Source organism: Tursiops truncatus, chromosome 8 (genome assembly GCF_011762595.2).
Source record: "Tursiops truncatus isolate mTurTru1 chromosome 8, mTurTru1.mat.Y, whole genome shotgun sequence".
Classification (NCBI taxonomy): domain Eukaryota; kingdom Metazoa; phylum Chordata; class Mammalia; order Artiodactyla; family Delphinidae; genus Tursiops; species Tursiops truncatus.
This window is the reverse complement of record NC_047041.1, coordinates 107,333,256-107,470,290: the sequence shown is the minus strand read 5'-3', so window position 1 is coordinate 107,470,290 and position 137,035 is coordinate 107,333,256. Positions and strand designations below refer to the sequence as shown.

Genomic DNA, 137,035 nt, shown 5'->3' with positions numbered 1-137,035 from the left:
CTCCAGGGACCCTTTCTCAGGACTTGTCAAGGGCCTGGGTTGGCACTCGGGTGAGACTGACCACCACCCCCCCCCCCCCCCCCCCCCCCCCCCCCCCCCGCCCCCCCGCCTTGGGAGGCCTGGGGCTCCTTCAGGGCCTGGACAGCAGGAGGCCTGGGGCCTGGGTCGAGGTCCCCTCACTGCAGAGGGTCGGGGGGCCCAGGCTGCAGGCTGGCTCCTGACCTTTCTGGGGGAATGAGGTGTGTGGTGATGGGTGGGGATGTCAAAGCCACACGTGTGTGTGTGTGTGTGTGTGTGTGTGTGTGTGTGTGTGTGTGTCTTTCCATGACGGTGGGCTCTCGGGCAGCTCCCGACTCCTGCCTGGCACTAGCCAGAAGGGGGAGGGGTGGAGGGTGGGCTGGGCAGGGGGGGAGGGGCAGTGTAGCCCAGGCAGCTTCCAGGGCAGACACAGTGACCTGTCCCCAGGGTGGGGAGTGGCTCAGAGAGCCGGCTGGTGGGGGCCCCTCTTCTCTCTGCCCTGTGCCCACCCCCGCCCCCCGCCCCGGGGAGACTGTGCTGGAGTCCCAGGGCAGCAAGGCCTGGGGTGAGAGTGGTCGTGCTGCCCCTCTGTGCGGGGTAAGCTTGGCCCCTGGCACTGCCTCCTGCAGGCCCCTGGGGGGGAGGGGGGGAAAGGACCCCTGGGTCAGCCCAGGCCCCGGTGTGGGCGCAGCTCACCAGCCCTTTCCCTGGGGCTGTTTCCAGAGTCAGGGCAGCATCCGCAACGCCCCCACCCTTGGGGAAGTGACTGGAGACCAAGGGCAGCTGCCTGCCAGCAGGGAAGCCAGAGAATTTTGTGGCTGGTTTGGTAAAATGCCCGCCTTTTCTGGGGGGACTTAATTGGACTGTTTTCAGTTTAAGAAAACTGTTCCTGGAAGGTGGGGGAGGGGCAGGCCAGAGCCAGCCCAAGTTTGGGGTGAGGCCGCTGAATGACGTGACGTGGGGCAGCCAGGCTGGGCCGGGTGCCCAGGCAGATGCCAGGGGACTGCGGTGCAGCTGCAGGAGGCGTGAGACACGGGGCCCTGTGGCCGTCCTGCCCCGCCAGCGGCACCCTCAGCCCCGTCCCTCACTTCCAGGTGTGCTGCTGTCTGCCCCCGGCCCAGCCCCCAGCTCCCCGACAGAGCCCCCCGTCAGGAAGGGAGTGGGCGCAGGGCGTCTGGGGCCTGCGGTGCGGAAGCTGAGCCCTGTCTTGGGGGATCCCCACACTGTTCCCCTGTCTGCCACGAGTCCAGGTGGTACCTTCCTGGGTGGAGCTGGTGGGAGCCAGGAGGAGGGGTCCTGACCTGAGCCCCGGGGTGAGCGGAACCTGCCTTACCCCTTCCTCCACCTCACACTGTCTTTGGGGTGCTCGAGGGGCAGGGCAGCTGTGACTCCCGGGCAGGTGCCCTGGCCACTGGTCCCAGCTTTGGCTGCAGGCAGAGAGAAGGAGGTGACCCCCTGGGGTGGGCTTAGGAACACCAAGGCCAAGGGCAGCCCTAGCCAGTGGCCAGCACTGCAGGGCAGGGGACTAGGGCCGCCCTAGGGGGCCACAGGCTCATCCGCGGGGCCTGGATGTGAGTGGGGCTGCCCGTGCCCGTGGCACCTCCTGGTGACCTGTGGGGACACGTGGCAGCCTGCCCCAGCCCTGCCGGACCCCCGTGGAGAGCGGCCCCTCCCTGGGGGCTCGGTGCCCCCTCGCATCCTGACATCCAGAACAGGCCGTAGCTGAACGGTTCTTAGGACAAGTGTGTTTGGTGATAATCGGTGACAGTCGGTGATAACCGCTTTCCTGATTCGTTCTTTGGATCTAAAACTATCCTCATTAACTAATTTGATTCATTTAAAAAGAAGACTTTACTTTCAGACTCAAAGACACTAAAGTATTTCGCGTATGAACCAAGGTTTGCACCTTCCAAAGACATCACAGCCCGAGGTTCACCCTGTGTCATTGCTTTGAGCCGTGAGCGCAGGGGAGGCTCTGGGGCGGTGGGAGCCTCCGAGTGGCAGCCAGAACTTTCTTCCTGCAGAAGGTGGCGTGTGTCGGGATTCGAGGACTCGTCCTCCATGTAGATGCAGCATCTGTCGCCGCCTCCACACACGGGACAGAGACCCACCTGTGGGCAGCGACTGTCTGGAACTGGGAGGGTGACGGACTGCGTTTGGGGGAGATGGGTGTTTATTTTATCTCTGACGTTTGGCATCGGTGTGTGGTGGCAAAAAGTAGACCCGTGTCTTTCTTTTTTAAAAAGTTGAGGTGAAATTCACGTGACATAAAAGGGACCATTTTAAAACGTACAGCTCTGCAGCGCTCAGCGTGTTCTGTGTGGTGCGGTCACCGCCTCCGCTTCCAGGACAGTCTCATCGCGCAGAGGAACGCGGAGCCCGTAAGGAGAGGCTCCTGATGCCCCTCCCCCAGCCCTGGCAGCCGCTAATCCGCTTCCTGTTTCTGTGGGTTTATGTATTATTGTAGATGCTTCACAGAAATGGAATCACGCATACGTGGCCTTTTGTGTCTCCCTGCTTTTCCGGAGCAGAAAATCCTCAAGGTTCGTCCAGGTTGTAGCTGTGTCAACCTGTGTCCCCCTTTAAGGCTGAACGATATTCCTTTGTGCGGATGGACCACATGGGCCAGGCCGCGCAGCTCGCGGGATCTTCGTTCCCTCACCAGGGATTGAACTCGGGCCCCGGCGGTGGAAGCGCCGAATCCTCACCCCCGGAGCACATTGTTTTATCCGTTCATCTGTCGATGGGCACTTGGGTTGTTTGCCCCTTTGGCTGCTGCGGGTGTTTGAGTCCCTGCTTTCGGTTCTTTTGGGGACACACCTGGGAATGGTGACCCTTAGGTTTAATTGTTTGAAGAACGGCCACGCTGCTTTCTGATGGACCCAATTTTAGTCAGTTTATTTTTGCCGTTAACGTCTCCACAGACAGGGCCCCCCCATTGCCTACCCCCACCCGTTGGGTGGCCCCCACTGCCCACCCTACCACCGTCCGCTCTTCCTTTGCAGAATGTATTGGCTCAGAGGGAGGGTGTGACTCGCCGACATCTGTGTGATGCTCGCAGGTGGTCCTGGTCCTGGTGGGGGCTCCCTGGGCTGCTGCCTGCCTGTTGTCCTGGGCTCCGTGGTGGCCACGGCTCCCCTCGGCCACTGTCGCTTGGGAAGGCAGCTGTGGGAGCCCTGGGCGCCCAGCCTGGGGCTCTCAGCGCTTCTGTTCTGTGTCTCAGTTTTTATAGATTTGGACAAGTCGAGAGTTTGAAGTCTGTTGCCAGCGGGGACCCAGAACAACATGGTGGACAGAGTTTACCACTGGTTCCCGTGGTAGCCCTGGGCTTCGTCCAGTGCATGGGGCACCTCCCAGTAGACAGGGCAGTGTGGCCTCCGAGGGGCTGGGGAGGGGCCGCGGCTGGGAAGCCAGGCTGCAGGGGAGGGAGAGAGGCCACACTGTCGAGGGCTGTGTTCTGGCTGGGGTGGGGCCCAGCGGTGCCTCGACGTGTCCGTGGGAGTGAAATGCAATAAAACAAAGTGAGGAAAAAACCCCAAACCTTGTGCAGCACAAGCCCGTATAATTTACCATTTACTAGGTTCACCAGACGTAAGATCATTTGGTCCAGTTGCTGCGACGTTGTGGCGGGAACGAGAGTGCACCCTGGTCCACTGGCCGCTCGGAGGGGCCGGGCGCAGATGGCTTGCTGAGCGCTGCCCCCAAGGCTACCTCTTTGAACCGTTTCCAGTTGCACTGCTTTGGGGGTGAACTCACACCTCAGGGTCTTGACGGGCCAAGTTAGGCAATCCCCAGTGACCCCTGCATCTCCCCCCAAGCCCCCGAGGTGGATACCTGTGGCTCTTCCCGGGGCGTCCTTGGGTTTGTCTGTACTTGCAGATACCGCAGTAAACGCCTGTCTTGTCCATTAGCTGCAGCAGATGAGCGTACTGCCGTCCTCACCTCTCTTTCCCTCCCATCCTCCTTTCTAGCAGCTACTTTTACCTGTTTTTTTAAGAACAGTATCTCTGTCCTTCAGCCCCACCCATGCCTTGTGGGATTGACTGTTGGTTGACTCTCAAAAGGGAAAAATCATAAAGAGGGTTTTCCTAGATGTCACTCGGGAATTGTTGGTCAATGCTGGGCTAGGTAGTGTGCCGGGATCACCCGTCCTGGTCACGTGACGCGCTTGAAGGAAGCTGTGCCTGTGCGCCAGCCTGGTCTTTAAGGAGTTGGGAGAATCAGGGGTTTGGAGTCCATCAGCGGAATCTCTTTTCTGAGACCCCATGAATGTTTATGTTCTTGACACATTCCATTTGCATCACCATGACTTTCTTGAAGAGTCCTTTGATTTTCCTGGAGTTCCCAGTTGCCTTTCTTTTTCATTGCACTATTTGTTTTTTTTTTTTTTTTTTTTTTTGCCGTACTCGGGCCTCTCACTGTTGTGGCCTCTACCGTTGTGGAGCACAGACTCCGGACGTGCAGGTTCAAGGGCCATGGCTCACGGGCCCAGCCGCTCCGCGGCATGTGGGATCTTCCTGGACCGGGGCACGCACCCGTGTCCCCTGCATCGGCAGGTGGACTCCCAACAACTGCGCCAACCAGGGAAGCCGCTTCATTGCACTATTATTATAAAACTCATTACACGTATTTATGGGCAGGCCATCCGATCTGTCAAGTCCCCTTTTTCTCGTGGTAACCTCTTTCCCGGAGCCTTCCGTCCTGCTCTAGTCTGCCGTGTTTCTCTAAGAGGCCTCCTTTGGGGAGTTCCCAGGACTCCTCTCCGGATGGGATCTTAACTTCCTTCTGGTCTGCCACCTCCTTTTGTCAGGTGACTTCCCAGGAAAAGCGACACGGGAGGCACCTTCTCTGCGGACTCATGCTCCTCCCCATTAGCTCCCGACCTCAAGTGCTGATGGGAGATTAGATGCCAGTCTGACCCACCTGCCTTTTTCTTTGCCCCCATTTACATCAGAGCTCCTCGAAAGTGTGATTCCCGTTGAACCCCCATCTTTTCCCTCTACCTCTTGACCCGGCCACCCTGCTGCATGCATGACCCTTACAGTGCCAAGTCAGTGGTCACTTGGCAGTCCCTGCCCCGTCAGCAGCATCAGACGCAGTTGGACATCCTCCTTCACTTAACTTATGAAGCCCCACGTTTGCCTTTTTCTTCCCCCTCCTCCCCACTCCGCTTCTCTGGACCGTCCTCATCTTGCCAGCTTGCGAGCTGGGGTGCCCCCGGTCAGCTTGGCCTTCCTCTGCTGATGGTCACCCGGGTGACCTTGTCCATTCCTGCATCTTAGGGTTTGCATGGCCCATTTTTATCATCCTCTTACTTTCAACCTGTGTGTGTCCTTACAGTTGAAGTGTCACTTGTAAACCACACGTACTTGGGTTTGAGTTTCCTTTTTCCCCTGTCTGAGTCTCTTTTAGTTGGAGTGTTTAGATCCATTACATTTTGTGTAATTACTGACACGCTTTGGTTTAAGCCTGCTGTCTTTCTATTTGTTTTCTATTTGTCCGTCTGTTCTTTGTACATTTTCCTCCCTTTCCTGGCTTTTTTGGTGTCAACCAGGTATTGTTTTAGTCATTCCACTTTCTTTCCTCTTTTAGTGTTTTCGCTGCACCTCTTTTATTATTTCTTTAGCGGTTACTGTAGAGCAGTTGTTCGCAAAGTCTTAGACCAGGGACCCCTTGGGGAGATCCTTGTGGGGGGTGGTCCATGAGGCCCAGACCGTTTACATACGTTATAGGATATCATTATATGATGGTATTCGCCTCAACACAGGGAAATTTCCGGAGGTTCCCCACGTGTCTTCTTTGAAGGCAGATGTTAAAGAGATCTGCCAGGATGTAGAACAGTGCCGCTCTTCCCACTAGCTCTTTAGAGCTTTGAAAAAAATGGCTATTTTTGATAAAAATTATTTATGTTTGTGTATACTGGATTTATTATATATACATATTAAAAATATTTATTTGTTTGTTTATGTATTTGCCCCGGGTCTCAGTTGCGACAGGCGGGCTCCTTAGTTGTGGCATGCGAACTCTCAGTTGCAGCATGTGTGTGAGATCTAGTTCCCTGCGCAGGGATCGAACCCAGGCCCCCTGCACTGGGAGCGTGGAGTCGTAACCACTGCACCACCGGGAAATCCTGGGTTTATTATATTTAACGAGTTAATAAATATTTGTAAAATTTCTCAGTTTTCATTTCTAATCCAATAAATATCAGTAGATATAACCACATACATAAAAGCTCTTTGGTGTCCTCGGTAACTTTTATGAGTGTAAGGGGACCACGAGGCCACAGAGGCTGAGACCTTCTGACTTAGGGGCTGCAGCGTGCCTGCCTGCCACAGCCCCACAGTCCTCATGGAGTTGGCGCTGCCCCACGTTGCAGAGGGGAGGGGCCTCCTGACGCAGCCCTTCATTTCTGGGCCCCTGTTGTGTCTGGCTTCTGCCTGGTGGTAACCCCACAGTACTTTGCTGCTGCATCTGCAGAGTCGCTTCTTTAAAGAGATGCTCTTTCCGGGGAGGGTGTTCCCGTTTCGTCCTGTGTCCCCTTCTTGGGGCGCCCTTTCCTGCCTGTGGGTTGGGGCTCCCTCAACCTGAAGAGTTTCCTTTAGTGCTGTTACAGCGCTCGCAACACATCCGCTCAGCGTTTGCCTAGCTGCAGATGTCTTTATTTTGCCTTATTTTTGAAGGATATTTTTGCTGGTTATAGAACTTTAGGTTTTCTTTCAGCACCAAGGATGTGTTAAGCCATTGCCTCCTGGTCACACTGTTTCTGGGGAGAAGTCAGGCACCACTGGTGCTCCCGTGATGTGATGTGCGTTTTTTGTCTTGGCTGCTTTTAAGATTTTCTCTTCCTCTCAGTTTTATCGGTTTGGCAGTGATATGCCTTGGTGTGGTTTTCTGTGTTTCTGTCATACTTTTGGTTCAGTGGGCCTCATGGACCTGTGGGCTGAAATAGCTAATAATTTGGGGAAATGCGTGGCTGTTCTCTCTTAAAATATGTCCTCCACCCTGTCCCCCGACCCCCCCTTCTCTTTTTCTGGGACTCCAATTACAAGTATGTTGGACTGTCGGGTGCTGCCCCCAGGTCTCTCGTGCTGTTTGGTTTTCTGTTTGTTCTTTTCCTCCATACTTCAGCTTGGATGCTGTATATTGGCCTGTCTTAGAGTTCACTAGTCCTTTCTTCTGTTGTGTCCAGTCTGCTGTTAAGTCCATTCAGTGAATTCTTCTTGTGCATCTTTTCGTCTAATTAAAAAATATATAGATAGATAGATATAGATATATACATATCACTGCGAAATCCTTTCCGGAAACTTCTGCGTTTTGGGTCAGCTGCAGCCTGCTCCTGCTGTGGCTCCTTTTCCTCTTTTCCTGCTTCTTTGTGTATGTCGTCATCTTTATTGTGTGCCAGGCGTTCTTTATTGAAAAGAGCAGCGCAGTGGGTAAGGCTTCCCCAGAAAGGGCTTGCCTTTCCCTCTGCCAGGCCTGTAGGGTGGTAGGACTTTCTCTGGGTCAGGACTAAGTGGTACTTCAGCGAGTTTCTGTTCAGCTCTAGCCAGGTGTCTCAAGGGCGTAAGCGCCACGGTGTGGACCCTCTTTTCGTTGCTGTTGTTTTGAATCCCTGGAGAAGCCCAGTGAATACTTGTCAGCGAATGAAGGAATGAGGCAGGCTCCCGGGATCTCACCTTCCAGAGGCCGTGCCTGGGCGTGGGCCAGCTTGCAGCCAGGGCGTGGGCCGACCAAGGGCCTCTTGCTCTGGCACGCCCATCTGCTCCAGGGCATTGTTTCTGCTCACTCTTAGCTGCTCCCTTTGGACAAACATCGGGCATCCCGGACTGATCCTCTCTTACTGTTTCACCTTTGCTTTTTGCTTTTTGCTCCGCCTCATTGGGCGTTTTCTCAGCTTTTAGCCCTTATCTCAGCAGTTCCTTTCTCTAGCCATTACTATTATATCTTAGAGCTCTCTCTTGCTTTCTCATCCTTTCTGTAGATTTCTTGTTTTATAGGTGTAGCAGCTGATTAAATCCTGGCAAGTCAATGCAATAAACAGTAACATAATTTTAAAATGTCTGTTTCTACCGAGTCAGCGCTGTTTCTCTCTCGGGCTCCCTCGAGTGGCGTGGTTGGCTGTTTGCCTTCTGTGTGAGAAGCAGGAATATTTTCTTGCCTGGGTCTCTCCTCAGGGGGTCTCCTGCCTGGAGTTCAGAGCGTGGGGTGTCTGGTGGGGGCACGCTGATGGCAGGGGCTGAGCACTCAGCGTGTGACAACAGGGACGAGCAGGGCAGCCTCCTGGCCCCTGTGGTCCTGGGCTTTGTCCCTGGTTGTGTCTCAGTCTTGGCCTGGAGGGAGGGGATGCTGACCCGGGCTGTCCCCACATCTGTGCCCTTGATACGTGCCCATCTGTTTCTGCAGCCCCGTCCCAGGCCTGCCCTCTGCTCCTGGCTGACGCTGGCACCTGGAGTCTCTCTAGGGCACCCTGGAGGCCGGCAGGCCCGGCCCCTGCCCTGTCCCCCATCACCAGCCCCCTGTCTTCCTTCTTCAAGAGGTTTCTGGAATGTTTTGAGATCTCCTTTCCACCACCAGGCTCCCTCTTTTTTAATCCAGAGGGTGGGGTCAGAAGGAGGCAACTGCAAGGGACCTGGGTCTGTCTGGCCAGCAGGGCCCTGGCAGCTTCTCCAGGTACTGGCTCCCAGCCCAGACTCCTCCTAGGGTCTCCCTGCAAGCATCTCTCCTGGCCCCTCCTCCCCAGAACTCCACCCAGCTCTGCCGTCTCCTCCATCACCTGGGCCAGCAGAGTCCTCTGGGCTCAGCCCTCCTCCGTCCAGCTCCGTCTTCTGACTCCCAGTCTGTCTCCACTGGAGATGCTTCTGAGCACACGCCTCTGTGTGGCCTGCTTAGGAAGCGCCTCTGGGCACCTCCGGGCCACAGGGCATGTTCCCGTTCCTAGCTGCTTCCAGAGCCCCTTTACTGGGCCTAGAGGCCTCTATGTTTGGCATCCCCTTCACGACCAGCAGGTGCCCAGCATCTCGCCCCTTCTCAGCTTTGACCTTGGGAGCCTGGCCTGAGTGTCTCTTCGGGAAGGAGGGGCTGTGTCCCCAGGATCACTGCGGCACCCACCCGCAACCCTCCAACTGTGTCCTGGCCAATGAAGTTCTTCATCCCAGGGCTTCCATTGGTGGTTCCTATCAGCAGTTTCCCACCGGGCACAGAGCTGAGAGGGAGCTGCTTGGTGGTGGTGTTGGGGGGAGGGGGGTGTGGGCAGGCTTGGGTGATCATCTTTTTTCAGCGGTTCTGGGCCTGAAAGCATTCCAAGGCCCTGAGGGCTGCGTTGGGCTGTGGGGCGAGGGTGGCTGGCCCCACCCTGGAGACCCCCTGGCTGTGCTGAGGGTTAGAACCCTCAGCTGTACGTTTTCGTGGGTGCAATCCCAGATGCCTCTGGGAGGAGGAGGGAGGAAGTGTAGGATGCTTAGGACTGAGATGTGTGTGTGTGAGAGAGGGGGATGGGGTGTTTTCTCATTTAATCTTTACTGGCATCAGGAGAGGGTGTTAGTACACCCCTGTGGCTGGAGGGGCCACCCAAGTCCCCACCCCAGGCAGAGATGGGGAACCAGGCTTCAAAGCCTCGGCCCTGACCACGGCCATTGTGCCCACCGCTGTCCAAATATGGCTGGCTCAGCGGGGGAAGGGCCTTCAGGTACCAGAATAGCGCCCCGAGGCTTCGTCAGGGGCGCAGAATGGCCGTGCAGGTGGGAAGGGCTCTTGGGGATGGGTGGGGAGCGGCCCCCATGTCCCTTTCCTCCCGTGGGTCAAGGGCTGCCCTGGGGCTTCCGGCCTGTCCCACGGAGGGGGCAGCAGTCCCCTTGTGTTTGGGTGCTGTGGGCGGGGCAGGCAGGGAGCCCAGCGGAGGCGGCTGAGTGGCTTCAGTGCGTGTGAAATATGTCAGGGCCTAATTAATTTAATTTGAGAGGCTCCTTTTCGGAGCGTGAACAGTTGTCTCCCAAGAGACGCCGCCACCGCCTCCCCCTCCCTCCTGCCTGGCGCTGGTGGGCGAAGGAAATAGCGGAATCTATATTGAGAGCGCGCCCCCCCCCCGTCCCCCCGGGAGCGCGGTGAGGGGTGTCGGGGTGTCACCGGGAGCCCGGAAGCGTGGGCGCACCGGGGGCGGATGCAGCGCAAAGCTGGGGCGCACGATCGGGGCATCCCCGCCAACCGGAAGGGGGGAGGAGGTTGGGGAGCTCCGACCCCAGGAGGAGAGGCTGAGAGAACCGGGGCGCCTTATCAGCCCACCGAGAGCTAGGGCTGAGTGCGCGCGGGCGGGCGGAGAAAGGAGGGAGGCGCGGGGTGGAGGGGCGCGGGATGAACCAGGCGGGACCACTAATGAGGGAACGCGCGCGCTTTGATGTCGGGCGGCAACTTCAAAGAGGCCGCCCCCTCCCGCGCGGGTCTGAGTCCGCGGAGGCCCGCGGCGCGCAGGCAGCGCGTGTTTGAAGTGGACCCCCTGGGCGTGGGCGCCCCTGGGCAGGGACCCGGGGGGCCGGGGCAGGTCGTTGTGCTGTGCTCCCTCCCCGCGCTGCGCCTGGAGGAGCAGACGTGAGGGAGGAAGAGGGGGCGGCTGCGGAGAGCGCCCCCAGACGTCCTCCAAGGCCCGCTCTCCCGTCCAGTAGGAGGGATTACTGGGGCGCGGCCGCGGACGCAGGTGGAGCCCCGTCGCGCTGCTGGCCTCTCTGTGGCCATTCTTCGTTTATTCATCAGGCCCACTGTAGGCCGAGCCTGCAGTCCCCGAACTTCCCCAGCCCAGCCATGGGGCCCCTGGTGGTCTGGTGTGAACGGAAGTCAGGCAGGATGGAGAGGGCGCTGGCAGCTGGGTGCCCGGGCCGCTGGGGGGGCGGGGGGGCTGCAGGTGTGGGGGGGCTTCGCCTCAGCGCGATCCCCCCACCTCCCACCCTCGCTGGCCCAGAGCAACGTGAACCCTCTCCCAGCACGGTCTCCCCCTCGGGCCTTGGAGGTGGCGAAGGCAGTCCCCCCAGCCCCTGCTGGGGGGGGGGGCGCTTTGGACCTCCCTGAGCACCGGCTTCAGAGACTTGGAGGGGGCGAGGATCCCTCCCCGGGTGGAGCCGCCTGGGCCCTGCCTCCGACTCTCCCAGGGCTCCACCTGGGTCCTGGGCCACCAAGCTCCATCCTCTGCCCGGCCCAACTCCGGGCCCTGCCTTGGTGCACTCCCTCCGAGGGGTGGGAACTCCTGTAGCACCTCCCACCCCACGGTTGGAGGGGGGTGTTCTCCTGCACTCCGAGGGCCCTTCTGTGGGCCCGAGCCGTGGGAGACCCTGTGGGGGGCCTGGGTGGGGCTGCGCGTCCAGGCGCTGGAACCTGGGGGGGCCGGCGGCATCTCCTGAGGTGGGGGCTGATGCACGAGGGGCCGTGCAGAAGGGTGTGCGTGCCCCTGGTGTCCTGAGTTTACAGGCCAGAACAGTGCCACGTCCCCAGGGTGTGGCGCAGGCAGGCCTCCTGCTCCGCACAGGGAAGAGCCAGGGCTGTGGCCGGGGGAGGTGCCCCAGGATCGCCAACTGTCTTCCAAGGGCATCCTGGCTCTGGCGTCCACCAGCTGCAGTGTGGTCCGGAGTAAGTCGCCTGCTGTCCCTGGGCCGCGCCGGCTCCTGTCCGTGGTGCTGAAAGGGACTTCACGTGCCACCGCCCACCGCCTGCCCCTCCTGCAGCCCCGGGCAGCTGCAGGCATTCTTTCCAGCATCTGTTTTTCCTCCACCTCTTTGCCCAGCACACCTTCGACTCCCCAAGCCTGTAATGAGGGGCTGATGGGGATGGAACTTGTGTCTACACCAGCTGGGGAAGCCCCGGCTCCGGGGCTGTTTCACCCTGACTCCCTGGGCAGTGGCAGTGAATGGACCTTGGGGTCCTAAAGGCCTCACCTGGCCTTGTGTCCCCTTCGGAGAAAGGGAGGAGCCATTGCAAGGATCAGGGTTCAAGTGGAACATAGCCGGGAACCTTCGTCCTGACCAGACAGTGGCGTGGCTGGAGCAGGGGCCACATCCAGGCCTGACCACTGCCCGGAGCCCGCCCGCCCGAGGGTCTCAGCCATGGCGCCAGGCTGACCAGGTCTGCGGCCCCCAGGGCCTGTGCCCCAGATGTCGCCGGTGCAGGCAGGGCGAGGGGGGTGCCAGCCAGGCTTGCCGTGAGAGCTGCTCAGCGCTCACAGAGGCAGCGGAAGCCGACAGCCCACCCCCAGTCCCGTCCTTAACCTCTCCAGGGCCCCTGGGTGCTCCAGCACTGTAGGCAGCCGCCCGTTGCGGCGGGCACAGAGGCCTTTGCCGCGTGTATGTGGGCCTGGGGAGGGGCTCCCGTTACACTGAGTGACGTGAAGGTCTGTGCTTACATAAAGGCCTCTGGAGTGAACGGAAACCCTTCTGAAACGTACCGGGAGGTTTGGGGTGAGAGGAGACTCAGCTAAATACCATGTGAGCTGAAGGGACCCTGCACAGTTCCCTGGGGCCCCACACGACTGCCACAACCCTGGTCCCTAGAACAACAGAATCTTACCTTCAACTCCAGGAGCCGGAAGTCTGCGGTGGTTCTCCTGAGGCTCTGAGGGAGGCTGGTTCCAGGCCCCTCCCCCGGCTTCCGGTGGCTTGCTGGCTCTTCTAGAAGCGTCCCCACGGCTTCTTCCTCCGTCTTCACGTGCGCCTGTGTCTAATCTCCCTCTGTCTTTCTCTTATAAGAACTTTGTCACTGGACTTAGGGCCCACCCGCCCTCCATGCAGGGTGATCTCCTCTTGAGATCTGTAACGTAAGTACCTCTGGAAAAGCCCTTTTCCCAGACAGGCTCACGCTCACGGGTTCTGGGCGTTAGGACGTGGACACATCTTCCTGGGGCCACCATTCAGCCCCTGCACACTGGGCTTGGGGCCCCAAGCGGATCCCCGTTTTGCACTGTCGCTCTTGCCTGTGGGCTCAAGAGCTGCTCCGCTGCGGCCGGGAGCCCTTGGCCGTCGCCTGGCTGTCACCTAGCCGTCCCTGGTCCTGCAGGATGAGGGAGGGGGTGCTCTTCCTGGAAGCCTGGACCCGGGTGCCCCCAGGACTCCTCCCCCACAGCTGGGTACCCCGAGTGGGGGGTGATGGCAGGAGAGCCAGGTGGGGTTAACCGTCACCCTAGTGGGGTGGCCTCCTGCCCCCCGTCAGGATCCCCCACCCACGCAGGCAGACAGTGGAGGGGGCTGTGCCGGGGAAGAGACGGGGTCAGTGTAGGAGACAGAGGACGGGCCGAGGAGTCCCCTTTTCTCAGCGGCCTCCCGGTGGCAGAAGTTTCCCCAAGGTTTAAAAGACAAGGATACAGCTCCCTCCACCCACCCCCCCGGGAGTGGGGAGGGCCGTGCGTCATCCTCAACCCACCACCAGCATCCGTGCGCCTTGCTGTCCGTAGGGCTCCCAACCTGGCCGGGCCTGGGAGGGTTTAGTCCCGGGAGCCGGGCAGGCCCTTGCTCTCCCCCAGCGATGGCGGGAGCCGGCCAGCTGGCTGGGGGTCGAGACAGACCAGGGTTGAGGCTCTGGCCCTGGGACGCCCTCTGGGTGGGCTGCCTAGGGGGAGAGGCCGCCCCTCTTCCGGTCCCAGGGTTTCACAGGCACCTCCTGCCGTCCTATGGGGCTGGGCCGGGCCGGCCAGGGGCCTGTTGGGGGATTAGTTTTCCTGCTTCCTCAGGTGAGGAAACTCAGGCCTGGGGCGGTTCGGGGTCTCATCTGAGAGCACTGGCTGGGACCACCAGGCTCGACTGCCGCTGAGGCCACGTGTCCTGTCTGTGAGGCTGTCCCCCACGTGTGTTCAGCTCACACTGGACACCGTCCCAGGCGTTCCTCTGAGGCCTGGCGGTTGTAGGGCTGAGTGTATTTCTTTGATCTCTGTTGCTGTGTAACAAGCTGCCCCCAAAACCTAGCGTCTTGAGACAGCAAACGTTCTCTCACCACCCCTGAGGGGCGGGCGTCCAGGGCAACCGAGCTGGGTGCGTGGGGCTCAGGGGTCTCACGAGGTTCCAGCTGTGGGCTGGACTGGAGGCTCCCCCTGCCCCTGCTGTCACCTGGAGGCCATGTGGCCGTCTCCAAGGGGCACTGCCTAGAGACAAGGCAGCCGTCTCCACCCGAGCAAGACCCCAGGGACCCCAAAGGAAGCTGTGCTCTTGTTAGCACCTGACCTTGGAGACAGGAAGCCGTCTGTTCTGCCACGTTCCGTTGGCCACACAGACCAGCTCTGGTGCAGCGTGGGGGCGACCACACTGCCCGGGGGCCAGTTTCCAGGAGGCACGAGTCACCGGGGGTCCTCGTGGGGCTGCAGTCCACCGAGGCGGGCGGAGCAGCCAGTGCCTAGGTGGCAGGAAGGACCTGCACCGGGAGGCCAGGCGCCACTGCACTGATGCCAGAAGACGCGTCCCCTCCCAGGCTGGGGACTCAGCCCCATTCCTTCTCTTGCCCCGTCTCAGTGAGGGCAGCCGAGCCCGTCTCGCCCCGATCGCTCTCTAAGGCTCCCCTGGTGCCAGCCGCGGGCAGCAGGGCCGGGCAGCAGGGCTGGGCAGCAGGCCGGGCAGCAGAGTGACCAGGTTTGCTGACTCTTCCCAAGAGCCGGTGTGGAGCCGCCTCCCCCATCGTCCAACGAAAGCCTGGGCGGGAGGGTGACAGGGCTGCTCCATCCTCTCCACCCCAGGAAAACAGCATCCCCCGACGCCCCTACAGTGGGCGGGAAGTGGGTCGCCGTTAGCTGTGCTTGTGGCCCTGGCACCACGTTAGCTGGCCACGTGGTCCAGAGGCACAGTGGGGAGTGATGCGCGAGGAGGGCCGGTCACCGCCCCGGGCGTTAGTGGTGCTCGGTGGTCCTGTGCTAGCGGCTGGATGCTGCTGCCTCCCGGGGTGCTCAGAGGGGCTCTGGGGGGCCCAGGCAGGCTGCCCTGCCCTCCTCCGGGCTCAGCAGAAGTCTGACGGGGGACTGGAGCTGCCAGGTGACCCGAGCTGGGCTGTGGCGCATCCTGCCCTCCACCCCGTCTGGTCACCCATGCCCGCGTCCCCAGCGCGAGGAGGCCGGTGTGGGCACACGGACGGGGGCTTCGCAGGAGCGAGTGTGTCCCGTGCCTTCCCCCCAGGGTCTGTTTCCTGTCCCCCGAAGGCCTGGGCTCGTCGGAGGCCGCGGCCCGGCTCTGTCAGCACCACGGACAGCAGCTGGCGCTGCGCTGCGGCAGAGCGGGCTCTGGTGTCCAGACCGCCTCCCGCTGGCTCCCGCGGAAGTAACAGAGAAACGTGCCGACTCCCCTCCCCCTCCGCCAGAGCCTCGGGGCCCGCTTCCGGGGAGACAGGCTGACCCCCACCCTTTATCTGAACCTTCGCCCTCTTCTGGGGGGCGCGAGGCAGAAGCCACAGGAGGGGGTCTCGGGGTTGGCCCCTGAGGCAGGGGACTCCCCCGTGGGGTCGGGCGGGCAGGAGGGACCCCGGAACCCGTGAAGCTGCGGCTCGGTGTGTCAGGCGGTATGGAGACGGCGGGGCGGCGGGGAGAAGGGCGTTTTAGGCAAAAACTCCAGGGCCCTGCAGAGCTGACGCCACCGAGGGAGGGGCCCACGCAGGGGACAGCCCGGCCCGGGGGTGGAGGGGCCTTCTCTCTTCCTTCAGCTGGGTCCATGCCCCAGGGATGGTGCTCACGGTGGCAGCATGGTCTAGATCCGGTGATTTAAACGAGAAATGGCAAAACCAGCCTTTACTCTCTTTGCTTTCCCATCTGTGTGGGCGCCGCATGCGCCCTGCACGTGTCACTTTGCAGGACTCTGCCAGCAGGGCCCGGGGCAGACCCGGCCGCTGTGCAGAGCCCGTGGGATTTGTGTCGCCGAGGTCACACGGCCAGTCGGCGGTGTGGAGGCGCGGGTGGGGGCAGCCACGCACGGGACCCACGTGCGTGTGTGTGCGCTAGCTTTGCGCGCACCCCTCTCGTGCCCTGGTTCCTGTGTGCAGAGGACTCCCAGGCTGGCACGTGGTGGATGTGCAGAGGACACGGCCGGTGAGCGCTGGCTGGCAGCGTGGAGCTCAAGCCAGGGTAGGCTCGAGGTCACACTCCTGTGTTGTCACGCGGTGTGTGAGACACAGGCCATCCGCGGGGGAGAAGGTCACGAAGCTCTCCTGCCACAGACCACGGCTGAGCGTGGCCCCCAGGCCCTGAGAACCTCCCTCCCGGCCTGTTAAAGAGGGTGCTGGGAAGGCCCTGGGTGATGGGAACCCACAGGCCATCTTCAGGGGCCATAAGTGTAGGAAAGGCACCCCAATCCTGGGAGGGAGGCTCCCACCCATGGGACGCCGCCCCTCCGGAAGGGTGGTCACAGTGCCGTGTGGTGGGGGCTGACAGACCGAGCCACGGTGCCCCCGTCGCCATCGGGCGTTCAGATGAGGTGGGCAGCGCGTGGGCTGGGTGGGTGGGGGGATGGTAATCAGAGGTGGAACCTGACAGAGGAATGTTGCTGACAGAAGTGGGACCTCCCTCTGGTCCTGACCCCCCTGCAGCTGCCACTTGGGGGTGGCCAGGAAAGCCATGGGTGCAGGACGCTCACTGGGCCCCCAAGGGGTGGGGTGGGGCCAGCTGGGGTCTCAGGACCTGGTGGCCACAGGCAGAGGAGCGAGGGGCCCTGGGGCGGGGAGAAGGGCCCTCCAGGAGGTGCTCCAAGCATGCCCTGAGGGAGGCCGTGCAGTGGCCTGGCACCTGGAGAGGAGACGGACAGGGACAGCCGAGGGCCTGGGGCGGCTCTGAGCTCAGGACGAAGGGCGGAGGGGCAGGCTCCTGGGAGCCGCACTGTCTGCCCACAGGGACTGCAGGACTGGGGGCTGCAGGGCTGGGGCCTGCGGGGCTGGGGCAGTGGGGCTGGGGGCTGTCGGGCTGGGGCTGCAGGGCTGGGGGCTGCAGGGCTGGGGCCTGCGGGGCTGCGGGGCTGGGGGCAGTGGGGCTGCAGGGCTGGAGCTGCAGGGCTGGGGCCTGCGGGGCTGCGGGGCTGGGGGCAGTGGGGCTGCAGGGCTGGGGGCAGCGGGGCTGGGGGCTGCGGGCAGCGGGGCTGGGGCTGCGGGGCTGGGGGCTGCAGGGCTGGGGCTGCAGGGCTGGGGGCTGCAGGGTTGGGGCTGCTGGGCTGGTGGCTGCAGGGCTGGGGCTGCAGGGCTGGGGCTGCTGGGATGGGGGCTGCAGGGATGGGGCAGCAGGCCTTGGCCGGACCACCTTGAGAGGTCGAGAGGGGAGCCTGATGCCGACCGCACCAGACCAGGGCCTTCCCCTCCCAGGTGGGCCTGGGCACCCACAGAGGCTCATCACTTGGGGGTGGAAACAGCGCTGGAGGCTGGCGTGCAGTTAGAGGGAGTGACCCCCCTGTGTCTGTAGGGAGGGGAGTCTTCCGGCGGCCCCGCTGACACCCCCAGTGTTGACTGCCCTGTTGGGCTACAGGGCTGAGCCTGGGGTGCAGAGGGTCCTCTTCCCTGCCACCCCACCCCCCACAGCTGCAGCAGTGTCACCTGGCCTGGACCCCTGTCCAGCCCCAATGGCAGTCTCTGGGCAGTGGAGTCTGGGCCCCCCTCTGGGGGCTCCCCACTGGGCGGTGGTCCCTCGTGCTCTGTTCACTCCTACGAGCTGGCAGCCCCCTGGGTGCAGGGCTCTCCGGCAGGGTTCTTCCCTGAAGGTACCTGACCAAGAAGAAAAGGGAGGCCAAGGATGACCAGAGAGCCGTAGGGTGAGGCGTCTGCTCAGGACCACCCCTGCCTGACCTCTGACCCCACAGGCTTGTCCAGCCACCTCCCATGCTGGACCCCTGCAGGTCTGAGAACCCCGCGGGCTGCACCTTCTGCTCCCCACCACTCCTGGGCCGCCCGGGGCCCTGGCCTCCTTCCTCCGACCAGACTGGTGCCCTGGGTTTGACGGCTAACCAGGGGCCAGCGGGGGCTGCAGAGGGCGCTGAGCCAGGCCTGGAGAGCTCCCTGCCCCCAGCACTGTGGCCGCCTCTTGGCCCTCGAGCCATAGTAGATGAGTGGAGGGGCCGGGGTGCTCGAGAGGGCTGTCCTGCTGCCCCGTGCCCTTGGCCCAGGTGCGGGGAGGTCCCGCACACTTGGGCGCCCTGGGGCGGGGTCTGCTCTCAGTTGGCGGTTCCTGGATCCCCTTGACTCTCCCAGCCGTGCTCAGGAGCCCCGGGAGGTGGGGGCCCGTGTTCGTGCACACGCGTCCTTGTGCCTGAGCCTGGGGTGTGGTGGGGAGCTCGTGGGTGGGCCTGGGGTCCTCAGGACGCCCTTGAGGAGCCCCTTCCTGCAGACAGCGCAGCACCCTCAAGCACCCGCCGGGCGGGATTGCCTCTGTTCCTCCCGCAATTATCTGTGACGCCCTGTCCTTGCCTTCACTTGACATGCGCGGTATTTGCTGCAAAGGCAATAATTAGAGGTGAAATCACAATTGGAATATGAGCCAGAGCTGTTGGAGGGTGGGGTAATTAGGGCGGTCTTGGGCTTCCCTAGCACGCCCTCCCGAGGGTGCACTCTGCTTCCTGCCTCCAGGGAAGTGGCAGGACTGCTTGGAACCCACACATCCCACCCCAGAGGACCCCGGGGCTGCAGGAGACCAGCACAGCCAGGGCAGCCTGGAAGCTTCACCCAGGAGGGGCACCTCCATGCTGGGCTTTGAGGGGTGTGTAGGAGTCTGTGGGCAGAGGACTTTCGGGGAAAGAGGCAGCAAGCGGAGGAAGGTGAAGGCAGGGAGATAGCCACCAGAGTTCTAGGACGCGGCCCAGGGCAGCCCCCTGCCCCCCAGCCACGCGTCCTGGCCGGGGGCCCAGCCCACAGGCCCGCTAGCGGCTGTGAGGGGTTGGCAGGCTCGCGCCCTGGCATGGGGCTCGTCCAGGGCACCTTGTCCACTGGGTCCTTTGTCCTCCTGGCCTTTCTGTGCACCAGCTGGTGATGGAGTTTCTCATCTGTGAAGTGAGGTCCCCGATGTCGCATGGCCCCAGCACTCTGTCAGCAGGCTGGCTGCTGTGATGGTCAGTGATGGGGGTGGTGTTAGAGGCCACTTAGTTTTCCACTTCCGGAGGGTCGCCTGCGTCCCTGTCCAGCTCCCTTTTGAGTTGAAGCTCACTTCCCTTTATTCCCCACGTGCCCCTGACCCCTGAGGACACGCGTGTAGGGGTGTGTGTGCACGGGTGTGAGGCTCATCTGAGGGGCGTTTCTGGGCCATCTGTCCTGGGCATTAGGGACTTGTGCCCCCCGGAAGCGGCCTGGCCGCCGTTGCTGCGGCTCCTCGAGGCCTGTGCACCTTGTCTGGGGGCCTTGCCAGGCAGAAGCCTGCTTCTCACTCAGGCCGGCTCCCCCTCCGTTTCTGTGTCTGGGCCCAGACCTGCCTGGAGTCGGGGTGGAGGGGTCAGTGCCAGGCCCGGTTCCCATCCTGGAGGCTGTGGAGAGCAGTCCTGGGCCACGGCTCTGAATTACAGATGCCGGTGGCGCTCTTCCTGCTGCCCGGGGCCTGTTCTCTGTGCTCGGCTCCTGACCTGCAATCCCAGGGCTCGGGCTCTGGATCAAAGGCAGCTGGGGAGAGCCCCCAGGAGCCCGCAGCCCTTCCCGGGTGGGAGCCGGGGCTCAGCGGGCCCCCCTGCGGGACCTCTGTCCTTCCCTGAGCCGAGGAGCTCCAGGCCCCCAGGCTCAGGGCTCAGGGGTTCCACCGGGCCTGGTCCCCCGCCCCTCGTCCAGCCCTGCCTGCTGCTGCTCCCGTGTCTGGGGGGCACAGGTCATCTCCCGGCCGCCAACGGGCCCACTGCCCACGGGGAGCAGGAAGGAGGAGGACGCGACACTGCTGGGAGGGTGTGACTGCTCGTGGCCCCGAAGGCTTGATAAAGAGATGTGCCCCTCAGGGGAACGTGTTTTCGATGCACATGGCAAAGAATTCATTTCCCGTACAAAGCAAAGGGCTTTGCAAATTGTTAGAGCCGCCCTTCAGCAGCGTAAAAAGGGGCAAGTGCAAACCCGAGTGGTTGGAACCGTGAGACTGTGTCAAGGTTGTAACTAAAGCAGCAGCAGCAGAGTCGGCAAAGTGTGAATGAAACCGAGGGGCGTCCAGCGCTCCACATCCCTCAAAACGCAGGCTGCAGTGCCGTGGGGAGCAGGTCGTCCTACGCTGCATCCAGGCGCCCGAATGCCAGGGGTGGCCCGAACTGTGGTGGTCACCTCCGTGCCCATCGGGGAACACAGGCCACCTGGGGGAACGTCCAGGTCGGGCCCGGGCTTGGGAGGGGAGAATGCAGGGCATCTCGGTCTGAGGCCACAGAAGGTCCAGCGGAGGCCAGGAGGCCAGGGGGCAGTGACCAGGACCGCGGCTCCCTGCAGCGTGGTGACGACAGCAGAGGTGAATCGGCAGTGTCCTGTCCAACGGGAGATGCAGGGAGGCGGGCTGCGGGGCCGCAGCTGCCGGGGGAGGGGCCTTGGGCCTGTGCTGGTGTCCTGGGGAGAGCAGGGAGCTGGACACAGGTGTCGGGGGCACCTTGTCCAGAGGTCCGAAGGCCAAGAGGAGGGTGACAGGTGGGGGAGGGGCCTGTGGGACCTGAGGGCACCCTGGCTCCCCTGCCGAGGGGCTGAGCTCCGGCTAAGGTCCGGGGGAGGGACTCCAGGTGTCGCTGGAGGGGCAGACGGCCCGTATGTGGCGTGGGTCAGAGTGACCACACTGGGGACAGCCTCTGGCCAGCGACCAGGGAGCGCGGGAGGGCAGATGTTGGCCTGGGGTTGGCCCAAGACAGGCTGGGGGGCAGGGGCACAGGATCCCGGCACTGAGTGAGGGGCCGGGCTTGGGTGCGGGAGGGGCCCTGCTGGTCGGGCCTGGGCGGTGGCCAGACGGGGTCTGAGGGCTCCCCTCGCCCCCAGGCCTCGTGAAGCTGGGGATTCACTGTGTCACGTGCCAGAAGGTGGCTGTCAAGATCGTCAACCGCGAGAAGCTCAGCGAGTCTGTACTGATGAAGGTGAGCTTGGGGGCGGCCAGGGGAGGTGGGGAGGCCCAGTGGGCGGGGTGGAGCCAGGCTGCAGGCGAGCTGCCTGGGAAGGGGGTTCCTGCTGGGTCCTGCTGCCCCATCTGTTGAGAGGGCTGGCTGGCCTCAGTTTCCCCCGTTAGAATCAGGAGGAGACCCCTGTCTCTGAGGGAGAAGAGGAAGTGCGGGGTCCCAGGAGGCCTCGCAGCCCCTCCTCCTCCCTGCTCCCCCCACCTCAGCATCCCCTCAGCCCTGGTGGAGTCCGGTCCCCTTAGGGACTGAAGCAGACCCCACGTGACTGGAGGACTCCTGGGTGGGACCAGACACTCAGCGGGGAGGGGCTGCCCAGGCTCTGTTCCCCGTCTGTCTGCTCATCTGTCCGAACGGCTGTCCTCTCAGCGGGCAGGGGTGAGGGGCAGAGGGGGGGCAGGAAAGCAGGTGGGCCGTGGTGGGCGCCGGCCAGTGACACAGTGAGGACCCCTCTGGCCGGTGGGGGCGGGGGGGACCGGGTGGGCCCAGCTGGGGAAGCCTGGAGGATGCGCCACGGGCTGGTTTTAAGGGGAGGTGGCGGTCGTTTGGATGGGGTGTGGGCGGTGCTGGTGGCGGCTTGACCGATTCCCATCCTGCCTTGGCCAGCGCCCGGCTTGGGGGCGGGTCTTACGTGTCAGTTTGGGGCGCTAAGGTCAAGATGCCACAAGATATCTGAGTGGGGAGACAGGAGCTATCTCAGTGGAAGTGGACCCGGGGGTGTAACCGGGCCCCCCCCGGAGGCCTGGCAGGGACCGAGTGCAGCTGGGGGAGGGCAGGGAGGCGGCCCACGGGGTAGAGATGCCAGTGCGAGGCTGGACCTGCCCCAGGAGCCCAGCATCCCGGGGGCTCTGTGACCCCACAACCTGGACGGGTGGGTGGGCAGCGCACGGGTGGGGGGATGAGCCCGGCCTGCCGTGACGGCGCCCCCTTCCCCGCAGGTGGAGCGGGAGATTGCCATCCTGAAGCTGATCGAGCACCCCCATGTCCTCAAGCTGCACGACGTCTATGAAAACAAAAAATATTTGTAGGTATTGCTGGGTCCGGAGAGCTGGGGGGCAGAGGGGGGCCGTCCCGGGAGGGGGTCTGCAGGACAGGCCATGGCGGTCACTGCTCCTTGACCAGGTCCAGGGCTGGCCAGCGGGGACTTGCAGAGCCACTGGCTTGAGGATGGGGCCTTGTGGGGAGCAGACTCGGGGGAGGGGGGCGTTGAGGGGCAGGAGCACCTCAGGCCCTTTCTCCCGGCCCCAGCGAGCCTCAGGACCCCGCCGCTCTGCTGGGGGCTCCCACGGACCCCGTGCCAAGCCCCTCGGAGCCCCCGCGTGCTCCCTCACGTGGGTGGGGACCCCAGGCCGGCCGACCGCACTGTCGCCACCCAGGCCCCTCCCCCAGCCTGCTGTTGGGATGCTGAGCGTGGCTGACCTGTCACCACCGAGGCCACTGAGGCTGGCGGACGTTTCCCCGCGTGGGCAGCCCCCCCCCCGTCCCCCGCTGTGTGGCCTCCGCGAGCTTCCCTGGGGATGTGGGTGGCCGCTCACAGGGTCCCCTCAGGGGAGTCAGCTTTGCCGCTGCCCCGTGTGTGGCCGTAGGAAAGGCCTGGCTGCTGGGCCGCGTCCCTCGGGGAGGGGACGGGCAGCTGGGCGAGGGGGTGTGGGCAGGGGGCTGGCCTGGCACGGTCCCCGCAGGCCCCCTGCCCCAGGGGCCCTCAAGGCCTCGAGCCCAGCCCTGACTGGGCCCCTGATGCAGGCTGGCCTTAGCCGCTGCAGCGCTGTCTCGGGCAGGGGAGGTGGGGGCAGGAAGTGGCCCTGGGGGAGCAGGGGGCCCGGGTTCAGCCCCAGCCCCTCCGACAAGCAGCGCCTGCTCTCGGGCCTCCCTCTCTTCCTGTGCCAGCCGGGGACCCAGCGCTGCATGAGTGCCCAACTCTGAGTGTTTAACTGCAGATGGGATGACAAGAGCCACCCCCCATGGGGGCCCTGGGAAGAGCAGGGCCCCGGTTACCACGGGATTGGGGGTGTGAAGCAGGTGGTGGTCCTGGGCCCCCGACGCTGCTGAGCTGAAGCCGCCATCGGGACCCCGTGAGGGCCACAGGCCCACGTGGGGACCCACCTGGCAGTGTCTTGATGACATCCATGAGTTTGGGGTATGGGTGGGTGCTGGGCAGGCCTTGCCCACCTCTGCACACAGGAGACCGGTCACACTGCCTCCTTCTGTTCAGACACTTGTGGGGGTGCCAGGCAGGGGGAGAGGCCCCCAGGAGGGGCAGGAAGCAGGGAGGGGCCCAGACAGCAGGCCAGGCGGGGGCGCAGCTGAGCAGAGGCGGGGTGACAGGATGCCGGGAGCATGGTGGACAGCGGCCGGCCTTGGTGCTGGTGGGCCCAGCCCTCCCGGGGGTCCCAAGGCGGCCCAGGGAGCCTGGAGGCAGGGGAGCGGGCAGGGGACCTCTGCCACCGAGGTTGGGGCACCGCTGGGCCTGTGCTGTGGCTTCCCGCTCAGGAGCAGGGCAGGTCCCCTGGGACTGGCCCCGCCTCTGCTCAAACACCACCCAGTGTCCCCACCCTGTGTCTCCAGCCGTTTCCTCCCCCCAACCCCTCCTCTCTGCAGACAGGCTGCCCCCCCGCCCGCTCCAGCCCCTCCATTCCTGCAAGACCAGCTCCTGATACAGCCCCCCGAGGCCCACACCCTCATCCTCACCAGCCCTGGTCCCGCACGTCCCCTGTCACCCACCTCCCCTCCCCAAGCCACCGCAGCCCACCAGAACCACCCCTCCCTGGCTCCCACCAGGGGCTCCTCGGGGCCTGTGCTCAGCCCTCCAGGCCCAGCTCCCCTGAGGCCCGCAGGCATCCGTGTCCACGTGTCTTGGACCACCCCCCCGCCCACCCCTAGAAACCAGCCCCTCAGATTCCACTCCAGGGAGGCTCAGCTTGGACACAGCCCACTGCTCACCGCAGAGGGGCGTGGGGTCCCCATGGAACCCGGGGCGCCATGGGAAGCCCACGCCTCCAGCAGTTCACCCCTACCCTCCGGCATCACCCCAGCCGTGAGCCAAGCTGGGGGCGTTCACCACCTGCCTCCCGGCCACACCCACCCAGTCCCTCGTCCCACACCCGCCCCCTATCTTCCGAGACCAGCTGTGCTCTGTCCCCCACCCATGCCTTTTTGTGGTCTGCCCTGCTGGCCAGGGCTCCCTGAGGGCCTGAGTGTCTGTGTGTCCCCCCGCTCCTCTGGGAGCCCAGCCCGGGGTGGCCAGGGAGGGCCTGGAAGGGCCAAGCCTCAGGCTCGCAAGAAGGTCAGCAGCTGCAGTGCCCCTCTCGCCTTGGGGCCCAGTGTGGCCCTGCTCCTCTGGACCTGCTTCCCTGGAGGCGGGCGGGGACCCCACCCGCTGAGGGTGCCCAGTGCCGGGACGTGGTGGAGGATGGCGCCGGGATGGGGTGGTGGCCCACCGCCTCTGGGCAGCGGTGCCCTGGCTGGGTGCGCCCACCCGACGCCCACCCGTCCCCCGCAGATACCTGGTGCTAGAACACGTGTCTGGTGGGGAGCTCTTCGACTACCTTGTCAAGAAGGGGAGGCTGACCCCCAAAGAGGCTAGAAAGTTCTTCCGGCAGATCATCTCTGCGCTAGACTTCTGCCACAGTCACTCCATATGGTGCGTCCCCCGCCCCTCCAGGTGCCCTGTCCCCCACCCGCTAGCCCCCGTCCCTGCAGGTGTGCCTCCCCCCACTCTTGCACTCCCCCCGTTCCCCCTGGATCAGGCAGTGTATCCTCTACTGGCCCCCCAGCCCAGGGGCATCAGAAAGCTTTCTGCCAGGTGCCCACCCAAGTCTCCTTGGTTTTTTCAGGGGTCCTGGGGTCAGGGCACCCTCGGTCTGGGGGCTCCAGGTTGGCCTCGGCCCAGAGTAGGTGTGGTGGTGGGAGCAGCGAAGGGGAACGCGACCTCAGGGAGCAAAGCAGAACTTGCCCCTTGCTGGCAGAGTCCCTGTCCTATCCTGCCACCTTGAAGCCGTCTGTCCCGTAGGAGACTTCCGATTGGCTGCTGGTGACATCACCAGGCAGCGCTGCCATTGGCCTCATGTTGTGAGGGCGGGGTTTCGGGAGGGGCGGCAGCTCCCACCCCTGTCAGCCTCAATCCCGCCTTCCTTCCCAGCCACAGGGATCTGAAACCAGAAAACCTTCTGCTGGACGAGAAGAATAACATCCGGATCGCGGACTTCGGGATGGCGTCGCTGCAGGTTGGCGACAGCCTGCTGGAGACGAGCTGCGGGTGAGCTGAGTCCCGGACCGGCTGCCGCTTCTCCATAGGCCAGGGGCTGTTGCCCCGCCCACAGCCTGACCCCGCGGCTGCCCAGCCAGGTGGCCCCGCAGCCCCAGGGCCCCCCAGCACCCCACAGCCTGGGCTGGAGGCAGGGCCCCGGCTCTGCTCCTGGCACCGTCTCCCCGGTGCAGTGAGGGGCTGCAGGCGACCCGCCTGGCCCATTACATCCCTCGGCTCTGTGGCCAGGCTCGGAAAGGCCGGTCTTGCCCTGGGAGCTCCCTGCCGTGCTTGGGAGTGAGGCTGGCGTGCCAGCTTCCTGGCTGCAAGCACTCTCATGGGGGTGCCTCACGGTCCAGCCTCTGGTGACAGTCTCCTTGGGCAGGGCAGGTGGGCCCCTGGGTCCCAGGCCTGGGCCTCCCCCAGGAGCAGGCAGGGGGATTAGGTTGTGAGGGAATCGGCACCGAAGCCCTGGGGCCTCCTGGTGGGCCTGAGGGTCCCACAGTGGGGCATCCGTCCCAGGCAGAGCTTGCGGTGGGGGGGGGGGGGCGGGGGGAGGGCCCCTCCCCTCCCCCTCCCCCTCCCCTCCGTCTCCACCTGCTGCGGTCCTGGGGCCGGTCCAGAAGCGCAGGGGGCGGGACGGCTGGGTGCGCGGTGGGTACTGAGTCTCCTGCCCTGACTGCTGCCTTTGCCTCCAGGTCCCCCCACTATGCCTGCCCGGAGGTGATCCGGGTAAGTAGCCAACCCACCACGCGCCCCCACCCTGGTCCCTGTCCCACCTAGGGGGCCTCCCTGCCCCGGAGATCGTGGACCCCCAGACCGGGGCCTGGCCTCCTGTCCTTGGCGCCGCCCACGGGGCCAGCTCCTCCCAGACGCTCCCCTTGGGCCCCTCGATCCCCGGAAAGACCCCGGCCCTGCGCCCGCACCAACCCCAGTGCTGTCCACAGGGAGAGAAGTACGATGGCCGCAAGGCAGACGTGTGGAGCTGCGGCGTGATTCTGTTCGCCCTGCTTGTGGTGAGGCTCCCCCCGCCCTCGCCCCCGCCCCCATCCCGCCCCCGCCGTCGGTCCGCCCCCGCGGTGACCCGGTCCCGCCGGCAGGGGGCGCTGCCCTTCGACGACGACAACCTGCGGCAGCTGCTGGAGAAGGTGAAGCGGGGCGTGTTCCACATGCCGCACTTCATCCCGCCCGACTGCCAGAGCCTGCTGCGCGGCATGATCGAGGTGGACGCCACGCGGCGCCTCACGGTGCGTCCCTCCTCCCCCCGAGCTCGCACCTGGGCGCACGGGCGCGGGGCGGAGGCCGCGGGCGCGCGCCCGGCGTGAACGTGCGCAGGGCCGTCCGCGCGCGAGCGCGGTCCAGGAGCGCGGAGCCACTCCGGCTGTCCGGGGCCTGCCCTGTATGCGCGAATAGTTCCTCATGACTGACGCCAGTGGCCAGGGGGTGGCCGGGGTCTGAGGGAAGCCCCAGCCAGCCGTCTCTGGCCTCCTCTGGGCTCGGTTCGTGCCAGGATGTCAGGTCCCTCGGGGAAGGGGCAGCAGGACTGCCCAAGAGGCCGCCCTCCCCAAGCAAGCCCCCCTAGTCCGGGTGGAGGGCGGGGCTAGCCCCAGCCTCCTGCTGACACCTGCACCCAGCGCCTCCCGCACGGGTGGGCTGAGCCCTGGCTGCTTCCCCCTGCTGTCCTCCCTCAGGCCTCCCGCCCTGAGCCCCGGGGGCTCCTGCTTCCCACCCCCCACCCACTCCCTCTGCCGTGCCTGCAGCCCCCACTCTCCCCAGCTCTCTGCTGTCTCTAGGGTGGCGTTTTCTCTTCCACTTGACATAGGCAGGGTCAGGGGTGCTGGCCTGGAGCCCCGTGCTCCCCCCACTCTCCATGGTCCCCCCACCCCTCCCCCACCTCCAGGCTCTCCCTACCCCCGGGTCCTCCTCCCTCCCTCCTCCCCTCCCCCATTCTCCTGCTCTCTCCACACTCAGGCCCCCACCTCCTTGCTCCTTCATGGCCTCCTAACGTGGCCTCTGCTCCTTCCTCGTACTAACTCCCTGTTTCTCTTTCCTTGTAGCTAGAGCACATTCAGAAACACATTTGGTATATGTAAGTAGCTTTTCCTCTCCTCATCGCCTGCTTTGCCTGCGCTGTGGCCTGGAGGGCCTGCTAGGGAAGGCGGGGGGCCGGGGGGGGGGGCAGGGCGCCCAGGGCAGGGGGCCCAGCGCAGGCTTGCCTCCAGCCTCGGGCCACCCGGCCAGCTCTTGGGGGCCTCTGGGCCGGCCTGCGCTGGGCACATGCAGGATGCAGGAGTGTGCAGGGGCTGGGCACAGGGAAGGCAGCAGGATTCGGGGCCCCAGGAAGGGGGGGGGGGGCGGAGGAGCCTCGGGCTGGGCCAGAGGTGAGTGACTGGTGGTGGCGGTGCCCTGTCACCCACAGAGGAGGCAAGAACGAGCCCGAGCCGGAGCAGCCCATCCCCCGCAAGGTGCAGATCCGCTCGCTGCCCAGCCTGGAGGACATCGACCCCGACGTGCTGGACAGCATGCACTCGCTGGGCTGCTTCCGGGACCGGAACAAGCTGCTGCAGGACCTGCTGTCCGAGGAGTGCGTCTGGGAGCCGCGCCGGGGCGGGGCCTGGTGGAGTCTGTGGGTGGGAACACCGCCCCCCAGGAACCCCCATCCACCCTTCCTGGCGCCTCTCGCCCGCTGCAGGGAGAACCAGGAGAAGATGATTTACTTCCTCCTCCTGGACCGGAAAGAAAGGTATCCGAGCCACGAGGACGAGGACCTGCCGCCCAGGAACGAGATAGGTATGAGGTCCCCGGGTGGCCCGGCCCACGCTGCCCCCTCCAGGCTGCCCGGCCCTGACCCCCATCTGCACGCAGACCCTCCCCGGAAGCGCGTGGACTCCCCAATGCTGAACCGGCACGGCAAGCGGCGGCCTGAGCGCAAGTCCATGGAGGTGCTGAGCGTGACGGATGGCGGCTCCCCGGTGCCTGCGCGGCGGGCCATCGAGATGGCCCAGCACGGCCAGAGGTGCGTGCCTTCTGGGAGGGCCCAGCGCTCTGCCTCCTGGTGCCCCGGCCCAGTCAGCGACGGGGCCCCTCACGGGCTGTGCTGGGCCTGGCCTGGCTCTTCTCTGCGCCCCCGGCCCTGGGGCTGGGCTGCATGGGCTGCACTGGCTGCACTGAGCTGAGCTGGGCTAGACTGCCCTGGGCAGGGCAGATCTGGGCTGGGCTGGACTGAGCTGAAGTAGGTTGATCTGGGCTGAACTCTGGGCTGGGCTGGGCTGGACTGAGCTGGGCTGGACTGGCTGAGCTGAGCTGGACTGGAGTACACTGGGCTGGGCTGGGCTGAGCTGGGCAGGGCTTTGCTTTGTTGGCCTGGGTTAAACTGGGCTGGGTCAGGCCATCCTGGACCGGACCGGGCTGGGCTGGGCTGGAGTGGATTAAACTGAGATCTAAGCTGAGCTTAGCTGAGCTGGACTTCAGGGGGCTGAGCCGGCTGCTCAGAGATGAAGCTGTGCTCAGAGCTGCAGCCCAGCAGGCATATCCCCGATGGACGCTGAGCCCACGTCTGGGTCACCTGTGGCAGTGCAGGGCCCAGGGACGTGGAATTCGGGGGCAGGGCGGTGGGTGAGGAGCAGGTCTGGGCTGTGCAAACAGAGTGCCCCCTGGAGGAAGGAAGGGCACCCAGGTCCTGCAGAGCCTCTGCCGACTTGGGGCTGGCTGGGTGAGACCAAGCTTTCCTGCCCAGGCAGGGGCTTCAGCCATCTGGGGACGGCCCCTTGGGCCAGGCCTTCGAGGACCCGCAGGGCTACTGGGCCCCACTGTCAGGATTCAACTGGCTGCCCAGCTCACAGGCCACAGCCCCGTGGTGGTGCCAGGCCCTCCCCGGGGAAGCAGGCTGGCTCGGCCTCTGACCTGGGCTCCTGGCCTCCGGGGCTTCCTTCCAGGCCTCCAGGCCGCGTGGCCCACCCGCCGCGGGCTCGTGCACTGGGTGGGGGGACGAGCAGCGGGAAGGTCTCTGCTGGCCGTGGTCCTGCCCTGATTGTGCCTTGTGTCCCGCTCGCTGGGGGTGCACCTCTCCCTCCAGCGGCCCGGGCGAGAGGTCACCTCTCCCCAGCCCACCTTTCCCGAGCCTTGTCCTGGCTTCCGGTCCAACACCTGCAGGGCAGCTTGAAGGCTCGCCAGCGCTCCCGGCACCAGCCACCCACACCCCGCACACCGCAGCCGCCTGGGCAGGCGCAGGCACAGGGGCAGGGGCTGGGCGTGGGAGGCCCCCCGTCGCGGCTTCTGCTTTGCCTTCCCGGCCTGGGCGCCTCGGGGGCTGGGGGTGCCCGGGGAGGGGTGGGGTGGGCTCAGCTGCGAGCCGTCCTTGCCCTGGCGCTTCCCCACCCGCTGCTGCTTCTCAGGCTCTGCCTCCTCTCTGGCTTGGCCACTTGTTACCACAACAGGCCACACCCGCTGGGGCTGGAGGGGTCCCGGGGCTGGCGGCAGTGCTAGGCATCCTCCAAGGCCCGGCCAGGCCACCCTGCCAGGCACGTCACCCGGGCCGGGTGTGCTGTGGCCCTGGTGCTCTCCTGCCTGACCCCGCCCCTCACGTCTGTGCGCCCTGGCCTGGGGCCAGGTGGGTGGTGCCCAGCTCGGAGCCGTGTGGAGGTCTGGCCTCCTGGACCGCCTGCTGGGGCTGCGTCAGTAACTCTCTTTTCTCGCTTTGTTCCCGCTGTAGTAAAGCAATGTTCAGTAAAAGCCTGGATATCGCTGAAGCCCACCCCCAATTCAGCAAAGAAGACAGGTATACACCCTGCCCACCCATCCCCCGCCCCCCAGTCCCAAAGACAGCGGCGGGCCTGGTGGCAGGGCTGGGCCTGAGGTGCATCTGGTCCTCTCCTCTTTGGCAAGGGAACCTTCCAGCGAGCCGGGGAAGGGCCCGGGTCAGGCTAGACTGAGGCCCAGAATGAGGAGCGGGGCTGCTGGGACGAGGCCCATGGCCGGCCCCGAGAGGGGCTGGGAGACCCAGAGACTCTGCCTGCCCTGGGCCCCTGGGCTGCAGGCTGTGAGGTCCCTTCCGGCCGGCCCTTGCCCTGTGGTCAGTGGGCCTCCGTGGCCCTCGTTAAGCTCCCCTCCCCCAGCCCACGCTGGCCCATATCCCGCAAGGGCCAGAGTAGACGTGGCAGCCCCAGGCGGCTGCAGGCTCCTTAGGAAGGGGCAGGAGGTGTGCCGGTCCCAGGGGTCTCAGCACAGGGTCTGGCCTTCCAGAGCCCCAGCCCCGCCCCTGCAGGGCCTCCTGCCCGGCGGTGACAGTGGCGGGACCTCGCTCGCCCCCGGGCCCCCTCTGCCTCCCCCTGCACCTGCCTGCGCCTCGCCCGCTCTGCTCCGCGCCCTGGCTGCTCTCGTGCTGGCGCCGTCCTTCCTCAGTTCAGTTTCCAGGGACCGCCTGGTTAGACAGGAGGGCGTGCACGCGGCTCCCCTCTCTCTCCTGCTGCTGCTGCTCCGCTCTCCTTGTGCCCAGCAGCAAGCTCACGGCTGGCTTGTGGCTGCTGGGGTGGGCACCAGCTGCCACCGACCAGCCCTCCGGCCCCGTTCTCGGCATCGGGAAGCTTCGGGCCCGGCTCTGAGTGCAGTCCTGGACTCGGGCAGGCTGGGTCGGGGGGTGCTGAGAGGAGGGTCAGCGCTGCCCCCCGGCTCCGGGCTGTGTCAGCTCGCGGGGTGGGAGTCGGAGGGTCATCGCCATGGGGCCCCGGCCCACAGGTGCTGGGGGACCGGCCAGCGTGGGCTCAGCTCCGGCCCGAGGCCCAGGGGCCAGCTGCGGTGTGGGCAGTGTGGCCGGGCTGGCGGGTGGGCGGTGTGGACGCCCTTCACTCTTTTCTGTCCTCTTCTCTCCCGTGGCTGCCTCGACCCCTCCGGCTTCCTTGCTCTAAGGATGGCAGGTGCCGGCGCCCAGGGGTGAGCGGGCGTTTCCTTTCCCCCGAGGCCACGCGGGGTGGTGGAGCGAGGCCCCGCAGGCCTGGCCCTGCCCCGAGAGGTGTCCAGTTCCTGCCCTGAGGGGGCGGCGGCTACATGCGTGTCTCCGCTGGGCACGCTGGGCCGGTGGCCTCTCTCTGGCCAGGCCCAGGCCAGGTCTGCAGGCCAGATGGGGCCGGGGTGGACCGAGTCCGCGTCCCTGCTGACGCCCGTCCCAGGTGTTTGTGGTGTGAGCAAGGGGAGGGCCGTGGGCCTGGAGGGGCTGGGCTGGTGCCAGCTGGTGGCCCAAACGGCAGGGTGTGAGGCGCCGGGCGGAGTGCAGGACTCGGGGCCTGTGACAGCTCAGCCTTGGGGTTCAGCTGGGCTGCCTCAGGGCACCGGGGCTGGCATCGGCTCACGGGAAGCCCTGTGTCCTCTCACCCCGGGCCCGAGAGATCCTTGCCGAGGGCTCCTCCGTGCCATCCTGGACCTGGGGCCTCGGGCCTTGGACACAGGGCACCTTCTGCGTGGGGGAAAAGGAGTCCCACGGTCTCCAGCTGCACCACTGGGGCTCTGATGGGGCCCCCAAGGGGCGGGGGGCTCTCCTGGGCCTGGTGAGAGGCGGGGTGGGGACAGCAGGACAGCCCCAGGCACGGCCAGGTGTGCTGCAGACTGGGGCAGCCTCGGGGCTCTCAACCAGGGCTCCAGGCCTCCTGGAGGGTCCACCTGAGGGGAGAGAGAAGCCGAGAGCCGGAGGCCCCTTCCTGGTCTGAGCCGCCCTCTGCACCTGTGTCCCCAGGTCTAGGTCCATCAGCGGCGCTTCCTCAGGCCTCTCCACCAGCCCACTCAGCAGCCCCCGGGTAAGTGAACCCGCCCCAGCTCCGCCGCCAGCGTGCGCCCGGGTGGGGGGCGGCTCGGTGGGCCCCCAGCCCCGCCTGCTGCTGGGGCCGCCCGCGTGGTGGCAGCTGCTGCTCTGTGGGCTCCGGCTGCCTTCGCTAACTGCACGTTTTTTGTTTTGTTTTGTTTGTTTTCTCGTGTGTTCTTTTCTTTTGTGGCGAACGCTCCCCCCCCCCCGCCTGCCTGCCCCCGCTGGTCCTGCCTTGGGGTCCCCGGGTGCTGTGTGTGCATGCGGGGCGGGCGGGGCACGCGCTGGGGCCACTTGGCTCTCGGGGGCCCGTGCGCTCTCCCTCCCGCCCTCGGCGCTGCCCTGTAGCCTGTTAGAAAGTTTGTCTTGCCGCCCCCGCCCCCCGAGCTCCCCTTTGTGGCCTGCGCCCCGGCCACCTCCGTGGAGCCCGAAGCTGGCCGGAGCGCCGCGCGGCCCGGACACGTCCTCCCTCCACAGGCCGCCCCGCGGCCCAACCCCAAGACCCAGACCTTGCCGAGCAAGGCCAAGCTGACCGACAAGCCGCTGCAGGGCACCAAGTCCAACCCGCTCCCGGCGGGCACCCAGGCCCGGCCCCTTGTTGCGGGAGGCCTCAGCCCCCAGCTGGCCCTGACCCCGGGCTCACCCACCCTGCCGGCCCCTGCCCGGCTCCCCCCCACCGGGACTGAAGCCAACACCAAATCTGTCCCCACCATACAGGTGACCCCTCACCCCTCTCCGAGGGGCAGTCCCCTCCCTACCCCCAAGGGGACGCCTGTGCACACGCCCAAGGAGAGCCCGGCCGGCACGCCCAACCCCACGCCACCGTCCAGCCCCAGCGTGGGAGGGGTGCCCTGGAGGACACGGCTCAACTCCATCAAGAACAGCTTCCTGGGGTCACCCCGCTTCCACCGCCGGAAACTGCAAGGTGAGTGTGGCGGGACACGCGGGGTGGGCGGGGCTCGGGGGGGCTGGTGGCGGGGGCCCCGAGGAGCACTGCCCGTCCTGGCGAGCGGGGCAGGCAGGGGCCGGCTTCAGAGGGTCTTCCCCTCCCCCTCCTGAAGGCGCTGGCGAGAGGTACCCCCAGTGTCCACGTGTCCCCAAGCCTGCCCACTGTGTGTCAAGGACCCCACAGTGCAGGGATGCCTGCCCGGCGGGTGCGGCCTTGGGACTCCTCCTGCCTCCATTGTTACCCCTTGGCCCAGTGGCCTGTTCAGGCCGGGCTGCCTGAGCCCCACAGAGGAGAGCAGGCCAGTGGGCGGGCATGGGTGGGTGTGGTGAGGAAGCCCACGGGGCTGGGGCAGTGATAGGCAGCCTGCCCCTGTGTGCTGGGTTTCGAGGGTCAACTGGTACCTCCAGGCCACCAGGCCCCACCAGCCACCCTGCACGGTCGACGGGCGGTACCATCTATCCCGGGACAGCAGGGCTGGTTGGAGGCCAGAGGCGGTGAGGCCCGGTTTCAGCACCAGAAGGCAGGACAGCTCCCTGTGGCCCGAGGCTCCTGTGGCCGCGGCAGGCAGGAGCCGGGAGCTGACCCGTGCCTGTGGGCGCTGGAGACAGTGCCGTGGCTCCCGAGACCCCACCCGTGGCGCAGGTGCCCTGGTGGGGGAAGGGTGGAGTGGTCACCACACTCTCCCCGTCCTTCCCGTGTGCAGTTCCGACGCCCGAGGAGATGTCCAACCTGACCCCGGAGTCGTCCCCAGAGTAAGTGGCCCTGCCCGAGGTCAAGTGTGACCTGTCGCCGCCTTCTTAGTGCATGGGGGTCTGTGACGGACCCTCCCGTGTGTCAGGCCGGGGGATCCACTGAGGGCTTTGGGGCCCCTCAGCGCTGGGGTCTCTGTGTCTCCACCTCGAATGCCAGGCCAGGGGTCAGGGCCTGGGCGGTGAGGGAGCTGCTCTTCCCAGATGTGCTCAGAAGCCACAGCCTGGGGGTGCCTGGGACTGGGGGTGGCAGGGGAGAGCACAGCCACGCCTCAGGGTGAGTGTCCACACCTGCTGAGAGCCCCGGCCTCCACATGGGGGAGCGTGTCGGCCCCCAGCCCTTGGTGACCAGGGGTGCGGTGCCTGCGGGGGGGCCTCCACCAGGGAGGGGCGCTGGGCAGTGCTGACTGGGGCTTCCCAGGGTGAGCCCAGCCCGGAGTGTGGCCGGACACCTGGCGGCTCGTAGGGATGGAGGGTCTCAGGGAGGAGGTGAGGAGGGGCGGCCGGCGGGAACCGTGTTCAGGGCAGGGTGGCCTTGGCCAAGGTCAGGACACATCGAGCCCCCGGCTCACCGTCCTGCAAGGGCAGGAAGCAGGGCCTTGAGGCGGCAGCGGGGCAGTGCTGCAGCCCAGCCAGATGTCTGGACGGGAGTCCCGTGTGTCTGGGGTGAAGACCCCAGAGAGGCGCCAGCCTTCGCTCCCCACCACCTCGTGTGAACGTGAAGTGCGGAGTGGACACAGGGCAGTGCCCTGTCGTGACCTCACGGGCAGCCTTCGGCCCGGCAGGAGAAGCTGCCGTTACCCTGTCGCCGTGACCCCCCATGGGGCCTGTGGACACAGCAGGAGCGGGCGGGGGTGCAGCTGAAGGGCAGCCAGCCTGAAGTGTGGGGTTTCGGGATCTCCGTGATCCCACCGTTTGTCTCCCTTCGGTCACGGTTTCCTGTTGTCATCAGAAGCTCTCGCGACCACGTTTGTAACAGAATTGTTAGGTTTATCAGAAAACTCAAAAAAAAAAAGCCACCCAGAGCAGCTGACACCACCGTGCAGGTGGCCTGCAGCCTCCCCTGCCCATTCTCGAGTCCTGGAGGCCTCGTCCCCCTCCTGAGGGCCCCGGCCGGCGTCGCCACCCGGTGCATGTGGCTGACGGGAAGGAGCAGACGGGTGGCCCTGGGGGGCCGCTGCACCCCCAGCACCCACTCCTCCCAAGGACGTGTTTGCCCGCCCTGAGACGTCCCCTCCACCAGCGGCCAGCAGCCTCGTGTCAGTGGAGCGTGTGCGTCCGCGTGTTCCAGAACCGGCCCGTGGGGCTGGCGAGCCTGGGGACTGTAGGCTTCGCAGGCGGCTTCTCCGTCTCAGTGCTGAGAATCGCTTCCCCTCCAGGAGCCTCAGCCTTTGCTCTCAGGACCTTCCAAGGCCCGCCACGTCGAGTCTGCTCGTCACCACGTCTCAAAGTTGCTCTCAAGAAGCACACCCAACCTTTACCAAATGGGCCCAGTTGACGCCCATTAACTGTCACAGGCCTTCCCGGCTCATCCAGGCTGCTTGCGAACCAGACACCAAAGTACAACACGGAGGCTTTCTGTTGCTCTGTCTCTTCATCGAGGGAGGAGGGGCAGAAGCGCTCGCCGCGGGCTTCAGAGCTGCCTCCCGGCCCACGTCCTGGGCTCAGGCCCCAGTGCGGGTGGCCTGCACCCCAGAGCTCTGAGCACGCCAGCAGCCACAGAGACGGCAGGATGTGGGGAAGGAGGCGAAGGTGGCCAAGTACGGCGTGGCGTCGGGAAGGATGTGTGTCCCCGCGGCTCTGCCTCCGTCAGGTCTCGGGCCGGCTCCAGCCGCAGGAGCGGACGGCCTCTGTTGGCAAGCTGCCTGCTGCCGCCACATCGCCACGGGCTGGAGAGCAGGCTCTGGAAACGGGCAGGAAAAGGGAAGGTGCACGGCAGGAAACAGCAGCCGCGCCTCAGACCCCGCGGCTCACGCTGCCAGCACCGCCGGGGCAAGACACCGGGCCCGAGCGGGCCGGCCCTGGCCCCCGCCCAGCCTGAGTTGGGCGCGTCTGCCAGCGGGGCCCTCGCCGTCTCCGCACTACAGCTGCCTGGGCGAGAGTGACAGTCAGCAGTCGCTCCCAACGGCACGTGGCTTGGGGTCAGGCCCCGTGCACGGCCCGGCCGGGCCCTGCTTCAGGGTGTTGGCCAGCGGTGTTCGTCTCAAGGCCCAGCTGGGGCAGAATCCTCCGCCGGGCTCGTGGGGTCACGGGCAGGATTCAGGTTCCTGGCCACGTGGGCCTCGCTGTCACATCCGTCCGTCCCCGCCGCGTCCGTCGGCTTCGTCAAAAAGAGGTGGAGACCCGCTCGCCAGACGGAAGTCCAGCCTTTTAGAGACTGAGGTCGCACGCGACCTTCCCCCACTCCCCGTTCTCATGGTCAGGAGCAAGTCCCGGGCCTCGTCCACACGAGGGAGGGGCCCACACAGGCTGAACCCCGGAGGCAGGATGGTGGGGCCGGCAAGGGGTCTCCCCCACACTGGTGTGCGCCGTAGGGCAGGGCCCCGCCGCAGAGAAGGGGGGCCCCAGAAGCAGGGCAGAGTGACGAGACCGGAGCATGATGGCGTAGAGGGCAGGGAGGCGTACACGTGATGCCCGTGAGATGAGGGGTCTCGTGCGGGAGGGCACTGCCGGCCTCGGGACCCCTGGGGTGGGCCCTGCCCTGCCCCGTACAGCGGCTGGGCCCCCAGGGGTCGAAGCGACCACTGTGTTACAGAGTGACCTGGGCTGGGGCAGCGGGGCTGCAGATGGCCAGGGGGCTACCAGTCCCCAAGGACAGAGGGTGGTCTGCCACGGGGAGGGGCAGGTAGCACCCGGGGCCCCCAGCCCCGGCTCTCTGCGCCATGTCACCCCTGTACATACCTGTGCAGGGGTCCCTGGCCTGCCCCCCGCCCCCAACCCCTGCCCCCCACATAGCCCTGGGCGGGGCACTTTTCTCCAGGAAGCTGCAGGATTGCGGCTTAGCGAGTTACCCCGAAACATGGTGGCTTCAACAGAGAGGAGCAAGGGTGGGGGTCAGGGTGGGCTCAAGGACAGGACACCCTACCCCCACCCTCCTTTCTTTCCTGGTGGGGTTCCGGTGGGCGCAGCCCAGGCCCGAGCAGGCAGGGGTGGTTGGGGTGAGGTGCGAGGCCGAGGGCTCTGCGACTAGCATCAGGGCTGTCGGGTGAGGGGCAGGGCAGGGCGGAGGGTGGTCAGGGTCAGGATGGCGGGTCAGGGCGGGGAGCTGGGGCCAGGGCAGGGTCTGGCTGGGACAGCAAGCTGGCCTGCAGCCCAGATGGGGGGCTCGGGGCTCAGCCGGCGTACCCTGACCTGCCCAGCCCTCCGCCCCGCCCCCAGGCTCGCCAAAAGGTCCTGGTTTGGGAACTTCATCAGCCTGGAGAAGGAGGAACAGGTCTTCGCGGTCATCAAGGACAAGCCGCTGAGCTCCATCAAAGCCGACATCGTCCACGCCTTCCTGTCGGTGAGCCTTGCGCCGCGCGGCCACTGCCCCTGGGGCCCCGCCTGGGCAGGGCCAGGGCAGCAGGCACGCTGTGGCCGGGAGACGGGCTGTGCACAGGCCCGGGGTGGGGCGGGCCTCGGGGGGGCACCTCGCTGAGACGGCGGTGAAGCGTGGGCGGCTGCGAGGCAGCTTTGAGGAGGGAACTTGAGGCCTCGACACGGGGGGGGGGGGGGCCTCTGCTGGGTCTGGTGGATGCGCCTACGGCCCCAAGAACGGTCCTGGAGGGCTGGCTCCGTGTCCTGTGTGCCCCTGCCCACTCCCATGTGCTGCCGGCCTCCTGCAGTCCCTCGCCTCCCACTGGTGGCTTTTGAGGTGGGCTGTGCTTGGGCCTTGGGTGGGTTTCCATCTGTCTTTGCTGGGATTTTTGGGCGCGTGGGGCAGAAAGCCCTGAAGAGTGTCTTCCACAGTCACTCGTGTCAGGAGGCCTCACCCGCCCTGCCCTGCGTGGGGCCTGCCTTGTGCCGGGCCCCCCGGGATCACAGGTTAGGGGTCCCTCGGCATCCCCACAGCCCAAGCCCGGGACCCCACCTTGGTATGGGCGGGACCTGCCGGGGTGGCCACCCTGCCTCCCTGGGCGCAGCGAAGTTTCCCTTAGGGCTTGGGGGCCAGCTTGGCACTCCTCCCAGAGGTCTCCAGGAACGGGAGAGCTCAGCACCAGGTGGGGACTTCGGCCTTGTGCCGGGTGTGGGCACCCTGGCCCTGCTGAGTCCCCCCAACCCCGCCACTGCAGCCTCTTCTCCTCCGGGCCCCGGGTCTGGGCCTTCCCTGGAGCCCCCCAGGCCTCTCCTGAGACACCAAGATTTCCCCCGTGATGTGAACTCAGCCCCTTCTAACCGGCGAGCCAGCACTGTGCTCTCCCAAGCAACAGAGCCCTGTCCTGGGGGCGACCCCTCTGAGGCAAGACCGCCTCCTGGGTTTGTTTTGCCGGACATTTCCCTGGCGGCTGCGCAGCCCAGTCACGCAGAGGCCCCTCGCCTGCGCCCAGGGCCGCAGACCCCGGAGCCAGCAGAGCGGCGGGCGCTGTTGTCAGCGGTGCCGGGGGCTCTGTCTCAATACGGGGCATGGGCTCTAGCCCCAGGCTTTGCTGCCGCTTGCGGGGCCTCCCCGCCCGCCCCTCAGAGCCCTGCTCTCTGCTGCCGTGTCGCGATCCATCTGCGACCCGTGCGCAGCTCCGTCTCGCTGAGGCTCCTGGGGAGCCAGTGCTGCTGGGGCCTCGGGCGGCGGCCGGCTCCCTGCCCTCTGGGGGTTCCTCGCTCACGCCACCCCCTGCCCGCAGATCCCCAGCCTCAGCCACAGCGTCATCTCCCAGACGAGCTTCCGGGCCGAGCACAAGGCGACGGGGGGCCCGGCGGTGTTCCAGAAGCCCGTCAAGTTCCAGGTGGACATCACCTACACCGAGGGCGGGGCGGCGCAGAAGGAGAACGGCGTCTACTCCGTCACGTTCACGCTCCTGTCAGGTGAGCTGCTGGCAGAGGCTGAGGGCGGGGCTCCCGGGGGCGGGGCTCCGGGCCAGCCCTGCCCCCGCCTCACCCACCCCCCCACCTCCCCCAGGCCCCAGCCGCCGCTTCAAGAGGGTCGTGGAGACCATTCAGACCCAGCTGCTGAGCACACATGAGCAGCCTTCTGCCCAGCACTTGTCAGGTGAGGGGGGGGCTCAGCTCGGGCCGCCCTGAGGGCTGGCGATGGGGTGTGGCCCCTCCGCGTGCACCCCCGGGAGCAGGGCCCTCCCGGCACAGTGGCCGGCCGTCTCTGCACACCAGGGGGGTAGGCCCAGCACGCCACACTGAAAGGCGCCTCTTGTCCACTGTAGACCCCCCCCCCGCCAGCTCCGGGACTAAGCTGGGGTGCTGGGCTTAAGGGCCAGAAGGTGGCCACCAGCTACGAGAGTAGCCTCTGACGCTGGCAGGTAAGGTGTCCAGCCCCGCCGCTGGGGCAGGGAGGGGCTGCGGGCAGGTCCTCTGCGAGAGCCAGACTGGCCCCGAGGAGGCACCCTGTGCCCACCCATGTGTCCTGCGGCCACCTCCCGGCCCTGGACAGGCCCCGCAGGCCCAGCACCCAGCCGAACGGCTGGACACAGGGGCAGCCCGGCCCCAGGCCAGCGAGAGCAGGCTCCGGCAGAGCAGTGACCAAGGTGCTGCCGGGAGCCCTGCCGCCCTCAAGGGCCCCCCACGTAGCACCCTCCAGGGCTGTGGGCCTGGTGCCCACACTGGCTGGCAGGACACGGGGGCCCTGAGGTCCAGTCAAAGCAGGGGCTCCCCAGCTGGGCCTAGAGGGGGCCACACAGGAATGGGGCTGCCCAGGCCTGCAGGCGCCGGGGGCCCGGGAGCCTGAGGGTCTGTGCCGCTCGGCACCTGGCGGGGAGTGGCTGCAGCCCTGTGGGTGCGGGTGAGCCCCGGGGGCACGTGCATGAGCTGTTAGGGAGGGCGAGCGGCGCGCGTGCGCTCAGCGGGAGCTGGCAGCTCACCACGAGGCCTGTGTCGGGGTGTGGGGTCTGGGGAGCACAGGGTCCAGCCCAGCCCCACCTCTCAGAGCCCCCTGTGGCCAGCCGTCTGTGCTTCTGTGTAGGGTCCTAGAGGCCAGACCTGCCCCACTGTCCACCCGCCCCTGCCATCCTCATTCCATCGTCTGTGTTTCACCTGCCCCCCTTTTCTCCCCCCAGCGTGTGCCTCACTGCCCTATTGGTGGGTTGGGGCTGGAGGAGCCCCGACACCCTGGCCCTGGGAGCCAGGCTGGCCCGGGGGCCAGTGCCTTTAAGGCTTCCACGTCGGAGCAGAGCAGTGCTCAGAGGGGGAAACCGAGGCTGGGGAAGGACAGAGCTTGTTCAGGGAGGCAAGCAAGGGGCCTGGTGTGCCGCCCAGGGGACAGCCGTGCCTGCACCCACCCCGCCCAGCGCCACGGTCCCTCTTTGCTCCTGGCCAGGCAGAGTCCCACCCTAAGGGATACCATTCTGTCTGTCGGCGAATGTGCCCTGCTCTAGGTCCCAGGCCCAGCAGTGAGCAGGGCGGACACGGCCCTTCTGCAGGGCCCCGTCCCCGTTTTAGCCCTGGGCCCAAGCCCACGTCCCTGGAGACTGTTGGGTGCCTGCCCTGGGCCAAGCCCATCTCCCCTGCCTTCCTTCAGGGAGCCCTGGGCCTGGGGAGCCCACTCCGGGACCCCAGCCCATCCCTTGGCCACGTCCCCAGGCCTCCCCGAGGGGTCAGCCTTTCCCAACACCCTCCCCCCATACTGGACACTCTTGCCCAGCAAGCTCAGTCCTAGAGCCACTGGAGGAGGGGGCAGAAGCGGGGGCCCCTCGGGCACCAGGCCAAGAGATCTGGTGGCCACTCCAATAGGGCCCCCACCCAGCCCAGGGAGGGGAGGCCCCAGTGAGGGCCGGGAGGCAGCCGCCCTCCACCCCAGGCTCTGCTGCCTTCCCTACCCCCAGCCCTAACGCGGCCAAGCCCAGCAGAGAGCGGGAGAGGGTGTGCCACCGTGAGTCGAGGGGCGAATGGGAGCCTGCGGCCACGTGAGCCACAGAGAGCCAGGGTGAGGACACGGAGGTGGCAGCGTAGACCGCAGCCGGGGACCTGGCCCTCTCGGCTCCGAGGCGTGTGTCCTGGGCCCAGAGGGCAGAAGGGAGGGCGGGCCAGGCAGGACGCTCCACTGCCCAGGAGAGGGGCCCCACTCCAGGCTGGCCCTCTGCTGAGCCCCTCCTCTCTGAGCCGCCCACTCCAGGCTCTACCCACCTGAGCCCCACCCCTTGGCCACAGCCCCGCAACCCCACTCCAGGCTCCGCCCCCTCCCCCAGGGCCTGGCCCACTCCAGGCTCCGCCCCCTCCCCCAGGGCCTGGCCCACTCCAGGCTCCGCCCCCTCCCCCAGGGCCTGGCCGAGGCTGCAGGCAGCACCCGCTTGAGGTCTGAGCCGGAAGCCTTTTTCACACGTCTCCCTCCCCCTCTCTCCGTTCTGTGCTCCAGACACCACTAACTGTATGGAAATGATGACGGGGAGGCTTTCCAAATGTGGTAAGAACCCCTCACGCTCACCTGGGCCCCCCAGCCTGTCCCCCCCACCGCTCACCCTGCACCCCCTGCAGCCTGCTCCTGGCTGGGTGCTGCCCCGCCACCCCCCGGGGCTGTCCTGGGATCCCTGTGTACACGAGGGGCCCGGACATGCGCACGTGGCCTCGCTGGCCCCCACGGCGCCCAGCCGTGCCCAGCCCCCCAGCCCCTGCCCCAGGCAGCCTCGGTCACCCTCCAGGGCGGGCACAGGCCTGGCCCTAGGATCAGGGCAGGCCACGGAGGGACCCCAAGGCTCAGCAGGAAAGGGTGCCCAAGCCCCAAGGCCAGCAAGGGTCTCACGTCTGAGCCCTGGCCGGGGGTCAGGGTGGCCCCTAGTCCTTGGGCCGGAGGCTGGCGTCATGCCCTCTCTGCCCACTGGAGGGGGGCGGGGAGCGGCTCCTGCCCAGGCCCTGAGCTGCCTGGCCGCAGGTGCGCCGGCCGCTCGCCCTGCCGCAGCTGGCGGGGAGAGGGCCCTGCCCGCTCCTGCTCAGGTGGGGGCCAGGTTTAGGAGGTAGAACTGAGGTGACCCCAGTCGCGCACCTGGACCGTGAGCACAGGCCCCCGGGTGGGGCGGGGCCCCGCTTCTGCCCCGTCCTTCTTGCCCTCCAGACATGCCCTCTGGGACCAGGGCCCCCACTGTGGCTGCCTGCCCAGCCCCCCTACACCCCAGCTCCATGCCTGTCCACCCACCCATCCGTCCGTCTGTCCACTGCTGACCTCTGTGTCCACGCTGTGCCACCCGGGCTGGCTGGGGGCCGGGCTCCAGGCCTCCTGGGAGGAGTGTGGCAGGCCTGCTGGCTCCAGCCTCCCCGGCCGCCAGCCCCAGGGTCCTGCTCGGCCCCGGCCTTTACGCGTCTGTCTCCAGAGCTGGGCCGGCCCGCTGGCCAGGCTGCGGGGCTGACTGGGAGGCCGAGGCTGAGGTGGAGGGAGGGCCGGTCCTTCGGGAGGCCTGGCGAGGGAGGAAGGTGCCCACTGGCCCCAGCTTCCGCCCCGCAGCCCAGAGGCCTCGAGCCCCCACCGGCCGCCTGCCCTGCTTGCTGCCGCGGCCCCGCTCACCCGCTCGGACCCCCTCACGGGCCTTTCGTTCATTCGTCTGTTGTTCTCTCTCTTCCCTCCCTCCCTCCTTTTCTCTCTTTTCTTTTTTTCTTTTGTCTTCTGTTCTGTGCACCCAGGCAGCCCATTGAGTAACTTCTTTGACGTAATTAAACAACTTTTTTCAGACGAGAAGAACGGGCAGGCGGCCCAGGCCCCCAGCACGCCCGCCAAGCGGAGTGCCCACGGCCCACTCGGGGACTCCGCGGCCGCTGGCCCCGGCCCTGGAGGGGACGCCGAGTACCCAGCGGGCAAGGACACGGCCAGGACGGGGCCGCCCGCCGCCCGCCGAGAGCAGCCTTAGACACATAGCCCCCTCCCCCTGCACGGCCCCGACAGTGGCCCCCAGGCCGCCTCGCCGCCCGCTCGCCCGCCCGCCGCCCGCCCGGTGTGGACCCGGGGCTGCGCCCGTCTGTCCGTCTAGACTGTTGTGAAGCCGGGGAGGAAAGGAAAGGGGGCACCGGGGGCCACAGCCGCGGCTGGGCCACCCGCGCCCGCTCTCTCTTTCTCTCGCTGTCTCTCTCCCTGCCTGTCTCTGACAACGCCACTGTTTCCGCTCTGATACCAGGAATTATCCCGAAAAGTTAACATGTCATCTCCACGAGGCCGTCCTCCGTGCTCTGCACCGGATACCGGCTGACCGAAGGCAGCTGCCGTGGACCTGCCCTCTCTCCTCTCCTGCTGCTGCCGCCCACTGGGCAGTGAGGCCCTGCCCGCCCGCCAGCTCTGCCCAGTTTCAGCTCCGCATGGCCACGGGGAGGAGGACCCGGCCCCGACGGGAGGCCGCCTCGGGCCCACCCGACTGGACGCGCGGTGACCAGTGCCCCCGGCGGGTCCGGCCAGCCTCCGGGGCAGGCCCAAGGGGGTGAAGCAGCCGTCTGGCCCGGCCGGCACGGCCTCTCCTCAGCACGTCCCCTCCCTGCTGCTCCCTCCTCGTCCACGTCCATGCACCTCAGCGCCGCCCACCTGCCTCGCCGCATCCCACCCCCCAGCTCCCCGGGGGCTGCAGGTGGAAAGAAACCCCGGGGGCCCCGCAGCACCTGCCCACCTGCCCACCCGCCCGCCCGAGGGCAGGCCGAGATCAGTATTATTTACTTGCTGTTTTAACTTATTGAGTTTCTTTACTTCTCCGTTCAGGGAAGGGGCAGCAGCAGCGCCGTCCTGCCGTCTGTCTGTGTGTGTGTCTTGGGCAGGGTGGGGTCTGGGCCAAGGTGCCCCGTGGACAGAGCGGTCGGGGTGCCGGGGCCGCGGGGGCAGCCGGCCGATGCAGCGCCGGCAAGCTACTGTAAACTTTAAAGAATTCCTGCAAGATATTTTTATAAACTTTTTTTCTTGGTTGTTTTTGGAGAAGGGTGTTGGCGGGGGGGACCACGGGGCAGGGCTAGGCTTTGAGTCCGGTTCTTACTATACACATGCATATAAATATATTTAGAGAATGGCACGGTTCGCTCCGTCCCCGGTTCTGTGCCGTTATCGTGGAGAAGCGACTCCAGTCCTATGGGGGCCGGGCACGGCCAGGGCCCCTCCGCCAGGCCCGGGCTGGGGGCCATCTTGGTTTTGTGTCCGAGTGCGGGGCGGGAGGAAGGCCCGAGCCGGCCGCCTATACACCACATGCAAGATGGCAGGGCCACTGCAGGGTTTTTTTTTTTTTTACTAAAATGACAAAAAAAGTTAAAAACAAAACAAAACAAAAAGCAACAAAGGACAGAGAGAACGGTAGCGGCGTCCTCGGCAGCGTGCTCTCTGTTCCTGGAGGGGCCGCAAGGCACGTGTGGCTGCGCCCTCGCTGGGGCAAGTCCACTTCGCATCTGGCGTCTCTCCTGCCCGCCCTGCTGCCTCTCCTGTCGTGCATAGATTTTAATGCTTCTGTTCCATTGACCCCCTACCACAGGCTGGGATTTCAATACATAACAAAAAAATGAAACACCTCTAACAGCAAAAGCCGCGGCACAAGCGGAGGTCCAGAAAGCAATACCTCTCGTTAGCCTTCCTCTTTTGTACTCGGGACACACACAGACGTCACGGAAACGGACAAGCCCCACCCCGTGTATCCCCTGTCAAGTAACTGTGAGCAACGTTAGTTCCGAACAATAAATTCCTTCAGCAAAGACACCCACGCCGGTCTCCATGCGGGCGGGCGGGCGGGCAGGCGGGTGGGCAGGGATGTGGGACCACCTGGGACCGCCCCTGCCAGGTGTGCGTGTGCTACTTCCGCCCCAGCCAGAGGACGGGCCCTGTGCCGCGGGTCTGCGCGGGCATCACACGGGCTGGGCCAGGTGGGAAGCAGCACAGGGAAGCACCACCAGAGGCTGACACGGAGCTCTGCTGGGGATGGGGTGCCTGGCGAGTACGGCCCCCTGCCCGGCCACTGCAGCTCTGCTGCCACCCCGAGACCTCAGCCCGAGACCAGCACCTGGGCTTCTTCCTGGAGGGTGAACCTTCTCTCCACTCCTTCCATGGGAAGAGGCAGATGGGGAGCGTGGCCCAGCCCTGCAAGTGATGAGCCAAGGCTGGCGGGCAGGCCCTGGAGACGGCGGCTGGCAGGGCAGTGTGGTCCCAGCCGTGCCCACCATGCCCGCCAGCCAGGGACGGAGGCACCATGACCACGCACCAGGGAGCCACCCCCTCTGCCGCTGCGGCGTGAAGGACAGGTGCAGCCTCCCGAGTGCCACGGACCACCCAGCCGCACGTCTCGAGGGCAGCACCTGGCAGTCACCACGCAGCCCTGAGGAGGGACGAGCAGCAGCCCGACGGGGGGTCCCGGCAGAGACCACAACGCTCTCGGAAGCCTCCCCCAGCCTCTCACGTGTGGAGGGGGTCAGGTGTGGCCTGGCCACTCTGCACCCAGCCGTCTACACCACCGCAGCACTACTGACCTTGGGGCTGCGTGGTTCTCCGTGGTGGGGACCGTCCTGCCCGTGGCAGAATGTCAGCGTCATCCATGGCCTCTACCTACTAGATGCCGGTAGCAGCCTCCCAGCCCCACGTGACAAACTGTTTCCAACCTTGCCATCCAGCCCTGAGGGTGGACAGATCAGCCCTAAAAAGTTCGCGCTCTTGCCTCCTACACCCCCTTGCTGGAGAGCGCCAGGCGCGTGCCACGCTTCACTGGCTTAGTTGTGAGCTCGGGAGCTCTGCTGGAAGGGCACAAGGCCCAGGACACGGATGAGGGTCTGCTGACGTGGAGCTGCGGCCCTCTTTTGCCCAGCCCCTTTGAGGGAGGCCTCAGAAGGTACTCTGGGGCCAGGTCCTGTTGCTGTCTCTCTCTGGGCTGCATGGTGTCCCATTAACTTTAGCTTAAAAGCCAAGTTGGAGGAGGGGGTTCGGTTGCTACGTCTCGCCAGGGAACGTGGTTATGTGGCTCCTGGCCAAGCCACCAGGGTTCCCTGACCTGTGCTTCTGCATGTGCTTTACTGAGAGAGCCGCTGACACACACAGGCCTCCTCTTCTCCCACTTGGCCCTCTCAACGTTTGCAGTCTGATGTGTCAGCCTTAGCGGGCACACGATGGAGTCCCCAGAAGGAAATACCACAGAACACCCAGCAGACGGCCAGCTTTCCGTATGCCCACCACCGCACTCCTTTAGCGGGAAGGGGCCGCTTCCCTGCGATCCCACTTCTGAACCAAAGCAGGCTCAAAAACTGTTAGTGTCACATATTTACTAAAATAGAAAATAAAACCCAACACACGAGGACTCGCTACGTGCCAGATACCTCTGAGCACTTCACGCTGAGCATTAAGCCGAATGGTCCTCACGCCATTTTCTATGCAGTAGAAACGTAAATGGGTGCTTGTGAAAAACAAAAAGGGTATGTGGTGGGTCCAGCAGCTGGTGAGAGGATGACTTCTCAGGCCCCACTCTCAGGTAGCCAGCCCGACTGGCCTGGGAGCTGGGTTCCTGGTGAACAAACAACGTGGTGTGCTCGCCAAAGCAATCATGGATGGGGGTGGGGGAGACAGTCTGACCCGTGTCCCCACAGGGGCTCTGAGTGCTCCCGGGCAGCAGAGGCAGAGTGGGCGGGGGCACACACGAGGGAGGGGATGTGTGAGCAGCGGCCCAGCCTCATCCTGCTCTGCCAGGAGCCCGCCCTAGACTCTGTCCATGCTCTCAGTGGACAGGTGGGGCAGGGGCCCCAGGCTCCTCGGCCGTGAGATGGAGCGATTCCTGGCGTCACGAGGCTGCTCCAGGGAGCGCGCTGCTGGAGGTGGGCTGGCCTCATCCTGCCCTCCCCTCTCCCCGGGCTTCAGTGCCCACTCCTCCTGCCCTCACCCCCGGCCACCAAGTCCACTCCACTCCCCCGTCACACTTCGCCTTTCCTGGGCCCCCGCCGCTCCCCACCACCAGCCCAGGTCCTCGGTGTGACTCAGAGAGGGGTGGGGCTTCTGGCACGGAGCAGACAGTGGCCGGGACCAGGAGGAGAGAAAACCTGTGTGAGCTCCAGGCAGGGACGGACGTCTGCGGAGGAGGAGGGCAGCAGAGACGGACACACACGAGGGAGGGGAGCCAAGTGCCGGCCTCGGGGCCTCAGGTGGGATTGCGGGGTCTATGCTGTTAGTCACAAGCCCAAGCACTGCCGTCTGTCACACTCATCCTTGGAGTCAGGCCCTGGGTGAAGTGGATCATCTCTGTGGGCCCTCAGAATGACCCTGTGAGAGTTCCATGGCCCGGCTCACAGATGTATGAGTCTCCTACTGCTGCTGTAACAAGTTACCAAAAACCAAGTGGCTTAAAACCACACAAATGTGCCATCTTAAGATCTGGATGCCGAGAACTGGGTCTCACTGGCTACAATCAAGGTGCTGGCAGGGCTGTGTTCCTTCTGGAGGCCCTGGGGAAATCCATTTCCTTGTCTTTTCCAGCTTCTTGAGGCCGCCTGCACCCCTGGCTCGCAGCCCCTTCCTCGGTCTTCAAAGCCAGCAACATCAGATGAGCCCTTCTCACCCTGCCATCTCTCTGCTTCTCCCTCTTCTGCCCCCTCCCAGTTTTGAGGAATCTTGTGATTACACTGGGCCCAGATAATCTCTCCATCTCAAGTTCAGCTCATTAGCAACCTTACTTCCACCTGCAGCTTTACTCCCCCTTCGCTATGGAAGGTAACATGTTGAGTTTCCAGGCATTAGGCTGTGGACTCTCTTTCTTTTGGCGGGGGGAGGTGCGCATTATTCTGCTTACCGCAGACTGCCCTCTAGCAAGTCCCACATCTACCTCACGTGTAAAACACCCCCCGTTCCTGAGGTCTCCAGAAGTCTCAACCCATTATGGTTTCAAGTCAAACCCCAAATCTCATCTAAATCATCTGAATCAGGTAAAAGTGAAACTTCGAGTATGATCCACCCTAGCACAAAATTCCTTTCCATGTTGAGCCTGTGGACCTAGGAAAGTTATCTACTTCCAAACTACGATGGTAGAACAGGCAGAAGATGCCAGGTGCAGGGTCGGGGGACAGGGCCCCACAGAAGCCCCTCACCTCTGCCCACAGGGGGCTGGACAAGCTCCAGGGTTGTTCGTGCCACGGCCACCCTGCCCAGCCTGCACTGCAGCACACACCCCTCTCTCAAGCTCTCCCTATGCCCACCCCTCAGGCAGTGCTGCCCTGTCCAGAGGTGGTCCCTGCAGCAGAGCCCCTGGGACGGGCGGGCTGCCTGGGAAGCACCCCCAGCCGATTCCAGCCCACCCTCTAGGGTCCCTGCCGCCTGCGTGGAGAGGGCACAGCACAGGGAGTGAGTGGTCAAGGGCCCCTGGAGACTCGAGACACAAAGCACAGCCCCCGTCCCCCGCAGACACGTTCAGCAGGGGGGCCTGTGGTCGGCCCCTGCAAGAAGGGTGGCACCTGCCCCTGGCCAGCACAGCCTTGGTCAGCGAGAGGGCTCCACCGCCCGGGCTGCAGGGGAGGGCGCTGCCCCAGGGGCGCAGAGGGGCGGGGGAGGGCAGAGGAGAGGGGCGTGTGGCCAGACCAGAGGGCACCGAGACGCTGAGGACACACGCAGGCGCTGACCTGAGAGAAGTCTTTTTATTACACCCGCACAGGGAAGCCAGGCTCTCCCCCTGCCCCCGACCGCGTCTCCGCACAAGCCGCCCGCCAGGGCACCGGGATCCGAGCCGGGCAGCCCAGGGGGCCCCTCCTGGGCAGCGGGGGCAGCGCAGGGAGACAGGGCCGCAGCTCGGTGCTCTGCGGCCTCCCCCTCCCCACCCGCCCTGAGCCACCAACAGCCGAGGTCCAGACCAAGCGGGAGAGAGGAGGAGAAGGCCACCCCCAGCCCTAACCAAGACGAAACACGGTGGAAGCGAAGCCTGCGGTCCCCACCTCGGGGGAAGGAGCCCCGCCTGTCGCGTGTCTCCCCGGAGGCCGAGCCAGGTGGCGGGGCAGGCGCAGAAGACCGGGAGAGACGGACCCACAGAAGGGGACTTGGACGGGGGCGGTCCCTAAGTGTCTGCTGAGCAGACGAGCGGAGTCCCAAAGTTCTCGGTGCCGGCGGCACAGAGCGCCCGCGCCCACACTCCGCGCGCCGCCTCTCCGCACGCGGGCGGCCGGGCTCACCTCTCCTTCACGTGGTTCTGTGCGCCCGCCGCCCCGCCCGCCCCGTCCCCGCCCCCGCGGCCCCCGCCGCCGCCGCTGCCGCACAGCACCTCCGTCAGGTCGTCCATGACCGCCGTCTCTTTGGGGTCGAGCAGGTTGAACTCGCGGGCAAAGAGGATGAAATGCACGTAGAGCGTGTTCAAGTGTCCGTGCAGCTCGAGCGCCAGGGTCTCCTTGAAGTGCGACGAGTAGATGTGCGCCAGCACGTGGAACAGGTACTTGCAGATCTTCTTCACCAGGGACTCGAAGGAGCTGGGGAACTCGCGGCCTGCGGGGAGGGGGCCGTCAGCCCGCCCTGGCCCCACGGCGCCGCCCCCCGACCCCGCAGCCCTCACGGAGCCGCCCACCGCAACACCTGAGTGACCCAGCACCCGGGGCGGGGCCGCGAGGGTGGCTGCTCGCCGAGCTGTACTGGGTGCCTCTGTGACGAGGGGCCCGCGACCCCGCCGCGCATGGCCTAAAGCCGGGACAGGCGCCCGGGGCGCTCTCTGTGGCCTGGGCCGCAGAGGAGGGGGGACCCGGGAGACGGGCACCTCCTGTCGGCCAGGTGCTGCCCTGGGCAGCTCAGGATGGGTCTGGGACCCCGCCGGGCCTGCTCAGGGCTGTACACAGCTGGGGGTGCTGCTCGACAGCTGCAAGCCCCCCCTCCCCGGCAAGGGGACCTCGAGGGCCTGGCCATGGGGGGAGGCGGGGTAGTGGAGGCCGCAGGTCCCAGAGCCTGGGGTGGGAGGGGCCACGCACCGTATTTTGTGGGGAACACGTCCTCGTCGGTCACCAGCTTCTGCACGGAGCTCATGACAAAGTCGACGTACTGGGGGGCCGTGCACTTCACCTTCTTGCCCCGCTCATCATACCAGTAGTACTGTCTGTGGGGACAGAGGGGGGCAGTGACGCCCGCGGCCAGGAGAGCTGGCTGTGCACAGCATCAGGAAACCAACGCGCACCTTCTGCTCTACACGTGGCCTCAGGCTTCGTTCTCTCAAAGGAACGCGTGTTGTTTTACGCATTATGTTAGATGTGTCCACGCTCTGTGCCTACCCCTTCCCGGAGGCCCTGCTGTGACTTGTCAGCTGGGCCTCGAGCCTCAGTAGCATCCCGGCTGCCACCAATAGAGGTCAAACCTTTGCCCTGGGCCGGGTGCTGAGGAGGCCTCTGTACATGGGAATCTGGCCCCTGGACGCCCCCCAAAGACCTCAGCCTGCCCCGTACACGGGGGTGGGTGTCGGGCAGACAGTCCTCAGGCTGCCCTGGGCCAGGGTGTTCGGGGTGTGGACACCTGGGTGTTCTTACTGCGTAAGCCCAGCCGTGAAACCAAGCGCGTTTCCTAGCTCATGTAAACATGACCTATCCTCCAGCAGAACAAACACAAACCCCTGGTGGGCTCCCCCTGCAGCCACCAGCATCCCTCCCACCAAGGGCTCCAGTCTTCCCAACAGCAGGCCCTGTACCTTAAGGCTGGCTCGCCAAGAGCTGCACCAGAGCCCACAGCGGGGGCTGGGGGAACACAGGCTGCATCTGTCAGCGAGCGAGCGAGTGACCAGAGCACCCCCTTCCGTGGCCTAGCCGCCAACCCTGCCACAACCCTGCCCCAGCCAGCAGGTCTTCATGGAGACCTCCGCCCAGCATCCCCGCCCCCATTTAGATGACGTTACTTGGCTTCAGAACTGGCTTAGACCAGGTTCCCCCAACACCTCACCATCCCACCTTATCCCAGGCCAGCACCCCAGGCTGGCTCTGAGCACCCTGCCCTGATTTCCTGAGCTCACTAAGCACCCCTGGGTGACAGCCACGTGGGCTCACCCACCTCCACCACCTTGCCAGGCCTGTCGTCAGGACAGCAGGTCCCCATCTCTCGTGGCCAGCCTGACTCCAGCCAAAATAAAAAGGCACAGCCTGCCCACGTGACCTCAAGGCAGCCCTGCTGCCCGCCGCGCCCCTGCCCCCCACTGCCTCTAGCAGGAACCAAGGCTCTTCCCCGCCCCCAGGACCGGTTAGCTTATTTGTGCCCCTGGCAGGGCTGGGTGGGGGTCAGGCTGCAAGACAGGGAAAACAGCCCACACACAAATGGACAGGCCACCAGGAAAAAGGCCAACCTTCAGTGGACAAGGGGACACAGCCCTGACTGCCACTGGGTATCAGGCCCCGCCCACTGCCACCCCTGCTCCTCCCACCCACTAGCAGGCAGACTACACTTCAGTGCCACCTCAGCAGAGCCCTCCCTGCCACGCCTGCTCCCAGGCTGCCCCTAGGCACTGCTGGCCCCGCAGGGAGACGAGGCTGCCCCACCAGGCCCCCGAGTTGGTCAGACAAAGCCCCAAGAAGCTTGCCAAGCTCCCTGCCGGTCCCCAGCAGGGATCCAGAGCCCTCCCCACCACAGGGTGGCCCTGCTGCCCGTCCTTCCCCGGCCCGGACATCGGCACCATCTGAGGACATGCTCAGTGAAAGGACAAATGAATCGTCCCTCTCCTCACAACAGCCCCTGGGGTCCCCGGACCAGCTCGGGAGGGGCCCCAGCCAGAGGTCAGACACCGGCCCCAGCGATTCCCCACCCTGCTTGGTGCTGGATGCGACTGGCCCCGGGTGCCACACTCAGAAAAAACCACCGGAGCTAGAAAATGGGAAACATTTTCATGATGTCAGGCCCAGAGAGACCAGCCCCTTCGGGGCACTGTGGTCGCCCCGCCTGCGTGACAGCTGGAACACTCTGCTTTCAACGTTCCTCTTCTTCGTTTTCATTTTATTTTTGAACTGTCACACAGTAAAGCTGACTGGTTTGGGCATGCAGTCTTATGCATTTTAACCCAAATAGAGGACCCACAACGGGGCACAGCTCCCACCCTGGCCCCCGGCCTGCTGGTCAGTCCCCAGCACACTAGTGACGTGTCCTCAGGAACGCCACGCGATGTCCTGGGCCGGGCTCTGCGATCCATGCCACTGAGATGGACACCTTGTGGACGCGCCAGTCTGTCCAGACATTCACCTGCCGAAGGACATGTGTGTGGCCTCCTGTTTGGGGCAATTACGGGTCAGGCTGTTAAAACCCTCCCGGGCAGGTGTTTGTATGAGCACTAGTTCTCGTTTCTCCAGGGTGGACGCCCAGGAGTGGGACAGCTGGGCCCACGGTAGGTGAACGCCTTGTTTCCTGAGAAACCATCAACACGTTCTCGGAGCGGCTATCCTGCCAGGACCCCCTCCATCCTCACCGGCACCCGGCGCGTTTTATCAGGCGCTCCTGCAGCGTGGTCTGAATTCATATTTCTCCACCTGCTCATGAGGCAGAGCCTCGCAGGTGCTCATCTGCCCTGCTTGGGTCCTCTTCCATGATCTGTCCAAGTCCTTTGTCCACTTGTGACCAGATTTTCTTACTGATGGGCCGTGAGGGCTCTTTATCCATTCCGTGCACTGGTCCTTTCTCGGATATGGGATTGTTCTGCAGTCTGTCTGCCCTCTCTCCTAACAGTGTCCTTCTCAGAGCAAAAGTTCTAAATTTTGATGAAGCCCAGTTTACGGAGTCTTTCTCGCCTGCGGACTGCGGCTCGTGTCAACGACCAAGAACGCTTCGCCTAACGCTATCACGAAGGTTTCCTCCTGTGTTTTCTTCTGGAAGTTTCATGTTTTATGTCTAGAATTCACTTCAAGTTAATTCTGGCAGAAGAGGACATGCAGCTGACTGGGTTTTCCAACAGCTCTGGTTGAAAAGTCTGTCCTTTCTCCATTGAATTCCTTTTGTATCTGTCAAACATCAAAGGGGCCATGTTTGTGGGGGTCCATTTCTGGACTCTATTCTGTTGCACTGATCTCTGTGTCTCTTCCTTCACCACCACCATGCTGTCCTGATTACCACAGTTTTATAGTAAATCTTCAAAATAGGCTGTGGGACTCTTCCAACTTGACTGTTCTTTTTTCAAAATCACTGTAGCTATTCCAGTGACTTTGCTATTCCATATAAATTTTAGAATCAGCTTGTTTCTATCAATAAAAACTCTGCTAGGATCTTAACTGAGATTGCAATAAATGAATTTACACTTCTGGTGTGTTGAGTCTTCCCATCCATGAACACAGTGTGCCTCTCATTCACGCCAGTCTTTGATTCCACTCATCAGCATTTTGTAGTTTCTAGCGTAAAGGTCCTGTGCATGTTTCCTTAAGTCTGTACCTAAGTATTTCATTCTGCTTGGAGCTACTGTAAATGATATAATCTTATCAAGTTCGTGTTCCAATTGTACACTGCCAGTATACAAACTATGATTGATTTTTGTGTGCTGACCTTGCTAATGTATTCATTAGACTTTTTGCTAGAATCCTTGGGGTTTTTTTTTTTTCCTACATAGACCATCATGTTGTATGCGAATACAGTTTTATTTTCTTCTTCTCCAATTTGAAGGACTGCTATTTCTTTTCTTGCCTCACTGCATGACCCATCTTGGGTAAATTGCGGTATTTTGTGCTTTCCAAGGAATTGGTCCATTTAGGCTAAACTGTCAAATTTAATGTACGCGGAGATTTTGGTGATGTTTCTCCATTATCTCCTGGGTTTATCATCATGTCCCCTTTCCATTCCTTATACGGATCATCTGAACCTTTTCTCTCTTTACCTTTGTTAGCTTTACTAAAGGTTCTCAACCTCACCAATCCTTTCAGGCGTCAGCTTACGGTCTCATGAACTTTTCCCACTGTTTGCAGAAATCAACGTCAGTGATTTCTGTTCTTATTTTACCATTTCTTTCCTTCTGCTCAATTTAGGGTTTTTTTTTTTTTTTTTTTTTTTTTTTGCTCTTCTTTTTTCTAGGTTCTTAATATGGAAGCTTAGATTGAATTGAGATCTTCTTCTAAAACAAGGGTTTAATCCTATGAACTTTCCTCTAACCCTTGCTTTAGCTGCGCCCCACAAGTTCAGATATGTTGCATTCTCATTTGCGTTCAGTTTAAAACATTTCCTAATTTCCCTTGAGACTTCCCCTCTGACCCATGGACTATTGAAAAGTATGTTAATTTCTAAACGTTTGGAGATTTGTCCTCTTATTGATTTCTAATGTAATTATGGTCAGAAAACTTGCTCTGTATCACTCCGATCCTTTAAAGTTTGCTAAGGTCTGTTTTGTGAGCCAGGATATGATCTACACTATTTTGATGAACAATCCCAGTGCACTTGAAAGGGACGTGCATTTTACTGCGGAGGGTGGAGTGTTGTGTAAATGTCAATTCAGTCCAGTTGGCTGATGGTGTTATTTAGTTCCAGATTCTTGCTGACTTTCTGCCTACTAGTTCCGTCTACTACCAAGAGAGGAGTGTTGAAATCTCCAACCATAATGTGATTGTGTGTTTCTCCCTTTGGTTCTGTCCATCTGCTTTGTGTAGAAGCCCTGTTGTTTGGTACATACACATTCAAGGGCAGTACTTCTTGATGAATTGACTCTTTTGTAAATAACGCAATCTTCTTCTTTATCCCTAGTTATTTTTTGCTCTGAAGTTTACTTTGGTATTAACACAGCCACTTTAGTTTTCTTCTGATTTGGTATATCTTTGTTGGTATATATTTTCGCATTCTTTCACTTTTAACCTACCAATGTCATTGCATTTAAAGTGAATTTCTTGGGACTTCCCTGGCGGTCCAGTGGTTAAGACTCCACGCTTCCACTGTAGAGGGCGCAGGTTCGAACCCCTGGTCGGGGAACTAAGATCCCACATGCCACGTGGCACGGCAAAAAAAAAAAAAAAAAGTGAATTTCTTGTGTACACTGAAATCCATTCTTATGATCTGTCTTGTCACTGGCACGTTCACACCATTGACATTCACTGTAATTACTGATCTGTCTGAATTTAAGTTTACCATCATCTACTATTTGTTCCCTTTGTTTTCGCTCCTTGTATTTCCTGCCTTCTTTTGCGTTATTTTTAGTATTTCCTTTCATCTATTATGATTTTGACTGTGTCACTTATGTAACTTTTTTAAGAGATTGCTCAAAGGATTATAAAATGCATATGACCTTTCCATGCTGTACCTGGAGCCAAGAATCACCTCCACAAGTGGAATCACAGAGCCGACCAGCACACAGGGCTCTCTGCTGCCCCAGGACACTACTACTGTCTCAGTGTTCCATCCACACGTGCTGAAGACGATCAGACAGGGTGATGGGTTTTGCTCACCCACCAGACACGCTTTAAAGAGCTGAAGGAGAGTGGAGCGGCCCATCACATCTCCCGTCTCTTGCTCTCCCCGAAGCCTGCTGTCCCGCCTTCCCTTCTAGCGCCACTTCCTTGCTGTGTGAAGAGCTCCCTGCGCAGCTCTGCTGGCTGCGAGTTAACCCTCTTGTTCCCCCTTCCTCTGAGAAGCGTCTCTATTTTACCTTCATTCTTGAGGAGCATTACGTGGACTCCCGGGGGGCCGCTCTTTCCTTTGCGCACCTGAACGGTGTTCTGGAGCCTCCTCCTGGCCCAGCGGGGGAAGGAGAGCCGCAGCCGCCGGCACCGCATCCGCACGGGGCGGCGCTGCTGGCTCTGATGCTCTGAAGGTGCAGAGCCTCTTCAGCAGTCTGATTATGTGCTTGCGGTGGATTCACTGCGTTTATGCTGCTTGGAGTTCACTAAGCTTCCTGAACCTGCAGGTTTGTGTCTTGACCAACCCTGGTAAGTTTTCAGCCATCTTTCTTCAAATATGTTTTGGGCATGGCCCTTTCTCCTCTTCTTTTGGGACTCCAACATTAGCCTTTGGTTTCTGTCCTTCAGGCACCAGCAGGGTGGAGAAGGGCCTCTGGCCTGGGCTCAGCCCCACGCCAGGCGCCGGGTGGACTGGATGGTCCCGGGAGAGCAAGTGGCTCTGTGGACCCTGACGGGCCTCCCTTTTCCTACTAAACTAATTCATGTGTTTCCATTCCTTGATCTCAAATGATTCCTAGGAAAGCATTTATATGCATATCAATTCATATAAATCTACAAAAACCCTACAAAGTAGGTTACAGATGAGAAGAATGAACAGTAGATTCTCCAGACCCCAGGTTTCCAAGCTTTACACGGCAGGGCCAGCATCTAGACACACATCCGCCTGCCACCAAATCCTATGCTCTTTCAAGGAGCCTCTCCTCAAACACATCGATACTGGGAGGGCAGTGGTGCCACGGAGGGGCCCCGGCTTCCCCACTCGCCAGCCCACAGGCCAGCTGTGATGCCGCCTGGTCAGGCACACAGCTGGCAAACGTCCTCCCAGGACGCCACACACATGGCTCTGCAGCGCTGCCCTTGCCCACTTCCAGCTGCTGTGGCCACGTCTGCTCTACAGAGGCCACTCTGTCCCATGCTCTTCTCCTGCCCAAGCTCACCTCAAGCCTGCTCCCAGCACTGCCCACCCAGCACTGCCCCATCCTCCCTGGGCCATGCCTGGCTGTGGCTCTCTGGGGACACACGTGACACCTGAGCATACCATCAATGGGTCTCGCTGGCTGAGTGAGGAGTGAAGAGCAGCTGTCTTCTGCACTTGTGCCCTCTGAAGGGCGGGGGAACTCTACCCTCTGCCTGTGCTGAGGCTTTGGGTGGGCTCTCAGCAAGAGGAGGGTCCACATGTCTGGGCCTGAGCTGGGTCTGCCCGCAGCCTACAGGCAGGGTGAACTCAGGACGGCAGCACTGACGTGTCCACTGGTGGAGGCCCGCTGCTCACATGTGCTCCTATCAGCCCCTGGCCTGCAGAGGAGACGTCAGAAAGGAGCTTCTGTGCCCCCGAGCCACACCCCGCCCGGGATGAGCCCCTGCAGACCTGGCCTCCTGCCTGTGGCCTCTTCTGTGGCTTCTGCTACTTGGGCCGGTGGCAAGCTCAGGGCCATGTGGTGGCTCTCCTATCCATGTGGCCTCCAAGAGCTGCCACAGAGGCAGTGGGGTACCCTGGAGCCCCTCAGGGATGCCTGCTTACTGAGGAAACGAATGGCACGTGCTTCCAGAAGAGAACAGCCTGCACCAGGCCTGCAGGACGTCACCTCACGGGAAGGTGCCAAGGCGGCCCAGCCCCACGGACCAGCTCCACGGACCAGCAGCGGGTGGGGTGTGGCAGGGCCGCCTCCACACAGAGCAGGAGCTCTGGGTTAGAGCCATCAGCCGGTAGGGCCAGGAGCCACAGCAGAGAAGCACGCCCTGCTGTCTCAGGAAGCCCAGCGGGCACGTCCTGGGGAAATGTCCTTGCCCCCAGGAATGCGTCCTGTCAGCCCCTGGCTGGCTCCCGGCACCCGTGCCCCGGAGGGACCCACACCACTGGGGTCCCAACCTCTGCAGGGCTCTGCTTCCCGTCGCCCTGCCAGGCCCCGGGCCCGTGAGGACAGGAGGTGCAGCCTGGCGAGGACCCTGCTGAGGAAGGCACTGAGCCACTGGGAGACCTCGAGCGGAGGCCGCGAGCGTGGGGTCTGAGAAGACGGAGTGCAGCGGCCGGGGGCACGGCCACAGCCTGCCCGAGCCCCCAGGACAGGGCCGCACCAGGCAGTGACTCACGTGTTGCACACGGCCATCGTCTGGCACGCCTCCCCCGTGCAGAACTCTGAGATGGTGCTGTACTGGAGGTTGACGTGGTGGAAGAACGTCGTGGCTGGAAGGGAAGAGAAAGGCCGGGCGTGAAAACGACACCGGGGCGCCACTCTGCGTCTGCAGCGTCCTGCAGGCCCGGGGGGACCAGAGCCCCTCTCCTCGGGCCCCTGCTGTGGGGGCTGTGCTTATCTCAGACCAGAGACCGAGGCCCCAGCGCAGCATCATCCTCGGGAGCGGGCGGCACGGACCAGACGGTGCTGAGCGGGGCAGGGTGCCCGAGGACTGAGACAGAGTCCCCTCCACGAGGGGTGGGGCAGCAAACCTCCCACCCCAGCCCCTTGACCACACCCTGCTCTATGGTCACCAGCTGATCGGGGACACCGCTAAGGCAGGCGGCAGCACCAGCTCACGGCCACAAAGCCTACCGCTCTCAGGAGGAGAGCTGGCGCCTTGCCCTGCATGGGGCATCCCACGAACCCTGAGCCTGTCCGGCAGGCGGGGGTGAGTCCGCCACCCTTCCCATAGGCCATGGCCTTCCCGCCACCACAGCACTGCCGGCCTTGCAGCCATGCTCCTGTCCCACGGTGCCCCCCTGGCCCTGGTGTCCTGTCCCCCGGTGCGACCAGGACCTGCACTGAGTCCCCGCATCTGAGGGGACCCTGAGTGCCTGGCAGGGCTGGTCACCCCAGGCCTCGGCTTCCAGCTGACGCGGGTGGTTGGGGGGGCGGTGCTGAGCACCAGCTCCGGGGGGTCCTGCGGGAAACGGGGGGCTGCCCTCCTGGCCCTGCCAGCCCGCCCCCACGCACTGTTGCTGGCCAGCCACTCATTAAGGTCGATCTCCCGGGGCAGCACCACCAGCTCCTTGAACCCGAAGTCGGTGATCCTGGACTTGGTGTACTCCGGCTCCAGGTACACCTTCTTCTCCTCGGCGACGGGCTTCTTCCCGTTGGGCTTGGCTTTGGACTTCCTGCAGAGACAAGGGAGCGCGGGGTCACGGCAGATGCAGGCGTGGAGGCTGCGGGCCGGCCCGGGAGACGAGCAATGCCGGGGGACGCCTCGGGTGCTTCTGCTCCTGTGGGCCCAGGCGTGGGAGGAAGCTGCCCTGCGCCCGTGCCCTCCCTTGCCACCGTCAGGGGCCCAGGGCCCAAACCTGGAACCCAGGGCGGGCAGGGAGCTCCGGGACCATCGAAGGGTGTGGGGTGGTGGCCACACCAGCCGGCTCACCTGCCACACGTGACACCGCGGCCCTGCAGCCCCTCTTGGCCCCCACCTGGGCCTGGGGTCCCGCTGCAGGGACACAGGGATGTGCACCACTCGGCCAGGCCGTGAGCCTCTGTGCAGTCCCACCATGCGTCCTGCTGCGCAGATGATCCAGCAGCCCGCCCTTACTGAGCACCCACTGTATGCCGACGCCCCAGGCCACCCCACTGAGGCCTCCTGTCATCACGAGCTCATGGCTCACCCGCCTGACACCTGCCCGCTGGCCTGTGCTCTCTCCCAAGTAGTGCACGGTGCAGGTTCCAGGCAGAGACAGAAGTAGGCGTGAGCAGATGTTACAGAGATTTGATGAAATGGCCACTTTTCACTAAATCTTTCTTGGTCAGGAAAACAGTTCTTTTCCATTAAAAACATGCTGTCATAGAGCACAGGATGGGCCTGTTACGGCTATTTTTACATGCACGAATACGTATTTTTGCAACGTCTTTGTTCTCCTACAGAGAGTGTCAGTACCTAACCCGTGAAGCAAAGTCTTTGGGGCTGAGGGAGCCTCAGCCCCACCTCGGCGGAGAAGGCGGCGGCCCCAGAACCAGCCTCCCGCCAGCTGCCCCCAAGGCCGGAGCCGGGGCCACGGTGTGTGCGGCCCAGGCAGGCCAAGGAGATGGCGCATCCCCTAAGGAGGAAAACTGCCCAACAGAGTGGCCCAGAGCCTGCGGCCGGGACGCCAGCCCGAGTCACCGTGTCTGCCACAGGCTGGAGCCCGAGCTGGGCGAAGTGAGTGGTGTGCCGAGGGGCTGCCTTCCAGGCGCCGCCGCCCCACGTCAGCCAGGGTGGAGCAAGGCTGCTCTCTCCCGCGCCTGTAGGCCCACGACGTTTCAAGGTTAAGACTGGGTTCTTGGGCCGGCGTGGGTTGAAAAACTGAAGGAAAAAACCCCTAAGAGCGCGGATTAGTCTCTTGCTTCTTTTACTTGAATGACTGAAATCTTTAGTGGCAGACATCACAACTTCCAGAAAACAAACTGCAAATCAGTCAAACCGTCCTGAGTCTCACTGACCAGAAGAGGCCACTTCCGGCTGTAGACTCTCAAGGAGGGATCACCTGGGACAGAGGATGATCGAGGGAGACTGAGGGCCGGCACAAAGCCCAGTGCGGCCTCCCACCCCAAGGGGCAGCCACAGGCCGGAGGGACGCTGCCTTGCAGGGGAGGGTGGGCGGGCCGAGGACCTGGGCCCGGGGGCTGGGGCTCGCGGCTGAGTCCTACCAGCTCATACCCCCGTGGTCTCCAGTGCCCGCAGAAGGAGAGGCGCTCCCGTCGCTGCCTCCGGCGCCTGGGTGAAAACACTGCGGCCCCGCACAGGGCGCAAACTAGACACTGCCGTCCTCTGTCCCAAGGGCTCTGTGTCCCTCCCACCCCCGCCAGCCCCGCTGAGGCCCACATTTGGCGGCACGGGGGGTGTCACACGGGATGAAAGGTCTGCAGCTCCTGACCTTGCCGTTTTTTCCCTTCTGTTTTGAAAAGTTGCTAGTGGTTTATTTAAGAGAAACAGGAAGGAAAAATGCTCCCTGAATGCCAGGGAAATGTTTTCCCTTCAGCTTCTCACAGCAGATCTTTGCCTTAAAAGGCAATGTGTGCCTGGCCTCTGGGTGCAGCGCCGGCAGTGGCCAGTGCTGGGCAGGGGCCACAGTGTCCTGGGGACGGGCCCGGGGGGGGGCTGGAGCTGGAGCGCGGGTGTGAACACCGCACAAACACAACCACAAGCAGGGGGCACTCTGGGGGTCCCCACGGCGGGCAGGTGGGGCTGTTCACTGGGGACAAGTGTGGGCACGGGCTGTGGGGGCCCTGCAGCCGCTCCCAGTGTACACAGAGGGGGACAGGGCCCCAGAAGGGCTGAGGGCGCCCTGGGCTCCCCGGAGATGGGTGGGTGGGGTGCTTTCCTGACCCTGGGTCTGTGCTGAGCCACGTGCCACCCGTCAGAAAGCCTGCACTCGCTTGGAAGGCCCCCATGTCCACAGCCCCAAGCACACAGGATGCACCTCCAACCTCAAGCCAACTTCTGCTCTGGTCACCCCTGAGTGTCCATCCGCTGGGCAGATTCCCAGCTACAAGCCCGGCCAGGCTTAACCGACCCCCTCGCCTGTGCTCCAAGCGTGTACCTGCCCGTCCCCCGCCACAGTGCACACCTGGCCTGGGCCAGCCACCCACTCGGAGCCTCAGTGTCTGGGTGTAGAGGGTGGGATGAGCGGGGGCCTGGGCTGTGAAGCCACTGCCAGACCCGCCTCCTCGCCCCGCGCTCAGGGAACACACGGCAGCGACCGCGGCCGGGTGGCCTTTACACGAGCGACCACGGGCAGAGCGGCAGCAGGAAGCGGCCGTCACGGAGGGGCGTCACGGGGCCTCGGGCACAGGCCTGCTCCAGGGTGCCATTGTGCTGAGGGTGTGGTGTCCTCGTGCCCACACGTCCCTTCCAGGGAGACCGAGAGCCCCTCCGGCTGAGGGCACCCTCCGTGTTTGGTTCTCAGAGGGGCGGTGGGGGCAGCCCCAGGAGGACCTGGGTTTCTGCTCCGTGCGACAGGCGTAGGGGGCTCTGGGCCATGATCTGTGTGGTCAGAGGCCTCCACCTCCTCGCCCCGCCTCACTCCTCCGTCCGCACCTGCCCTCCTACAACCAACGGGCAGGAGCGCCCCGGGGTCCCCAGGCCCCGCCTCATCACCCAGCGCTGGCCTAGGGCCCCCAGACCCAGCATGGCTGGGAACGGCTCTCCTGCCAGGTCGGCCAGCCCAGACCTCTCTGCCCTGTCCTCGAGTCTTCCTTCACACCCTCCCCCAGGAGACGACGGCCATTGACCAGGTGGTGGCAGGACTGAGTGACAAGCCGGCCTGGGGCGAGTCTGGGGACGTGGAAGGGCCTGCCACACCTGAGTGCCACCACCCCAAGTTCTGTCCTTTCTAGAGAGGTGAAGGCTCCTGGCCAAGAAGCTCAGCCCCTTAGAGCACAGAGTTTCAGACGACACATGGTGACCTTGGAAGTGGGACAGGCTGCTGTGTGACATAGCAGCGGCACCCATCCTCAGTCCCTGAGGCCGTGTCAGCAGAGAGGACGGGACTCTCCGCCCAGAGGCACCAGGCTCCTAAACGGGCCCTGCCCAGCCTAGGGCCAGGCACCCTCTTACCAGCTGGGGCTCCCACAAATCCGCAAAAGGGAAGGCTGGGCATGGCCCCGGTGTGGAGGGACAACTGTGGAACCCCTGGGCCGCGGGCAGGAGGGTGGATGCCAGGCCTCAGCCCACCCAGGGTCCACCGTGCCCTCCTGGGAGAAAGAATACGGCTGTGGGCACACGCGGAAAACCCCCCACCCCCGTCTTACTGTGGGCTCCGAGGCCGAGTCCCACCCGGCCGACGCCAAACACCTGCGAGGGGGCGCGGCTCCGCAGGAAACACCTTCTGACGGTCTCCCCAGTGGACGCCCACACAGCCTCACCCCTCAGCCTCCCCTGCTCCTGAGGCCTTTACTGCGGCGGGGGGGCAGGGTCCCCACACCCGAGGCGTGGACCCAGCTGGGTCCCTCCGCCAGTGTGCCTGGCCTGGCACATTCCTGTCTACACGACCCCGCCCAAGGTCACTCCGCCCAGTCCCCTGGGATGGCCCCTCGGCTCAGTGTGGCTTGGGCCAGACACAGATGGCCATGCAGCCCAGCCCACCGGGTGAGATGGCTGGAGCGTGTGGGAGGGATCCAGCCCAAGGAACGTGGATGCACCGCGGGCCCCGCCTGCACACAGCCCCGAGTGCTGGGGTGGGCGGCGGCCGAGGGAACCCACCGAACGCCGAAGGCCCACGCCTCGAGCTCAGTTCACTGTCTCCATCCAAAGGCAACTCGGCTGGCCCAGACTCCAGACCCCAGGCACGGCCACCCCTGGGGGCCACCACAAGGATGCCTTGGTCGGCACGGTCCTGCCCTCCAGGGGGTAGCAAGCAGCTTCCGGGTTTTACAAACAAATGAATCCTCCAGGCATCGTTAGTGCTGGGCAAGGGGCCGGTGGTCTCCAGGCAGAGCCGGCTTGGCCGCAGCCAGTGAGGTGGCGCTGGATCAGGGGACGAGACGGGCAGGTGGGGGAGGCTCCCCTCTCTCCTCAGGGCCCCGCCCACACTGCTGTCCTCCCCCCCAGCCCCCCCAGCCAGTGCCTGGCTCGCAGTGCTCCCCAGATGCTGGCACAGATGCCAGAGCGGCCAAGGTTCTCACCAGGAGGGGGATGCAGGGCAGATTCAGCAGGGGGCACCTGCAGGAAGTCAAGGGAGCCTGGAGGCCTGAAGGAGGGTGGGCAAGTCTGGAGGTGGGGCGGCCTGGAGTCAGCCTTGTGGGACAGAGGGGGTCGAAGGTCTGGGGTGGGGAGTGGGGTTATGAGGCTCCTGCAGATGTGTGAATGTGGACTCAGAGTAAAACACAGATGCCGGGAAGGTCCCACAGGAAGGCCCCATGGAACACTGGGCGGTGCCACAGGTGGTCTTAGAAAGGAGGAGCCCACAAACAGGGATGCCCACCCTCCCAAGCCCCCAAGTTCTATGCAGTGGGACTGGGAAAACCGCACTCTGACACTTGGAGACACCCCCCCACCCCACCCCGCCGCCTGGACCATGTTCTCACCGGTCCTAACTGGCCCTGGTGACCAGCCCCTTCCCAGAGCAGAAACTCAGAGGCTGAGGGCTGGGAAGACCCCCACAGAACCCCTGTCAAATCCCCACGGGCTGCACGAGGCAGACGCTGTGGAGAGAGACACGCAGGTCACCTCTCGTTTAACAGCCTGGCAGTCAGCACCCAAACAAAGCGCACTTTCACAGTCGCGCGTCCCCTACAAAATAAGAGGCCAGTTGAGAGGGAAGCCACGTCCCCTACAAAATAAGAGGCCCGTTGAGAGGGAAGCCACCGGGGCAGACGAGCGAGGGCTGCAGACACCCGAGACCCACCGTCCATGCACACCAGGTGCTCGGGGCACTGCTCCGTCCAGAACCGCAGCCACGAGGCGGCCACGCTGCTCAGAGCCCGCATCCTCCCCTACCCATGAGCTAATAAGCTGCTCTTCTTCTAACACCTGGCTGGACCGCCACCTTCACTGGGAAGTCTTCTCGGATCCCCCAGGGGGACGGTCTTGGCCTCCTTCTCGCAGACAGCTCAGAGGGCTGGCCCTGCCTTCCTGTCCTCCGTGGAGCCTGTTTCGGCATCCGGGCCCCTCCCACCATGCCATGTGCACACAGGCACGCACCGGCCCCCACTCGCTGTGGGGACGTCACCGTTCCTGATCTGAACCAACGACCTGGAGGGGGCACTGCCAGCTTGCCCCACACCTTTACATCGCAGGGCAGACTCCCCGTGAGTCCTCCCTGGGTGGCAGAGGGCGGCCCCCGTGGGAGAGGAGGGAGCAAACCATAGGAAGCCGGAGACACAGGTCATAGAGCTCACTGCTGGTCCCACCACCAGCCACACTTGGCCCTCACCCCAGACCCTGACCAAGAGGCCTGCTTAGCTTGGTTGCAATTAAAGACAAGATTAGAAAAGCAAAAGATACTTTCACTTAAAAGTTAGGACCCACCCAAATTATAGGCAAATACAAGATTATTACATTGAAGGAAACCTGATTTCAGTCTAAACTGTGACACATCCTGGGTGAGGAGGGACAGCGCTCCTGACCCCGCCAGGAGCCTACCCTGGGCCCCCTCCCCTCCCAGCTGGGCTGAGCAGGGCCCCCCAGTGCTCTCCCGAATGCCTGAAACAGACGCTTCCACCCTGAGACAGAAGAGGCGCTGGAGTTTCTCCAAACCCGTCGTGTGGGACACCGGAGGCTCTGCTGCAGCAGGTCAGAAAAAGAGGTGAGAAAAGAGGTCAGAACCTGCTTTTCTGGTAACGCCCCTACAGCAGACAAGGCCCAGGGCAGTTCTCTAGATAAGGCCGCTGGTGGACAGACTGGTCATCCTGCCCGGGGACCAGAGGCCAGACGCCGGGGGCAGCGAAGGCTCTGTCCAGCAGGCTCGGGAGGGCACGAGGCAGGTCTGCTGCGGTCTGAGACGTGGTTCATCAGAAAGACGGACACCGGTCATGGGCGCCCCCTGTTCTTACCCAGACCCTCTGGGCCAAACACTTCCCTTTCAGGCCCCCCCCCCCACCAAACAGCAGGAAGCACAGGACTCTAGGGAGAACCTCACTCCAAACACAGTTCTGACCATGTCCAGCTGGTTCCCAGGCATCCACAGGTGGGGCCGTGCCTGCCCGGGGCCCACCAGCCCCCCAGTCCCACCGGAGGGGTCTGCACACCACGGCAACTTGACCCGGAGGACAACTACGGCCACTCCTCCCGAGATTGAACCCTGGGGCAGGGACTAGGGACAGTCACACAGCCCTGCCGTCCCTGCCACGTTCACCTGAGCACTTTGCCGACTGCTTGAAGCACCATCTTGCAGCTGAGCCCGGTCTTCGGGGGCTGGCTGAGCAGAGCCCGGTCTGTGGGGACACTGCTGTGGTCTCCCAGCATGATGGGCAGCGCGGAAGCAGGCTGGGAAAGTGGGAGCCCCGGCACCGGCGCTGCTCCCCGCTGCCCTGCCCTCCGAGCAGCCCTGACTCGCCCTGACTCGGAGCCAGCCACGCCAGCCAATGAGGACAGCGGGGGAGGAAGACGGGCTCTGGCCGGGCAGGGACAAACAGCTGCTCCTTTTACAGGCGGAGGCCAGCCAAGTCTGGTTACACGAGGGAGTGTCTCAATCGCCTTTTCAAAGTGGCGCCGTGCGGGCGCAGCGTGGGGCGAGGCCACTGCCGAGGGGACAGGCATAGCCCAGAGAGGACCCGTCAGTGAGGCCCCGCCGTGGCACGAGGGCCCTTCCGATGTGGCCGGGAAAGCTCTCTGAGCAGGCGGGGCTGGGCGGGCGCCCCAGCTGGGCTGCAGGTAACGGCTGACCATGCACCTGCAGAGTGCAGACGCGGGCGTGTGGTGTCTGCATCCACAGCCTTGGGAAGACAAGGCCGGGGCGCCCCAAGCAGGAGCCGAGCTGCCGTAGGCAGTGGGCGGTGGAGATCCCAACAGACACGGCCAGAGGCCTCCCGAGGGGGCACAAGAAGCTGTGTGGCCGAGGCCTCCTTTACAGCTGGGCCACACACAGGAGACCACCAGGGACTGCAGAAGCAAACGTGTGAAAGAGGACGACGCTCTCCGCAGCCCTCATCTCTGGCTGACCATGGGGACAGCTGCCAATGGGGGCAGCACGGCCACGCTTGTCCAGAAGCCCCGTCCAGCGGCAGCACAGCACCCCGGCCTCAGCCCAGGCTTCTGTCCCCGACGCTGTGTCCCACAGAGGGCCCGGCCAACCATCCGTCCAGGCTCAGGCCAGCTCTGTGCGGCGGCAACTCCAAAGCCACCGAGAGGACTACCTGATGTGTAGTGGGGCAGGCTGACTGCCCGGGCAAAGCTGGGGACGCCGACAGAGTCCCGGCTGCACGTGAGGACCAGGGCAGGAACCCAGGCACCGCGCTCACCCAGTGAGCGAGTGAGACTTGGAGGCCCTGGGTTGGGAGGACACAGCCTCCAGGCAGTTGGAATAACTGAGCAGAAGGTGCCTCTAGGCTCATCTTGTTATATTCCCTGCCCTGGTCCCACAACCAGCCACTTCTTCAAGAAGCCCTGGGTCCCTCTATTGGAGAAAATTAAAGACCGAGACCTGGGACTTCCCTGGTGGTGCAGTGGTTAAGAGTCCACCTGCCAATGCAGGGGACCACGGGTTCGAGTCCCGGTCTGGGAAGATTCCACATGCCGCGGAGCAACTAAGCCCGTGCGCCACAACTACTGACCCTGCGCTCTAGAGCCCGCAAGCCACAACTACTGAGCCCATGTGCCACAACTATGGAAGCCTGCGTACCTAGAGCCCGTGCTCTGCAACAAAGAGAAGCCACTGCAACGAGAAGCCGGTACACCGCAACAAGGAGTAGCCCCCACTCACCCCAACTACAGAAAGCCCATGCACAGCAATGAAGACCCAACACAGCCAAAAATAAATAAATTTTAAAAAATGAATAGATAAAAATAAAGACCGAGAACTGACCTGGTCATCCCACTGCTGCTGGGATGTCGTTTTCCTAGACCCTCTCAGCTGACAGAGCAAGGAGACGGGTGTGCATGCCAATCTGTATGTTTACATCCCCACTCACGTGGACACTGCAACCACATTAGGCTAGACGTGAGTTCATCCTGACGCCTCCATCTCTGATCCAACCCCCGGGGATCATTCCGACCTCCCCCACTGATGGTGATAAACCTGGAGGTTCTGAGTGGCTTTGTGAAACCACAGAAGAAGAGGCTCCCGTGCTGTGAAGGCAGCAAAGCCATCGGGCCCAGAACCCTAGTTGAAGGTGCAGGAAAATGTGGTGCACTTAAGAGCAAGCGGGAAAAGCTATAAGGTTGAGTCCAATGAAAATAGAAAAGAATAAGGAAGAGTAATAACTAAAACACTCCAAAAAGACACACACAAAACAGATGAAAACTGTACCTCGATAAACTGGAATTTGAAAACCTCAGAAATAAAGTGATTTAAAGAAAGATTTGAGGGCTTCCCTGGTGGCGCAGTGGTTGAGAGTCCGCCTGCCGATGCAGGGGACACGGGTTCGTGCCCCGGTCCGGGAAGATCCCACATGCAGCAGAGCAGCTAGGCCCGTGAGCCATGGCCGCTGAGCCTGCGTGTCCGGAGCCTGTGCTCCGCAACGGGAGAGGCCACAACGGTGAGAGGCCTGCGTACCGCAAAAAAAAAAAAAGAAAGATTTGAAAAGAGAGACAAAAGAACTCAAAGTAAGAACCACAAATGAAAGTTCCTGAAATGAAGTCTAGACTAGAAGAAACAACAAGGCAGTGCCACGGGAAACAGAAGATGGAAGGGGATTTGGCCAACCACTGAGCTGAGGGCCACAGGATGGAGAAGAGCAGCTACAGGAGCTGTGAGCCCAAACAGCTTGTATCCCGTATCCTGAGATGTTGCTAAATTCACCTTTTTTCTTTAGCTCTAGCAGACTTTTTGCAGTTTCCTATAATTTTATAAGTATATATGACCCTGTTATTTCCCAAACAAACTACCTCTTCCTTTCCAATACTTATACCTTTTATTTCTTTTTCTTCTTCTCTCTCTCTCTCTCTCTCTTTTTTGCCTCATGGCACAGCTAAGACCATCAGCACAGTGCTGAACAGAAGTCGTGAGAGACAGCATCCTTGCCTGGTTCCTGATCGCAGGGCAAGATGTTCAGTCTAGTCTTTCAATTGAACATTTGATATGAGCTCTAGATTTTTTCCGGGTGCCCTTTACCACTTGAGAACATTCCCTTCTATTCCTGGTTTGCTGATTGCTTACGTGAATATTTTGTCATGCGCTGTTTCTACATCTAATTGAGATTTTTTTCTCCTTCATTCTGTTAATGTGGTGAATTATACTGACTGATTTTCAAAGGTCAGCTAAGCTTAGACTTCTGGGAAAACACCCTCTCTGGGTTATGACCTGTTATTCTTTTTATGTATTTTTGCCGGATTCACTTTGCTAATGCTTTCTTAGGGAGTTTTACACCTGTGTTCACGGAGGACCGTGCTCTGCAATTGTCCTTTTCTTGTTAGGTTCTTGTCTTATTTTAGCCTCACTGAATTAGGTAGTATTTCCTCCTCTATGTTCTGAAAAGGCATGTGTAAGAATGTCTGCAGTTTCCCAGTGAGGGGTGCTCTTGGTGTCTTGTGGGTGGAGGCCCCACACAAAGACCCGTCCTGCCCCAGCATCGACAGTGCTGTGCGGGCGGCAGACACTCCGCGAGGGGCGTGCAGCTCACGTGCTCCCGCGCCCACGAGGCCTCCACACGGTTACACGGCTGCTTCTCCACCTGCTCCTGGGCCAGCATCACCAGCATCACCTGGGAGCCTGTCGGAAATGCCAGTTCTCAGGCTCACCAGCCCGGTTGACCGGAAACTCTGCAGAAAAGCCGGGATGTGGGTGAAGAAGCTCTCCAGGCGAACCTGACACGCGCGACGCTCTAAGGACACCTGCTGAGGGCGGTGTGAGAACCAAGCACATCCCACCTGGAGAGCCAACCCTGCATGACAGGAGCACCAGACACGACGCAACTCAGAAGATGCAAGAGGAAGGGGAGCGGCAGGGGTGTCCAGCTAATTTCAACACTGCTCCTGTGAGGGAACCAAGAGACAACAGCCAAAAGACGGCGGGACTGAGGGCTTCACAAAGGCAGCTGCTTGAAAAACAAACATTTCTAAATACTCTTTTTATTGTAGCAAAATACACGACATAAAATTTACTATTGCAACCATTTTTAGGTGCACGGCTCAGGGGCATAAAGTATATTATTCACTGCTGTGCAACCATCACCCCCATCCGCCTCCAGAACTTCTCCATCCTCCCAAATGGACACTCTGTCCCCAATAAATACTCACTCCCCTCCCCTCCCCCAACCCTGGGCACCCACCGTCTACTTCCTGTCTCTATGGATGTGACTCCTCTAGGGACCTCACGTGAGTGGAATCAGACAGGATTTGTCCTTCTGTGTCTGGCTTATTTCACTGAGCATAATGTCCCCAAGGCTCATCCACGTCGTAGCCTGTGCACCTTTTAAACCAGAAAGCCCTAAAACTGCCAGTTGGGACGTCTACTCCCAGGCGAGAGGGAGTAATGAGGACTGGTTTTTACCTCCTGCTTCAAACAACAGGACACTGGACAAATGTATGACAGTTTTCAAGACACTGGACGTCAGGCAACAGAGCGCGGTGATCCCTGCAAGACGGGAACCGGCGAGGGGACGCTGCAGTGGCCTGCTCCCGCCTGGATGGATCGGCATGGTAGGAAGGGGACCCAGGAGGGCCCCGAGGGATCCCAGCTGAGGCGTCTCAGCGGGGAGTCTGAGAGGCCAAACAGCCAGAGGTCAGGGGGCAGCGCCCCAGGGGGACAGGACACTGAGCGGAAAGCGCTGCAGAGAGAACTCGGCAGACGTGCTGAGGGGCCCCGTGGGGTCCCTGGCTGAGCTCGGGACAGGGCACATGTACAAGGAACTGCTGCGGGAGGGACAAGCCACCCAGAAGGATCTGCAGGACCCTCCTCAAGGTTCGCATGGGCCCAAAAAGAGCTCCTTCCCCACCAGCCAGAGTGGCACCAGGTGGAGACCTCCAGAGGTCCTGTGTCAGTGGTGACAAAAACCAGCCTGAAATGAAACATCGCCATAATCCCACCAACACAGAACAAACACAAGAACTGAAAAGACTCAGTCGTTTCCAACTGAGTCCAAGGAACACAGACACACAAAAACAACCAGCACCGAACAAGGCAAAGACCCCAAGGCCTTGCATCCAACCTCAGGAAAGGAGGAGAACAATCCATTACTAGGAATCAAAGCAGTCGATCAAAAAGGACCCCAAAATGGCTCAATGACACAGTCAGAAGACAGTGGTGTTAAAACGTCACCATGACTGTATCCCATCTGTTCCAGAGACAAGAGAAACACTGGACACGTGATAAGGAGATTTTAAAAAAAAACGTGGTTTTTTTTTTTGAAGATCTAAATTGAACTTGTAGATATGGAAACTAAAATATCTGAGACAAAAGGTACCCTGGGGACGTCCCTGGGGGCGCAGTGGTTAAGAATCTGCCTGCCAACGCAGGGGACACGGGTTCGAGCCCTGGTCCAGGAAATCCCACATGCCGTGGAGCAGCTAAGCCTGTGAGCCACAACTGCTGAAGCCTACGCACCTAGAGCCCGTGCTCCGCAACGAGAAGCCACCGCAATGAGAAGCCCATGCACCGCAACCAAGAGTAGCCTATGCTCGCCGCAACTAGAGGAAGCCCGCGCACAGCAACGAAGACCCAGCTCAGCCAAAAATAGAATAAATAAATAAATTTATTAAAAAAAAACTGGGGGAAAAACTAGCGTTTTTAAAAACAAAATAAAGTGGTGTGTGTGTGTATCTGTATGTGTGTGAGTCATGTATACATGTGTGTACATGCGAATGGGTATGAATGCGTGAGTTGTGTGTGTGTCTATGCGAGCGTGTGTTGTGTGTGCTGTGAGTGGATGTGTGTACTTACAAGCATGTGTGTGAGGTATGTGCATCTATGTGGGTAAGTCTGTGTTGTGAGTGTATGTGCGTGTTTATGAGCACACGTGTGAGTTGCGAGTACAGCTGCCGGGCAATGGTGCCCTTTCTTCCCACCCTTCCTCCCCTGGCCACCCCCAGTGCCCCTGCCCCCCACCCCAGGTTTGCCCCGCCGGCCCCTGACGGAACCGTGAACAAGCTCATGCAGCCGGGGGCCACGGCCCTCCCACTCCTTCACAGGTACGTGGCTGGTGTCAGAATGCGTCTCTCCTCGCCCTCCCAGTTGCACCTCTTTTACACGCGTGAGCTCCAGTAAAGGAGGCAGACACAGACTCAGGTGCTCACGTCCACCCAGGCACCCTGCCTGCCTGCCCCTGACCCCTCCAGGAGGCCAGCCCCAGACACGCAGAAAGGGCCATGTGCCAAACTGGGAATTCTGTTCGGAAGCAGCGGGAACGAACGCTCAGTTCTTGCACGTAACAGAGCAAGTCGCCAAGGGCACAGTCCACGGAAGGTGACGGGGAGCTGGACAGCATCAACAGTAACAATGTTTGTACCCCAAGAGACACTAGTAAGAAAATGGAAAGACAAGCCACAGCCTGGGAGAGGAGGTCTGCAAATCACACACTGATACAGGACTTCTGTCCCCAACAGACAAAGCGCTCTCAAAATGCAACAACTGAAAAATGGACAAGAGACTGTAATAGACATTTCCCCAGAGAAGCTACACCCCACACCCACCAGGATGGCCGAAGTCCGACCACGGAGGCTAACAAGGGCTGAGCGGGACGTGCAGAAACCAGAGCCGCTGGAGGGGGTGGAGAGGACAGGGCGAAAGTCTTCCAGAGCCACACACGCCCTTCCCCAGCCACCCAGCAACTCTTCTCCTTTCTGCAGCAAGGACGAAGGCGTCGGGCACACGAAGACACCGTCAGTGCCCACAGCAGCGCGATTCATGATCTGCGAACACGTGGGGAACAGCGGAAATGGCCTCCGGCTGAGCCAACTGTCTTATTTGTGAAAGAGCCCACTTCTCAGCCACAAAAGGAAGAAAGTGCAGCTACGCACAGCACCTGGGTGAGCCTCAAAGCAGCAGGCTCAGAAGGGGCAGACCCCACACGCCAGACGCTCGGGGAGCCCTCTAGACGGATTTTAGCCAGAACAGAAGGCAGGAGGCAGGTCAGTGGTTGCCAAGGCCCAAGGGGGTGTTGAGGGGACGTCCAGTGTTCTATACTGTCCCTGTGGGTGGTCAGAGGCTACGCACCTCTGTTGAAATTCAACAAAGCTTACATTTTAGATTCAGTGGAATGTAAATTACACCTCGTAAAAGCTGACCAGAGGCAAACACACCAACAAGAGAGCAGGACTCCTGCTGGCGCACCAGCAGCGAGTCCCGCAGGCCTGCGGAGAGCGAAAGAAGCCACCGCCCCAGGGCCACTGGCACGGGATTCCATTCACAGAACACCCAAGGGCAACCAGGTGCCAGATGTCAGGCGAGGACAGGAGGGTCGCAGGGCCTCTGCGTGCTGCCTCCTTGCCGGTTCTGTGACATGGGCAGGGCGTGGTGCGCTAACCTGAAACCCGCGCACACACGTGCACTCGGAGTTGTGCTTTCTCTGCATGTGTTATGTTGCAATGAATGATTCACTTTAGAAACACAGGAAAGAAAAAGAAGACAACCGTGTTGGGATGTCTTATTTCTACACTGGACGGCACTTACCGGGCTGACTACCACTTTCTCAACTCCTTTTTGTAGGACTGATCCATTTCATGGTAACAAATAGCTTCGTCTATGTTTTCAAAAATGAAAAAGTAGGCAAAGGTTTTAGGGGACTGGAACGGCCACACAGAGGCTATCTTCTCACGGGCCTGCCCTGTCTCTCTCCTCAGCACCTGGAGCGCACCGGCCTGCAGACAGTGTCCGCCCCTCCCCCCGCAGGCTCCTGAGCCCATCCCCCACTGCCACCCACCCACGCTGGGGCCACATCCAGATGCCCCGAAGAGCCTAGCCAGCTCGTGCCCTGGAGTATGGGAAAACTGCTGGGGTAAAGTCACTGTTCTCATGAGTGGAAAGGTCCCGGGGAGTGACTGAAAAAGGTGCTTCTGTGACTTCAGTCAGAAGTGCTGGGACGTCTTGCCAATGTCGCAGCCAATGCTACCCCATGGCGTCGCCACTCCGCGGGGTCACCACTCCATGGGGTAACCACGCTGGATCTCAGAGGGGAAAACTAGAGTTCCACTCCAAGAAACCAGCTTGGGACCAACGGAAGAGCACTCAGGACACACGCGGCAGTGGTGGGAGAGGCAGGAGTGGAAGGGTTTCTGCAGCGACACCCTCTGGTGCAGGGACAGAGGTCTTCATCCCACACCACCCAGGGGACAGAGGAGGAAGGAGAAGCCCCTCCCACAGCGGGCTGAGGCCATCTCCTCACCTCCCCCTGCTTGCGAGTGGACCTGCTACATCCCGAGGCGGGTGGCAAGAGCCTCGCTCTGCTTCCCGAGACTGCGCTGGCCCGGGAGCCCCGTGCACGTGCACCAGCAACGACAGACAGGAAATGACCTCCCGGAATCCCAACTCCTGGGCCTCGGTGCCCCAACTCCATTCCTGTGGCCTCCCCGAGGGCTCCGATGACTTCCCAGTGTTCACTCACTTGAACCCTGACGTCCCCATCCTGCAGTGGAGGAAACGGAGGCACAGCCGAGGCAAAGTCCAGATCTGACGCAGGCCACCTGCTCCAGACCCTCTGCTCTTAACACCAACCCCCTCCCCCGAGGGGACAGGCACCTCTGGAAGGGAAGGAAGCTTATTTCTATGCCTGGCTAAAGCTCAGCTGCCCCGGCAGAGCGCAGGGCCCTCAGCGGCTCGTCACAAACAGCCCAGGCAGCTGCTCAGGAGGCAGGTGGGTGAGTCCGACTTGCAAGGGCCGGATCCGCGCCTCCCTCTCAGCCCTGCTCGGCAGAGGAAGCGGCTGCAGTTAGAAGCCCCGAAACCACCACCGCTCCCAGGAAACTGCCACCACGCCTCATACCAGAGAGGAGAAAGGGCTGCTGTACCTTCTCCCCTCCGGTGTGAGAAAGCCCCTCCTGGGCTCGCCCCTTCCCAGCCTGAGTGCGGCTAGGTCTGCTGGCGCTGGGGGAGAACGGGGCCGGGCTCCGGCCCATCGCCCTCCAGGGCTAACCCTACATCCCTCACACACCTGTCCAACACCCCTGCACAGCACCCTGTGGGGTCAGGGTGGAGGTCAAGCGCCGGCCTGGAGCCCGGCTGCCAGGGTGAGCGTGGAAACGCCCAGATGCTGGAGCAGGGCGGAGGCCAGGCAGGAAGAGCGCCTGGAAAGGGAAGGGGGGAGGCAGGCTGCACCCCTGCAGGGCTCAGGGCCAGGAGAGCAGCACAAAGTTACAAGGCAGAGAAATGCCCCACACGTCATGGTGGCATTTCAGGTTCAAGTCCAGCCAAATGCCACCCAGTGGGAGTGGCTGGTGGAGCCTAGTCGGTCTGCTGGGCCCCTGGCCACCACCGACCACAGGGGCGCCCAGACTGCACAGTAGCCACGTCTGACCCCTGCAGCGCTGGCTGCCAGACGAGCAGACGCAGAGCCAGGTGGTGACCAGCGAGGGCCTGGGGGCACCAGGAGCAACGCTCCCCAGTGCGCTCCACGCCCACAGAGAGGCCAGCTCATGGCCAGGGACTGGGACACTGTTGCCCCCCCCGCCCAGTCTTCACAAGCCAAGCTGGCACGGAGCCCAGGCCGCCTAAGTAAAGGGTGATAAAGGGTGATGTGGGTCCTGCCAAGTCGCCCCGCCCTCCCCGCTGGTATAAAAGGCTCGGAGGCAAGATTTAGCCCAGGCTCAGTCCACAGGAAGGACGCTCAGAGTGCACGCAGAAGGGAGACGCCTGCGCCTGTCCCCGCACAGGCCTGTCCCCGCAGGCACTCCAGCACCAACACTGGGAATCTCCCCCACCCAAAACACTAAAATCCAATCAAGAAACAGTCTTTCCTGAGAAAAACGTCAGAGAGAGATGGAAGAGGTCCACTGCACATGGAAGGGCTGTAGGAAGTTTCCAGAGAGGGAAGAACCCCAAGAGAGGTCAGGCTAGGAGCCCAGTGGAGGCGGAGAATGAGTTCCTGCCCACAGCCCCCCACCCGTGGGCCCCAGGCTGTCCCCTCACCACCGCCAGGAACGCCACTCGTCAGGGGTCCGGGGAGAACTCGCGGCGACTGTCAGAGCTGCAGACCTGAAGACGTCCACACGCCCCACATGAGCATAAGATGCGCTGAGCCAGCTGAGCAGCTTCACGGCATGCTTACAAACCTGGCAGCGCCTGGGTCACGGCACTCAGAAGGCCGTGAGGGTCAACGATCATCAAAGAGCTCCAGCCACCCTGCCGGGCTGGTGTCCTCCGTTGTCCACTTCCCACTGCGGCCATCAGGCCTGGTGAGGGCCTGGACCTGGGGGTTTTATATGGGAGAAACAAGGGGACGCAGTCGGTCACACAGGAGAAGGAGGAGACTCTTCCTCTGGACACCCGGCTCACCAAGGTCAAAGGGCAGCCGGCAGTCAAGCAGTCCCCATGGCATATTCGCCTCCGACTAGAGATCTGTTTTCTTCTCTAAATTAGAGGGAAGGCATCCGACGTGGGAGTGTCAGAAAGTCAGAGGAAAGCCGGAGCGAGATATGCTGCAGCCCAGACCTCAGATTCCTCCAGGGGAGGTCCGGCTGGCAGGAGGGCAGCGCTCAGGCCAGAGGAGCCGCAGGGAAGAGGCACTCGCGGGACAGGGGTGCAGACGGCAGCGCCCACCACTGCAAGTTGGCGCCGCCACACAACAGAGTCTGCCCTGCAATCGAGAGAAGGAGCTGCCGCATGGCTGCCGGTGACCACAGAGCAGAGGCAGAACCGGTGCAGAAAGCAGAGGAGCGGCAGGAGGGCACGGGGAGGCAGTGCCTCGAAGGGAACGCCATTGCCCACGAGAATCCATCCTCATCGAGGGGCGCACTTCAACTCGGAGGACGCCGTGGAACGTAAATTACACCTCAACACCACTCATATTACTCACACACGCACGCGCGTGCACGCACACACGCGCGCACACACACACGCTTTTCCAATGCAATCCCGTAACTTCGGAGACAAGAGCGGGGCTGATCGCTACCAAGACAGGCCTAGAGGATGTCCAGCCTGTGACCTGCGCCTGCCAGGTGAACACAAAGGTGTTCACAAAGGTGGTTGCCTGCGCCCAGGGTCCAGGTGACCGACGTCATCAGAACTCACTTCATGATGAAATACAGGATTATGGGTGAGCTTCCCTCCACTGGTCATGCCTTTTCCCAAAAAATGTCTTTAAAAAGTAAGCACTGCACGTAGGATGAGGAAGGACGGAAAGACGCTGGGGGAGCAACGTGGACACGCGTGTCTGCGAGCTGACAGCCACCCCAGGCACGGCACGCCGACCACACGGAGTTAGGTTTAATGTGGCGTGTCTAAAAACTGAAGCCAGGGATTATTAATTGGGAAAATTAAGAATACAGACATCCCTGACTTATGGTTCGAGTTGTGATTTTTTTGACTTGATGACAGTGCAAAGGGAAATCACGTTCAGCTGTACTTGGAATTTGGCATTTTGACCTTTTCCCAGCAGTGAGACCGGGCAGCAGTGCAGCCCCCAGTCAGCCCGCAATCACAAGGGTGAACCTGACCCACAACCATTCTGGACCTACACAACCATCTGTTTTTCACTTTCAGTACAATATTCAATCAATTACACGAGACATTCAACACTTTATTATACGACAGGCTTTGTGTGAGATGATCTGGCCAACTGTAAGCTAATTTGTGTGTTCTGAGCACATTTAAGGTAGGCGAGGAGGTCAGGTGTATTGAATGCATTTTCAACTTTCAATATTTTCAACTTAGGATGGGTTTGTCAGGATGTAGTTCCCATGGTAAGTTGAGGAAGATCTGTATAAGGACAGGCCCCAAACAAGACATAGGATTGGATCCAACGCCTCGGAAGTAACCTGAACCACCCTCAGTATTTTCTGAGTGGGTTCCTGACAGGGAGCCCGGAATGAAAGTCTCAGCCGGGGCTCTTCAGCTGCAGCCCCTCCCTGCACCCCCGGAGGTGACCAGCTCTGACCAGGTAGCTCCCCAGCCCTCTGCAGGGCTGCTGTCCCTCCCAAGGCCGAAGACCCCCTTCCTCTCCCTTCGGCACTGGGTCTCCTCAGAAGTTTCCTGAAAGGGGGCTGATGAGATGCACTATTTTTTTCAGAATTTACATGCAAGTTTTATTCTATCCTCACGCAGGATTAACCGTTTGGCTGATGTGAAATTAAGTCCATGTTGCAAGTCCTTTTCTGACAGTCTCTTGAAGATTATTTTTTAGTTTCCGGGTTGGAATTTTGTTCGGATTCCTGGTTTGTTTTGTTTTGTTCCTCTCTGTTCCTCTCTTCTGAAATCCTTTCTTTATCCCTTGTGCTCTGAAATGTCACAACCGTGTCCCCTGCTGTGGGAACAGGGAGCATTCACTGTGTGGGGCATGGGGTGAACTCACTTCCTGTGATTCTGGAAAATTTTTGAGTTGCTTAAAATTCCCTCTTTCTGTTTCCTGCTCTTTCTGGAATTCCCTTGTGGCCGCAGAGCCCCCTGCACTGATGCTCTAATGTCTTTACTCTTGCACTCCCGGTGTCCATACCTGACTTTTTGTTCTACTTGCTGGGAAATACACCCAAATTTTATCTCCTATCCCTTTACCAGGTTTTTAATTTGCTATCGCACCTCTAACCTGCAAGCGTTCTTTTTAATTCTCTGGATGTTCCTTCTTTGTACCAGTCAGTTCTTACCTGCCGGGGTTCTCCATGGTCTGTAAGTCTCTGAGGAAACTAACGACAGCCCCATTTTACTTGGTTGTTCAGAGTCTGCTCCCTCTTTTTCTTTAGGTTTTGGTCTCTGCCGTTCCTGTTCACACGTTCCACAAAACACCTGGTGGCCCTGGCCACCCACTCACACTTAAAGGTGGCACTGAAGTGCGCGGGCGGCACTCAGGGCATGTCACTGGGGGACCGTGTGCCTCCCTATAGCAGGTAGCACGGGTGCTGTCCGTCGGCTCCCCACTGTCAGCGTCTGCAGGTCTTTTCTCTTGGGCGGGTCAGACTCCAGGCACTCTTCTACCTGGAGAGTGGACTGCGGTTGCCAGGTCTTGGGGTCCAAGACTGGGCTGGGGAAGCTCATCACTGTGGTTGCGGGATGTCCTCAAGGCTTCACCTGCACGCTGGCGGCCCTGGTGCAGTGCTGGACTCGTGCTCTCCGGACAGTAACCCTCAGATTCAAGGTAGGTGGGAGGGAGCAGGGTGTCGAGCTGCTTCTCCTGCGCACCTCCAGACCTGCAACCGGCTCCTTCGGAGGCTCCGAGGTCCCACAGATCCGGAAGCCATCCTGAGGCTCCTCAGGAGAAACTTCCCAGCTCGCTCAGGTTCCAGCTTCCTCAAGCCTGCGTCCACTTGCTCACCAGCTTTCCAACTTCCTCCTCTGTCTGCTGTTTTCTCCCACCTCCGTTCCCGTGGGTCTCTGCCTTTCCAGAACCCTCAGCTCTCATTCCAGTGGGCCTGGGCAGGGGGTAGGTTCCACACACAAGTCCAGCCCAGCCTACTCAGGCATCAGGGCCAAGCGCCACACAGGATACTGGCAGGTGGCCCCCGGCTCCCCTTCCGTCAAGGGCCCCCTGGGCTCTCCCCTTCCTGACGGCCCCCACACTCAGCTACCAATTGATGCCCACACCTCCTGTGCCCGTCTGTGGGCAGGGCTTCCCACCCAGCTAAGGCAGATTCACAGAGGCAGGCCCTGCCCTGCCTGCGAGGCTGGCTGGCCTCATCTAGACAGTCTCCCGGCACAGCTCAGCCCCTGCCCAACCCCCCACCCCAGGCAGCACCTCAGGATAACCCCTCCCTTCATCCCCCACCTTCCGATGCCAGGGAGTCAGAAAACCCCTTGGGGGCTTCCCTGGTGGCGCAGTGGTTGAGAGTCTGCCTGCCAATGCAGGGGACACGGGTTCGAGCCTTGGTCTGGGAGGATCCCACATGCCGCGGAGCAACTGGGCCTGTGAGCCACAACTACTGAGCCTGTGCGTCTGGAGCTTGTGTTCCACAACAGGAGAGACCACGACAGTGAGAGGCCCACGTACCGCAGTGAGGAGTGGCCCCCGCTTACCGCAACTAGAGAAAGCCCACGCACAGAAACGAAGACCCAACACAGCCAAAAATAAATAAATAAATAAAATTTTAAAAAATTGAATCATATACTCACCTTTCTCTTTTAAAAAAATAAAATAAAATAAAGAAAACCCCTTGACCCAACACTGAGGGTGAGTTGCACCCTGTCCAAGGCCATGGGATATAACCCAAGTCCCAGCCCAAGGCTTCCAAACGGACACCACTGTCTCTGTGGAGAGGTGCCAGAGGTCAAGGACACAGGACATGTCTGTCGCCCACCGGACCCTCCACCCGGAGCCCGGCCAAGGCTGCTAACCCAGGCTCCTGCCTGCACAGGGAGGGCGCGGCACACGGGAGGCCTGCTCAAAAAGGGGGGCCCCCGGCGAGCCCCGGTGCACACGGCACCTCGCGTTTGTGGGACCGCACTGCCACCAGCCATACCCTATCCTCTCTCGAGATTCTGACACCCCTTGGAGAAGGCCTATGTGTCTCAGAGAGGTCCCCACCCCCTCTGCTGGGGCCACAGGCAGAGTCCCTGGTCCTGGCAGTGCCCCTGTCCCAGGCCTCAGGCCATCATGGCAGAATGGCCAAGTAGAAAGTAAGCTCCGTGTGGGGTTGCTGTTTTCATGAGGACCCTGAGAAGTAAACACTTCACTCAAGGTCAGCGAGCAGCAAAATGCAGACCCTCCTCTTGGCGGCCCCTTAGAAAGGTGCTCAAACACAGCCAGACAGTGGCGGTGGGCCCAGAGCTGGGCCTCCCCAGAGCTCAGAGCTAAGCAAGGAACCAAACACGGGCACAAAATGGACACATTCCCCTGAGGTCCGTCACCCTGACGGGTGTCACCAGACGGAGTGGGCACAGGCTGTCTAGAATCCCTCAAACAAAATCCCAGCATGGGGCGGGGGAGCGGGAAGCAGGGTAAAATGAACAGGCCAGCGGCGGACCGCCTGAGACAACAAAACACCTGTTTCACCTTCCAGACACTCAGAGATTGAAACACTGAGGTCGCCCAGCATCGGAGGGGATGAGGCGGGGCGCCCCCCGCCCCCGCGCAGGTGGGAGTGGGAATCACGTGCAGGCCCGGCGTCCGCCCGCAGCTCCCACCTTCCCAGGCGATCGGGCGGTTCCAGCCAAGCCCACCGGCCGCTGCCGGTCCGCCGTATGATACGGGCCACCCAGCGGACCGGCAGCAGCCAGCAGCCCGCGCGGACGTGAGGGGCGGCCGGCAGTAGGAGGGACCACTCAGTGCCCGTGCGCTCCAGCTCGCGCCTCTCCTCTCTCCCGGTGGCCAGTGGCCGCAAGCCCCGCCCCGGGCCCCAGGCCCCGCTGGCGGCCTCCGGCGCGCCCGGCGCGCCCTCTGGTGGACGCAGGAGCCACACGCGGGGAGAAAAAGCGGCGCTTTCAACCTGCGGAGCCCCCCTCTCTCCTCCAGCAAGTCCGGCAAGGTGCTCCACGTGCCCCCCACCGCCCCCCACCCCCGGCCCAGAGCCTGTGTTGGAGAGAGAGCCCAGGGCCGAGAGGTGGGTCGGTCCTCCTCCTGGGGGCCCCTAGACACAGCCCAGAGGCCTCGAGAGCAGGCTCGGTGGGCTCCGAGTAGAGAGGGGGGCCGTCACTTCCCGGCCTCCGGACGGGGCAGCTGCCCGACTCTGTGCCTCCTTCCGTCTGTGAAATGGCAGCTGCCCACCAGTCCAGCGTGTCCCCACTCGCAGAGCGTGGGGCTCGGGCCGGAGGCCGACTGGCTCCTGGGCACCCTGGGCCTGGCCAGGAGAGCACGGGAGCCTCGGGCACACGATGGGAGGGAGCATTTTCCAAATGAACGGAACTGACGCGGTGAGAGAAAGAAGAGCCCCGGCAAGCGTGTCTGCGGGTAGAAAAGTGAAATCTCCCTGCTGTGCAAAGAGAAGACGCCAAGCCCAGCTGCTTCCAAGGTCTTACTACATCTGAGTGTGGCACCAGCTCCTGGCACCGGAGGGAAGTCCCTCTGCGCGAGAAGCACGGGAAGAAAAAGTCCCTTTCCCGGCAGTGAGCACAGCACGCACACCTGAACAGCGTCCCGAGACTGTGCCGAGCAGTTCACAGAGGAAAGCTCATAAAAGGTAATAAAAGACATCAAAACAGGCTCAGCCCCACTAAGAAGAAACACGGTGAGAGTGGACTGACACGTCACCCATCAAATGGAGGACCATAAAGGACAGACAGCGCCAGCCAGGGCAGGGCCTGGGCCACCCAGCAGGCAGCCGGTAACAGAAAGCGTGTGACAAGATGTAGCATCAAGGGAGGGCCCCCAACGGGCTTCCTACAAAACAAGTAGCGGGCTTCCCTGGTGGCGCAGTGGTTGAGAGTCCGCCTGCCGAGGCAGGGGACACGGGTTTGTGCCCCGGTCCGGGAGGATCCCACATGCCGCGGAGCGGCTGGGCCCGTGAGCCATGGCCGCTGAGTCTGCGCGTCCGGAGCCTGTGCTCCGCAGCGGGAGAGGCCGCGACAGTGAGAGGCCCGCGTACCGCAAAAAAAAAAAAAACAAGTAGCAAAGAGAGATGGACCCACAACGGTGTTTATGACCACCTCACAGGAAACAACAACCTCAGGTAAACTATGATACACTCACACGGGTTACACTGGCACGCAGCCTTCATCAGTGCGTCCACACCTCAGAAAGGTGAAGGCTCACACCTATTCTCTCCCTCTCACCCAATGAAGAGAAAATGAGACACAAAGTAAAGAAAAGTGAGTGCCCAGCTCTGACCTTGGAGGCGAGTGGGGACCACGCAAAGGCTGTGAGCTCTGAGAAGGGACGTTTCCTGGCTAGCACACAGAGAGGTCTGTGTCAGATGTCTCCTAGACCAAGCTCCCGGCCTGCCTATGGCCACTGTGAGAGCCTGGCATCACCTCTCTCCCATCACCTCTGTGGGCAGAGAATGGGCCATATGCGAGGATGGGCCCTCTGCGGGCCCAGAGGATGCTTGGAGCGCAAGAGGAAGTGGTCAGCTGTCCCACGGGGCCTTGCGCATCTGTCCGTCAGCTCTGATGGGGCTAAGGGTTTACTTCCCTCTCCCCAGAATCCCCAGTTACCCAGTGTGGGTAAGCGAGCGAGAGGGGGCAGGGTCGCAGTATCCTGAGCTGCCATGGTGCCCACTACATGCCACGGTCCCCTTTACAAAGTGGCTGCTTTCATGCCCTCAGACCCCACTGGCTCACAAGAAGCTCTGCAGTGCTGGGTCCTTACAGCCACACGGGATACACAAGAAGGCAGCCTGGGGATCCCCTCTAACACCTGACCCAGGAACCTTGCGCTGGGTGTCCAGCTACTCGCCTCACAAGGTGCCTCGCAGGGGCTCCTCCAAGGCAGATGGCCAGGCAGACCTGTCTTGCCGGGCACTCTGGCCACGGGCAGGCTGGCGTGCAGGAAGGGCCCCGCCGCCTCTCTGGGATGCTAGCAAGAGGCCAGGAGACGCCAGCAGAGGGGGCTGAGATGCCACGGGGCACCGGGCACCGCCCCCGCCCAGACCGGCCACAGGAGACCCTGGTTCACAGACCCAAGACCTCGCTGCCCTGCCTCCAAAGGGGTGGCCAGCAAGGGGAGCCGACAGAAGGAACAGAGGCTGGAGGGAGGCCAGAACACTGCGGTAGCACAGGAGACTGGGGACGGGGGGCCTTCCTGGGCGGCCTCCAGCCACCCCAGTGGAGGAGTGGATGAAGACAGACTGTGGCACGAAGACGACACTGGACATGGAACAGAGGGAGAAGCTACAAGTGGGCCCAGCACATTCTGGAAATCTGGGAGGGGCACGCCACGGGCACTAGTGTGGGCCCCACCATGACACAGAGCAGATTTCTATCGGGAGGGCCACCAGAGCCCAGGTGTTCACACGAGGTCTGATGGAAAAGGACACTGACTGGAGCAAAGCCTGTCCAGAAATCCCAGCGGATGCTGGCATCCCCGACATCACAACCAGGCAGAGGGGCTCTGGCATGACCGGCCAGCGACACGGAGCAAGGGCAAAGCCTGCAGACAGCAGTGGGGAGAGTGGGCCTTCTTTTTAGGCAACTTCAACTAACTACTCCAGAATCAGCAGAGATGAAAAGGAAGGGTCTTGCTGATTTTCATTAACAAAGGCTGCTTTCAAAATCCTTCAGTAAGAGACGTGGGCCATGCCAGTCACTCAGCCGACGCTTATCTGGGGCCCCTCTCGTTTTGCAGCTTCTCTGCCTCTGGCCCCAGAGGCAGCGGCCGGGCTTCTCCTGGCACCGTGTTCTCCCCCTTCTGTCCACACCGCCTGGCGCCTCAGGAGCTGAAGGTGCACGTGTGCCTCAACGTGAGTGGGGCTTCGGCCCACAGCTCGGGAAGGATGGAACCTAAACGTGTGCACGCTAAGTGTAAAAGGGTTAAAAGGAAAGACTATCTACGTAGGTCTGGTTGTCCAGTTACGTGAAGTCAGCAGAGATAGGCGACCCTGAGCCCTGGGCTGCCCCTCGCCCATGGCGATGAGCAGCGTGGCCGGGCCCCTTCCTCTGACCAGGGCGAGACCTGGGAGCTGTACGTTCGCGGAGCCTCTTGCCCATTTCTCTGTGATCTGACAGGGTCTGGATGTGCCTTCTGTCAGTGACGTGTGCACTATGTGTCCCCGGGTGGCCGGCCTTTTCCCTCTTGAAGGATCTATATATACATACACACGTACCATGTTTTCTTTATCCATTCATCCATCGATGGACACTTAGGTTATTTCCATACCTTGGCAATCGTGAATAGTGCTGCAATGCATGTAGAAGTACAGAAATCTCTTCAAGGTGATGATTTCCTTCAGATACACTCCCAGAAGTGAGGCTGCGCATCATACAGTAATTCCATTTGCAGTTTCTTGAGGCGCCTCCATGCTGTTTTCCGCAGTGGCTGCACCAATTTACACTCCCACCAGCAGTGCACGAGGCTTCCCCTCTCTCTACAAGCACGCCAACTCTTGATGCCTCTTCTCTTTCTGACGATGGCCATTCTGACGGCTGTGAGGTAGTATCACTTTGTGGTTTTGATTTGCGTTTTCCTGATGACTGGCGATGTTGAGCATCTTTTCATATACCTCTTGGCCATCTGTGTCTCTTCTTTGGAGAAATGTCTATTTAGGTCTTTTGTACATTTTAGCGCCTTGGATATTTTGGATATTAACTTCTTATCACGTGTGGTTTGCCAATATTTTCTCCCATTCCCTAGGCTGTCTTTTCATTTGTTGATGGTCTCCTTTGCCATGCAGATGGTTTTAGTTTAATGTAGTCCCACTAGTTTATTTTTGCTTTTGTTGCCTTTACTTTTGGTGTCAGATGCAAAAAAAATCATCACAAAGACCAATGTCAACATACTGCCTATGTTTTCTTCTATAAGTATTACGGTTTCAGGTCTTATGTTCAAATCTTTAATCCATTTTGAGTTCATTTTTGTGTGTGGCATAAGAAAGTGGTCCAGTTTAATTCTTTTCAATGTGGATGTCAAGTTTTCCCAGTACCGTTTATTAAAGAGACTGTCCTCTCCCCACTGTATATTCTTGGCTCCTTTGTTGTAAATTAGTTGACCATATACACATGGGTTCATTTCTGGGCTCTGTCTTCTGTTCCATTGATCTTTATGTCTGTTCTTATGCTAATACCATACTGTTTTGATTACTGTAGCTTTATAATATAGTTTGAAATAACTGACGGTGATCCCTCCAATTTTGTTCTTCTCTCTCAAGATTGCTTTGGGGTCTTTTGTGGCTCCATACAAATTTTAGAATTATTTTTTATATTTCTGTGAAAAATGCCATTGGAATTTTGATAGTGATTACACTGAATCTGTAGCTTGTGCTTTGAGTAGTATGGACATTTTAACAATATTAATTCTTCCAATCCATGAACATAAAATATCTTTTATGTCTTCTTCAATTTCTTTCATCAATGTCTTACAGTTTTCAGCATACAGATCTTTCACCTGCTTAGTTTATTCATAAATATTTTACTCTTTTTGATGTTACTGCAAATGGGATCATTTTCTTAATTTCTCTTTCTAACAGACAGGCAAGCATCTTTAAGAAGATAGCTGGGAAGCTCCATCCTTGCCCCCATTTGTGACTGGGCCCTGAAGGTGGAGGTCAAATGTTCTAGGAGCCCATGGCCAGAAAGCCACACAGGAGTCAGGCAGGCAGACGGGAGGCTCTCCAGGCCGAGGAGGCAGCGTGAGCACAGGCCAGGGGTCTTGGCTGAAGAGGATACATCAGAGGCCTGAGCAGGCTGCAGTGCAACGGGCACCCATGGGTTGGGGGTCAGGGATGGAAGGAAATGGGGACTTCATCCCTTAGGCAAGGAGGTCCAGAGGGTCTTTTAAGCAGGAGTACAACACGGTCAGTACTCTGGTGGTTTGCAGAAGATCTGAGCCAAAGACAAAGACACGCTCCCCAACTCCACCCATGGGTGCCCAGGTCTAGAAGAGCCTGTGGCCCTGGAGCTGGGTCAGCCCAGGGAACCATGGGCCTGCCTGGAGGGAGCCCAGTGAAGTTGTGACCCTCATGTGGTCACACCACCCACAACTGGCTTCTGAATCAGGCCCTGCAGCCAGGACCGTGGGGTGTGTGAGCAGTCAGGCTCTAGGACCAGGCGCACAGGCCAAACAGTGCAGTCTCCACCGCAGACCCTCCAAACGTCATTTTAGGGGACATTTTATTGTTTTTGTTAGAAACCAAGTGACCCAGACTTCTGGGAAAGAGATGAGAGATGGAAAAGCACAGTGCAGTGGTGCCTGTGAACTGCTCCTGGCAGGTACACCCAGCTCCCGGAGGCCAGCAGGGGCCCGTGATTACCACTGCTCTCCCATCTGCTGTGTGACCAGGAGGATCCTGTGACCCCCAACTACAGCGAATCAGCAGAAAGCTGGGGACATCTGCAGGTGCAGTGTCCTGATCCTACACCTGAACTATCAGAGCCGACTCAAAGACCAGTGACCTGTGGTCCCATAGTTCCCCGGGCTCTGGGAAGAGTCACAGGGTGGGGCAGCTCCCTCACTACACCCCCACCCCACCGTCCAGTCCCATGGCCTCCCTCCCCTGGGGACAGCCAGCCCAAGCCCAGCACCGTCATCGTCCCCCTGTAGCGCCACAGGCGCTGATTCCTGAAGGTCCACGTATGCTGTGGAAGCACAGCTGTGTGCCCAGCCCTGACATCCCCCCACCGTGGGTAAACGCAGGGCGAGGGCACCATGGAGACGCAGCCACCATGTCCCTCACAGCAGTGCCTGTTCCCACCACACAGTCACCGCGGCAGGCACGAGAGGAACAGACACCAGGACACCGCCACCCGCCAGCGAGGTGCCAAGGCCCCCACACACGGGGATCGCCTGAGGCTTGGAGACCTGACACAGCAGCCAAGGTCACACAGCTGGTGGTGGACGGGGGACCGGAGGCCAGTCTGTGAGATGGCAGAGGCAGTGTCTCTGACCACCACATGCACTGCCACCAACACCGGCCCTCGGCCAGCCCTGTCCCCACGGGTCCTGCCTGTGCTGATGGGAGCAGGGAGGACCCGCACGCAGGAGGAGGTGGACCCAAGGCAGGGCGGATACCGACAGCAGACCCCTCGGGCCCCTGCCACTCCAACCCCACGCCCCCGGCACACAGCAGGGCTGCTCCACCCAGAAAACGACCACGCAGGTCGCACAGAGCACACGTGCAGCCCAGGGAGGTCTCCAGCTGGGAGGTAAACTGGAATCGCCCCAGTCCCCGAGCGGAGCAGAGAAGGGAGGGCTTCCGGGGGGCACAGACCTGCTTCCAGGTCGGCGCCGTGCACGTCCCCCCAACCCCGTGCTGTGTGGACGGCCACGGGGGGCCCCGGTGGGGCGAGGCAGGGAGGGACTCCAGCTTGGTGTCTGGGCAGGCCCTGGATCTTGCGTGAATGGGACATGAGCTCCACTGACGCCCCCAGGGGCACAGGCTCCACCATCAGGGTGGCGGCACTGTGCCCTGGCGTGGAGCCATCTCAGGAGAGAGGGGACATCTGCCATGAACACCAGGCCCCACTGCTGTCCTGGTGACAGTTCAGACTTAGGGGCCGGCAAACCACCAACGCTCCCACCTACAACCACAGGTCCCATGAGGAGGTGACACACAAGAAAAAAACAAAGCACCCCAAGAGGAAGCACAGCTACCCCCCAACCCCGCCACGGCTTCACACGAGCAAGGATGTACGGATCGTTCCTGCCTCGTGGGGCTGACAATCACGCATCCTTAAAACCCAGCTGGCGCTTCCCTGGTGGCGCAGTGGTTAAAAGTCCGCCTGCCAATGCAGGGGATGCGGGTTCGTGCCCCAGTCCGGGAAGATCCCACATGCCGCGGAGCGGCTGGGCCCGTGAGCCATGGTCGCTGAGCCTGCGCGTCCGGAGCCTGTGCTCCGCAACGGAAGAGGCCACGGCGGTGAGAGGCCCGCGTACCGCAAAAAAAAAAAAAAACCCAGATGCACTAGGCTGGCCTGGGAGGAAGTGCATGAAAGCCAGCAAGGTCACGACAAGAGGACACATTTATTTTCACATGAATTATAAATGCCGGGAGCTCCTGACAGAACTCAGCTGAGCCCTGCACTTCTTCGGCCAAAAAGGTAGGAGGCCTTCCAGCAGGAACACGAGAATGTACTAGAAAACAAGGGTTTTTATCACAAGGCATTTCTCAGTCTCTGCTGCAGTGCCCACGTCCAGAGAAGCGCCGGGGTCTCACTCGGACAGCGCAGAGCAGATGTGGGGCAGTGCAGCGCTCTGCAAACAGCACCCCGAGACCCAGGGCCCGCTGCAGGTGGCAACCCAGACCCAATCCGACGCCCTGCTTCGGAGGCAGGGAGCAGACCGGGCAGGGAGGCAGCAAGGACAGCCTGCGTGATGACGGGCGCGACCCGCGAGACCACCAACGCATGCCCTCGGTGCTTTTAACGCTCTGTGGGGCATGAGCACGTCTGCGTCCCTGAAGCTAGTAAACCTGACCGCGGTCACAAGAACACCTGCCACACAGCAGGCATCTCCCAGAAAACACATCCCAGCCAAAACCAGTCTGCAGGGCAGGGGCTGGGAGCCCCCTCCCCTGATCCGGGTGCCCGGGCTCAGAAAGCAATCGTGACCCCAAGATCACCTGACCTGCAGACGGCACACAGAGTGGGTGCTCAGCCCTCCTCGCCGGCACCCCCTCCTGGGACCGGACCCTGCAGGGCTGATGCCCCGCGGCCAGCTGCCCACAGCCTGGCTCGGGGTGCCCTGGTGCCTGCCTGCCTGCTCCCGTGCCGAGGGAGCGAAGCTACCTGTGGGCCTGGGAGGGAAGACGAACACCCCAAAAGGGAAGCACCTGCCACATGTTTCGTCGGGCGAGCAGGGCACAGGACCCTCGGCCAACAGAAAACACTCCTCTCGTGGCAGGGAGTGAGCCCTGTCCTGCGAAAAAGCCGCGGCCCCAGCGGTCCCCAGTGCACACCCCGTGTCGGTGATTCTCAGGAAGATGGGCAGGCTCAGCCCTGCACGCCCGCTGAAGCCCCTCCGGCCCCTGGATGCCACGCAGCTCATCCAGGACACAGAAGGAGAGTCACCAAGCGTGACCCGCCCCACACTCTCAGCAAGAAGTTCCTCTGAGAGGACGCCAGCCCTGCGGGGAGGAGTGAAAGGCAGGGCAGCCCAGGGGGGGATCCAAGGCCTGGATTTTCTTCTTGTGACTCCTTTTCTGTTCATTCAACAGCTAAGAGAGAACAAGGGCAGTGGGACTGGGAAGAGGGTGGTGCGGGTGGGTGTTCCGCAGGGTCGGCGACGCCAGGCTGCAGCTGCTCGCTCGCTTGGGACGGCTCAGCCCTGAACTCCTGCCGTGCAGAGCTCCCGAGAGGGGCCTGGGGGCAGCCCAAGCTCACCTGGGCTTCTTGGAGGACGACACTGCTCCAAGCTCTCCGTGTCACCCCTGCGCCCACCGCCTGCCATCTTCTCCACGGCCTCGGGAACCACACACGGCCCCGACCAGCAAGGGCCTCCTGAACACGTCGTGATGGCAGCACGGATGGAATGTCTTTCCCGACAGAATCAACTAAACGGCGCGCACAGTCCCCATGCTTGTGTGTGTGTGTGCACGTGTGTGGGCTCACACGCGGCCAGGAAGGAAAAGGGCAGGGCGCACAAGCTCCTGTCTGTCCCTACGGCCCTGCCCAGGCCGCAGCCCAGAGGCGCGCACACAGGTCCCGGGGCTCTCCTGGCCCAGACACACGCACATGCAACTCGCTGTCCCACTGCTCACTCGGGCCTCCTGCTGCACAGACAGCGCCGACCCGTCTGGGTTCCCTGGTCAGGTTCCCAGCACAGCTGCACCTACCGTCCCCTCACCTGCCAGCAGAACGCATGCCCAAGGGAAGCACAGCTAGCCGGGAGGGGCCGGTGAGACAGCCCCCCCGACTGGGTTCTAGCAACTCCCAGTTCCTCTCTCTGCTCTTAGCTGTCTCTCTAAGAACAAGTTCTATCATCTTAATACTTGGGATTTAATACCGTTAAAGTAGAAAGAACTCACCCCAGTCATAAGAAGCTAGACCACTGAGCACTACGGAAGCACGCACGGCCCGCGCACACGAGCAGCTCCCGCCCCAGCCCTCCCGCGAGGAGACGCAGACTGACCGGCAGCCTTCCTCAACTGCACTGCAGGATGCCGGCAACACCCCGGCCCCCACCCACTAGGGGCAGCAGCAATGCCCCACCACACCTCCAGGCCCTGCCCAGCGTCCCTGGAAGGTGAGACCACTCCAGGTGGAGACCCACTGGCAGGCAGCCCGCTCGTGGGGAGGGCAACGGGAGGGTCCCTCACCTGACGTAGGGACCAGGTCCCGAGCTGCCAACGCACCAGGCCCTGGAGCCAAAAGTGGGCACGAGTCAGCACTGGCCCTTCACGGGCACAGCCCGGTAGGCGAGGAAAGCAACTCAGTGCCGCCAGGCTCAGTGTCTCTGGGTCCCTTCGCGGCATCAACGCGGGGCCACAGGAAACAGTCTGAGAAGAGAACTCAACGCCTCAGGTCCCCCTCTCTGAGCAGCCAGAGACTCAGTTTCCAGCTGACGACACCCCGAAAGCGCCGTCTTCCCCCGCCCGCCGAGGCCAGCAGAGTGCAGGGGCCGAGTGCCCGCTACGCCCACCTCTCCTCCGGTCCCGACCAGCACTAATGCACATGGGGACATATGAAGAACGCCAACCTCGCCTGTCCTCACTGGCGGCCCCCCAGCCTGTGTCAGGGGCCTCTGGATCGTGTGGGACCGTGCCCTCCACCCGCCGCGGCAAGGAAACTGGCTCCCTCCCACTCCTACGGGGCATGGGTGGCAGGGTGAGGGACCTTGTGAAGGCCACGAGCTGGGTCCTCCTGTCCACCCCACTCAACACGCCTCTGCTTGCAGCCCCCCGCAGCTGTCAGGAAGGCCCCGCCGAGATAAAGCTGCGGCGGTGGGGGCGCCCGGCTGTCTCCCGTCCGCCTGCTGGGCTGGGGGGACCCCACTCAGTAAACATCACGTCCCGGCACCTCCGTCCCCCTCCCTGCCCGGGGGCCACTGGGCCAGCGTCTCCGTCCATTGAATCAGAAGAGTCCTTGTAAACCAGTCACGGGGCTGTTTTGATGAGCAGCCAAGGAAGCCAAGCCGGGTTAAGCGGCCACAGGGGTGCAGGGAAAGGGCCCGGCAGGGAGCGCTGCCCCGACGCCAGGCCTGACCCAAACCACCGAAGAGCACGGAGGGCTCTGAGCGGGCGGTGAAGCCCCTGTCATAAGGGTTCCACGTTTTCCTTCCACTCAGAAGCCTTGGCTGAGGCGGTGAGGGCCAGGGTGGGGGCAGCCCCACGCCTCCAGACACTCTTCCTCCTCGAGGGTGTCCCCCGGGCCACGCTGAGGACCTGCTCGGGCCGTGACACCTGCCGAGCCAGCATGGAAGTAGGGGAGGAGGAGTCCACACTCAGCTGGAGAACCCAGCGTGGAGGCCTCCTCTGCAGCCCCCGGCGCGCCCTGAGAACGCCCTCCCCATGGGAGACAGGGCCCAGCATCACTTCTGAGAAGCCTGCAGGAAGAGTCTCTGCCCGGGGGTCTGCGGCTCCCATCAGCCTGCAGGCTGGCAGGAAGAGGCAGGCAGCCCCACCCCGTGGAATAAAAACGCCACCGCCCAGAGGCCTATTTGTTTTGGAAGCGTCTCACTAAGGAGCAGCTGGGACAGGTGATAACCGCTTCCTCTATGCCCCTCTGCAACCCTCAGTCCTGAGGAACCCGGGGAACAGGCCAGAGGGGCCTGTCACGACCAGAGCTGGACCGCACCAACAAGGGGATACGAGTGTGGGATCTGAGGACAGAGCTGCTGGAGAGCCAGCCTGGCAGGCCAGGCCTGCGCCCTCTGCACATGGCCCTCTAGCAGCCCGGGACAGACTCTCAGTGCAGAAGGCGTGGACCGACAGCGGTCGCCACAGCACCTTCCACCTTCCATACCGAGCTTCGCCATCTCGGCGGGAGGGGAGACGCGAGGGGTGGCCAGGGAGCTCCCGCAGCACCTGGGGGGCGGGAGAGCGGACCGGGTGAGCCAGTTCAGGCCGCGCCCTTCCCGCCACCCCGGGATCAGCCCCAGAGCGACACTCAGCACTGGCACCTGGCGGGGGAAGGGGTGTGTGGCACGACCAGGGGACCGGGAGCGGGCAGGTTACAGATGGAAGGCGCCATCGGCAGGGAACGGGGTCAAGCGGCCTCCAGGGCGCCAAGCCCCTGACCCCTCGACCCCCCGCCTTCCACACAAGTCACCCCGAGAGCCAGACCTACTGCATAAGCCTGGGCTGCGGGGCTAAGGGCAGCCATGCATCGGGACACAGGGCTGGGTCCTTGCCACAGCAGCACTCCAATGGCAGGGCAGAGGTGACAGTGACAAGGCGGCCTGGGGGCCGCAGGGTGCGGAGCCCTTGCACTCACTTTTCATGCAGGCACTGCCTTGCCAGGTAAGCCCCACCTCACTCTGAGGGGACAGAGGGCCTTCTCCACGGTGGACACCTCATAAAATCCCACCACCACCCGCTGGGAAGGTTACTGCTACGCCCATTTCACAGACAATGAAACTGAGGCTTGGGGAGGTAAAACAGGATGACTCGTGAAGCTGTAGTCGGGGTTCAAACCCAAACCATCCAGCCCCCGAGCCCTGTTCCCATCTCTCACCTCCCCAGGTCTCAGCTCAAACGGCACCTTTTCCAAGACGCTCCAGAAGCCCTACTAAAATGGCTCTCGAGCACCCACCCACCGGCTTCCACCCTGCTTCCCGGCATGGCCAGGATCCCTCCGTGGGAGCTCTGCGCCCCCGTGCGGCATCATCCCAGGACACACATGCCAACCACTGCAGGGAGGACGCACGCATATTCCACCGCAGGTGACCGTGCAAAGGAAACTTCTTCAAAGAGAAGAAAACCAGGTGACGAGGAGAACATGGCCACAGCCCAAAGCCACACGGCTCCGCTCAAACAGGACCACGGGTCACACGTGGCCCAGTCACCCACCAACGACCTCCTTGTCTTCTCCTTAAGTATCCGCATTCTATCCTCCGGTTCCAACTGTTCCTAGTCCCATGTCCCCAGGCTCCATCCCATAGAACAGCCCTGCACACCACCGGGGGTACCCGGGCCGGGAGAAATCCTGTGCAGAAAGAAAAACAAACACGAGGAAGACAAAGAACGGCAGGCCCTCCAGCCAAGTCAGCTGGGAACAGCCCGCGCCACCGCCTCTTCCGGACACGGCCACTGCTGGCGGGGGACACGCACAGAAGTCACCGTTGGGCACTGAGACCACCTCCCAGACCAGCCTGCGGGGCCGACGCGCCCAACACAGGCACGGAGGGTGCCCCGCCGAGCACACCTATGCCTGGGCTCGGCCTCCCTCCCAGGCCACGTAGGCCCGTCCCTGACAAAATCAAGAACGTGTGCTTGGGCGCGTCTAAGTTTCCAGGACCACAGCAAGGACAATGTGGGACAGGCTGGGACAGTGAGAACATCGACACAGAGGCAGCCTCCAGCGCCCACTCGAGCGAACCCCTCCCAGGCCACCATGAGCTCTGGACAACAAGTCCAGCAGCCAGCGCCCCAGTGCCGCCCGGCTTTCCCAGCATCCTGAGAAGAGGCCTCGGTGAGCCCAGTAGACAGTGACGCCTGGGGGTGAGAAGCCAGGACAGAGGCTGGAACAGGGCACTGCGGCTGCCCCGGGCCCTGCCCACCCCGCAGAGCCTCCCTGCGGTGCTCAGGTGGGTCCCCGGGGACACTTGTGCAGGGTTCCCTGCAGACACCCCAAGCAGGAGGACAAATGAGAAATGACGCGTTGCCAAGGGTGTTCAGGCACGTGGGGCTCATTCTGCAAGGGCTCCCTAGCCCCAGGCGAGCACTGCCACACACCCAGGCCACAGTGACTGCCTGCCTGGAAAGCAGCTGCTCCTGCGTGTGCCCTGCAACCACAGGTTCCGGGGCCCACTGGCCGCAGTTTTTCTCCTCGTGCCTCTATGCCTTTGCACGTGCCGTTCCTCCTTCCTGGGCCGCGACCTTTCCTCCTTTCTGCTTGGAAAACTCCTGTGCACCCTCCCGAGCCGCCCTCCCGGCCCGCCCTCTGCCGCCACATCATTTGCTCCTGCTGCCCAGCCTGACAGAGCGCGGACTGTCTTCTCTGGCGGCGACACTGATCCTGAGCTCGGGGTCTGGCCCAGGACAGACGGTGAACGCAGTCGGGACTGGAGGTCTCGCGGCAGGAGGTGGTCCGGCTCACGTCTGGAAGAGGCTGGGTCACAGCAGCATCTTTCAGGATCAGCAAAAAGCAGGAACAATCCAGGTGTCCGTGGAGAGGCAACACACGCCTATCTCCACACCACGGAATACCATTTGGCCACAGAAAGGACAGCTGACACCAGCAACACCACCGACGAACTTTCACAACATTAAGCTAAGTGAACTGGTCACAGAAGACCACGTGTTGTGATTCCGTTCCATTTCCACACGAAATGCCCAGAATAGGCAAATCTGTAGAGATGGAAAGTAAATCAGTGATTGCCTAGGGTCAGGGAGGGAACGGGGCACGCTGATTGCCTAGGGGCAGGGAGGGGACGGGGCACGCTGATTGCCTAGGGGCAGGGAGGGAACGGGGCACCCTGAACATGAGATTTCTTTCGGGGGTGAGGTGAACATTCTCAAACTAAACTGTGGTGATGGTCAACTCTGTAATTTTACTAAAAATTACTTAATTGTACGCTTAAAGCAAGTAAACTTTATGGTAGGTAAATTATACCTCAAGGAGACTGTTAAAAAAAACCCCAAACCCTAGAGAATCGAGCAAGCTCAGCCTGGGTGCCCTCATACGGGATTTGACTGCCAGCCACCGCAACACCCTCCCCAGAGGCCAAGTGCCAAGGGAAAGTCATCAACACCCAGTTCAAATGCCCGCAGAGGTGGCATCCACGGGGTTGGATCCCCTTCACCTGAGTGCAAGATTCCTGCCGGCAGACCCATCAGGCCCGAAAGCCCCCGACCGCATAGCACACCCTGGGCGCTGCCCGAGAGCGCCAACTCCACCGCCCTGTGGAGTGAATCGCCAGGCCGGGAGGCCTGTCTCCTCTGGCCAGAGCCAGGAAGCCCTACCCTGCGCCTCACCCCACCTCAATCTGCCGCCGGGGAGGAAAGGAGGTGCTGACGTCAAGGCCCAAGCGGCCCCAGCAAGGGGCTCGCAGGGTGCGGGCTGGGCTAGAGGGCGCGGGCGGGCAGGTCCCTGCAAACTTCACCCCGTAGGCCCCCACCAGTCAGGAGCAGAGGAAGTGTGTTTCCTCTTCTATATTCCCAGATGCTGGCTGGGAAGCTTCTGGACCCAGCTTTGTCGGGTAAAATGTAAACCACACGCCTATCGTCCACTCACAGATGGCTGCCACTGCCAGCTGAGGACAGGACAAAAGTTCTCTCCACACTCCCACACTCTGCGCTGCCCCAGCTCATGCAGCTTCTGCTCTGGGCAAGGGTGCCACCCTGTCAGCTGCTGTCCAGAATGGGTAGAGCCAAGGACCCCAGAGGTGACCTACACAAGAAGTGCAACCCTTTTCAAGTTGGAAATTACTCTTGTAAAAAAAGAGGAAAAAAATTACCACACACCTTGGCGCTCAATGCCAAGCAGAGGAAACATACAGTAAGACGACGGATGCGAGCTGCTCGTCGCAAAACTCTCCTGCAGGTGAGCGCCAGCAAAGTCCAGCAGCAAGTCGTAACATGCTGGCTTTCTTTCTAGCTTCCCTGAGCAGGTTTCCTGCAGGCCTCCCTTTCCTCACACACGGCAGGGAGAGCTGAAGATAAGGCTGCCAGCATTACTCAGCAAGGCCCTTTCAGTGACAGGGAAGGTGTGGTCTCACTCGAACATCTGTAACCCACTCTTCTGGTCATACAGTGATCAGAAGGCGAGGAGGAGGACGCACCGTTTGCCTACAGCTGAGTCCATACTTTGTCCCCGTGATGGACAAATGCAGAGAAACTGCTTCTCAAAAGAACAAAAAACATTAAAAACATGAGAACTCTATTCCAAACAAACCGGTTGACACGGAATGATGTGAATTAATAAAAATATCAAGAAACAGTAAAAAAAAAAATCACACATCTCCTCAATTCTTCCAGGCTGAAACCTGGCTAAAGGATTAACTGAAGTCCTAGCATTAAGCATGTAAAGGGCGTCGGGCAGGAGCCAGGCCCTTCACGCGCCGCCGGGTGGCTCTCCTCACAAGAGGGGCCAGGTGGAGTGGCAGGTGGACCAGAGTGGGAGAGCTGGGGTCTCTGCCGCTCACTCCCTCTGCAGCTGTGAAGTCCAGGCCTCTGCATCCTCATACTTCACAGCAGATGCTCAGTAAACTTGTGGGAGGGACAGAGGGCCACCCGGGCCCTCCCAGCTCTAGCATACTCAGACACCACCCTGGAAACATGCTCTCGAGAAGATCAGAACTTGACTACGGAGATTGTTCCACTTTTTTTTTTTTTAAGGGGGGTGGTTCATAGTTAAGGAAATGTTAAAGAATTCATGATTCACCAAGTCTGATATGCAATCCACCAAGTTTAAAAACACATGCACGAAGATAAGCAAACTCCATCCTAACCCCTTTCTGGAGATCTCTAGTTCCCTTTCAGAACTGCCTACTGCCTACTTTACATCCAGTCGGCTCCTTCCCTCCCCAGAGACCACAGAAGCAGCAGCTCCAAGCCTGTCCCTTTCAAAGCTGTCTTCCTCCAACACTGGGCCCGGCCTCCCCCCCACAGGGAGGTAAGTGCTCCGCTGATCTTACCCAGACAGTCCTGACAAGCGCCTGGAGAACCAGACCCTTCTAAGCCTAGCTGTGGTAAACTTCTGGTTGTTCACAATGATGACAATACAGTCCATAAAGCACAGACCTCAGGCAGTTAAAAAAACGGACTGCTGGTCAGTTTCCAGGCACAGAGTGCCTGCTTCTTATGGGCATGAGCACATAATAACCACACACAGACAAAATACAATCAGCTGCCCCCTCGGCAGCCCAGCTGATCGGGCTGGTCCCTCCGACCCTAAGCCCTGCTAACTCAACTCAGCCAATCAACAGCCTACTCCCCTGAAACCGGCTCACGGGAGGCCAGGCAGCCTCCAAAGCAGTCGCTCCTGATAAACATAGAAAGCAAGCATCTATGGCTCAAATTAAAGCAAACACAGCTGCCTGCCCTCGACTCTTGGTGCCCGTGGGTTACGAAGGCCTCCTACAAGCATCTCTCCTTACTCACAGTAACCAGCATCCACCAATGCCAGGCACTGTGGTAAAGGCTTTAGTGGACCCTTCCACAACACCATGCTGCAAGGACCATGACTTCCACCCTACAGATGACTTTTTAAAAGCAGGTCTGGAGAATTAGTAACCACCTAGAGTCACACTGCTAACAAGCAGTGGGGCTGCGACGGCAGTGCTGCCTCTGCAAGAAGCCAGGTGAGCGGCCCTGCCCCGCGGCTAGCCGCCTGCATCACCCACATGCCACGCTCAGCCCTGCACTCTGGCTCCACGTCTACCCCGTCACACTCAGCAACTCTTTGGCCTCTTTATTCACCCTTCACGCTGTCTGGTCTCCCCCTTCACTAAACTCCACCCAACCTGCCAGGAAGGGTGGGTCTCATTCATGTCCCTGACTACGCCGACAGCACCCTCCACTCTGCCTACACCCCGAAAGGGCCTGACAGACACTGACACGAAACGTACATCGGGCCTTTCACCTCCCGTCCCGGACTTCAGTGTCTAGACAAGCCCTTCCACCGGCCGAGGCCAAGCACACAGCAACCGCTCCCTCACTCCCACCCCAAGCTCCCGGAGTAACTAACCTAACTCCAGAGGGGTGCTATACAAACCAGAGCTGGGCACAGATCGGATGGCGGACCACGTTACTGGGTGAAAAGTGCCAGCCCCTCTCGATCCTCAAAAAGTAAAAAATAAAAAGAGAAAGAACAGGAAAAGAATGATGTTTTTAGGGAGAATAACTTATTGAAGACGACGTGACGTTCTATACGTTTATCTAACTTCCAGCAAGCCCAACACACACGCCGACGAGAGGGAGAGCCCAGCCCAGGCTCCGGTGCTGATGCTTCCTTCCTACCCCGCCCTGCGGCAGCCGCCCGCGGAGACGCCGATCGCACCCCGGCCCCGCCGACCTCTTCCCGGCGGACGCTGGCAGAGTTGGGTTGTTTTGTTTCTTTTCCCTCGTTTTTCAAGGGGTTGTTCTCTGCCGGCGTCAAAGTTATCTCTTCCCAAAGCAAGTTCGCCGCGGCGACCGGCGAGAGCAGCCTCCGTCCGACCTCCCCCGCCGCCCGACAGCCAGAGGCGAGGTGTGGCCGCCTGCCCGGGGTCGGCTCCCGGGACGCGACACGCCGCGCGGGCGCCGACTGCAGGCCGGACGCGGCCCCGCTCCCGGCCCGGCCCCGACCCCGCTCCAGGGAGCCCCGGCCCCGCGCCCAACCCGGGGACGCCCCTCGCCGGCCCGGCCCGCGCCGCCCGGCCCGCCGCCCTTGACCGGTGCAGCCCGCGGCGCGCCCCGCGGCCCCTCCCGCGGCCCGGCCCGCCAGCCTCGCCACCCCGCCGCCCCGCCGCCCGACTCACCCCATGAGCCAGTCCATGGCTGCGCGGGGACCGCCGCGCCCGCCGCCCGACTCTCTCGGCCCTCAGCTCGCGGCGGCGGCGGCCGGAAGTAAACACTCGCTCGCTCACTCCCACACGCGCGCCGCGGGCGCCACCGGAAGTGACGTGAGCGCGCTGCCTGCTGGGAAACGTAGTCCGGGCCGCCCCTGTCGCCCCCCCCCCCCCCCACAGCCCTGTCCCCCACCCACCTACTGGAGCCTGCGCGGGGATGTCCCCTGACACCCCGGTATGTCCCCTCACACCCCAGGATGTCCCCACACAAGCCGCTGTCCCCTCACACCCCGGGATGTCCCCTCACACCCCACTGTCCCCTCACACCCTGGATGTCCCCCCACGTCCGGGATGTCCCCTCCCATCTCGCTGTCTCCCTGCTCCCCATACTGCCCCCTACGCCCTGGCCGCCCCATGTCCCCAGAACGCCGCAGCCCCTCCCCCCTCCTCGGGTCGCCTCGGCCACTGGCTTCTCTCCAGGCTCAGTAAGCTTCGCATGTCAGGCTGAGCCGTCAGCTGGCAGCAGGGGAAGTTTTCGGGGACAGGACCGGCACGGTGTTGGGCGCTCCCGGCTCGGCCAAGGGAGCGAGACCCTCTGAGCCCCGCGCCCTCGCATCCCGGCGGCCTTTCCCGTGACCTGAGCCCCACTCTCTGCCCGTCCCGGCGGCGGAGACCAGCCCGCGACACCCCTCCATCCATCCTCCTGGCAGCCATGGGGCCCTGGACGCGGGGACAGTCAACGAGACAAACAGAGGTCTGTGGGGCGGCTCCTTCCCCAAGGAAGGAGAGAGCCTGGGGCAGGCGCTGGGCTTTGGCTGCCCTACAGGGCAGATGCCTGGAGGGACGGGTGCCTGTCCAGGGACCACATCGGTGGTGGAAGCCGCTGGCTGAGATCAAGAATGGAGGAGACGGTGCTTGGGACACATGGGACGCTTGGGACGGATGACACGCTGCGTCCCCACCCCACCCCCGCCCCCCGCCCAGTGCCGCTGCCCTCGGCCCTGGTCCCGCCCCACCCTACGGCCCCACCTGAGTCTCATCAGCTGCTGCCCCCTGTGCGGAGGTTGCCTCTCTCCCTCTGGTGCCTTGCTGATCATGAAACTTGTGGGGGAAAATTGCGCACCTGACCACCAGCCACCTGAGAAGAAATAATGAGGAATGACAGAGGGACGAGGGGAAGTCCTGTCGCATGTCCCATCTCAGGGAGGAAAAGCACGCAGATATGGGCCAGGGCCTTCGTCTCCACAGCTGGACAAGTGGCCAGGGTAGTTAGGACTTTGCCTGTGGCCGGCCATCTGCAGGTTGCATCTCTACCTAGGACAGCGACCCAGACCATTCTTCCCCGAGGAGTATGAGCCCCTGGGGACCCTGCCTGCATCCGGCTGCTGTAATCTTCCCTAAACTGTTACCCGAGCTTCGGGCCACCCCCCAGGTTGCATCCATCTTCCTGCCCCGCGACCCGCCCCCCCCAGCCCCCCATCCCACATCCCCGCGGTAGCCTGGGCCTCGGGTCCCTGCTCTTCCACTTACTGACTGGGTGACTTGGAGAAATTGTTTAATGTCCCTGTGACTCAAGTTCTTTATTAGTGGAACGGCAATAATAGTGCCCTAAGAAACTTCATAAGGTCACAGGTGTAGGCTGAAGATGGGGAAGCAGGGAGTTATGGCTCAGCGTATTGGGAGTGTGATCCCCGTGCGCAGGCTGCTTACCTGTGCTGAAGGTCCATCCCCCTTCCCCCGATGGTGGTTTACCGCTGGGTACACTCCACTTTATGGCTTTGTGTCACCCAGTCCATAATGGGCCATTCAGATCACACAGTCATGAGACGTCCCGTGGTCTTATGTACGGTCTGAAGTGGAGCCCAGTGGCAAGTCAAAACTCACATCTCAAAGAATCATGGTTTATTTTGTAAGAGGATGTGGCTTTGCTCCAAGACCCTGGGGCCCTCCTATCTCGTTCACCCGCTAGAGCTCCACGATCTCCACCGAGCACCACTGGATCCATTGAGTCGTAAGTGCCAACTGGTAGAACTGCATGTGCTGCAGCCTCAGCTAAATCTTCCTCTCAGTCTGGAGCACATTCAAAGCTGGCAAACCCTCAGGTCTCTTGCGAACGAGATGAGACTAGCACCCTCAGTGAGCACTGGTCAGAGATGATACGTCACCTGCCCAATGTTCATAGCTTTTCTTCTCCCTTCCTCCTCCCCCTCCTCCTGCTTTATCCCAGCTTCCCGTGTAGACAGGGTGGCCAATGAGATGGAAGTGGAAGTTGTTGAGTGGCTTCCAGGAAATTCTTTTTGTCTTTCCTCCCCACCCCAACCTGGCCCAGTCTCCTAGCTCCTGCCAAGAATAGGAAAATGACGGCTAGAGCTTCTGCAGCTATCTGGGACCATGAGGCATGCTAATGACGGCAGAGCAGAAAGATGGAAAGAATTTGAGTTCTTGCTGAAACTCTGGAACCTCCACAGCAATCCTGAACTTCTTACCTCTGGACTTCTTTATTTGAAAAAATCTCAAGTCGCTGTTCTTTCCAGTTTCTGTTACTTGAAGTTAAAGACAATTGCCTGATTGATATATCCATCAAAATGTGTGTGTTCTTCCCAGTGTTGAGGTGCTCAAGGTGTCCTTCACTTTGGAGGGGATGTCCAGATTACTGAACCTCTAAAATTTCACTTAGGTGTGGCAAGTTCCCAAATTTTCATGGGATCTATCCCTTTGGCAACCACGTATGTTATTTTAGTGTCTAGAATATCACTAAGTCCTGGGTTCTGCAGTCTATCAACGGGACATCGTCCATGTGATGGAACGGTGTGGCATCCTGACATAATCAGACTCTGCGTGGACTAAACCATGGTGGAGGGAGTAAGTGCTGATGTGACCCTGCAGTGAGATGGTGGAGGTGCACCCCTAACCCTGGCAAAGGACAGCTCACCATTCCTGGTGCTCTTGGTGTGGGGGTAGGGTGGGGACTGTTGTACTGACTGGCTCCAGGAAGGATACCACATCTGGAAGGCCAGCTGTAGCTGTCCACATAATCAGGGCCTTAAACTTGCAATAACCCACTGTCGGTCACCGACAGCCTCCATCTCCTGCACAGACAACACGTACGAGTGAAACTGGAACGTGACAGGCCCTCTGCGCCTTGCAGTTCTCTGGTGGCGGCACCAACCCCTGTGACTTCCCTGGAGGTTCAGTTCTGCTTGTGGTCTTACTACTTTGGCAGGGAGGTAGAACTGCAGGGTTTTCCACTCAGCCCTCTTTCCATTCATCCATCTACTTGGCAAATAAGTATTGTGTGCCAACCATGTGCCAGGCCCTCCATAGGTGCTCGGAAGGCAACGGCAGACAAGACGGACAAGAAGCAACCCCCACAGAGCTTACAGACTAATGGGAGCACACAGTCAACGAAAACATCAAGGCATATAATACTTTAGGCAGTGCTAAGCGCTCTGGAGAATGAGGACGCCAACGACGGGGACGAGGCGTTCTGGCTGTTACAGGTTGAATTGTGCCCCCCCAACCCCTCAAAAGAGGTGTGTTGAAGTCATAACCCCTCAGTACCTCAGAATGGGACCTTACTTGGAAACGGAGAAATTGCAGATTGAATTAGTTAAGATAAGGTCGTAATGCAAATAGCATGGGCACCTAGTCCAACAGTGTCCTTATAAGAAGGGGCGATTTGATCACAGAGGGAAGATGGTGTGAAGAGACACAGGCCAAGGAGAGGCGTGGGCCAGAGCCTTCCCTCAAAGCCCTCAGAAGGAACCAGCCCCGCTGACACCAAAGATTTTGGTTTCCGGCCTCCAGAACGGTGAGACAACAAATTTCTGTTGCCGTAGGCCACTCAGTTGTGGTCATTTGTTACAGCAGCCACAGGACACTGATGCAGACGCCAACCCTCAACCTTGTCCTTTCCACCAGCCACCCGCCTTCTGCCCAGATTCTGCCCAGAGGGGCGCCTGGAGCTGTGTGCCAGCAGGGAGTTCCTGGGCAGGGAAACGAGGGGCTTGGTTTTCCCAATTATGCTTTGCTGTAGACTGGGGACCTGCAGGAATCCTCCAGAAGGAGTTGCCTTCCATTGTGGGGCAGAGGATGAGGCTTCCAGGATAACAGTGACCACGTGGCAAGTCTTCGCGGAGAAAGCTGACTCTCAACAGTGACCCCGGGTGCGAGGCGCGCCCTGCTGGGTCCTCCTTTGCTTTCACTGTCTCCGGCCTGACCCTGTCTGTCCGTCCCATGGGCCCACTCACTGCCCATGCTGTGGGCAGAGGGCCCGCCTCTGGCTGCCTTCCCTTGTGTCCAACAGCCGATGGGGGACGTGGCCAGTCGGAGGTCCAGAGCATCCTTCCCAGTGCCGGGCTGCCTGGCCAGAAGGATACACTTTCTCCTACACCTCGGAGGCTGGAGAACAGTGGCTCCCTCTTGCCTCCTGAGCTGGTTCTCGTGTGGGACAGTCCCCAGTGAGGCTGAGGGTGAGTGACAGCAGCGCGAGGGCAGCAGAGAGGGCTGGCCTCACGGGGCAGAGGGTCAGCATTGCTTGTCTCAGACGAGCCTGGGGGTCTGCTTTGAGGAAGGCACCTCAGAAAGCCAAGCCCCTGGGAGCTGCAAGGTCCTCCCAAGGCATCGGTCCTTCCAAGCCTCCAGCCAATGCTGCAGAGAACGCCCTCCTGCAGACCCCGCTGCCGGGCTGGCTGCCCTACACACGCGCCTTCACTTCAGCCTCACGCCTTTCTGGGCGGTGACTGCAGGAAGGAGACCAGGGCTCCTAGCGGGACAGGAGCTTGTCCAAGGTCCCCCCGTGAGCAAGTGGAGAGCTGGGATTCCAGAACCCTCTGTTCCTAAGCCCGCCGTCTTCCCACTACCTTCTGCCTCACAGAGGGGCTCTCCTCCCTGGGACTTGAGAACGGTGGAGGACGTCACCCGTGGGAGCAGCCCGCTCAGCGGCCCTTCTGTCTGGCGGTGGCAGGAGGGCTGAGCTGCCTTCAGGCTCCAGTGCCCCTCCCCCTGCCCCCTCTGGGGGGCATTTGGCTTGGGCCCTGAGGGGGTGGGCACTGCTGCTCAGGGCCAGGTATCCATAGAGACAACAGGAATCACTGTCACCTGGGATTACTTCTGGGGCACTTACCACTGGCCAGGGGCCATGCTAATGCTTAACGCCGGTGGCCCCTGGCCTCTCCCCTCCCCCCCAGCCTCTGCCCTGTTCCATCCAGCCTTCCCCAGCTCGAGTCCCTGACTGGCTGGGGCAGGACAGGCTAAGCACCCCTAACCCATGGCCCCTGGCTGGTAGCCGTGAAACGAGCAGGCCCAGGAAAGAGCCAGGAGACTGGACCATCCTCCCAGCCCTGCCGCGAGCCTGCTTTGGCTCACCCTTCTCCATCCAATGGGAGGAGGCTACGAGATCGGGGGACTCCAGATGCTAGATCTCCTAGTCTGCAGGCGCCTAGTGGCTTTTTTTTTTTTTTTTTGCGGTACGCGGGCCTCTCACTGCTGTGGCCCCTCCCGTTGCGGAGCACAGGCTCCGGACGCGCAGGCTCAGCGGCCATGGCTCACGGGCCCAGCCGCTCCGCGGCATGTGGGATCCTCCCGGACCGGGGCACGAACCCGTGTCCCCTGCATCGGCAGGCGGACTCTCAACCACTGCGCCACCAGGGAAGCCCCACCTAGTGGCTTTTACTGATCAACCTGGTGCCTGCTCTGATCTGCGAAGACCCCATTTAGTCAGCGGGGGAGGCCGGCTCTGCAGCCATAAAGCCTTGTTCCCAGAGCAGGCTGCTGAGCAGTGCCATGAGCAAGGTCTGAGGGGCTTCCTGGTCATCCTGAAGTGTGCGCGTCTACCTGCTGACACCCGCCATGGGCTGCACTGTGTCCCGCCCAAAATGATATGCCAAAGTCCTGACCCCCAGTGCCCCAGAAGGTGACCTTACTTGGCAATAGGGTCTTTCCAAATGAAATTAGTTAAGATAAGGTCATGAGGGTGGGCACTAGTCCAATATGACCGGTGTCCTTATAAGCGGGATATCTGGACACAGACACACACACAGGAGAATGTCACGCGAACATGAAGGCAGAGATCAGGGACTCTCAGTGCCACGCCCTGCTGGGCAGTGGGGGCAGAGGCAGACCCCCAACGGAGGGGGACAAGTGTCTATATCTGCTCAGCAATGGGGGGGATTTGAGTGAGGCCATGCACCTAAGACTGGGGGAGCCATGGACACACTTGCAGACCAGGGCAGGGGCACCTTCCAGGGAGAGAGAAGGACTTGCAGAAGGAGTGTGCTCCGCTCAGTGGAGGTGAGTGCGGGTGGCGGCTGCTGGAGGAGACCAGAGACTGGAGGCCTGGACGTGGGCGTCACCATCCCGATGAGGGGTGCAGGGAGTGGAACTGAAGCAACAGGCAAGAGCCACAGCCTGTGCTGCTCACTGGAGGGCCGTGGGGTGAGGGGGGGAAGGGAGGGGAGGGCGTGTGGGCAAGGGGCAGGGGAGGGAGACGAGATGCCAGCTAGACTGGAGGTGGCACCCAGCACCTGGGCCTTTCCGGGTCTGAAGGCCAAGGATGAGATCTGGCTGGAGACACAGCTCTGGCTGTTGACTGCAGAGGTGTCTCTGAGGGCGTGGCGGTGGGGCTGGGAGGCCCGGAGCAGGTGAGGCTTCAGATGTCCAAGGGCGAGGCCTCAGAAGGAGGGTGGGGGCAAGGAGCCGTGGCGCTGGAGACCGCTGAAGACCCGAACTCCCAAGCCACGCTTTCCTCCCAGCCAGCAGGGCCCCCGGGATGTGTGGAGGCTGGGGGTCCCGGCCCGCGAACCGGCCGCCCCTCCCCGAGCGCGGGCAGCAGGTGGCGCTGCCGGGCTGCTCGCCCGGCTCCGGGAGCGCGGGGTGGGAGCCCGAGGCCAGAGAGGAGCTCACCGTGCGCCCCCTGAGCGGGCAGGCCTACTCTCGTGTGGCTCGGCCCGGGACGCAGGGAAGGGCGCTCGCCTCGTCCCCGCCCGGCAGGTGTTTGCCCACCTGGGGCCGGACCGGGGGCTGGGGCGCGATGCCCTCGGGCTTGGCGCGAAGCAGGTGCTCACCGCGCCCCCCTCCACTCGCGGCCCGGGGCGCGCGGAGGGGCGGGAGCCCAGGGGCAGCGGCGCTTTGAGGATGAAGGACGTCGCGGCGGGCCCGGCTGGCGGCGTCCGGGGGTGGGCGCGGCCTTCCGGCATGAGCTCAGTGCGAGCGCGCGGAGCACCCACCACACCCAGCCTCCCGGTCCCGGGAGCCCGGGGCTGGCCCGGCTGTGCGCGCCGGTAGGGTGGGGTCTGGGCTCCCAGGAGGGGGACCCCAGGGGCCGGAGTGTGATGGGGGCGCTTCCGGAGGGCCCAGAGGCCGGCTGCTCCCGCCCCAGCCAAGAGGCTCTGGGCGCCCCTACACCTGGGCTGACGTCGCCGCCCAGCGGGACAGCCCCGCACTGACCGGTGGGGCCGCGCCCACGGTCCCCCCACTGGCGGTGCAGCCGCATCCTTCCCCTCGGGGAGGAGCAGGGCAGCCAGCCACCGGCTGGGTGAGGTGAGGCCCCCGACCGTACCCTCCCCCAGCCCGTCCTTCGACCCCAAATCCTGCCCTTCCTGGAGTTTCCTGTTAGGGTTGCCTCACGGGGAAGGGCCTTATCAGCAGCTCCCGCGCCACCCTCTTGTTCCTGATCTGCCCTAACGCCTGCCGCCCAGCTCCCCAAGGCAGACCCCCAGCAGAGGCCAGGAGCGGAGGGACTGGCGCCTGGGTGGGGGAACCTCAGAGAGAGTGCGGTCTGAAACTAGGTGTGAAATCACTTGCAGGGGCGGGGGTGGGGGGGAGATACTCGGGGAAGGAGCCTGGGGTTCTCTCTTCCACCTCTGGGCCCACGTGGGGTCTTAGTCCTGCAGGCCTGTGGTTGCCCAGTATTGGCCTAGATGTCCAGAGCCCGAGATACGTGGGACCCCCATAAGCTGCAGCGTGTCCTGGGGCAGGTGGGCAATGCCGCTGAGCCAGGGAGGTTCTGGTGGACGGTTCAGGTAAAGGTGCAGGGAGCGGAGCCTCCTTCCTGCCAGGCCTAGTTTCCCTTGATGCCGGGTCCCTGCGGAGTGTGTGTGTGTGTGGGTGGGGGGGGGGGGGTGTTGGAGGGGTCTCCAGCGCCAGGGGCTTGACTGGGGAAGGGGCAGAGGAACGAAATCTCATTTCTGCCCGTCCTGGGAGGCATCGGGAGGAGGGGCCGCTCTGCCCTCAGGTCACCTGGGAGCCGAAGGCTGAGAGCCAGGCCGTGAGCTGTGGCCGGCACTGGTCACCACCCTGTCCCAGACCCCCACCCCCCACCCCGCCCTCCCCCGCCAATGTGGGCATTGGGCTGGCTGGGCTTCACCCTGCTTCCGCAAATGTTTCCGGGGGTGAACACCCACCGGACGGGCGCGCTCTAAAGTGGGGCTTTGTTTCCTCCCTTGGTGTCTGGCGCTCAGACCCTTTCTCCTCCCGCCGCTCTCCAGGACTCCGGCCCCTCACCACCCACCCTCTCCCTTCCCCCCACGTCTATTTCAAGCTCTCCTTCGCTATTTATAGCTACGTCCGCCAATTGCGTCAGGCTGAGTCTGGCTTCCGCCCGCCCGGATGCCCATGGTGCCCACACAGCCGTCCCGGACAGTCACCTGCCCTGCTGGGCCCCCGCGGAGGCCCCAGGTGTGCAAGCGGGGAGAGCGCCCTGGTTGGGGTTGAGGCGCCGGCGAGGAGTCCCGGGAGCGCACGTGCTGCGGCGGGTGGGCGGGGTACCCCGCTTAATTGACGGCGAAAGGGGCAGCTTCCCCTCTGTTCCCAGAGTTGCCCGGCTGGGCTGCCCTGAGGAAAGGCCTTCGCAGCTCTGGTCTCACATGTGGTGTTTGCACAGAGACTGAGAAACCGAGGTCCGCCTGCCGCAGCCTCCCGGAGGCCTCCCCCTCCCCAGCCCCTCCCCCCCGCAGTTCCCCAGGCCGGGAAGTTTGAAAGCCTGGAGGGAGCTCCCCCAGGGACCTGCCTAGAATTGGCCAAGCCTGGCCCTGGCATTACCCTGACCCGCAGCTTTTCTGTCTTTGGCGGGGTGGGGGGGGGGGAGCAGGGTTTCACTTGTCCTCCCCGCCCCCCTCCCCAGCTCTTGCTCTGGGAACTGGTCGCCTACGGCAGCATCTTTCCCTCCCTTCTGCCCAAGGCCAACTTTGGTCCTGTCCTCAGGGGGAGCCGCTTCTTTGTTGCCCCCAACCCCTTCTCCCTTCTAAAACCATCACCACATAATCAGGGCCCCACCACTCTTTCAAAAAGACCCCATGTCTGGAGACCCCCAACCCCTGGGCCAGAAGCAGGTCCTGGGACTGCCTTTTACTAGTCTCGACACCCCTGCCCCCTGCCAAAAACGATGAGGTTTCTCTGGGGGCTCAGCCTCATGAGCCCCCACTGACTGGGTGGGCTAGGCACCCACAAGAAGCCCTGCTGGGAGTCAGCCCCACCCCCAATTGTCTGCCCAGCACCCAGCCCCCTCCCTTTCTGGGAGAATGGGACACCAACTCCCCATTTCCATTCTTCAGACCTCGAAGTCTCCATGGCTTCTCCTGGATGGCAGAGGGCCTCTCCCCTGCTCAGGATGGACCACTTTTCTGCAGAAGAGATGAACCCCACCCCTAGCCTACCTGCCGTCCAGAGCCACGCAGAGCCGTGCGTCCCTTCCCATCCCTTGGCCAGAGGTGGTCAGCTTCCCAGCAGGGCACAGTCCCACCTCTGCCCTCTCCCTACACATGCCCCAGCCTCTCCACATGCAGCTTGGCCTCCGGAGGCCAAGCCACCACCCACAGCCTTACTGAGAACTGACCCTCTTCGCTCTCGCCCTGCTCTGAACCCCAGCAGTTCTGTCTTGCCCTGCTCTGAGCCCCAGCAATTCTGTCTTGCCCTGCTCTGAGCCCCAGCAGTTCTGTCTTGCCCTGCTCTGAGCCCCAGCAGTTCTGTCTTGCCCTGCTCTGAGCCCCAGCAGTTCTGTCTTGCCCTCCTCTGAGCCCCAGCAGTTCTGTCTTGCCCTGCTCTGAGCCCCAGCAGTTCTGTCTTGCCCTGCTCTGAGCCCCAGCAGTTCTGAGCCTCAGGAGTGCCTCGACAGATCCATCCACAGAAGCAGGGTCTGAGCTAGACGGGGCCTCAGGGGCCACTGAGGCTGACCCTGACCCTCTGGGGGACATTGGAGAAGTTGGGCCTTGAAGAGGGTTGACTGGGTCTCTACAGTGGTGTGCAGCTCCGACACTGGTAGTTTATGGTTTATTCATTGAACGTTCACTGGACACCTTCTTTTTTTTTTTTTTCAGTACGCGGGCCTCTCACTGCTGTGGCCTCTCCCGTTGCGGAGCACAGGCTCCAGACACGCAGGCTCAGCGGCCATGGTTCACGGGCCCGGCCGCTCCGCGGCACGTGGGATCTTCCCAGACCGGGGCACGAACCCCTGTCCCCTGCATCGGCAGGCAGACTCTCAACCACTGCGCCACCAGAGAAGCCCCACTGGGCACCTTCTTTAGCAAGGACAGGATGCCTATGGTCCAGTGGGAGGATGGAGGTAAGCACACAGCTTTAATATACGGCCGACTAATAGAGGTGCACTAGGTGTGATGGAAGGTTACTACTCACCCACCTTCTTCCCCTCCCTCCCTGCCTTCCTCCCATTTACCCATCCCTCTACCCCCTACCCAGCCATCCATATACCCCTATTCACCCATCCACTTCTTAATCACCCATCCATGCAACCAGTCACCCATCCATCCATCCATCCATCCACTCTCCCTCCCATCCACTCACCACTCATTTATCTACCCACTCACCCATCCACCCACCCCTGTAATGTAAATGCCTGATAATTAGCTTTTTTGATTGTAAAGTTAGTGCCTGACACTAAGCTTTTGATTGCTGAGGCATTCATTTCAACGACATCTATCTGGGGCTTCCCTGGTGGCTCAGTGGTTGGGAGTCCGACTGCCGATGCAGGGGACGCGGGTTTGCGCCCTGGTTCAGGAGGATCCCACATGCCGCGGAGCGGCTGGGCCCGTGAGCCATGGCCACTGAGCCTGCGCGTCTGGAGCCTGTGCTCCGCAACGGGAGAGGCCACAACAGTGGCCTGCGTGCCGCAAAAAAAAAAAAAAAAAAAAAAGGCATCTATCTGGAATAAACACAATGCCAACTACACGGCTAAAGAGCCAGGCCGCCCCACCCGTGAGGGTCCCCATGAAGAAAGCCCTGGGTGACCTAGATAACTGACCCCTTGTGTGACCCCGTGTTTCCCTTCCCTTATTCCCACTCCTATGTCTTAATTTACCAATAAAGAGTGAACCCGCGAAACCCTAGGCACCCCCCACTTGAACCCAATACAAGCAGAAGCCCAGGCCCACACTCTGTCTCTCTCTACCGGTGACCTCTCTGTGTGACCCCAGGCGTACTGTGTACCTTCAGGCCCGGTAGTTAACCTTGTTTTTTCAAAGTTCCCTGATGGTCGTTGCCGAGATGTGTGTCCTACTTATGGGGGCGTCCACAAGTAAGACAGGCCCAGGCAGGGGCCGTGGGCATCCCTAGCCCATGGCATCGCTGTCTATAGGCTGAGACCAGCCGCAGACAATCCCATGCCACCCATCTACCCCCACCCCCGCATCCCAAAGCCATCAAGTGCCTAAAGCCCTTGGCCTAGGGGGGAGACACAGAGGCAGAAGCAGGGGTGCCTAGCATCTAGGAGACCTGGTGTGGTGGGGACCAGACTGTGGTGGTCGAGAGCAGGGGGGAGGCCAGCCCCCAGGGTTCAGATCTAGCCTCACTACCTGGCTTGTTCAGCGCTTGGGCAAGTTGACCCCTGGGAGCCTGGGGGATTCGGAGTCTTCCACTGGCCCCAGGGCCCCTGCTGGGTACCCCACCTCCCTCAGGGTTAGGTGCTGCTCCAAACGGCCGTCAGCTTTTTCCAGTCCTCCTTTCATTGACTCCAGGGGGCTGCCAGAGTTATAAATAGATGTTCTCGGGCTAAAAATAGCCTTGCCAGAGAGGCAGTCAGTGTTTCTAGCTTTCGGCCTCTTTGAGGACTCCTGCGGGTGCAAGCTTCAAGGACTCAACTCCTCGGCAGCCCTGGCCCTCCCGGCCTGGCCCTTGCACGTTCTCTTGCTTCTTGAGACCACACGTTTACTACACACGCGTGTGTGTGCTCATATAACACGTGTGTGTGGCCACACACACATGCACAGACACAGGTCTGGCCGGTGTCCCTGGTTTGGGCTACCTGCCTGCTTGCAGAGGGGGAGGGTCCCCAGGATAAGCAGGCCAAACCTCCGGAAGGGTCAGACCCCCTGCGGGGAGGTTGCACTGCATTAGCCAGAGGACGCTGGGGCTGAGGGCACAGACCTGCTGGGGAGGCTGCCCAGAGACTTGGGAGGTGAGGGTCCCCGGAAATGCTGAGAGTGGCACCTGGCACAGAGCTAGCGCTCAGCGTGTCAGAGCCGTCGTTACAGTAACGGCCGGGCACACTTTGGAATGGCCCAGAGGAGTCAGGTCTACAATGTGTCCCATGAGAGCACGGCACGGACGCTCAGAGCTGCAGCTGTAAACACACGTGGGCCGGGGAGCCTCAGCCCCGCCGCACTGACACTGCAGTCTCTGCAGCCCTGGCAGTGAGGGAGGGAGGCCTGCAGGGGGGCGCTGGTGCCAGGGAGAGGAAGCCGGCGGCTGGGGACACACACCAGTACTTCCCACCAGGTACCCTTGTGTGCCTTTGGGCCTTGAACCTTCAACGAGTAATTTAAACAACAGCGTAAAAGCCAGTTGTAGACACTCTGTATAGCTAGACCCCCATTTCTGTTGGGAAGGCAAGCTGTGGTGTGGTACGTACGTGCGTGTACCCACACGCTGCTCACGCGTGCACACACACGGAGGTGTGCAGGGAGCTGTGGTTATTTCTGGAGAGTGGGGTGGGGGCAGCTGAGGGGAAAACTGAGCCTCCATTTTATACGGTTCTAAGTTACTTAAATTGTCAGTAGCCTGAAACAGCACAAAAGGCTGCGCTACATCGTACACCTGCCCCTCCGCCACAGCAGGCCCACTGGGTTCTGGGTTCGGGGCTCTGAGCAGTGAGTCGGCGGCAGTCTGACTCTCCGGGCCCCACACCCCAGCCTCCTGGCCCCAGGAAGCCCCTCTACACCGCCGCCCACCAGCCCAAAGAAGGAGGCAGCCGGAGGCGTGGAGAAAACATCCATCTCAGGATTTATTACAACACGTCGTTTCCAAATACAAAAGAAGGGGGCAGGGCAGGGATGAGAGAGCGGCCGCGCTGGGAAGGGGTTCTGAGGCGGGGCAGCCCCGTCCAGAGGGACCGGGAGCCATGCGGGGGCACCTGCCACCTCTCCTCCGCTGGACTTTCCAGCAAATAATAGGAGGGGGCCGGGTCCATTCTGGGGGACCCCTGATGCCGGGGCACTGGGCCGGCAGGAGGGGTGGGAGGGCCAAGAGAGACTTGGAGAGAGCTGGGGCCCTGCCCCCTCCCCTCCCTGCCTGGGACAGTGGGTGGAAGTGACCAGGAAGGGGCTCTTGCCCGGTGCCCGGTGCCGCCAGCATGGGGGGCAGGGGGCAGCCGAGACGGGACCTTCTCTCATCACAGCTGCTCACTTCGACCAGCGTCTCATGAGCAACAGCCCCCACGCGCCCCAGGACAGAAGCCACAGCGGCTCCAGCCCTGGACAAGGACGGAGGGCGGGGAGAACGGGCCGTGGGACCCGCTCCCAGGGTGGTGGGGCCCAACCAGCGGCCCTGAGCACTGTCTCCTGGACAGCCTAGGGGTAGGGCGCGGAGTGGGGACCAGTGCATCCTCCACACCCGGGGTCACCTCAGGAACACAACGCGATAGACAGACAGGAGGCAAATTTACATAATCAATAATAATAATAATAATTAACCAATAGTAATAAATAGTTAAACCTCTAGTCCATAGATTGCAAATACAACAATGATAGCTTATGCTCTTGGGGGACGGGGTGGGGACACAGGGAACAGGAACAGAAATTTTGTTCAAAGGGGGGATGACGGGACATAAGGCGGGGGTCAAAAGAAGAACAAGTAGAAGAAACAGCTAGAGGGCAGCTGGGGGCAGGCACGCTCCCCCCCCCCCCGCAAGGCCTGCCTGAGGACTCAGTCCTGCCCAGGCCACCCCTTCTGCCAAGCCCCTGGCCTCTCCCCAAGGTGACCAGCCCCCACTCCTGGACACTCTAGGACATCTGAAGGTTGGGGGACACCCACTCCTGCCTCCCAAAGCCTTGGGACCCACTGACCGAGGAGGGGTAGCTGGGGCTTTGCTCCTGCCCTCACCCCCCAGGCTGGCCCACCTGGGCCAAAAAGCCACCTGGGAGTAGGGACTGGCATGTCACCTTGAAGATACCGGGGAGGCTTCAGAGGAGAGGAGAGGGGTGTACAGGGGTCTCTCTCCTCCGAGGCCCCTATGGAGGTTGGGCAGACGTGGGGGACACCTCCTGCATCTGCTCACATCAGGGATATTTACGTGGAGGCGGCCCTCCCAAGCTAAGGCCCCCACCCCCGGAGGCATAAGGGGCTGCCAGGCGCTGACTGCCCCCTCCCTCTGCAAGGCAGCCACTCCTCCTGGAGGGACCTCCACCTGCAGAACAAGCCCCTAAATCTATCTGCCCCCTCTGACCAGCCGAGCCAGCACTGGCGGCCCAGCTCCTCCAGCCTGCCACCCCCCAGGGGCCAAGCTCCCCCTCCTGCTGGCTCTCCCACTGGCAGCTGGCGCTAGGGGGCACCCCCAAAGCGGAGGAGAGGGCAGCAGCCTCCCCTCGGGCAGGGGTGGGGGCATTCCACCTGCATCCCTGCCCTGTGGACCCATGTCATCTGACACTCGGGAGCCCCCTTCACTGTGCTCTTCCCCTCTTCCAGACCCCAGTCCTCTGAACACCCTGGGCCCCCAACACCTGCCAGGCAACGGGCCCGGGGGCATGGGCGGTGGGGGTGCCCTCTAGGGCACCGAGACCTGGCGCCTGGAGGTGGCCGGGGGGCTGGCGGTGCCTCCTCCGCTCCCGGGACACCTCCTCCCACCTATGGCTTTGGTGAAGTGCCCAGAAAGGAGCAGAGAAGGAAGAGGGAGGAGAGGAGGTCGTGGGGCGGGGGAGGGGCAGGGAGGTTCTGCGGCTCAGTTTGTGGCAAAGGTTTTTTCATCTTTTTTTCCCCTTATGTAAAAAGTGCACGAAAGCTCAGCAGCCTCTTTGCAACGGTCAGCAGTGTTTCCTGGGGGAGGGGGGAGGGGGGAACCCCAGGCCTGGCACCCCAGCTTGCAACTGAAGGTGGCCTCATATTGCTTAGAAACGTGGGCTTCAGTTTAAATACCAGACAGTAAAAATAGAGCTCCGAGGACCGCCCGCACTGTTGCCAAGTCATTGCCAGAATGAACAGCTTAAATAAATAAAAAATGGAAATATTTACTTCTCGATAAAAATCGCAGTAAAACCATTTACCTTTCATTGCATTATATATAATACGTATTTATAGCGGGCCCAGCCGAGGGAGGGCAGCGGAGGGGCTGGGGGCGCCGGGTCCCCGCGGAGGGGCCGCTCCCGGCCGCGGTCAGGACACCTCGATGACCTCCGCACTGCCCGAGAAGCTGGCCTGCTTGCCCAGGGCGGCCCGTTCCTCGCCGCGCGCGCGCCCCTCCACCATGCCCTCCTCAAACTCCATCTGGCAGCTGCGGCGCTTGAACTGTGTCTCCGGGGCCGGCTCGTCGGGCCAGCCGGTCCTCGCGTCCCGGGCCTCGGGCCTCGCCGTCTCCCGCCGCCGCAGGTCGCCGCCTCCCGCGCCCGGCCCGCTGGCCCGGCCGAAGGGTGCGAACCGCGCACCGCCCGCGCCCTGCGCGCCCTCGGGGCTGCAGCACCAGGGCCCGTCGGGGGACGGTGTGCCCGGGGAGTCGAGCGGTGGCGCCCAGCCGCCAGGGCCGGCCGGCTGGCTAGGGCCGGGCAGCCCGGGCGCCGACAGGGCCGAGAGGCCGAGCCGCGGAGTCTGCCGGGCGGCGTCACCGAAGTTCAGGCCGAGGCCGGGCGCCGGGGAGCCGGCCAGGGGCCGGGGCCGCCGGCGGAGCCTGGGGCGTGGCTCAGGCGGCGCGTCCGGGCTGTCGGGGCTGGGGGAGGGCAGGCTCAGCACGCCCCCCGATGGGCTGTCCAGTTTGCAGAGTTTGGAGGCCTCCCCGGGGTCGGGGGGCCCGGGGTCTTCGGGCTGCCGGCTCGGCGCGTAGGCCGACTTGATGTCCAGCGAGAAGGAGCGCTTGAGGCGGTTGGTGTCCTGGAGGCGGTCAGAGGAGAGGTGCAGGCCACGGAGGCCCTGCTGCAGCGCGCTGGTGGCCGGGGCGGGGGCGGGGGTGGGGGTCTCCCCACCCCCCACCTGTGCGCCCTCCCTGGTGGTGATGGCCGCTGCGCTCCCGGTGGCAGCACTCTCTGAGGTAGGTGGTGGCAGCGGCGGCAGTGGGGCGGCAGGGCCCGGGAGGGGCTCTGGGGTCCCAGGGTGGGATGCCCCGTCGCCCTGCAGGGCGGCCAGCAGCTTCAGGCTGCGTTCGTACTCCAGCAGCTGGCCCAGGAAATTGAAGTTGGGCGAAATGGACGGGCGACGGTCCTTCACGAACCTGGGGTGAGAGCCGCTCAGTGGGGGCGGGGCTCCCGCCAGGCCAGGCTGCCCACCTGACTCTCCCCTGCCCCCACTGCCCACTCCGGGGCACAGAGCTGACGCGCAGACCCAAGTGTGCCGGGGCTAGGCTCAGGCCCCCATCTGCAGCTGGGGCAGCCAAAGGGGGGTGCCCTTCACTGCTGGGCCCATCCAGTGGCTAGTGGTCGAGAGGGGAGGGGCCAGGCCCAGGCGGGAAGGAGGGGCTACCTGTAGGCGTCGTCGGACGACATGCCCATGGTCTTCATGATGTAAGCGATGGCGATGGTAGCGGAGCGGGAGATGCCGGCCAGACAGTGGACGATGACCTGGCAGCTGGACAGCTTGGCTTTATCTGAGGGCAGGGGGGCCAGGTGAGGGCTGGGGCTGCAGTCCTCCCCGACCCCAGGTTCAGGACCCCTGGCCCCCTGCTTCCAGCCCTCCCCCGGGACTGGGCAGGAGGGTGCTGTCCACCTCACCGATGAACTCGATGGACTTGTCCAGCCAGGGCAGCAGCTTTTCACAGTAGTTGTCATTGATGGGAATGCGCAGGAAGCGGCTCTCACAGATGAAGTCAGGCTTGGGGCAGGAGTTGCTGGCGTTGAGGACGTAGCTTATTCCGTTTTGGGTCATCAGGTCCTGGGAGGGTGGGAGAACAGGTTGCAAGGGGGTGCGGCTGGGCAGGAGGCCCGAAAGCTGGGATGCTCTTGTGGTGGGAGCCTGCAGGCCCCATGCGGGGAGGAGGGGAGAGTTGGGGAGGGGGTGGTGAGGAGGCTGGCGGGCCCTGAGAGCCCCACCTGTGGCCTGGCCTGCCGTAGGCTCCCAGGAATTTTATGGCTGGGCTGCCTGGGCGGTGGCTTTACCCTCTTCCCTCGTCACCATTTTTAAAACACGGGGTTCTTTCAGGGCTGGCCAGGGGCCCAGTGACATCAGCAGTTTGGCATGTGGGCTGCACTGCCAAAGGGGCAGGGAGTTGCCTCTCCACCCAGCCTGGCCAGGCCCTGCCCGAGCCCTGCTCTGGTCCTGCCAGGCCCCCTTGGGTCCTCCCGCGCCCCCAACCCGTGCTTCCCCCACACCTGTGTGCATCCGTCATTCCCCCAGACCAGCCTAGGACCTGCTTCGGACTCCGGCGGTGCACGCACCTTGTTCAGGACATCCTTCTGGGAGCCCAGGTAGAGGTGAGGCAGGATGCGGGTCAGGCCCACGCTGGGCACGGGCAGGCAGGGCTGGGAGAGGCTCATGGGCAGCAGGGCGGCAGGCTTGCCCTCACAGAGGCCGGGGAAGCAGGAGGAGAAGGTGGCAAAGCCCCCTGCAGGAGGAGAAGCGGAGAGACATGCGTCACGGGGTGGGCAGGCTGGGGCAGGGGAGCCAGGCCACCCACCCACCACCGCGGCTCAGCCACACCCACCCGGACGCCCAGCCCAATCGGCGAGCCTCTGGCCTGAGCACCTGGTCTCCGTGCTGGTACTGGAAGGCCATTCTCATCGCAGCGGGGGCGTGGGCCGGCACATTTACATCACCTGCCCCTGCGCTAATTCCTCCTCACACTAATCAGGGGCTGGCCTCGCTGAGGACGCCGCTGTGATGCCCATAAAAGTCAGGGCCCATAAAAATGATGGGCCCTGCACGTGCAGGGCCCACAGAGGGGCGGGCTCAGAGGCCACGGGGGTCTTCCTGCAGGGGTATCACCAGCCCCTTCACACTGTGGCCTGGGCCAGGCTGGGCCTTCCTGCCTCTCCCCCTGGGCTGATGCAATCCCTCCCTGCCTCCAATTGGCCAGGAGCCCCGGGCCAGGCTTGGATGCCAGGACCGGGAGGCAAGGGCTTCTGAGGGCCAGCCTGCCCCCCCACACTGGGCATGACATCACCCACTGGAGCTGGCACAGCCAGCAGGGGCATCTGCGCTCAGGTTACGGCTCCATTCCACCCAGCAGGGGACTACGGAGGAGCAGAGGCTGGGCTGAGAGCTGGGAACGCTGGGGACCGGCAGCGCGCAGGCCACGCGCTATACACGTGGCTGGCATGTGCCCTGCCGCCTTTCCCGCCCGTGTGCGCTGGGCCAGATTGGTGGAGGGAGACCCTCCGCTGGCCAGAAAGGGCTGAGGGGGGCCCACGGGCACACGTCTGACTCTGCGAGTGACCGCGGGCCTCAGTGTCCTGGTCCTGTGCGCCCCAGGCATTGTTATGAGGCTCAGGGAAGAGGACCAAGAAACCACTGGGCCAAGGCCTACCCCATCCCGCGGAGGAGGCAGGGGAGCCAGGCAGGTGCCCTGTGCTTTCCTGCCCTGCCCCACAGACACAGCTGGTGCCAGAGACCTGGCTGATTCCGGAGGACAGAGATGCCTGGTGGCCTCAGCCTTTGCCCCGGTCCAGCTCGGTGCCCAACTAGAATGCCTGACGTGTGCACACCCTGTGCCCCCAACAAAGCCTTGACCTTGGGGGGCCACAGAGGTGGGGGACCTCCAGCCTAGGGGTGTGGAGGTATAAGCCTTGGAGGGAAAGGGGTCCCTTCCTCAGAAACCTGCTGGCTGGACAGGGAGAGGCAGGTGACTGACAATGCCGTGGCTCTCAGGTCCCCAGGAGGGGAGGTGGGCTTAGCTGGGTGCCAGGGTGGGCCCCAACTCACAGTCCAGAGCCAGGGGCCCCTTGGATACTCCTGCTGGAGGACAGCGCCCACTGCGGACGGGCAGGGTCTGCACCCTCTCTCCCAAGACTCCTCTGCCCTGGTTCCCCTACTCTCTGCTCTCTCAGCGTCAAAGACAGACAAGTATGGAGGTGGGGGAATTCCATCAGGAACCTCCCACCTAAAGAGAGTCTCAAGGCAGGTGCAGAGACCTGCCAGCCTTTGCTGCAATTCCTGGAACCCCCAGGAACCCCCTCCAGGAAGAGCCAGGCAGCTTGGGGTGCCCCCTACAAACCCGCTGTAGACACCAGGTCTGGTACGGCCTGAGACTGCAGTCCTTCCGCGATTTCAGGGCCACCCCAGGTTCTGGGGATGGGTGACAAGGGAGGGTGCCAGCAGCCCTGGACCCTCTGCAGGTCCCCCACCCCCACCCCGGCCCGGACTCTCAGGGCCTCGCCGAGGGCTCTCCAGGGCACCTTCCTTCCGGAGGGACCCCCCCCAACCCCCTGCTCTCTCTGCCTTGCAGGTCAGGGGAAGCCACACGCAGCTCCCAGGCTTCACAATGAAACCCCGAACCCGCACAAAAGCGCACGTCCTGGGAGGACTCCCGGCCCCACCCGCCTCTTCCACCACGCGCTCCTGCTCGGACCGGGGCGGCGCGCCCGGGAGCCCCCACCGCCCCGCCGCGGTCCCAGGCTGGGGCCGCACCCACCCTCCGCGCAGGGGCTGCTCCCTCCGCCGTCTCCGACCAGGGTGCGAGGGCGACGCGCGCGGGCTGAGCCGCCTGCGGCGACATCACCAGCCCGCATTCCGCAGGGACGCGCACCGGGGCGCAGCCGGCTTGGGCAGGACCGCCCGCCGCTTAAAGGGCTAGGCTCCCTTTCCCATGCCCGCCCCCACCGGACGTCACCAGCGGAGCAGCTGTGGGGGGAGGGGCGCGGCATTGGTCACGGCAGCCGGTTCTGGACCCCGGCACGGCCCGCCCCCACGGCCCTCTCCAGCAAACCTCGATGTCCTGGAGCTGCCTTCTCTCTGGCTGTGCCCCACCCACGGAGGGGGCCTGGTCCTCCCTTCTGGCTTCTGCGGTGCTGGTGATCCCGGAGAAGAGACTCACTTCCCCTTTGTGGGCGGGCAGCATCGCTCTAATCCCCTCAGCCTTGCCCTGCCGTTCTCACTGGTTCAGGTGGGCACCGTGGGCCAGGCCAGGAGGCCGTCCCCAAGTTCGGGTCCTGATCTGGCGTCACTGTGAGCCTTCCCCATATGGTGGGGGGTCACGGCTTCTCCCTGGCTTGGCCCTCAGAGAAATGGGAGCGAATACTCTAACCCTGCAGGGTGAGGCAGTGCTTCCTAAGGCTGAGTGAGCCAGGTAGGGCACGGCCGGGTCCCAGGTGACCCCCCTCAGCCCCCCAGGGAGACAGACCATGAGAGGCTCTGGGCTTTCCCTGGACAGCCCAGGGGTAAGGGAGGGCGCTGCTCCAGTACCCTCTTCTCAGACTCCCAGAAGGACCTCTGGTTGTCACTTCTGGCTGGGACACACGTGCGTCCACACACACACACAGGGGCTCCCATCTGGGCCCTGGGAGGGTTCCCGTTCTGCCCAGGACCCCTGTAAAACTGCCCCCCTGCTTGGTCCCCAAACCGAGCCCAGCGGCTAAATCAGAGGATCTGCATTTCTGTGGCTTCTGGTTCCCAGAGTTCACACACACACACACACACACGCACACACACGCACGCACATGCACACACACACACGCACACACGCGCGCACGCACACACACACAGAGCCAGGTGCAGACACCCTCTGACCTCGCAGAGCCGGCCTTGCAGAGCCCTCTCTCCTGGACACGACGCACGTGTAGAGGGCAGCATGCACTCGTGCAGCCCCTCCTCTGAGAGGTCTGCCCAGAGCTGCCTGGCTCCTGCAGCTGATGGAGCCCGCCTGCAGCCGCCCCTCTCCCGTGCCCACCGACCAGCACCCCCGTCTGTGCTCAGTAGATGCTCAGGGCAGGTGTGCCGAATGAACCGAAGCATCCCACCAGCTGTGTGGTGGTGGGGGTGACGCCAGCGTGCCTCCCCCCCCCGCCTGCTATGGCCCTGGGCAACCAGAGGCCAGGGGCACCCAGGCAGGGAGGCCACATGCCCCTGGGACAGGCCCTGGGCCACCTGGGCAGGGGGTGGATTCTGCAGAAGTATGTTAGCCACTGCCTACAGGAGGAAGGAGTGGGTAAGAACCACAGTGCAGCCTGCCTGCGTGCGTGTGTGTATGGGGGGCTGGCCAGGCTGCTTCTGGGGAATGGGAAGCCCTGTGGGGACTTCCACTCGCCCACCAGACAGCAGTCATGATCAAGCAGGCTGTTGTGAGGCCACCTGTGCCAGCTGGAGTGTTCAGGGGACCCCCCCCCCCCACCGTGTGGGACAAGTTCTGGCTCAGTGCCGTGTGTGCGTGTGCGTGTGTGTGTGTGTGTGTGTGGCGGGGTGGGGGTGGTTTCCAAGGCAGACCGGGTCTTGGCCTAGATTCCTCCCCCATCTCCCCTGCCCCAGGCCTGTGTCGGGGGTTCCCTCCTGTCCCCCTCTTCACCTGCTGGTGGTGGGGATGGGCCTGTGCTGGAGGGGGCTCTGAAGTGTGGTGGCCCAGAGGAGGGGTCCCTGGAGCCCCTGAGAACTCCAGAGCTACGGAGGTTCATCCCCACCAGGCCCCCACTGCCGCAGCACACACTGGTCTCCGGGCTCAGAGAGGAGAGCAGAGGCAGAGCCAGAACATGACTCCTGAGACAGACCCCCCCCCCCGCCCCCGCCAAGCTGCCGGCGGCGGGGAGAGAGGCCTCCAGACGCACCTGTGAGGATGGCCACGCTGTCGAAGCAGCCGTCCAGCTTGCTGAGCAGGATGGAGAGGAAGCTGTCTGCGGCCAGCACGCTGGCGTCCCTTGTGCTCTGGTCATAGACCACCACGTCCTGCGGCTCCGTGGCCTCCACCTGGGGGCCAAGAGGGCAGAGGTCAGGGTGGCCGGGCACCTGCCAGCTGCCACACCCCCTGCTGCCACTGCTGCCGCTGGTCGGGGGATGGAAGGGAGGGGCTGCCGCTTGGGTGCCCCAAGGGGAGTGGGGGCAGGCACCCAGCCACAGTTCACACCTGGACAGGTGTAAATGCCCACAGCCACACGGGCAGACCCTCGGAGCGGGGAGGGCCAGGGGGACACGCATCCCCGACGTGGCCGAGCCCGGTGCGCGCACTCACACGAGTGAAGGTGACAGACACTGTGGGCCAGGCCCGCGTGGAGGAGACACGGGGAAGGCAGTGGGACTCCCGGCAGGTGCACACAGGGGCCAGGTGGCAGGCGCACAGGGAGGCCGGGGCTGCTGGCTCCCAGGGAGGCTGAGGGAAATCAACTCTTCCTTAGGGACCCGGGAGGCACACTTCGGGGGTTCTTAAGTGGGGGGGGTCTTTGGGTCTGGGCTCTCCTTTCCTCCCCGGCCAGTGATGGGGAAACTGAGGGCTGCGGCAAGACCCCTCCCCCCAGTGATCCAGGCAGCAGCAGCAGGAAGCGGGGGTTCCGGCTGCCCCCGCCCCTCGGATGCCACCGGGGCCCAGATGTGGAGCAGCTCCCGCTCAGACGGCAGCTGATGCCCCGCCCCCCAAGCACGCTCAGCCCTTAAGCCAGCTGAGCTGCCAACCCTGGGCCAGATGATGTCACCGGCAGCCAATGGGAGAGCGTCCTGGCCGGGAGACCTCGCTAGGGGTTATTAATCACTGGATTCCCCTCACGGTAGCCATAGGGAGCCGGTTCTGCCCTTGGGGTGGGGGGACTCCCATCTGGGTCCTCTCACATCCCAGCTCTGCACGGGGCAGGGCCTGAGACCAAGACCCTCCCTCAGGCTCTGGGCTGCCTGGCGGGCCACCCCTCCCCCACTGGAGGTGCCACTGCCTTCCCAGGTCACGGCCCAGCAGTCCCGGTCCCTCCCCAGTGCGGACTCAACACTCCTTGGGAATAGAGACAGGATTGTTCTCTGCAGGTGACCTGAGACATTCTTGGGGGCCACAGAGAGAATTCCGGGTCCTCAAGACTCCGGAGGGGAAAGAACGGGGGGCTGGGGACATGAGCTGTCTGCGTGAGACCCTCGGCCACCAGGCCCGTCCTCTTCCAAGTCCACACAGCCATCAGAGTGCGGGCCGAGTGGGGACCCAGACGGGGTCAGTGGCTCTGGGAGGGAAGGAAGGGGGGACGGGTGTTGAACCTGTCAGCGGAGGGGGGAGGGGCCTTCTTGTAGCCCTAAGAGGGAGCGGGGAACTGCTCTACAATGGCTCAGATTCCAACCCTTAGGAGCCCAGGTTAGGTTCCAAGGCAGAGGAAGGGGAGCTGCCCCAGCCCAGGCCCCCGGAGGACCCTGGAGGGGATGGGCGGGCACGAGGCGGTACCTGGCTGCGACAGGTGGGCTGGATCAGCTCCGCGATGGTCACCTTGCCCTGCTGCAGTCGCCGCTTCACCAGCTTGGAGCAGCAGATGTTGACGGAGCTGAGCACGTGCCAGCTGTTGTACTCCACGAAGGAGCGGCTGTCAATGACCAGTGGGCCCCCGGGCCCACCCCGCAGCAGGCTGGCCAGCTTCTTGGCATCCATCACCTTCCGAGGGAGCCGGTCCCCGGCCATGGCGTGGCAGTGGGCAGTGGGGAGGGGGTGAGCCCGGGAGTGAGCAGGGGCCGCTCCCACTGCCCGGGTGTGGCCTAGGGCTCCGAGTGCCTGGGCATGGCGCCAGACCTGTAAGGACAGGCAGACTGTGAGAGGCGCTGCAGGCCCCGGGGGTGGGCATCGGCAGGGCCGGCCTCCGAGGGGCTGGCGGTGGCACTGGTCCAGGGGCACCGGCGCGTTTGGGCCTGACGTATGCCCGTGGGGCCCTCCCTCCCTCTGGCTCCTCTGGCTCCTCTGTGCAGGTCGAGCTCCCTGACCCCTCTGGGCTCGACTCGGGGAGTCTGTGACCCATGGAAGGGTGCTCGGGAGTGGCCCGTCCACTGCTGCACCCTCCCGGTCACGGCGCCAGCCTCTCCGCAGGACACGGCAAGGCGAGTGGGGGCTCACGGAGGGAAGGGCCTCGGGGCTCAGGCTGGGCTGGAAAGGCAGGACGAGGCCTGAGGGCCCCTCTCCTGGGCCCTTGGGTCCACGGACCCTCACTCATTCCAGAACACCTCATTCTGCCCCTGCATCTCCTGTCATCCCACCCCTGGGATGCAGACCTCTCCCCAATCCGGCCTCCACATCTTCCCACTTCCCCGCACCCAGGGCAAGGCAGGGTCCGGAACATGCCCCCACCCTCCCCCACTGCCAAGCCCTCCCGTCTGTCCGTGGCACACCCTCCGTCTCCAGCCCCTGCAGCCCAATCGCTGCATAAGCTGATAATCTGGATGGCGGGGGGTAGGGGCTGCCTCCACCAGGTGATGGAGGCAGAAGCCAGGGCGGGGCGCTGGAGGGGGTTCAGGCGTGGAGTTCTGCAGGCCAAGGTTTAGGCATGCCATGGGCCAGCGTCCTCCTCCTGCAGGGGTGACAGTGCAGCGGGACACCCCGGGCACAGCAATGGCCGGGGGTCTAGCGGGCCCCTTTTGGGGACCAGTAGGTCCAAGGATGGGGTGTGGTGGGGGGCACCCGAGGACAAAGGTCAGTGTGGGTGACCCGCATGTCGGACCCCCTGCTCAGGGGTGCCCAGAGGGAGCAGGAGGTGGGTGGGCACACGGGGGCTCCAGAGCCTGGGCGGAAGGCCCCTCCCACAATTTGTGCCAAGGCTCTGCCACCCCCGTCCTACCTGCCAGGCCTGGCCTTTCTCTAGGCACCCCCAAGCCTCAGAGCGCCCCCCGGAGGCATGCAGCATCAGGACGATGAGTTTGCTTTAAAACTGCGGAAACTGAGGCTCAGGGAAGGGGTGGGATCAACCCGATTAATGAGACTGGACAGAACCCGGGGCGTCCACGGCTGCCATTCACTCAGGGTCTTCCCTCTGCCACATCCCCAGCCATCTTGGGGGTGGGGGAGGCCGGGAGACAGATGCTCCCTCCAGGGACCACAGAGAGGGAACCCCCTCTGCAAGCCCCCAGCCTGTAGCTGCAGAGAGCGTTGGGGTGCGGCACCTGAGGACACTCGTCACCTTTCAAACAGCGCTGATGACACTGGGGACAGCTGCCACCATCTCTGGACCACCCCCTCGGGCGAGCTCCTAGGCTGGGGAGGGGGATGGCGGAGGTCACAGAGGTGCAAGGCAGGTGGGGACCGGGCCCGCGTGGTGTGGGCAGCCCCAGGCTGGGCCACCGGAGCTGCTGACAAGGGGGTTGCCAGGATGGCCCTGGACAGTGCTGGGGCCTTGGGGTCCCGTTCACAGACACCCCACTCCTCAGGCACTCCAGTTCAACTGCGGGGCAAGGCCTGGGGGTGTAGCTGGGGCTGCTGCCCTCCTGAAGGCCACGCCAAGCAAGTTCAACAGCCACAGGGCCTGCCTACTAAGGGGGTCCCTGCCTGTGTGCCAAGGGGTCCCCAATTCGATTCCTGTCTGAGCTGTTCTGAGACGCTTTTCCTGAGTGCTAACCTGAACCTTGTCAAGGCTGTGGCAGGCCGTGGCCACCAGGTCCCCTTTACACGCTGCTCCTGCAGGCCTGAGCAGAGCCTCCCACCCTTTGATGTGGACCACAGCCCAGTTCAGAGGCCCAGGACCCTGACAGGGATGCAGTGGGCTGGGGACACCGTGGGCCAGAGGGTCCTATCCTCATGGGTTAGGTGGGGGTGGGCTACCTCCCACCGAAAACGACAGAAGCCAAATGGAACTCTGGTGCGGGGGACAAGGGAGGGGGAGGGAGGGGAGAGGCCTTCGCTCTCCCCGTGGCCAGCCTGCGCGCCTCCCGCCCTCTGGTCCTTAAATGACCGGAGGGACGTGGAGAGTTGCCCACTCCACAGATGGGAAAGGAGGCTAGAGGAGGGGCAGGGAGGTGAGGTTGGAGACCCAGGGAGGAGAGTGGGGGCAGGGCTGGAGGGGGGGGCAGCTTGATCCCAGGCCCGGTACCTGGTCCCCGCCCGGCCGCCGCCTCCCAAGGAAGCCTCCGGCTCGGCCCTATTAACCAGTGTAGTATTGTTATTTGCAGCCGAGGGGGACTCATTAGCAAGTTGGCACCTCCGTCGTCTCCATGGCAACAGCAGAGGTGCCAGGCAACCGCTGCTCCTGCGGCAGCAGCACGGAGCAGCTCGCTCTGCAGAGCCAGGTCCCCTCCTCGTTCGCTGGCTCCCACCCCGCTCCACCCTGCAGGTGCCCAGTAGCTGGGCCTGGACCACCCCAGCCGGGCCAGCCCCTCTCCATCCTGCTCCACCGGGTCCTAACCTTCCTCACCTTCCAGCAGCCACGTGCACAGGCTCCCTCCCTCCCACCCCTGGGAGGCCTTCTCTGAAAGACCAAGGTCTGGCCAGAGCACCCCTCCTTTGAGAGACCTACACCGAGCTGGCCTCCTGGGTGGGCACCCGCACCCACAGGGCCTCCTCGGACCTGGAGCTCCTGCGGCGTAGACCCGTCACCTCCTGAGGTGCAACACACGGATCAGGGCCTGGAGCTGGGCAGCAGGGTGGGAGGGGTGGAGACGCTCAGGGCAGCCTTGAGCAGAGCAGTGGGGCTAGAATAGGCCAGGTGGGCACAGAGGCAACAGACATGGTAGGGCCTGGGCCTCCCCGCTTTTAAGACCCACCCCAGGCTCAGCGAGACCCCTTCCCTGGGGAGAGAGCACCCAGAGCCTGGGCCAGGTGTGAGGGAGGCACAGCCCCACACACCCCTATCAGCGGGCCCAGGGCCAGGGAGACAGCAGTTCCTAGCCCAACAGCAGAAGGAGGCCCCTCCCCCCCCTGCCCTGGCTGGGCATGGCCTAGGAGGCCGCAGGCAGTACCCGGGCTCCCCGAGGCCAGGTCCATGGACGCAGCGCTGCCTGGCCCCCGTGCTGCATGCAGGCTGGACACGCCCCTCGGCACACTGGCTGAGCTCAGGGCCTGGTACTTACCCCACTCCCCGAGTCCACCCCAGCTCTGTGTGCAGTTATTCTCATGACAGTGCGTGTGCGCATTCATGTGGTCACTGGACGCGTGCGTTCTCACATTCTGTATGCTGAGTGCCCCGAGACCCCAGGGTGCCTGAACCCCAGGTGCAGCTAACGCATCTCCTCACACGGGCTCCCACATCCTCCAGGCGGCACATCCATGTCCCTGAGCACATGCATGACCAGGAAACTCCCAATCAAGGGCATCTTCACCAGAGGACTTTGCACTCAGCGTCTAGGGATCCATGACCCCCAGAGACGGGCAAACAGAGACTGCAGCTCACTCACAGTGTATCTCCAGCCCTTGCGGAGCCTGGTCACACAGGCAGGCCTCAGGAAGAGCTGACGGTGGACGGACCCAAGATGCTGGGTGTCAGCTCACTCTGACCCAGGGGAAGGTTTGGAGGCAGAAACTGCTACACTCAGAAGGCCAGGAGAGAGACTGGTAGGGGGTGACCTTCCAGCGGCAGGGGGCCCACGTGCACAGACCAGGTCAGCTCGCTTGACCCTGTATGTTACCAGATGTTCTCGCCCCCACTCTCTGCTCCCCCTCAGCTCTCTGGGGTGAGTGGCACAGGATCCAAGCTGGCCTTCATCTGTCCCGGTTGGGCTTGGCAAGGCCAAGCAGAGCCAGCCTGTCCTGGGGAGGCTATGGACTTGGGAGACAGTGGGGTGGAGGCCCTACCCGCTCAGTTCCCGCGGATCGGGGCTGAACTGGGATAGGAGGGCTTAGCATGGCGTGTGGGTCCTTGGAAAGGCAGGCTCGGGACCCTACGAATCTAGGTTTCCTCTGTTCCTGCCTGGCTTGTTTTAGCCCCACTGATCTGCAAAACTTCTGCGGGTCACCATTCCCCCCCACACCCCCCGCCATGTTAAATACCTGCGCCAGCATCTACCCGTCATTGTCCCGAGGGGTTCAGGCAGAGGCGGCCTCCGCCTATACAGCCCCGATGGTCGGTCAGAGTCTGACCCACATCACTCTTGCTGTGGGTTTGGCCCCTTCCTCTCCTTTCCCTATGAGCTGCACATCTAGGACATGTGCAGACACTCTCTGGCTTCCTCCACCCCCAGCCCATGGTCCCCCGAGCTCTCTGCCTGGTTGAAGCTTCTGGGCCCCAAGGTCAGTCTCAGCCTGAGAAGAGAGGTGATGCTGGGAAGGGTCCTGGAGCAGAAGGTGACTTTAGGCATCTTTCTGCATCTTTGTGCATGGAACCTGCTTTTCCCAGAGGCAGCCTCTGGGGCCCAGGAGCCTTCCCAAGGGCTGTGGGCAGCAGGGGACCAGAACCTGCCCAGCAACTCTTCTGGGGCCCTAGGCTGACTACAGCAGGAGGTGTTCCAGCCAGACTTCAAGATGAACTCCCAGCTCCTGGTCACATGATCTGGCCATCTCTGGCAGGTGCTTATCAACCATCTGAGGAGCGAACACATGGGACATCTGTCCTCCTTGAGCAGGACGGGGCGCTGGATGCTACACTCATTCCCGGGGCTGCCCTGGGAGCAAGGTCTCAGGGAGATGACGGGGAGTGCACAGACCCTCAGACCTCCGCAGACTCCCAGCAGCAGGGGCACAGGGCAGGAAGAACACCGCTCCCCTGGCCTCCAGCACCCCCCCACAAGCTGCACAAGAAAACTGCAGACGCCACACTAGATCCTGTCACCTCTCTCCTCCATCCTATGGAACCGCCTACCCCCGCCCCCTCATTACTGCGGAGCCCAGGCCCCAGCGCTCCACTTTGCAGAAGCCAGTGCATTTTTGCAGCAGGAAATTAGAAGGCAAATTCTCCCAGAAGGGATGACCTGGTCGGGGCTGGGCGCACTGTTGCCCCCTCTCCTCCAGGCCAGACTATTACATACCCCCCACCCCAAGGTGGGCGCACAGGCTGAACGAGAACGGTTGCACTCAGCCTGGCAGTGCCAGCCCCTCCCCCAGCCCCCGCCGCGTCTGCAGCAGGCTGGCGGATGGCCTTTATTCCGCAGAGGCCAGCTGAGCACCCCGAGGTGGGGGAGCCCATGGTAGCTTGGCCAGACCGGGGAGATGGATCTCTAGTCCTTCCCCGCCGGACGCGGAACGACCTCTGTCCTGAGGCTCCCACCGGCCAAAGACCCTCTGCTCCTATGGCCCAGGCCTCCGCATCTCCCAGCCCGGCCCGGGAAAGGACGATCTTCTCCAATTCTGGCCCCAGCAGGGGGCCGTCGGGGGGGGTTTGGGGCTTGCGCAGAGGCTTGTACAGATCCACGCTGGATCGCAATGGTCCTCCTCGTCCTTAATTCATGCCCCTCCCCCACCAAAAAAAGAAGGAATTGCGCGGAGAAAGGTGGCGAAGCGGTGGCCGGGTGTGGGCCGGGCCGGGGTCCGCTGGGCGCCGCGGTAGGCGGGGGAAGGACTTATCGGCCCGGTCAGCGGTGTCCCCGCAAGCCGGGTTGGGGGCCAGCGCCCCGCGGGCCGGCGCCGCTCACCTCCAGACGGTCTCCTCCATTCGGGTGCCCGCCCGGCGCAGCCCCCCGAGCGCTCCCTACGCGGCGCCCCCCCGGCCGGGCAGGGCGCTCCGGCCGCGCGCCGGTTAACCCCCACCCCGCCGGCGCCCCGTGCGTCCCCGCGCCCCGCGCCCGGCGCCCCCGCTCACCTCGTTCACGCTCGCCTCCGGGCCGCCCCGGGGACCCGCGCCGCGCTCAGAGCGCCCGCTCGGCCGCGCAGCCCATGGGCCCGGCGGGGGCCCGCGCAGCCGGGGCAGGGGCCGGGGGAGCGCGCGGGCCGCGTCGCCGCCGCCGCCGTCGCCGCCGCCGCGGGGAGCGCTCGCACGGGCCCGGGCGCGCGCACTGCGGGCGGGCACGCGCGCTCGCGGCGCGCATCCCACCCCGCGGCTCGGCGGGCGCGGCCGGTGAGGCTCCGGCTCGGGCTCGGGCTCCGGCGTCCGGCGGGGGGGCCGCGGAGCCGGCTCGGCCGCCGCGCTCAGATGCGAGTGACAGGCCCGGGGCGGAGGGCGGGGCCGCCGGCGGGGATGAGGTCATGCCGAGCGAAAAAAGCCCCTGACGTCACCTGCAGCCAATCAGCGTGCACGGCTCGGGGGCAGGTGACGTCAGCCGGAGCCCGGGCTTCGGGTGCAGATTAAAGGCGGCGGCGGCGGCAGGGGGCGGGGGGCCAGGCTCACCGCCGCCGCCCGGCGCCCTCTGCCCTCACCCCTCACCCCGGCACCGGCTCTTAAAGGGGCCGCGCGGTGTCCGATCCCGCGCCGGGACCCCACCTCCTGGAAGACCTCTCAGTCCCAGCCCTCGGCCCCACCCGGAGACCCTAAGACTCGTCGCACACACACCCGCGGAGGGTCCAGTTGTCCGGGTTCCGAGCACGAGGGTTCTCTCCCCGCCGGCCTGGCCGGAGCCGGCGCCCCCTCCTCTCCCCGCAGCCTTTGTTCGTGCGGGGCCTGCCGCGGGGAGAGCCTTGCTTAGCCCGGGGCCCGGCAAGAGCGCGCACTGCGAGCCCGGCCCTGCGCGGCGCTTTACCTGCGGCATCCGCGCTTCCCCTCTCCACGACCCCTGGAGGTGGGAACCTGGGTCTGTATTTTACTTGGGAGGAAATGAGAAGCTCAGAGGCGAGAAAGTTTGCCTCAGGTCACATGTCTCATGAACTGTGGTGTGCGTGGGGGGCGGTCCCCAGTGCAGCGCTGTTCCCCCAGCCCCACCGATGACCTCCAGACTTTGTCGCTTACAGTGAAAAGTGGCCCCTAAGCAGCGCTCTAGGGGACCCGACCTGACAGTGTGACCCCCACCGCTCCGTAAAGGCAGTTGAGGGTCCGCCCCTAGCCGACCGCGGTTGGAACACAACCACTGGGCGCTTGGACGCTGGTTGTCCAGAGCGGGAACAAACATAGGTAATTACACCTTGGGCAAGTGTCGAGCGGAAATACCCTGGAGCCGGTGGGCGTCCGGGTGGTCACCCCAAGATGGGACGTGCAAGCAGTGACTGGAGGCCAAGTAAGCGCCCTGGTGCAGCAGGGACCACCCCAGGCTGGAAAGGCCTTTTCTCTCCGCCGGGTGCCAGAGCAGCTGAGGGGGAGGGGGTGAGGCGGAAGGGGACATGCTATCATGCATCTACGATGGGCCAAATGTGTACTGAGCTCCTGTGTCGGACACTGGGGGCTTAGCTCTGGGAAAGGGGAAAAGACCCCTGCCCAGGGAGCCGAGGAGCCCTGGGAGTCTTTGAAGGTAATTATTTTTGGGGGGAGATGTGACCAGACGGCCTAAGCATTCCTAAAACTCCTCCCCCAGGGCTACCAGGTGGAGAGCGAGGGCAGTTCCTCCTCCAGCCTGGAACCCCCAGCCATGGCAGGTCCCCGGGGGGCCACCCTAGGGCTCCAAGAGAGGCTTTGGCCCCCAGGGAGTGCAGCCCATTCCCATGGAGGGAGGGATCTGAGAGGCTGTTTGAATGAAGGTTCACAAAAAACGTTGCAGGGGACTGCTTCCTGCACCGTCCTGGGACAGGTGGGCACTCAGGACCCCAGAGCTCTGAGTGGGACTGGGAGAGGGCAGCAGGAGGGGGATGGGTAGGGCTCTGGAGGGCCTCTCGGCTTTCCCATGCTCAGTTCTCCGGATCTCTGGCCTCAGAGCTTTGCACACAGTAGGTGCTTAGTGAGTGCTTGGGGCCCCTCCCTTGCAAGCCTGAGGAGTGCCCAGGTAACTTTGAGTATATGGGGTGTGTGTGTTGGGGGGGGAAGAGTGTGTTCCTGGCTCAGAGCCAGCACGTAGGAATAACAAACATCCGTGGGGGGTGGAGGGGGGGTGGGGCTGCGGCTGGGATCAGGTCCTTCCTCTTTCCCTGCCGCAGGTGGGCCCCAAAGGAGGAAGGTCCTGCCTAGGGGAGAAGCCCTGGCTGGAGGTGGAACCTGAGCTCAGGGAGATGCCCAACCCCCGTGCATGGCCAGGTCAGGTCCGCGATGGAGTGTGGGGTGTGGCAGTGGCCTTGCTACCTTTGGGCTCACTCCATGTCTGAAAAGTGGAGGAGGCTGGGTCCTGGGAGGGGGTAGGAGGATTCAGGCTCAGCACCCCAGCTGGCCTGGTGGCCTGAGCCTGTAACTGAGGCCCTTGGGGAAGCATGGACAGACCCCCCCAAAGGCCCTGAGACCCGCAGGAGTGGGAGGATAGAGGAGCTGTTGCCTGGGGTGGGAGGATGCCCAGCTCGGCTTGGTCCCGGGGCCAGGCCCAGGACGAGCACAGTGGAGAGGAGAAGGGAGGGCCGTCCAGGTGGGCTGCTCTTTTTCCCGGCCCAGATGTGGTTAGCACCTGCATGTGGCCCCAGGAGCAGCTTCTGGCTCTAGGCCTGAGCAGGCAGCAGTAAACTGAGGGAAGGGGATGGTGTCCTAGTGTCCCTTCTGGGGGGTGGCGGTGGCCTGCAGCTTCCCCCTCCTGTGCTTGGCCAGGGGAGTGTGTTTGGGCCAGGATTATTTTATTTCATTTCATTTCAGTTTTTTGGCTTCACCTCGCGTCTTGCGGGATCTTAGTTCCGCCGACCAGGGATTGAACCTGCATCCTCGGCAGTGAAAGCACGGAGTCCTAACCACTGGACCCCCAGGGAGTTCCCAGGCCAGGATTATTTTATAATCCTAAGGGTCATTTCTCGTGCAAAACGATGGGGCAGTGGTACCCACTCTGGAGAGGACAGTGGCTTCCAAGGCCACCAGCTCTGGCCCTGGGTTCTCTGCAGCACGGGGCTAGACTCTATCCCTTCCCCCTTCGCCACCCCCAACCCCCTACTCCGCCCAGGCGGAGGGCCAGCGGTCTAGGCGCCTTGCCTGGGCGGTGGTCCCTGCCGCTCACGCCCCCAGACCCGCCCAGGTCAGCGCGGGGAGCCTGCATCTCCGCGGGGCGCGGCTGTGGAGGGGCAGGAACGCCTCGCGGGGGTTACGTCTCCCCAGCGGGGCCCGGCCTCCGGCTGGGGCCGCCGCGCCAGGCGGGTCAAAGTCCAAGCCGGGCAGGTGATCGCGGCCGCCGCCTCAGGGTCCCCAGGGTGGAGCAGGGCCCTGCACGGGGCCGGGGAGGAGCCGCGGCCGCGAGGGCTCAGGTCTGGCCAGGCCTGCCCTGCGCGCTCGCAGCCCGCAGCCCCCGAGGGACCCGCGCCCCCGGCCGGCAGGTGCGAGCGCGGTCGTCCACGCGGTCCGTGCGCGCCCCCTGCCGGCCGCCTGCGCCCGCCTCGCCGCGGGACCGCGCCCTCCCGGGCATTTCTTAAAGTTTCTTTCCGGGCAAAGGAAAAGCGGGGTTCCTTTTTTCCTGCTGACTCCCAACTCAGTGTTTCAACAAATAAGTATACCTGTATCCGTGGCGTAACAAGTCATAGAAAGTTCCCTCGCGACCCTTCCCAGCCCGTTCTCCCCCGCCCTCCTGAAGATCCCCGTCAGTTAATGTTGCCTGTTCTTGAACTTCATAGACACGGAGACAGGAGGCGTGTATTCTTTTGTGTCTCGCTTTTTTCACTCAAGGCAATACTTTTGAGGCTCATCCACGTTCCCGTGTCCCACAACCTGACTGTAAATGTCTGTGGTATTGTATTTTGTGGGTGTGCGGTGACACTTGAACCAATTCTCCATTTCTATGCGTTACATTCTTTCCATACCTTGGCTATTAAAAGCAGTGCAGTGAAGCAGCATCCTTCTATATGCTTTTTTTTTTTTTTTTTTTTTTTGCCACTCCTCAGGGCCTGCAGGATCTCAGTTCCCTGACCAGGGATCCAACCAGTGACCCTGCCGCAGAAGCGAGGAGTCTTAACCACTGGACCACCGCGGAAGTCCTCCTTCTTAGCTTTTACTAACACATTTCAGGTTATTTTCTCTCCTAGTATCTTATGACAGTTTTAGAATGTGCAAGTAAATACAGAGAATGATATAACAGACACCTATAACTCCGAGACCCAAACATGTCAGCATTTTCCCATTTTGCTTCAGGTTAGAAAGCAACAGTGCAGACCCCCGCGGGCTCCCTGGACCTCTCCTGCCCCTCTGTCCAGAGACAGCCTCCACTCATGATGGCAAGTGTCTTCCTGGCTCTGTCTTTATCATTTTGCTGCATGTTTAAGCCCCATGTACACCACATGGTATTATCTTGTACGCTTTAAGATATTTACGTATAAGAATCATAGTAACTGTTCTCTTTCAGTTTGCTTTTCTTCACGTTGCAGTCTGTTCATCTTTGTTGATGCAGATGAGGCTCGTCCATCCATTGTAGCTGTTGTGCAGGTTTCCGTTGATGAATGGATTTCCTCTGTCGACGTTTGGTTTGTTTTCCTACATGGAGCAGTGCTGCGAGGAACATTCTAGCAGATATCTCCTAGCGCCACCTAACTCGTAACTCATAGTCATCCCGGACCAGCTGTGTCAGCATCACCTGTGAGCCTGTTGAAACGCAGACTCTCAGCGCCCACCCCAAGCCTGCGGAGCCAGAATCTGTGTTTTAACAACTCTGGGAGATTCATAGGCACATTTGATTTTTTTAAATATTTATTTATTTATTTTTGGCTGCGTTAGGTCTTTGTTGCTGCGCGCAGGCTTGCTTTAGTTGTGGCGAACGGGGGCAGTTCTTCGTTGCGATGCATGGGCTTCTCAGTGCGGTGGCTTCTCTTGTTGCGGAGCACAGGCTATAGGCGCGCAGCCTCAGTAGTTGTGGCAGGCGGGCTCAGTAGTTGTGGCTCGTGGGCTCTAGAGCGCAGGCTCAGTAGTTGTGGCACACGGGCTTTGTTGCTCTGCGGTATGTGGGATCTTCCCAGACCAGGGCTTGAACCTGTGCCCCCTGCATTGGCAGGCGGATTCTTAACCACTGCGCCACCAGGGAAGCCCCCACATTTGATTTTTTGCTTTTTTTTTTGGCACCATTTTAGTTAATGGTTACAATCATTGTGCCATAAAATTGACTTTTTTGTTGACTTTTTATTGTGGTAAAATATGCGTAACATAAAACTTACCGTCTGGACCATGTCTAAGTGCACAATTTGATGGCGTGAAGCACGTTCACATTGTTGTGCAGCCATCACCACCATCATCCCCAGAACTTGTTCATCCTCCCAAACTGACACTCTGTCCCCATTAAACCCTCACTTCCCTGCCCTCCCCAACCCCTGGCTCCCGCTGTCCTACTTTCTGTCTCTATGGATTTGACTCCTCTAGGGACCTCATGTAAGTGGGATTATACGGATTTGTCCTTTAAAAAACTATTTATTTTTAAAGTGAACTATAGTAGATTTACAATATTGTGTTAGTTTCAGGTGTACAGCAAAGTGATTCGGTTATATATATGTGTGTATATATATTTATATATATATAATTCTTCAGATTATTTTCCATTGTAGGTTATTACAAGATATCGAATGTAGTCCCCTGTGCTATACCACAGATTTGTCCTTTTATGACTGGCTTATTTCCCTTAACATAATGTTTTCAAGATTACCCTGTAGTAACATGTGTCAGAATTTCATTCCTTATTTTTTTAATTTAATCTAATTAATTAATTAATTTTTATTGTTGGCTCTGTTGGGTCTTAGTTGTGGCTCATGGGATCTTCGTTACAGCATTGCGGGATCTTTTGTTGCGGTGTGTGGGCTTCTCTCTAGTTGTTGCATGCGGGCTCCAGGGTGTGTGGGCTCTATAGTTTGTGGCACGCGGGCTCTCTAGTTGAGGCATGTGGGCTCAGTGTTGTGGTGCGAGGGCTTAGTTGCCCCGTGGCATGTGGGATCTTAGCTCCCTGGACCAGGGATCAAAACTCCATCTCCCGCATTGTAAAGCAGATTCTTTACCACTGGACCACCAGGCAAGGCCCGGTGCACCATTTTATATTCCCAACAGCAGTTCATGAGGGTTCCAATTTCTCAACATCCTCGACACAATTGACTCGAATTTTAACACATGTGTAGTTCTGTGACTTTTAACACATGTGTAGGTTCATGTACCATCATCATAGTCAAGATACAGACCAGTTCTCCTAAGACTCTCCCTTGTGCTCACAAGGATCCTGATAACCACAGTGGGCCCCCCTTGATAACCCAGGACCACCTCCTCATTTCAAGGTTCTGAACTAAGTCATATCCGCAAAGTTTCTTTTGCCATGTAAGGTATTCACTGGCTCTGAGGAGTAGGATGTGAACATCTTTGGGTGTCCATAATTCTGTCTCCCACAGTTGGCATGATATCTTCCTTAAGTATCTGGAAGTATTCATTGTTGAAGACGTTGGTCTTCCGCTTTCTTCATGGGAAGATTTTCATTTACAGATTCATTTTCTTTAACAGATACAGGGCTATTCACACTTTCTATTTCTTCTCATGTCAGTTGTGATAAAACTGTGTTTTTCAAGGAATTTGCCTATTTCATCTAAATTTTGAAATTATTCGTGTAAATTTGTTCTCATACCTAGTTATTATGTTTTTATCGGGTGTAGGATATGTAGTAACGTCACCTTTTTATGTCTGTTATTTGTAATTTATCTTTTTCTCTATTTTTTTGATCAGTATTGCTGGTGGTGCGTAAATTTTGTTTTTTGTTGTTGTTGGTTTTTTTGTTTGTTTGTTTTTGTTTTGTTTTGGCTGTGCCCCATGGCTTGTAGGATCTTAGTTCCCTGAGAAGGGATTGCACCCAGGCCCTCAGCAGTGAAAGCATGGAGTCCTAATCACTGGACCGCCAGGGAATTCCCTGTAAATTTTGTTCGTCTTTATGAAGTTTCTCTATTTTACATCTGATTTCAATTTCATTGAATTATGCTCCTACTTTTACTATTTCTTTTCTTCTACTTTATTTCACATTCAGTCTGCCTTTCTTCTTCCAGCTTCTTGAGATGGAAATTTATTTGATTTTCACCTACTCTTCTTTTCTAAGACATGTGTTTTGAGCTATAGAGTTTTCCTTAAGCACTGCTGTCCAAAATATCTTCTAATTTCCACTGTGATTTCTTATGCTTATGGGTTATTTTGAAGTCTGTGATTTAATTTTCAAACATTTGGGGACTGAAAAAATATATCTTTCTCCTACTGAGGACATGTTTGATTCCTCTCTGTCAAAGAACATACTCTGTAACATTTCAGTAGATGTCAATTAGGTCAGGTTGGCTAATCACATTGTTCGGATCGCCTATATCCTTAGTGATTTGTTTTATCTCCTTGTTGTATCTGAGGTATAAAAATTAAAAAATTTAATTTTACTGAGATATAAAAATTAAAATCCTCAATCCTATTTGTGGATTTGTATATTCCTTCTTTTAGTTTCGTCAACATTTGCTTCGTATATTTTGAAGCTGTTTTTGGTTCATAGGCATTTAGGGTTGTTTTCGTTTTGGCCTCATTGCCTCCTTCAGCATCATGAAGTGCTCTCTGTTATCTCTGGTAATAGTTTATCTTAAGGTCTACCTTGTTTGGCATTAATATAGTTACATTAGTTTTCTATAAAATCAGTGTTTACATGGTATATCCTTTTCCCACCTTTTCACCTTCTACCTTTCTGGGTCCCAATGTTTAAAGTGTGCCTTTTGTAAATAGCATGTAGTTGAGTTTACTTTTACTTTTCCAATCTGACATTTGACATTTCTTGGAGTGTTTAGATTATTTGTGTTTTTGCTGTAATTGCTGATATTGTTGGGCTTAAGTTGCTGTTTTTTAAAAATTTTATTTATTTTTGGCTGTGTTGGGTCTTTGTTGCTGTGCGTGGGCTTCCTCTAGATGCGGCGAGCAGGGGCTACTCTTGACTGTGGTGTGTGGGCTTCTCATTGAGGTGGCTTTTCTTGTTGCGGAGCACAGGTTCTAGGCGTGTGGGCTTCAGTAGCTGTGGCACGTGGGCTCAGTAGTTGTGGCTCGTGGGCTCTAGAGCGCAGGCTCAGTAGTTGTGGCGCATGGGCTTAGTTGCCCCGCGGCATGTGGGATCTTCCCGGACAAGGGCTCGAACCAGTGTCCCCTGCACTGGCAGGCACATTCTTAACCACTGCGCCATCAGGGAAGCCCTAAATTGCTGTTTTTATTTCTTTCATTTCTTCTCTGTTCCTTTATTCCTTCTTTCTTGCCTTCTTTTGGATTCTTTTTTTTTTTTTTTTGTGGTACGCGGGCCTCTCGCTGTTGTGGCCTCTCCCGTTGCGGAGCACAGGCTCCGGACGCGCAGGCTCAGCGGCCATGGCTCACGGGCCCAGCTGCTCCGCGGCACGTGGGACCTTCCCGGACCGGGGCACGAACCCGTGTCCCCTGAATCGGCAGGCGGACTCTCAACCACTGCGCCACCAGGGAAGCCCATAACCCGAGTTTTGATACATACTATTTTCATTATTAGTCAGTTCTAACTATTTTTTAATTTCTCTTTTGATTTTCTCTTTGGCCCATGCATTATCTAGCAATGGTCGAAATGTTCCTAATGACCAGGGTTTTGTGGCTGATGCCACAGACTGATCTCTGCTGGATACGTGAGGCGGCCAGAGCACAGGGTCCCAGCCATCTGGTCTTTGTGGGGACGCCCTCGGCGGGCACGTGGGAATGTTTCCTAAAAGGCCCAAACGTGTTGAAGAATCCGCTGT

General features: G+C 61.9%; 3 protein-coding genes across 9 annotated transcripts; 1 reads left to right on the top strand and 2 right to left on the bottom strand.

Annotated features, from left to right (window-relative positions):
- Nucleotides 1-20,917: 20,917 nt before the first annotated feature.
- On the top strand, nt 20,918-43,778 carry BRSK2 (BR serine/threonine kinase 2). The gene is made up of 19 exons (XM_033861752.2): nt 20,918-20,999; nt 21,974-22,059; nt 24,535-24,675; nt 25,174-25,290; nt 25,977-26,010; nt 26,226-26,294; nt 26,379-26,525; nt 27,336-27,367; nt 27,698-27,862; nt 27,971-28,068; nt 28,144-28,294; nt 32,003-32,063; nt 32,786-32,993; nt 33,721-33,769; nt 37,145-37,268; nt 38,584-38,764; nt 38,859-38,948; nt 41,262-41,309; nt 42,566-43,778. Exons 1-19 carry the CDS (start codon nt 20,994-20,996, stop codon nt 42,739-42,741), a joined length of 1,983 nt encoding a protein of 660 aa, XP_033717643.2. The 5' UTR covers nt 20,918-20,993; the 3' UTR covers nt 42,742-43,778.
- A 4,653-nt stretch (nt 43,779-48,431) lies between these two features.
- Nucleotides 48,432-98,277, bottom strand: MOB2 (MOB kinase activator 2). Of its 5 annotated transcripts, none has more exons than XM_033861461.2 (5): nt 98,164-98,277; nt 58,324-58,484; nt 57,485-57,578; nt 49,757-49,881; nt 48,432-49,283 (listed from the first exon to the last, which is right to left on the bottom strand). In XM_033861461.2, the coding sequence occupies exons 1-5, from the start codon at nt 98,178-98,180 to the stop codon at nt 48,973-48,975; spliced, it is 708 nt and encodes a 235-aa protein (XP_033717352.1). In that variant the 5' UTR covers nt 98,181-98,277; the 3' UTR covers nt 48,432-48,972. The 5 variants fall into 5 exon arrangements, with proteins under 5 accessions (XP_033717352.1, XP_019790468.1, XP_019790463.1 ...); XM_019934909.3 differs by lacking the exon at nt 98,164-98,277 and adding an exon at nt 66,813-66,835; XM_019934904.3 differs by lacking the exon at nt 98,164-98,277 and adding an exon at nt 65,145-65,350.
- A 13,123-nt stretch (nt 98,278-111,400) lies between these two features.
- Nucleotides 111,401-128,460, bottom strand: DUSP8 (dual specificity phosphatase 8). 3 transcript variants are annotated; one of them, XM_033861451.2, is made up of 7 exons: nt 128,142-128,460; nt 121,886-122,224; nt 120,306-120,444; nt 115,992-116,158; nt 115,329-115,488; nt 115,081-115,204; nt 111,401-114,832 (listed from the first exon to the last, which is right to left on the bottom strand). In XM_033861451.2, exons 2-7 carry the CDS (start codon nt 122,114-122,116, stop codon nt 113,788-113,790), a joined length of 1,866 nt encoding a protein of 621 aa, XP_033717342.1. In that variant the 5' UTR covers nt 122,117-122,224; nt 128,142-128,460; the 3' UTR covers nt 111,401-113,787. The 3 variants fall into 3 exon arrangements, with proteins under 3 accessions (XP_033717342.1, XP_073665464.1, XP_033717343.1); XM_073809363.1 differs by lacking the exon at nt 128,142-128,460 and adding an exon at nt 127,975-128,093; XM_033861452.2 differs by lacking the exons at nt 120,306-120,444; nt 121,886-122,224; nt 128,142-128,460 and adding an exon at nt 118,184-120,270.
- Nucleotides 128,461-137,035: the final 8,575 nt, after the last annotated feature.

Bases quoted from the DNA above. Each gene is read 5' to 3' on its own strand.
- DUSP8 (XM_033861451.2), bottom strand. From the start codon at position 122,116: ATGGCCGGGGACCGGCTCCCTCGGAAGGTGATGGATGCCAAGAAGCTG. The intron at 115,489-115,991 runs GTGCGTGCACCG...CCACCCTCCCAG, and splicing joins AGAAGGATGTCCTGAACAAG to GACCTGATGACCCAAAACGG. The intron at 114,833-115,080 runs GTAGCCCCTCCT...CTCTCACCCCAG, and splicing joins TCGTCCGACGACGCCTACAG to GTTCGTGAAGGACCGTCGCC.
- BRSK2 (XM_033861752.2), top strand. The intron at 38,765-38,858 runs GTGAGCTGCTGG...CACCTCCCCCAG, and splicing joins CACGTTCACGCTCCTGTCAG to GCCCCAGCCGCCGCTTCAAG. The intron at 38,949-41,261 runs GTGAGGGGGGGG...TCTGTGCTCCAG, and splicing joins TTCTGCCCAGCACTTGTCAG to ACACCACTAACTGTATGGAA.
- MOB2 (XM_073809364.1), bottom strand. From the start codon at position 60,174: ATGTGGGCCTCAGCGGGGCTGGCGGGGGTGGGAGGGACACAGAGCCCT. The intron at 57,579-58,323 runs GTGCGTGGGGGC...CTTCCCTTCCAG, and splicing joins TGAGTGGCTGGCCAGCAACA to CCACGACGTTCTTCCACCAC. The intron at 49,284-49,756 runs GTGCGTGGCCCC...CCCTCCCCGCAG, and splicing joins CGTGTTCCCCACAAAATACG to GCCGCGAGTTCCCCAGCTCC.